Here is a 136,205-nt window from a genome sequence, read left to right on the forward strand (position 1 = left end):
CTAACTCGTTTCAACTGAGTTTATTCATTAACTTCGACCCTCCACTCCAGTCAGCTTCAAAAGTAAAAATTGTAGGTGTAAGTAAAGCTATGAATTAAATCGTATTACCACTCCCACCGAAAATCGTTTATTTAGTACGTGGTGCCACTCTTGAAAGGCAATTTATTTCGTCTGTCTTGCGTTCCCAACATTAAAAAAATCATAACTTCTCTTCAGAGGCGTTTTTCCAAAAAGTAAAAATACTAATATGATCAGCTAGGTAATACCTATTTGGAGAACCTAGAAAAAATCGTATAATATCTACAATTTAGAAGTTAACTTGCAAAAAGGCAAAAAAAGGCTTTTTCGGCCAAAATCTAAAATAGATTCTACATTATGGGTACTTGGTTCTTACTGCTAGGTTCTAAAAAAAGGCCTTAGCTTGATGTGTGAACCCATCAACCCGCAGTGGATCAGCGTGGTAGGAAACGATCCAATCTTAGGAAGGCAGTTTAGACCTAGGGGATATGCGCAAAGGTTCCATTTGAGAGAGCCAGGTACCACACAAGCCAGGGTTAGGTACACCCCCATCAGAGAATAGAAAAGAACTACCAAGAAACATTAGCTTCAGACCTTCAGACACAGAATAATAACTTCCAGATTAGACTAATAGGCCTATTCGCAGACGAACATAGTTATGAGAACTATGCACAGAAAAAATAATAACAAAATTAAGTATGGTGCAAATGTAACCACGATACTAAAACGTGATAAAATTAACATTACCGTTGGGGTACCTTACCTATTATACATGTGACATCATAGAACAACGCGGACTCGGGTGTACCCTCGGGAAGCGTCATAGCGATTTTTCTTGATACAAAAAAGTCTGCCAATTTTTGCGGGGGGAAATTTTACCGTTTACCATGATTATGTCCCATTTGACATTTCATTATGAGTTTTAATTCCCAGGAATAAGGGTTACGTGATGTGACATTTAAAAATGAACACAGTGTCTTCATTTTTCCTTCCAATGGATGTAATAATTATCGATAAGTGTTATCGATGAATTCGAGAACATGGGTTATAAATATACAAATTTTAAATTAATTAGGTAGTTAAATTTAATTATGAATAATTAATAAATGAAGTCACCCGCTTTTCGCTGTACATTTATACTCACGTGATAGGTCTCGAGCCGTATCGCCGTTTTTGAATGAATGCCAATGCACTGAAGTTGTCGGATAAATGGGCAACCCGACGACGCGGTCAGATGCTTTCAAGCCGACTAGGCTTAACGACTGCTGCCGAAGCAGCAACCAGGACCCACGGCTTAACGTGCCGTCCGAAGCACGTAAGCGTCCAGAAAAGAACCATTTGAAATCGGTAACCCATCCAATGGCTGACCGTGTCAGTTGTTGCTTTACCTCAGTGATCACGTGATCAGTTACGATCACTGAAGCCTACTTGACTACGGACGCTTCCCAACTATGACCTTTTTTGTCGATTAATACATATCTACATACATACCGGTACATCACTATTGCATTTTTTTGACATTGGTTGCTAGGAAACAGCTAATAACAATAGACCATGACCAAATCTGTGATCAAATCCGGTATCCGGATATTCTATGAATTGAAGCTGTCATTTTAGTATGTAAACAAATCATTTTCTATGAAACGAACGCTTTGCCATCTAGATTGAGTCTAGTGAAAATTGAGACTGCAACCATAGACTTAGTATATACTAGCGTATAGACGAACTGACAGCTCGATAAAACGTGACCAATTTTGATTTTTCAGTGTGTGCATTAGCTAGTGATGTACCTTTCTTTACTTTGGAGGACCATCGATAAGTTATTGAAGTTCGATGTTCGACCCTTGGAGAGTTGTTCCATAGACTGTTGTTGTCCAGATTATAATTTTGACATAGTGTAAAAAAATGCATAAATAGAAATAAAAACACTTTTTTCATCGCTCCTTATTTTATTGACTTTTAAACAGAACAATCTTAGATATATCAGCTGTCTGACCCATATTACAGGCTCTGCCTCGGATGGTCGTGTCTGAGATGTTCCCACATATTTATTTATTTAACTGGTTCATTACAGTTTCGTTTCCTAAATTATTAAGTTTACATTCATTCTTAAGTCGAATTGCTGCAAATGGTAGATGGTAGATGGTTCTTCTTTGGATTCCAACCAACGCGTCCAACTTATTTCAACCACTTTCGCCTTATTATAATATCTATAGAGGGAATCTGTTGGACAAATTATAGAAAATAATTAGTTTATGTATTTGTTAAAAGATGTGCCTTGCCCTGACTTATTTTTATAGCTAACATTCAAGATAAAATATCGATAATCATCATCACGACCCATTACGTCCCCACTGCTGGGGCACGGGTCTCCTTCCAATGAAGGAAGGGTTTAGGCCTAGTCCACCACGCTGGCCAAGTGCGGGTTGGTGGACCCCAACACAAGCAAGCTTGTGCTGAGCGAGTTGTCGGGTAAGTGGGCAACCCGACTGTCAGATGTTTTCAAGCCGCCCGAAGGCCTCTGACTAGGCTTAACGACTGCTGCCGAAGCAGCAACCGGGACCCACGGCTTAACGTGCCGTCCGAAGCACGGAAGCGTCCAGAAAAGCACCACTTGAAATTGGTCACCCATCCAATGGCTGACCGTGTCAGTTGTTGCTTAACCTCAGCGATCAGTTACGATCACTGAGGCCCGCTCGACTACGGACGCTTCGATATCGATAATGATATCGATTAATTTGAGTCAATCCCTAGCGTACATGTAAAATAAATTGATGAAAAATATATCCACTAAAATCTTGTAAATTATTAACAAATGGACTTCCACATACACAAAATATGAAAGTAAACAACAGCATTGGCATTATTTTATATTTAATACAGGATAAAAGACAAGTTTTAACCAAAAATATACGCGTCATAGCAGTGATGACGATTTTGGTATTTACCTGTGAAATGTGCAATTTTCAGGATTATTTCTATGATTAACGCCACAATCACTCGCAGAAGATGTTACCATTGTTGAATACAATTAGATTTACTGAAAATAAACCACGATGAACGCAAAAAATCAAAAATACTAAGGTGTTGATTTTCCGCGTGCTGAATTGTGACGCTCTGTCATTCAAAACCAGTCACAGTTTCATTGGATTCGCTATCCTTTTCTATCTTGCCAAATTTCCGTAAGGGATTTTCTTCTCCCTCGCTCGCTTTGTTCGTCTATACGCTAGTATATACTAAGTCTATGACTGCAACTAATTTTTATAAATCGGTGGGCCTTTCTGGCCCACTACCCCGCCAGAGGGGAACGTCTGCCTATTTCGTCTCCAGACCATTCATACTCAATGTGTGACATAGGTAAATTCAATCGGGAGATAGTCATGTCCGCAATGGACAACATTTCAAAAAACTAATGCTGCTATAAACCGAAAACCATTTCGAGATTTAGCTCTAAAGGCCACAAAAAAAAATGTTTTTGTATTATTTGGATGTAGGGTAAACTACCCTATTGTTGACACCCCTCCATTTATTGACACAGCGCGGAATAATTAAAGAAAACAAGACAACGCTTCGTTCCATTTAGTTATATTTATCTTTGAATGCAGCAGTATTAGTTATTCTGTAATGGTAACACTCGGCAGTCATTTTTACAGCAATGGCTGACCAATAAAACATAGACAATTCGTGCCTCTCCGTTGCTTCTTTAAATTCCGCCATCTTGGATCGCTTTTTGCAAAGGACAGTGGCTACTTTAGGAATAAATTTGAAAGTATTTCTTAAAAAAATGGTTAAATTTGTTATTTGGACTGAAAAGGGAACAAAATTCCTTTTCCATTTCTTACCTCAAAAACCACTTATTTTCGGTTTTAACTTCGAATTTAGGTGGTGTCAATTATAGGTAGCACTTTTGGTATATTTTCCTAATATTGACATATTGGGTCAATAATTGGAAGGAATGTTTTTTGTTTTCATGCTAATATTTTAGCTTTTTCCGGTAGTATATCCTATAATGATCACGTTGACACTATTTAATCATTTATCCCACACGAATTTCCAATTCATGACACAGTGTCAATACAGTGAAATCCAATTATCGACATAGTGTCAGTAATCTATTTCCCTATTATTGACATGTCTATATATAGGCAAAGTGTCAATAATTACGCTCATAAACGATAAATATTTTTATGGGAGCTTACCATAAAAGTGGCAGTGAGAAGTGAAGCAGAAAAAAAACTTTTTCTGCTTCACTTCTCACTGCCTTTCTGCAACCTATATGAAGTCGTCTGACTATCAGGTGGCCTGCCAACTGCTCTACGTCCACCTGTCATCATTTTGCCTGGCCAAAAGTGTCCTGCACACTTCCCACCCAGCTGAATCCACCTCGTAATCTGTTTAAACTGGGATTCTGACCCGGCGGGTAAACAATTATCAAGATAGGTGTTAAGATTCACAAAATTTAATGATATCCAGCTGTATCGTTCGTTTCGATTGGGACACTGGACATTACCTTAGTCTTGAACATGTTTATCTACAGGCCAACCCTCAAGGATGCTACGTGTAGTTCTGCGAGCATAAACTGGAGATATCAGAGGCATATTCATGATTCTTCATCAAAATAAATATGCGACAAAGCTACACCACACTTTTTCTTTGGCCTTTCTCTTCCAGCAAGTACTTACCAGGTCTAAGATCAGCCTCGGTCCTGACGGCCAAAAAGCATGCTATGTCACGCTTGCCTGTTCGTTACCTCCACTCGAGAACTCAATTACTCCAACTGTCTTTCTTCTTGGGTGGCTGGCCTATTGGCATCTCACATTGGATCTCTGATGGATCGATTACACCAGTTCAGTCCGCATTACGACTTTATATCGGTGGACCTATTAGCCCAGCTGTGACCACGTTTCTGGACCATATGGCATCAGCAGCAGGACGCACTAGCTGGAACCTTTGAGAAATCATGAGACGAAGCAGCCTAACTCAGTGGGACTAGTCTGCTAGCATTAGCATTAGATGCAGTATATATGGTATGTCAGATAACTAGCTGATGACTTATGGTATGTGACACTTATGGTGTTTCAATATATCACCGTGATATACCAAATAGAGAACCGGACCCATGGTACCCTCTCAAAGGTTTAATTCCTGTTTAAAACGGTTTTTATTACCTAATATCAAGCATGTCAATAATTGGTACAGGAGGTGTCATAAATTGGAAAACCCGTGTCAATAATTGGGAAATAGGGGTTCTTTCAAATTTATAGCTGATAATAAAAAACTAAGACTATAGGGTAATTGTTTTGTCAAAAATATTATAAATGAATATACACCTGAGACCGCTACGGAAAAAATACCACAATACTAATATTTTATGCGTATTTATGGCCAGTTTTGGAGACGACTCGTCTTAAAGTGTCAATAATTGGGTAGTTTACCCTATCATTTTCGAGAAAATCATAAAATAGTAAAAAAAGTGCTGATGACGTCATGCATCAGGTCCGATGCATTTTGATGATCAAAGCCTATAGATTTAAAAACAAAGTACCTAACTGTCACTTTCATTTTTGATTGACGTTGACGTTTTATCGTGACGTTGTTGTTTATTTGGGTCATTTTCATTAATTCTGTTCTGACACTTTCTGACTATTTTTTATATTTATTATTAAGAGATGACCTTTATATAATATGTCCCAGAGCATGCCACCGCCTACACAGCTGAAATACATGATAAGTACGTACTTTCCATCATCAGAATTTTTACATGATAAGTACGTACTTTCCATCATCACAAATATCAAGGTTATTTGAAAATGACCCATTTGTTGGTTGGCATGTAAACAAAGTTTAAATGTCACTTGTCAATGTCATTTATGTTTTTTTGCGAGACTCAGGCAATAGACAAAAATCAAAATTGAGCCTAATATGTGACGTCACTTCCGGTTTTAAAATAATTAACTTTAAAGTTAAAAATAACATGCAAAAATTTATGTATATACAAAATAAAAAAATACGGGTCCCCTAATTTTCTGTAAACTTTCCGAAAATATAGGGTAAAGAAAATGAAATGTTGTCCATTTTTAAACGACCTATGCCATCTATAAAACTTAGTTAACACTATAACTAAGTAGAGCAGGGAGTTAGCTAACACAAGCTTCACGGCTCATGAATCTTGTTACCAAGTTGGTGAATAAAGTGTAGTTCTCTTTGAAGTTCCTTTCACTAGCTGTAGATGGCGTTAAAAATACACTTTCATAAAATATCTTTACCATACACGTAAAGAAAAAAACTGGAGTCCGCACCACCACTGAAGTATCCGGCGAAATCGGGAACTATTTAATTATAGTGTAACCAGGAAAAGTGTGACCTGGACTTTTTATTTTTTATTTCATATAGCCACATTCTATTCCATTCTATTATGGCCACATTATTTCTCATAGTTTATGTAGGTACCAGTTATAATACAAAGTCCTTGAGGTACCTATATGGTTTTTTTTTAAGGAAATAAAAAAAAGAGTCAGTGGCATGAAAAATTTATTTGATTATCTTTTAATTATCAATACTATGCTAAAATAAATACAGAAATCGTTTGAATAGCATCATCTTATTTATATTATGTTCAATTAAATAATTGCTAATTATATTTTTTTACCTTACAAACTACTTATTTATGTACAATTCGATAGAGTAAGAGCAAACTGGTTTTAATATTATTAATAATAATTCGTGTGTTCAATTTATAATAATAATTTCAGATGATATTGGTAATGATACCTAAGGAATAAGGATACACTTTTTGGAAGTAAATAAATACATACTCTTAAATAGATAATCATTCATCATACAAATTTTGACCCATAATCATGCGAATCACATGATAAAGTATATACGAGGTCAAGTGGGATAAGAAGGAACACCGGGCGTAAAGAAACAAGACATGAAAATTTGACTGTAGGTACAGAAGGCCTAGCACGGGGTGCAAGACGCTCACGTCAAAAAGTGAGAAAAGTTTCCGTCGCACTCGCTCTCGAAGCCGTGAACCATGTAGGTTTATTTGTCTATATTCGTCTTGATGTCTCTAGTTTAGGAAGAGTCCCCGAGTGTTTTTTACTACTTTTGTTACCTACTTAGCTCACCTGACCTTGTAAGTACCTATTTTTATAGATACATTTGGATGTTGCTAAGAAAATGTTACCTAAAAATGAATGCTACATAAATTCTTTAAAATCATGTGTACAGAAATATTAAATTGTTACGATTGACCCTTGTATATAAAAACATGACCGGTTGGTTACTGCCCGTCTAGTAAAGGTTTGTTAGTTTGACGAAAACTATAAAAGTTTACGTTTTCTCGCATACAAAGTGGCGCCTCTAGCGGAAACTATTGTGAAACTATTGACAGATAATGTATGCAGATGACAGAAGAAAACCGAAACTTTTTTCGTTTTCTTAAATTGCAAAACCCGTACTAAAGGCCCTGTTAATTATAGCCGAAAGTACCGAAGTATCAATGGAATTTAACAGTTCTTACAAGGTTCTTCTTACTAACAAAACAAAATTGGACCATTGACTTAAAAATAACAATAATGTGACCGTGAAATTTCAAAATGGAAGATAACGATTTATCTGTATTTAAAAGTTGTTATAATTATTTAATTCAAACAAAACTGAACAAATTACATTCATGTAATTTTCACATGAATCTGAAAATTACCAAAATATTCTAAGCGGTTCAACTTGGATAGCTGAATGATAAAAGAAGTTACTAAAATATTTTCTAAAGTTGATTAACATGATGAATTCCAAACAAAGTTTTTTCAGTTGGGGGTGTAAAGTAAATAAATATAACAACTCTTAGAATAGTATTACAAAAATAATTTCTGGAGAATTTATATTTAATTTCCAACCCGTATTGACAATGTTTAGGCATAATAAGAAGACGAAATTATTTATTTGAACCCTCTCTTATAAAGTTGTGCCTTTTTACTACTCAGCCACTCAGTAGGAAGTAATATTGATTACTTAGCTGATTCAATAAATAAAGAAAATGTAAAAAGATGAACCTACAAAATAAATATTAAGTTATGTAAAACATATTCATGAAAAAGTAAAAGTCATAAACAGAAAGTCTGCTAATTAAATGACAATAATAAGTAAGGCACAACTTTGTAATTAAGGAACAAGTTTTAATACTACAAATAAGTTAATACTAGGAAAACGGCGATTTCGGAAGATAATTCTCAAAACGAAGATCTTGCACTGCCAACGGTGAGGGTCACTGTAGCACAATGAAAAATAGATTCTGTTACATTACAAATAAATACTGGAATTGTATTGGAAAGGACTTTATCACAAAGATGAAAACTCATTTACAAAAAAACTTGTGCTTGGACAAAAACGCGTTGGCAGTGCGTTGCGATGCTCTCACTACGTTATATTATACTGTGTGTTTATAATTATGTGCAAATTGATATGTATTTTCTCATACATAAAACATCGTTGAATATGAAAATGAAATGAAGGAACGACATAAATAAATTTAATTATAAATTAACGGTACATTGCGGTGGCAGTGGCTAAATAAATATGAATAATGCGATAACTTATTCCACATAACATTGTGATTCGGATTCAAATTCCATAGTTCCATTAACAATACAAAGTACTGGAGCAAGCTGTGATGATGCAAAGCCGCCAAACACTTCAAGCAAGCTTCAAACTTTAAAAATATTTACATCTAAATCTAACCTAAGTGTAAATTGCATCGTGAAAAATAATAATACAAATCGACTATCATAATATTTGGATAAGATTCTTGTATCTTTCTCATTAATATACAATAAAATTTATCTACAAGAAGATATAGAAGGACCCTGTTTTAGTCAATAAGACCCCATCGAAATTATGGTCTCGAAGCGAAACGGCGAGGTATTATCTAGGATTTCGAAGAAACGAAAAATGGTAACAAATACAATTTAATTAAACACCCCTTCCTCACGCGAAGGAAACACCCAAGATTGCACAAAGTAAATACATTCACGGAAAAACTCACTGCCTCAATCTCATCAAAGACAAGGAAACAAAACAAAAGAGCGGCAAAACAAAACCCGACCAACTCTAGCATCACTGAGTCGCCTCAGCCGTGTGGTACGCGTGCGATGGGTGATAGCGCCATACCTGAGGCGGGGAGTATTCGACCGGCACCTCCTGAGCCGCTCCACCAGCACCCCACATCAGCACCGTCTGCCGAGGCATCTCCGAGGACGGCTGCTGCTGCATCCTCTCATGATCCGCTGACCCGCTTGACCCACCAGGACTGGGGCCGGCCACCACACTCGGTGACCTTCTGTCCACGCCACCAACCGGACTCATATACCGACCGGAACTGTCCATATACGTGTAGTCTCTTGAAGGAGGTCGGTAAGGGACAGACGGAGCCACTTCATACCCTGGAGGCGGTGGTGCCGGCTCCAAAAACCCATTCGGAGCGTAAGGAGTGTAGTGGTAGCTCAAAGGCTTGTATTGGTGGAAGATGTTGTCGGCTGACAGGAATCTGTCGTCTAGCGGTGGCGGCGCATAATGAAGGGCCGGTGCTGGTGGGTATTCTCCATATGGTGTTGGATAGGCGCCGTTGAGGTTGGTATACGCGGCTGCGACAGCGTCTGCCGCTAGGTAATCCACAGGTGGCGGTGCTGGGGTGGTTGGCACCCGTCTTTTGTTTCTGCAGGTTGACAAGAAGTCTCTGAGTTGGGTCTTGTAGCGGCGCGCGGTGCGAGGCGGTGTGGTGGGCGCGGTCTCACAGCCAGATAGCTGCTCTGACTCGGAGAAGTATAAGCTGGTCAGTCCTGTGTCGAGGTAGCTCACTTTGAAGTCCATTGTTCTTTTGCCGAGCAGGTCTCTGCCTTCTTCTTCCCTGTGGGGTGAAGTTAAGGGGTTATAGTTACAAGTTTACAACAGCTTGATTCTTGGTTATTTTGGTTTGAATATCATAAAGCAGATAATCTGTTTAATAATATGCACTATGTACTATATCCCCCTCAGGGCCCTAGTCATATTGACAATGCTACTTGAGAGTGGTCATTTCAGTGACCTTATGATGATGGTGGTACGGTAGCAGAGCATCAATAACCAATAGATACTCCAATCAGTTTTCCAGCCATAAATGACAAGGTTTGCGCTGGGGCTGTAAAGTCTAGGGCAAAGAAACCTGACTACGCCCAGGAAGCATTACACTCACGAGCAACAAAATATTTCCAGTGACATATGGAACGTCAATGGCAGGTGGAACTTTTTCAACTCACGTGAGTGTAGAAGGTAAAATTTAATCAGTGACTAATCAACTCACATGAGCGGGCGGTGCGTGCTGATAACGAAGTCTGGCTTGGAGTTCTTGTAGACGAGCCGCGAGGAGGTCTGCAGCCACTGCCACGGACCCTCCTTGCTCTGGAAGCGATACGCGATCATGCCGGAAGCACCGGTTTTGAGTACTGGAACAAAAGAAGAAGGTGGTGAAACAAGAGTTGATAGAGATATTATACGTAGTAGTATAGTAGACAAAATAAGGTCTACGGAAGCACTTGTTTTTAATACTAGAACAATACGAAGTTGGTGAAACGAGAGTGGTGCAGGACCAAAAAAATTAACAAAGATATAGCTACAAAATAAGTTCTTGATAGATGGGCGATAAATAACAGATGAATTTGAACAAAAATAAGGTCATAAATTGATGATAATGATTAATGATAGGATATAATATACCTACTTAATAATGTAATTGTGTTTTTTGGGTGTAGATAACTAAAAAGTTAAATAAATAAATAAGTAAATAAACTTATTTGTATTTGTATGTACAAATATATCCCGCTGTATTATTTTCCAGACCTAAGAAACTCATCACCCCAAAATGTAAGTACACAGTATACTACGCGTGTTTTGAAACTATACAAGGCCAGAACGCAGAGGTTGGGACTGCTCGCGTATATTTTCAAATTAAAATGGTGCCATGATTTACTTGAAAGTATACAAGGCCATTACGCACTAATCGCGTATATTTTCAAGTAAGTTGGGCCAAAATTATGGCTTGAAAATATACTGCAGCAGTTACCACTGCGTACTAATCGTGTATATTTTCAAGCGCCAAGCGGCAATGCGAGCACTTGAAACTATACGTGATTAGTTACCAGGTAGCCCTTTTGAATTGTTGCTCTCTCTTTCTTCCATGCGAAATAGTAATAAGTTTATTGCTTTCTAAACATTGCATCATCATTCCGCACTAGGCATTAATTTCGTAACGTGTTTTTGTTTACATCGTAAGTTAAAAAGTAAACTGATATTAAACTGTAGAACTGTTGTTAATAGTAAAAATTATCTCATGAGAGGGTGTAGAACAATTAATAAAAGACAATTACGGTGAATTCAAAACTTGATGAAAAATATGTCTATAATAGGTCTATAGGGTAACACCTACTACACTCACGAGCAATGAATAAGTCCAAGTAGCAAAAAGTCAACACCAAATGACCCAAAATTTTTTAAACCATTAAATTTAAAATTTGATCCAAATTTACTATTTTAGTTGGTTATAATAATATTTTGATGCGCTGTTAAATGCACTTTAATATTGCCGAGGGCGTCATTAAGCTAGTCTAATCCGTTCAGGAGTGTAGTAGGTATTACTCTTAATTCATTTAAATAATAAGATATTAGTAGGTATGCTTACTTGCAAGTATGATTGCTATAAATATCAATTTATCAATCAAATTAGAGCTTGTTCATCTTCATTTATTATCATTTTATAGGTATAACAGGCAGAACAAGTCAATTGTAGTCATTTACATTTACCGAAATAGTTAAGTAAATTAGAATCAGCATGTAGGTATAAATTATATGCGACAAGTACGCCAATCAAGCAATATGCGTAATAGCAATGTATATTTTCAAGTACGATTCAGTAAATCCCAACTTGAAAGTATACGCGATTTGTACGCACAAATCGTGTATATTTTCAAGTAAAATATTTATTTTTTTCACTTGAAACTATACAGTGCTAGTACACTATGGGTGCGTTCTGGCCTTGTATAGTTTCAAAACACGCGTATACTACAGCATAAAGACTGAATCGTCACTTTCATATTTTTCCTCTCACTCATAGCTACGCCAATTAGTCAGTTCTACTAAAGTTTCTTGTCATTATTGATATTATCTGTTTGCAAACTTGCAGCATTCAATTAAGAAAGGTGTCCAATTTACAAGTACAAAAGGGTTTTTATAATTTGCCATTTCACATTTTGGTCACGTTTTCTACCGCATTATTATTAAAATAAATACAACAGGTTCCCTGTATATGTGATGTAATATTTGCTCTAGTAACGAGTATTTTGCCGTGTTATAGGACTTAATTAGACTCAAACCGTCCAATTATCTGACGATACTTCATGAATAATTGAGCAGCAGAACGACATTCTTAAAACAAATATCGGGAAAGATCGTCTAGAAATTCCCTGTTATCAATATGATAATGCTCATAACACGTTATTACTCAGATGGTAAAGATAATATTAAGTCATAAAACATGGTGTTGCAGTTTGCACAAGTGTTATTATACTTTACAAATTATTTTTTCATTGTTAGTAAGTATTGGTTGTAACTAGTAATAAGACCAATACACATCATCGCCCTTGACAATTGATATGTTTTATAAGAATCGATAAAAGTTGGAAGATAGCGAAGACTTTACAATAACGAAGAAAAGGCTCCTGGCGTAACATGCGTAAAACGTAATCATTTATAGTTTTCAAAAAGTACCAAAGTTTGTACTAGAGCTACAGATGTTTAGCGCTGTCAAATACCTTATCATCATCATCAGCCATACAGGTAGACGGGTTCTCTTGTGTTATGTTTGTCATAGAAGACAAGTAGTCCACTACTAGACATACTCTTCACAACACCATCACACTCCCGTTAATAAACTTCCCCCCTCATTCATAAAAAAGTTACTGGACGCTTTAGCTATTGAACTGTTTTGTCACTCTCTGTCAAAGAACAAATTGTTCTCTTTCAGAGAGTGACAAAACAGTTCAATAGCTAAAGCGTCCAGTAACTTTTTTTATGAATAAGGGGGTACGTGTAGACTTTTGAGAAGTGTGATAGTGAAGTAAATAGCCATGTAAATTCCTTACATTCCTGGTGAGCGCTGGCGACGTAGGCGAGGTCGTCGTAGTGCACGAGGTCGTAGCCGCCCATGTTGGCCAGCTCCGCGTCCGTGTAGCCCAGCAGCATCTTGCCTCTAGAAAGGATATGGAAAATGTATGTAAGAATTATGTCTAATATTCATAGTAAGCAGTCCAGTCCACTTACCCGCTCCAGCGTTGTGGACAAGACCCTAAACACTACCTTCATTGAAAGGAGACCCCATGCCTGACATGTATATTATTTTACTACTTTGTCGGGGCCGTTAATTTCTATATCTAATCTATGCAAAATATCAGCTTGATATCTGTACTCATTACTGAGATAAAAGGTGGTGACAGTCAGACAAACGGACAACAAAGTGATCCTATAAGAGCTCCTCCTTTCCTTTTTAGGCGAACTTTTAGACACTTACGACGAAACCAGAAATTAAGAAGTTCCAGTTACATATGAAACGTCCGTGGCAGATGGAACTTTTTCTTTGTTCTTGAGTGCATAGACCTAAAAATCCACTCACCTCTGGTCCATAGAAACCAGCGACAGGTCCAACTTGTGTTTGCTCTTGAACATGACCTCCTTCTGCGGGATCTCGAGCAGGCTGGGTGGGCCGAACGGCGCACAGATCGCGAACAGGGCTAGTGGCGGCTCCTCCGTCTTCTTGTTCTGCCCGTGGAGCACCTTGACTCGGCCCCGGATGTCTAGCCTCTGTGGGTTATTAAAATATATAAATAATATGTGGGGACAATCTCACACACCATCCGAATCCAAACTGGGAAGAATCTATAATATGGGTATCGGACAGCTGATATATCTACACAGATACTTAATATCTTCTGCCCCGACCGGGAAACTTCATAAAACTAGAGTTACCTATAGTTAAAATAGATTTTCAGAAAAATATATTAGACAGAGTAAATATATTAAAAGAGTTCTAGTGGCTTCCAAAGGGCTACATCATCTTCATCATAATCATCAACACTAATTTTAATCATCCACAGCTGGACGCCTCTCCCAAGGAGCGCCACAACACTCAGCATACCTAACACATTATGATTGGCTACTTGTCTAACTTAACCAAAATATTTATTTTTCATCTACATGTACAACAAAAATCAAACAAAACTCACCAAAAACCCTGACGTGTTATCGAGCAGACATCGAAACCGAACGGTAAAACTTCTCTCCAGCAAATGCGCTCTCTCTGGCCTCAACGCGTCTTGTAGGGTCAGGCTGCTGGCTTCAGGGGGCAGGAAGGAGTTCCACAGCAACTGTCTCTGTAGCTCCTCGCGGTCTTCTGAATGTACTAGCTCGTAGACTGACTGGTGGACTATGTCTGACTGGAATGAAGATAGTTCTGGATTGAGATTTCAGGGTTTTGATAACTGGTAAGGTGGATGAATAGTTGGGGAAACTTAAGTTCGATCTTTAATGATACAAAATTATCTTGTTCGTAAATTGCTCTGTTAAATTAATTGTTATCACACCCACGTCGTTTGACCTTTTGGTAACAAGTTAGGCCTACATTTCAATAAAAATATCCCAAAAAGCAAGTCACGTATTAAACCATAAATCAATAAAATCAACGATGAAACCCAAAAGGTAACCATTATAGAATTATCTGTGCACGGTCATCAATAGACAGTAATATGTTAATTTTCCTGACAAGGCCAAAACAATTGATACCCTCTTTCATTATCAGTAGAGCATAAATTCGTTGATCAGCCGAAATGTGCATTAGTTACACGTCATATAGCAAACGGCCGTGTAAACAGCGTAAATAATGCGCCGACAGCAGATGATGCAAACACAAGACTAATTGATAATCAATGGGGCACCCCAGGGTAGTGTACTTGGTCCCCTCTTTTAGTTTAACTATGCAATAACAGAATACCTGTTAAATCGCTTATTCCCTACACATACATCGATGAATTTTAAATTAAGAACAGAAGATGATTAGTTGGCGCACACATGGATAGAATTTGTGTTAAAGGTGGTCTGTACCATGGAACCGAACATATTGTGATGTCAGAAGATGATTTGTTGGGTAATTGCATTTGGTTTTCATCCAAGGGTAGGGGTTGCTATGGTTTGTACCAAATGTTTTGTTGATACACCTTTGTTTTGGTCGAGGTTCTGCCGCGTTTTACTTTTGATTTTTATGGGGGTTTAGATTGATGACGATCATTTTGTTTTATAGTTTATTGTCGACAGTAAATCACGGTGTATTGTAACAGTAACGTTTACGGAAATGCGTGTAGAATGACGCATAATTGAATGGAAATTATGATTTTTATGTTTCACATTAAATTATATTTAAGGAATATAAGTAGAAGGTACTAGCGGATACTTTTCTTTAAAAGGTCACACTAAGTCACTTGTCCTCAATCCTTTTAAACTAAAACTTTATTATACACAAGTAATGAATGATAAAACAGAAGAAAATACTATTGTTCAAATCTTTCTTTTTTCAGCACCGTAATCTCAATTAAAAAACCAAATGACACAACCTTATCTCTCTACCTACAATCAACTCCACAAAAATCTAATTAGATAATTCACATCAGACCCTTTGCATTAGACCCATTAGGCGCAGTTGGATCAATAGCCACCACCTGGCGCGTTGGCTTGAAGGCAATCTACTGAGACCGACCCCCAGGAACTAGAGGTAATAATAGTAAAGGTTGAGTACGAATGCAGGGATGGAAAGCGAAAGTTACGGGATGATAGATAGAAATGAATGTATATTTCGGATTTACGCAGTTTGAAGCGGTTCAGAAGAGAAAGTGCGCTTAATCTAAAGCTACATTATAGCTTAGGTACTTTTTTAAATAAATAATTGAACCATACCATTGAAAATTACGACTTACACAATTAATACAGTATTCATATATTTTGGGGAATTTTGGAGTTACTTTTATACATAATTTAAACATGATGAAAAAGAAAAGCAGTATAAACAACCACATTTTACTCATACTTACCACATAAGTTCAGAGTTTACGCATTACAATTAGCTTCCCATAAAAACTATTCCAATTTCAATATTTTATAAAACCACCGATCTACAGAGGTGCTATTCCCCCGTAATTACCAACAATCAAGACATCTAAAGCTTTGACGGTTCAGTGACCAGCAGCCGACTGTACCCTTACGCACGTGTCACTACCCCAGGAGGCCTACTCTATACCAACCACGACCTTATTACCTTGACTTTGAGCTGCGAATGGTATAACAGCAGCTATTGCCGTAAAAGCCAAAGTAATGTCAGGAAGTAGCAAGTACCAGACATTACTGAGTTAATGATTTTTGAATCGATTCATTTTAATCGCAAACTATTCTCTGGTAAACCGAGCGAGCGTGGATACGCCATAGAGTAGAGAAGAGTAGACGTGGCCTTTTACAGTGCCACAAACTTATCTGTTCCGGTGACAGCGTACATAAATGTCTAATATTTCTTCATTCTCATCAGATTTTAAGTTTGCTCGTATTGTTAATTCGCTCTTGCGGTGTTAATAAACCCATCTAATCTTTAACAATATACAATTCATTAGTAAATAATGAGATATGGATCAATATAGTTCGCTCTCACCGGAACAGATAAGTTTGTCGCACTATATTTGATGGTTGACTGAAGTTGTGATGACATATATCGTGAGGAATAAAAAATTACCAGTAACATAATGACACGGCTAAGACAAGTGGAACTTTTTCATTGCTGGAGAGTGTAATAATCTCAGAACTAAGCAACATTATGTATCTTTTACCTGTTGAAAAGTTGTGGTTGTCCGACTCTAGAAACTCTTAGCTGTTTTGAATGTGATGTGATATGACTTGTGTCAGTCTTCTTTATAAATTAAATTTACATTATTGAACCAACTTCGAGTCGAACGAAGGGATTACGGTATTGTTCAAATTCGCCAAAAGTATTGTATTGTAGTGTAGTATTGTTCAGGGACAAGATATGCATATACCTTTATATATGATATTATTATATCTAATCTACCTACGATCACTTCCAGCAGGTAATTTCTGGCGGTGCAAACAAAAACAGAAAGGGGGGAAGAAATAAAATTTATACGATTGTCGCCGAATGAAAGTTTTATAGCCATAGCAGGGGGAGTTTTGACGTGAACCAGGGGGTGGTGGCAGTGCCCCGATACGTACTTTATTAGCTTTGATACAGTTTTAATTTTAACTTAAAAAAAAAGATATATTCCCGTGCGATCATGAAAATGTCTGAAGATTTTTCCAATCAAAGTATTTCTTTATAACTAAATTAAGTAGGTAAGAATAGTAACTACTATTCCTACACGACATATAAAAACTAAGAATTATTATTACTTTGTCCGTAATTTTAGTTTATGACCTCATGAAACTAACCTTTGCCTTTAATTATGAAGAATTAATTAAATGAACCCACAGTTGTAAAGAAAAATATACATAAAAATATGACTAATAATTCACCGTTATTTACGCCCGCGATAGGCACAATTCGATAACAACTGCTTTTGGCGATAAGACCGCAGTAATATTTAATATGGCTTAAAGGCTTTTTGTGTGGACCTTTATCGGGGTTAATTAATAATTATATTATGTGTTTTTTTTCTAATGAGGTGAAACATACCCTTGAGGGTGCTTTGACCTGTTTTGATAAAAAATACGCATTACGCTATAGGTACAGAGGCTTTTGAAAGAGTAAATTATATAGTTACACGCAAGTCCCGTTTATCCCTGGAATTTTATTGAAATTAAATTTTAAATACATACACTCACGCGCAATGAAAAAGTTTCATTGCGAAAATCACCAAATTACTTCTAAAAGGAAAAACTAATTCAATGACGCCTTCTGCAATATTTAAGTACATTTTATGGTGCACCAGAATATTAACAACTAAAAACATTTATATTTGGTACAAATTTTCTATTAAATGTTTAAAAAAATTATTGCCATTTGCTGTCTGCATTTTGTAAGTGGAATTGTTTCTTTGCACGTGAGTGTATTTTCACAGGGGTGCACGAAAGCAGAACCTCCTCAATTGATGTATCACCTGTGGGGTTACCACCAGCGAACTTGAGCAATTAACAATCCCCAAGCAGCTTTGCTAGCTTGTCAAATCTGACATAACTTATATGGATCTGATAGATGTTTGGCAGCCGAGCGACGCTGCCTGCTTATGGATTGTTAATTGCTAATATGTCAGTGGTGGTTATTGGCTAAAGTCTATTTTTTATCTCAGATACTAAATTCAAAGACAGATTCCGAAACGGTTCCACATCACCGGTGTCCCATGAATGTTCCGCGATTTAGTGATATCGTTCAATTGGCTGACTATCTGCGGGACAATCGACTGTTGATGAACCGTTTCAGAATATGTTAATTTAATATCTGAGATGTAAAAAAATACTTTAGGTAGCTGTTACGCATTTACATGTGTGTGTGTGTGTGTGTGTGTCTGTAAGTGTGTGTGTGTGTATGATGCTTACCTGATGGAAGCCCAAATAGCTCTCGATGCTGTGTGTGGCGAAGAACACCTCTCCCTCGCACGTCAGGATCATCAGGAAGCCGTTCAGTGCCTGAAGTTGTAAAAAAACACAAATTTACAATACTAACCTAATAATCTTTCACTTATGAAAGGGGTGAAAATAAAATATGAAATTGGCAGAACGTTATCTGCTTGTTTCACATACAGATATGGGTACAAAGTTAATTTCAGAATGAGATAGATTTCATAATTTCGCCGGATACTAGCATTTTATTCTGACATCATATCACATCATTTTATTATGACCTGCAAGACCGACGACCTTAGACAAAAACTCGGTAGTGGCTGGGTGAGGACAAAGTGTTGAGATGGGTAGTAACAAACTGGTGATGATGATGAAGCTAACTAAATAATGAGCAACTGATGAGCATTTTTACCTTGTACATTGCAATAAATCAGTCTCTATAGTTGACACTGTGAGCTAAAATATTTCAGCTGACAAACCAATATTTCTTTTTAAGTCTGTAAAATGTGAAATCGTACATATTTTTCTTGCACTTGGACGACGTAAAATGGCGGTTCTGATTTATTGGAGACAGTCAATATTTCACTAATTTATTGCTTGTAAGTTGTACCTTTCGAAATTGCGCTACTGCATAAGGTATTGCTACGAATTGTGGTTTGTTTTTAACTAACCGTGTATTTTCTTTCGTTAGTTTAGGTAGGTTGTTTAGGTTAAAAAACTAGGTTACATAGCCTCAGTTCTTATACTGAGCTGTTCCTTATGTTTGCGAAATGTCTGAAAATTACACAGAAAAAATAAATAGAGGATTACCAGTCTGTCTGTTTAGTAGGTGCTATGTTTTTTTTTTCACTGCAATGCAGATTTTCACCGAAAAAGATAAATAAAATTATGATAATAAACACGAAAGATTGTAAGTAAGGTTGTTTTCACACAAAATCTACTAAACGGATTTTGATGAAATTTAGTATGCAGGAATCTGACTACTTCGTATCCACAAATCCCCACGGGAAACGGTAGTGGACGAATAGATGAAGGATCAGTAAGAGAGTCTAAGGCAAATTACCAAACATAATAATAAAAAAAACTGTTTCCATTATTACCTACTTCACACCTTAGCAATATCATGTACATCGCTATAAAACACCCGTTCTTATCCCATCTTTGTAACTCAATCGCATATCTTTTCACCTCTAGTTTTTAATCGACCCGATTAAAATCGAATAAACGCGAACGCAGTTAATAAATCAAACGTAATTTATAGGCTCACATTGTGTGTGAGTATTGATTTATGGCGGATCTGTCAAGACGAGACTTAAACGGGAATCAAGATTCACACGGAAGCTTCGCAACATAGATTTAAATAATTACTGAATGATTTACTGGTGTTCTGATAGTATTTATTGTGACACATCGAAATTATGTGCTGTATAGCTAAGAGATAAGTCGCAGATATTGTGTGTTTTACAAAAAGTTAGTTTTACTATGTATTAAATTTATTCTATAGTAAAATATGACAAGACTTATTTTTGTAGGCCTCAAATCTAACCTATAAGATAGGCAGTTTTATAATAGTATTATATTTATAGGTTCTCTTTTAGTTTAGGTTATTAATTAGTTTTAGTGCTTCGGTTTCTCCATTATCATTTGTCCATTGTCTATGCACATTATTATGGTGTGTAAATAAAGTCAGCCTATAAATTAATACCAATAATAGTAGGTATATAATGTGTCAGTGTGAGTCACAAATTCCGAAATTAATTTAAAGCTGAAGTTTGTCTATATACTATACCTCGTAAGCTCGCAAGCTACCGCTAAAGTATGAAATATGAATGCTAAAACCGGCTGCTCGTAATCTTAGGTCAACACCTTGATTGATCGTTCAGAGGTGGTCTTGTAATGATTAACGATGGCGAATACACACTTCGTGTCTTGTTACGTGATAATTCTAGATGGTAACTAAGCGGGTTATTTACACTTTACATTTTTTGTTTGTTTAGATGGATAATTAAATTAATCGGATCGAAATTTATTGATTTGGCAACTTCGGAAAAGGCGTCGATTGTTTGTTATTATGCCGGCGCATCGAAGGGAAAGGATTGTCCAATATTTGATGGCTCAAGGTGCTTTCTGGTGCACGATGTTTTTTTAAGGTAAAGATTTCTGGTGTCTGTGTGGTTTTTAAGGTAAGGATCCTGTAGTATGGACTACTTAAAAAAAAGAGATGAGGTATAATTACGTGGCCATAGTCATTATCATAATAATTAGACTACATCAGTCCACTGCTGGACGTAGGACACATATCATAATATATCATAATCATAAGGGTATAAAAAATACTGTTTGAGAAGGCGACTTAAATTCTACAAAAACCATGTAAGTAATTGTTAAAATTTAAAGTTTAAAAAAATGTTATGTGTGAGTTGTGTGTTTATTGTTCACCCTGTACAGAGTGTTTCAAATAGGGTACACTAAGGTACTTAGGTTTCGGCTCTTTACGCTATACGCTTTTTACAACACTCTGTATTAATAAAAATAATCATTATAATAAAAAATAAGTAATATGTCACCTGCAGAAACATCTCCCCGTCGGGCATGGCGTGGTCGTAGTGCGCGTGGTCGCGGCGCAGCGCGTGCAGCTCCTCCTTCTCCTTGTGCATCACCACTGCAACAAATAAAGAGATAAATATATGTGAGGGACTTGCCCCTGGTTGACCCTAAACTGTAGGTTTCAACACTGCTATAAATATGTAGATTAGCATATGAGGGTACCACTCATCCCTGACTGACCCTAAAATGTACATTGTTGCAGCTAGTGATTCTATACTTCAAATCATTTTGGGAGATTTGTGTACGGTGTGTAAGTACCTACTTAATAATAGAATCTTATTTAAAATTTAATTCCTACTTATAGTACCTATAGTGTCAAAGTAAAACTGTAGTATAAGATTATTTAACTTCGAATAAATTTTTAGTGACAGCCAACCTTGCTTTTGTTTTCTTTATTAGTAAACTAAGCAAATAAAACAGTCAATAAAGAATTTATGAAGGATCTAAAATATGATAAAAATATTCATTTATCCACCACATGTTCCACGAGTTATAAGGGTGATTCCACACTAAATCAGATAGCCTTAGTTTGAAATTGAATAGATAAACACTTAGGGGTGGATTTCAACAAGTCCTAAAAAATCTTCATTTCCGTGGACTTTTTTATCTTAAGGTTTTTTATATTAGAAAAACGCTTTTATTAAAGTTTTTGTTCATGTTAGTGTTCTTACTAAATGGGTAGCAGATAAGTTAAAAACTTAACGAGATACGGATGATTAAAAATTTCGTGCCACGGCGATGAAACATGCGTTCACGGCAATGAAACAAGCGTCCACGGCAATGAAACAAAGGCCCACGGCAATGAAACAAACTTCCACGGCAATGAAAGAACTGTATACAATGGAAATAAAAGAATCAATCCACTGCATTTTTTTAAAAAGACTGAGGGAAACGCAAACTTAGACAGGTATGTATGGCAGAAATATTTGGATAGATATTGGAACGAAAGAAAGAACGACAGTATGTATAAAAAATAAGAATATAGTATGGAATTCTCTAAGTAGCATTGTGGGGTCCGTATTGCGACGTATGAAAGAAAATGTTTCATTTCACACTAATAACGTTCACAAACCTTGATCATAAACCTTACCTATAACATCTATATTTTCATAAGGTATAATATCCAATTTTTATACTGTTCATTTTATGTAAAATTCATAAAATATACTATAATATGACATAATCTGTGCAGAATTACATAACACCGGCAAAACACCTAGTACCAAAATATAAAGATAGGTGCGGTTAGGTGCACATGTTGGTCAGCTAAGCGTCCCCCTACATAGCGCCAATAATAATAACGCAGTCAAAACTCCTTGCACCAAAACCTAAACATAGAGCGTCTCCCCATGTAGCCCCGCTTCGCTTTTGATGAACATGTGCACTTAACCGCTCCTCCTCGCTTTTCTCGTCATCGCACCTATCTTTAGGTTGTGGTGCTAGAGGTTTTGATGGTGTTGTGTAATTTAACACAGATTATGTGATATGATAGAATGTTTTATGAACTTTATGCTAAATCATAGTATATTTTAATTGGTATAATAATATGAAATGTACATGTTATCATCATCAGCCTATAATCATCCAATGCTGGACATAGGCCTCTCCCAAGGAGCGCCACAACACTCGGTCCTCGGTCTTCCAAATCCAGCCACTAACGGCTACCTGCCTAAGCTATTATGACAGCTATGTTGGTAACCTTAGTCCTCTGACGTATAACCTCTTTTCTGATACCATCCATAAGAGAAACCCTAAGCATAGCTCTCTCCATAGCACGCTGAGTGACTTTAAATCGGTGGACCAGTCCCACCATCAGTGTCCACGTCTCTGCACCATATTTCATAACTGGCAGGGCGCAATGGTTGAAGATATTGGATGCCTAGCCGAATAGTCTGCCTCCGGTAGTCATATTATTGCACAACTTCGATAGTTGTCTCAGGTCACGAACGATCACCGGCTCCGGTTTTATGTGAACATTCTACATGACTTTTGCCTTGCCCAAGAACATACGGAGGCCTACACGTTGCAAGCAGCATTAAGGCCACTTAGCATCTAGCTGAGTTCCTGCAGAGATGCATGTTCTATTATATTCTATTCTACTATCTGTGGGAGGTGTAAGTACCTGCACCTGGCTCTCTCGAATGGGACCTTTGTGCAATGTGAATATTCTATTCCAAGGTCTAAGCTGCCTTTCTAAGCTTGGACCATTTCCCACCACGCTGGTCCACAGGGGGTGGCTGGGTTCACATATTATCTAGATGTGCTAAATCTATAGGTAGATATGCAGGATTCGTCACGATGTTTTCCTTCACCGTAAAAGCGATGGTATACATTGTATTTAAATTCAAAGGAACACATTGGTACATGTCAGCGCCGGAATTTGCACCCGCATCACTGGCGTGGGAAGCGGGCGCTTACCCGACTGAGCTACCACCGATCTTATTTATACATAACGTTCATTATAATTGATTCCATTGTTATTATTAATGTCATCATCATCATCATCATCAGCCAATAATCATCCACTGCTAGACATAGGCCTCTCCCAAGGAGCGCCACAACACTCGGTCCTCGGCCTTCCTCATCCAACCACTACCCGCCACCCGCCTAAGGTCGTCAGTCCAGCGGGCAGGAGGGCGTCCCACGCTGCGTTTGCCTGTTCGTGGTCCCAACTCGTCTACCCCAACGGTTATCGGTTCTTCGGCAGATATGACCAGCCCACTGCCACTTCAGCTTGCATATTTTGACAGCTATGTCGGTAACCTTAGTCCTCTGACGGATAACCTCATTTCTGATACGATCCATCAGAGAAACCCCAAGCATAGCTCTCTCCATAGCACGCTGAGCGACTTTAAATCGGTGGACCAGTCCTACCGTCAGTGTCTACGTCTCTGTGTGGCGGACTCCTAGCCACTAGTTCAGACGAAGATCAACAGATGGCGCTCGGAACGCAATACAGAGAAGATGTATGGGAACTACGCAAATTACTATGAAAATCCTACATCGCGCATTCGAAGTTTCTCGCCTACTCTGCAATATATAGAAATCCCCAACGCTAACCGTGGGGCAGCTGCCCGCCAGGCCACACCACCCGGCCTGGTCGGAGGATCCTCCCTTTGCATGGGGATGCTCTACCACCTCCAGCATCTCCATACTGGTGACCCCGTGAAGAACATCAGCGCAGCCTTCTGAAGACCCGCAGAGCAGCCTCCACGCCATCTTCCATCGACTTTCTCTCCTCACCTCAACAGCCGTGCAGCAGAACTCTCAGCAAGCAGCCCCTGGAGCCAACCAGCCAGCATCCGGTCTCAAAGGGCATCATGACCACCAGCATGCAGCGAACGCGCAGGCCTGGTCACACCCTCGACCCACACCAGCAACTTGGCACAGCACACTGCACTTCGGCCGGTCAGCAAGCAGAGCCATCCTCTCCTGGTCGACGCAGCACTATGCCACCATGCTCCACTGCAGGCTCATCCCGACTCACCGTGGACATCGCCACTGCAGCATCACCCCGACTCACTGGGGACTTCTCACCGCACTCACAGTCCCGACTCACTGCGGACTACGCGGCACTGGCTGGCAATCAAGACTCTCGGCTGCACTGAAGACTATCGCCCTCCGGTCTCGGTGGGGGAGTGATGTGGCGGACTCCTAGCCACTAGTTCAGACGAAGATCAACAGATGGCGCTCGGAACGCAATACAGAGAAGATGTATGAGAACTACGCAAATTACTATGAAAATCCTACATCGCGCATTCGAAGTTTCTCACCTACGCTGCAATATATAGAAATCCCCAACGCTAACCGTGGGGCAGCTGCCCGCCAGGCCACACCACCCGGCCTGGTCGGAGGATCCTCCCTTTGCATGGGGATGCTCTACCACCTCCAGCATCTCCATATCTGCACCATACGTCATCACTGGCAGGACGCACTGGTTGAAGACTTTTGTCTTCAGGCTCTGAGGAATGGCCGAGGAGAATATGTGACGAAGTTTCCCGAATGCAGCCCAACCCAGTTGGATGCGCCTTGCAGCCTCCTTGTCGAAGTTGCTTCTGCCTAGCCGAATAGTCTGCCCGAGGTAGACATATTCTTGCACAACTTCGATTGTTGCCTCACCAACGGCGACCGGCCCCGGTTTGATGTGAGCATTGTACATGACTTTCGTCTTGTCCAAGTTCAAACCGAGGCCAACACGTCGGGAAGCAGCATTTAGGCCACTTAGCATCCAGCTGAGTTCCTGCAGAGATTCTGCCGAGATTCTGCCATAATAACGATGTCGTCCGCGAAGCGGAGGTGTGACATGTACTCGCCATTTATACATATGCCATGTCCTTTCCAGTCCAACGTCTTAAAGACATCTTCCAATGCATTGGTGAACAGTTTCGGAGATATCACATCCCCCTGTCTCACTCCACGTTGATAGATAGATAGATAGATAAATTATTTATTTACTTAACACAACACATACACAGGTTACACAGCAAGATTTTTAACATAAAGTTTAAGATTACATAAACACAAAACACTATTAAAAGACATGCAGATAGAAAAGCAACATGTGTATTTATCATGTTAGCAAAAGGGTTCTGACTCAGCATAATACTATGATTATAATTAAATAATCACAGCGCTGGTATTCTGCCAGGACCAATTTTAGTGAGTGGGAGTGGAGCCTCAACTAAACATAAATATGTGTGTAGTAAATATGTAAAAGTGTGTTGTGGTACGTTATAATTATATTTATACTAAAATAAAATAGATATTTATATCCTATTATGTTATGAATGTATGTATATAATAATATGTAACAATAAATTGTGTTAAATGATTATGGGTGTATGCTATGTAGTATGTGTAAACGAATATATTGTGATGTGAGTTTAAGTGATATGTGTGAAAATGATAGCAAGTGATGTGGTAGTTAATTTGCTGGGTGCAGTTGGATAGGTCTTGTCTTGTGGTCCTGTACTTGGACAGTCATAGTAGCGGCATTGTACAGACATCTCAACACCTCGATATAGCGCCAATCGATTATTAATGTAATATTATATATTTCGTTTTTATACATCTCGATACGCACCCGTCTTAACGCACTTCAAAAAGAGGTAATTTGACTAGTCCTGTAGGTAATACCTATGTCAGTGATCGGTATTACCTGTATTACAGGTAAAAGATGGTAAAGATATGTTACTTTGCCTAATCATACATACCACGGCGATGAAAACATAAGTCACGGAAATGAATAACCTAACCACGGCAATGAATACAAATTATTTTACAGGACACGGCAATGAAATTTTTTTCATTTCCGTGGCTTTTTTTTCATTGCCATAGCAAATATTGGCCACGGAAGCCACGGAAATGAAAGCATGGCGATGAAAACCAAGGCATTAAATATAAATAACTAAAAAAGTATTAACTATTCGAAGAAATAAACACTTTATAAGATAAATATTTTCAAAAAGCTTTCTTTTGAATGCTTACTCTAGAAGACAAACTTAATTTTATAGAAGTTATATCTATCCACGGCAATGAAAGAAAAAATGTCCAGTCCCCAAAATTTTTACTGATTTTCACTATAGCGCAAAAACGCGGGCACCGATGTACCTCCTTCCACGTCGAGCAGTTAGGCGACACTTGTAAGAAACGATTAGCGCACTGAGGGGGGCACACAAGTTCATAGGTAAAACAATATCCTTGATCATGTTTAGGACACGGCGATGAACAGAAGTTCTGGGACACATGAATTTTCACTTACCGTTCGTTATATTCTTTATATATTTCAATAAATGTGTTCCGTGACAATACTTTAACTATTAATGTATCAAATGAAACTAAGTTTAACTATCAATACTCAATATTTTTTCATCAATGAAGAATAATACAAAACGTGGTGACCTGGGGACAGACACGGCAATGAAAGATTTGGAGGTTTAATATTTTTTTTTTAAATATCCATTAATCCTATTAATAAAATATTTAGTGCTACACATAGATAACTATTTCACTTAACCGGAAAAAAATATTAGAAAATTATAACTTGGTTTTTTAGTACCGATTTCATTGATGCCACGCAATTTTTGGCTGCGGGAAATTCACCCTTAGATAAGTTTAATACTCGAAGCTTGATCGAGTTTTTCCGTACACTTTTGTAGTCATTGTATTGTATGCGACAAAAAACGACAAGAAACTTTATTGGAAAGTAAGTAAAAAATGCAAATTGTTAATTGCGAATTTAAAACAAATTAACGTTACACCAGTACGCAACAATGGTCGATTAATTGTTAGCTAATTGTCGAAAAGATAATAAAAGTAAGTTTATAAAAGCTCATTTATGTAACATCAGAGTGCCGACAAACGCGTCAGAAGTTTTATTGAAAATTACGTATTTTACTCAATGTAGAGTAGGTAATAAAAATTCTAAAAACACATCTGCCCTTTGCAAGTGTTGTAAGTTATCAATCCCCGAGTCCGGAGTAATTATGTACTATTATAATACGTTACGATGTAATGTCGGAATTAACGTAAGATCGAAGGGTACAAAAGAGGTATGGGTACCTACACTAACTTGGTGTTGTATTTTAGGTCTTATTGGGTAAAAAGGTGCTATGGCCAAGAGTAGAAGCTTTAGTTTATTGATTGAAATAAATGGTAAAATGCAACAAAACATTTTAATATTTTTGACGACGTCATAATACTCATAAGTAAGTACCGTAAGTACCCTGCATACTTAAAAAAATCAGTCCAAAAAAAATATTTTTTGCACCTTTAATTCTTAGTCTATTCATTAAATAGAATTATACAAGACATTACATTTTCAACCTTAATTATGAGTGGCTTCTTGTTACTAACGCATAAATAAATGCAATTGTCTAACCCGCATTATAATTCTGTACAATATGACTAATAATATATTTTGATATGTAATTAACAATATCAGTACATGCTCGCTTGATTAGAGGTTAATCTTGTTTGAAGGCAGCTCTGTTATTATTGAATGTACAACCCTAGCGATGTAGGGCTGTCAAAAGTGCAGAAATAAGTTAAGACTGATAAGTTGAGACTATTAATAATTGTTACCAGGTGCAAAAACTGTTTGTGGCTCTAACGATAATGTTTGTGAATAAAGTAAATAATAATGTCAAAGTATATTACACATTATGGGCATGACGTAGTTAACTTAACATTTATATTATTGTATTATATCTTCGTAGGTATTATTTTATTTTTAATTGAAAATATACGATGCATCCATAATGAGACAATTTTTTTACAAAATCTTCTACCGCACCGCCGACAGTAAATAATCCATAGTCTGTGTCGCTAACCTGTCAAACATCTGTCATATTCATACAAGTTACGTCAGATTTGACAAGCGAGCAACGCTCCTTAAGGATTGATAATTGCTAATATTCGGTCGTAGTAAACTAGTAACCCCACTGTTTCTTACAACTGGCAACCCTGATAAACACAGACCTATATGTAATTACAAATGACGTTTGATCTTTAAACCGATGTGCTAAAGAGAAATAAATAGAGTGGTTTTGTGGTGAACAGTAAGTAAGTAGGCATTAAAATTAACGATACCATGGGTTTAGAATTTAATGCAAGCCTATCCTGGATGGGTCTAGCTATCAGTATGTTCGTAATAATTAGATAATTATATTGCGCTACACTGTACAGGGTGATATAAAAATAAATAAAAATATTCGTAACGGTTCACGACCTTTCATGTGAAAACAAAAGTGACTCGCACGCAAGTCACTTCTTACAACCCTAGGGAATTAAAGTCATACACAGCCGTGCAAAGTATTTAATAAGTCAGCCTATATAAAATTCTTTATATGACCGTAGGTAATGCATAAGGATAAAGAGATAAAAATACCTACTTTCGAATTAAATTAATAACCACCATAACTTTTAATGGACTATTTCGAAGAATTGTCTGTCAACAATGGCATCTTGCTATTTGATTACTTAATTTTTATAGCCCACTAATTAAAAGTAAAAGTTAAATTTTAAGTTTTTCTGCTAATAAAGACTGTAAAAGTTTAATCTACGAGTACTTATATTACTTTGTTTACTATGTAAACACAATAAGTATATGATTATATTATAAGTACTTAATATAATACCTAAGAAACATATACATATTATCATTAGGTGCGATTTAAAAAAATGAGACAATTATTTAGGTCAAAAGTTTAAAAGTTTGTATGTACAGTATAGTAAACTTAAACCGCTAGAGAGTTCTGATATTATTATGATTTTTGTAATAACCAACACAAATACTGAAGCAAAATATTTCTTAAAAAAAAAACATAACATTTCAAAACCCTAAGTACGCTCCCTTCTAAATTTAAACATCGTTCTAAGTTTGAATCCGCGGCTCCCAATGGCCCTTTCCAGCCTCCGTTCTCCGCTCTGATTTGTCACTAGATCAGACCACGCCCCTTATTGCTAGATAAGTGATGTGACGCACAATCTGTAGGGATGGCCCCAACATCGTAATTGTGGTACATACGGGATTCAGAGATTGGATGAGATAGCGGGATCAATCAATTCGGGATTGGGTGATTGGATAAGTGGAGTCGGTTTCTTATTGTGATTGGTTTTATTAGATTGCATTCATTGCCCAGTAGTAAGAGTGGGAAAGAAAAAATAAATAATACCTATCATTGTTTAAAAATATTTTATAGCTTCGCATTAGTATTTAATTCTTGGTAGGCTTGGCTTTTTAAACTTGAACAACAAATTTGGTATCATAATTATATTTAAATTTAATAAATTTATATTTAAAGAAATATAGAAAGTAGAATATTTTTTTATAGACAACAAACACTAAAATCTTCTTTTCTAGTTAAATTTTGAACAGTGCTTGATCACACGATCAAGCCCCTTTTTCTCACGTCTCTCATAATTTGTCTTCACGCTTGTTTAGTTTAAAATAATCCTAGATATTATTTTATCGGTATATTTGTTCTTTTATTATCGGTATATGTGTGAACTAAGACCTCCCTGAAATATAAAGAGCTAGATTAAGCGTAACTTGTCTTTTATTTTTTTACCAGTTAGAATATAACCTATCCAACGTTACAAACCCTCGACATTCAACACTAAAAGTAGCATAACTTTTAAACGGCTAAACCGATTTTGATAAACTATGGCTAAGGACACTCGGGGCAACAATACTTATAACTTAAAAAAATAATCGAAAATCGGTTTAGCTGTTTGGGGGCTACGCTACCACAGAAAAAGGTACACACACAGATACGTTAAAATTATGACACACCTCTTTTTCATCTGGGGTTCAAATGAATCTATCTTCGAGCTGCGTTTCGGCTTGCTACTTATAGCTCCCTGTAGATACAGTAGAAATGGACCCAATGATATTGTACTATGATGCGAGGAAAATTATAATTTGCTCTTAAATGAGCAAACTCACGCGAGATGTTTTAGCAATTATTTAAATTAGTATTGTCTTCATTAGTTTTTCAACTCATTGATTTCATTTGAATGGTATGTATGTACGTTTGTGGCATAGCTATGATTATGCAGATTATGCATGAATATTCTCTATACATTGCTATGTTAAAGTGTGCTACTTAGAATTATCATTTTCTTTATTGTAAGACACTTGAAGAAGCATTCTTTATTTTGAGACGAATACGTAACGGTCTACTAAACTTACCCTTAAAAGTTCATTCTAAAATTAATTTCGGATACCGATTTTTAAATGAATCACAAATCACTTGTATATGCTTACAAAACAGCAGTAGGTATATTTGGAAATTACTCATAAGTAACATTAGATATAATTAAATAAAGTGATAAAATCATTTTATCACATAGTAATCTTTGCAATACAAAAATGCGTAGACGCTCTTGACAATTTCATCAACCATCACTAACATAGTTTTTTCGACAACAAAACGCATTTTTCTATACAATTACACTTTACGAGCGTGCATAATACAGGCTGGTTCTAAGAACTGTTGAATAATAAGATATAGTGAGAAATTGATAAGTTTTGTTTTATATTGATTGATATATAAATGTGCTAGATAGACCATCCGAGTTTTTCTATCACCGGAAGTTAAAAAAAACATGTTAATCCATGCTTAAATCTTATCTTAACTTGGCTAAATCCCCTTTGGTTTCTGATCGTTTAGGCCAAAGATTTCATTTCCCCAGTTATAACTATGTATTTATTTAGTATCGATTTGTAGAACGTTTTGTATATTGACTCTTGCATGTGAAATTTTTGTGGATTCTGACCAACACTACCACTCACAGAAAGATTTTCTGTATGAATTTGTTATTATAAGTACAATGTATAATGTACGTCTACAGTTATTGATGAATTAAAATGTATAACATCACTCCAGTTTCGTCGAAATAATAAATGAATAATTGATAACAGCTGACCCATTTTTGTTTTGCGGAAGCATATCGAAAACAAAACAAAAAATTATGTTTCGACAAAGGTCCCCTCTAAATCCTTAGCGGGACCCGTAAGTTAAATGGTTATTTTTATTGAATAACAAGTATTCGATCATAGATTTTTTATATAGATTTTTGTAGTTTATATTTATTGTTATAAGCCGTCTGGGGATTTTTTGATTCATTTTACTACTGCATTCTACCTATCATTATATTAACATTAAACAGATAATAAAACAAACAAAAACCAAAAATATTCTCTCCCAAAATTAGGGCCCATTTACACTGAGCCCCAAACAGTCCGTTATCTGCACACACTGCCTCGCTCGACTGACTATAATGGGGTGTTGGGCCGCCGCCGGCCACTCTAATGACATCACCCTGTGCCATATTGCACGGCCGTTGGGGTCAAAGGCAGCTGGTAGGAGTTTTTTTTTAATTAGCCTTTTTGTACATTTGCCTTGGAGGTATTATTTTGTAGTAAATGTATGATGTGGTGTCAAAAGTTAGCGTATAGAAGTTTTAAATGAGGATCAAAGAGGTTAGTTCCATATTCAAGGACCGATGTTATCTGATGGTCATCTGCAGGGTTGTGGGGAAGCAGTGGATCAGAGTGGTACTGGACCGAAAAAAGCCGAATAAAAGAGGATGTCTATACCCACCAGTGGGCGACGATGATGATGATTATTTTGTAGAGGTGTTATTTCAAGTACTTGACTGACTCAAATGTCACCTTTGTAGAGGCACATATCCTCATATGGTCTAAACCCCCTTCCTAAGCCATCCGTTTTGTGTCTATATTCTTGAACACAGGCACATTCAAAATAACTGATTAGAAAACACACGGAATTCAAAGCTGCATCATTTTAGTGAAAATTGAATTGAAAGATCTTGAAAAAAAATATTGCCATAGTTCGAGATAATTATGGTGTATGAGATTGGTAGAATATAAGTTGACAGAATGTTGTCAAACTTTTCCAAACAAAAGACTTCAACGCGCAAGTTCGTTAGATTGACTCACACCTAAAAACTAAACTGTTGATTATGAGGCTACATAAATTTAACCGAATGATATCCTAAATGTTTCGGTACTACCACAAAAACTTTAATAACTGTTAAAAGTCTTATGCATCTGATTCTTTCAAATGGTTATTTTTAACCTCGACGGAAAAAATGGGAATATTATAAATTTTAATTGTCTGTGTATTTGTGTATATTCTACTTGTATCTGCGGTAGCATAGTTTCCAAACGGCTGAACTGATTTTTATTTAGTGTGGTGATACAGAATTTTGAAATTTTTAAAACGTTATGAAATCATTTTTCTGTAACTTCAGCAATTCCTGTTAAATACTTTTCACTATGCAAACGCTACACGTAGCTTATAAGTACACGTGAAAGCTCAGTAAGAAAGTAACAAGCTTTCCGTGCTTTCAGGCCATAAATGAAAGCCTTAAAGTGTATGAGCTGTGTAAAAAAACGGCTTAATCGGTTAATATAGTGCCTTACGTTCTAACGCATAGCTATGTGTGATACGTTACATGAAGTAACATTGTGTGACCTTACAAAATAAATTCTTACCAACTATTAGATTAGGTATTTTGTGAGTGCTTACTTACATAAAATTTCATATTTATTAAGGTTGTAAAATTTACTAGCACTTATACCTACGCAATACCTAATCAAAAAAAATTTTTTTTTACTTCTTGTGAAGCCAGCCAATTTAAATAGGATTGAGATTTGGTTTGTTCACCATATACTACTGGAGACTAAAGTGGTCAAAGGGTCAGAGGGTGCCCCACGCTACATCTTCCTTATAAAACATCGACTTGTAGATTTACCTTAATGTAATATCAAACATCATAGACATTATAATAAGAATAAGGTTACGGATATTTCTGAACAGTAAGCGGAAATTAATCGTATATAAATTAGCTTATCATGTCTTGCATCGCCACATTAATTTACGTTTACACCGACATACACACCGTGGCCATTTTACATGTATATATTTTTCATATTTCATTAAGCCCTTGTATTATAGACCGAAGAATTAGTAGTCAATGTTTACCAAACGATTCTAGTATTTAGGTGCTAAGTAATAGAGTTGAAAGGGGTAAATATCGTTGGGTTGGCGAACTATAAATTAATAACCTAGCTTGTCGGTGCGCTTTGATGTTTTTGCAAACCATTATATTGATTACAGTTTTTGTCGAAAAAAATATAATAATTTTCTCATAATTACACTTGCAATGTGGATTACTGAGAAATGGGAATAATTTGTGATGAATTTTGTTACTAAGGGTTTGCAGAGGTAACGAAAGTTTTATGTAAGTAAACGTTTTTGCTATTCGTTGGTGGTCGTGAGTGGTTTCTATGTCATTAATTGTTCTAATATGGGTACTAACCCATTATTTTTCTATTTAGTTGTACACGGTTAACTAATATTACCTAAAAAGCATTTTAAATAATCATCAATTTCGGCCTTAACCTAAATTCAATTAAAATTATTCAATTCTTTTTCCATTACCACAATGTAAGTCAAATCATTCGGTATTATTTTGAATGCATTAATGTAATGCTAGGTTTACATTATACGCAATCAGATGTCACGCGAACCCTGACCAATGTCACGTCTTGTTAGCGAAATGTGAACGTTTAGTGAGGATTCTTACATTTCTGTACTTATTCATCTATCTAAGTATAGATTTAACAGTTAATTAAAACCTATGATACTTTGTTATTACATAACCATAATAATCCATGAATTTTAAGTATCATCACATCATCACGACCCATTACGTCCCCACTGCTGGGGCACGGGTCTCCTTCCAATGAAGGAAGGGTTTAGGCCTAGTCCACCACGCTGGCCAAATGCGGGTTGGTGGACCCCAACACAAGCAAGCTTGTTCTGAGAGAGTTGTCGGGTAAGTGGGCAACCCGACTGTCAGATGTTTTCAAGCCACCCGAAGGCCTCTGACTAGGCTTAACAACTGCAAATTTTAAGTAACTGAGGAATAAATACAACTATTCTAGGTAATAAATATGAAAAAAAAGATCCAATCTATGTCATATATATTAATGAAGTCAGATAAAATGTTTGCTCTTTTACAAATTTCGGTATTGTTTTCACTATAGAACACCATATTTCAATTGCAAGTTCGTGGCACGCGATGGTGGCGCCCCGTCACGTCAGCTTACTGTCAACTGGCGAGTACTACGTTCAAACACACGCGCAATGTGACGTTTATTCAGATTAGTGTGTACGGCCCTTAGCTCCAAAGTGCTCATTAGCAGTACTTGGTAGCTACTAGGTACTTGGATATAGAAGCAGATGATCAGAGCGTTTTAGTGTCGATGGACCCGGGTTCGAATCCCGCTCTTGTGTCTGGGTTGCTTGAATTAGCTGACTTTGGAAAAATATTGATTTTACAAAAACACACAATGGTATTAGCTGGATAGTATTATTTGTCTTCAATATGTATGTATTTTACATAATTTCTGATAGGGTAATTAGGATTAGCCAGCTTATAGGCTAATAGGTATCAAGTATAATATTTCATCCTATTAATAAAGTCAGAAGCAGAAACTAGTATTGACAAGAATCGTTAACCCTTTGGCTGCCACTAATTTCTAAAGTAAACAAATCGATAAAATTTCTTGCCGACAACCAATAAATCAGTCCAAAGGAGATGTCTCAATATCTTTAAAAGTAATTTTGCCGTCACACCGAAAGAGACAGACACGTGTAAGGGTATAAGAACACGAGTGTAAGAGCGGGATAGCACGTTTCTCTCGTTCTTTATTAATTAAGAAGCAAGGAGGTTTTAAATCATTGCGCTGTCAACGCGCCCTGTGGGAATCTCGAAGAAATATAGAACCCTTTATTCTAAATTTAAAATCACAATTTTGTAAACGGTCGGGAATGCTTTGGATGCGCGCGCGCACCCAGCGGTCCCTCGAGGATGATAGTACATGCCGAGAGAATGTCGTTGACACCTAGTTTTAGATTTGAGTTTTTTTTTGTGTCAAACTATTTTTTTTCTAAAGTTCGATCTGTCTTAGAAGTAAATATAGATGAATAAATTAATAATTCTATTATATTGAAACCATACCTGGAGTATAAATTCTTCAGGTAAGAATAATTTATTTAGGTCAGTTGTTATGTATATTACTTTCTTTCTTTAAATTAAAAATCCATACTGTACAATGATTGTATATGTTAAAAAGAACGAAAAATTAATTAAAATTTAGATCGCGATCATACAGCTTAAATCCAATAACAAAAACCTAACAAAATGAACTACGTGCTTCGATATTTTTCAAAACCGAAAAGTATCCAGTGATAAGTTATTTTCAGCAAAAACAATAATTGGACTCATTCCTTCGAGTTCAGCATTCCTGGCCGTTTTTGGAAATGATCCAGTATGGCGATACTTTTTAATTATCTTACTTTCTGTGATTCAAACAATAATAACAGTCAAAATCCAAACAGTGTTTTGTCCAACAATGACACAAAATAGGTAAGTTTAAGTATGAATAATGTACATAATACATAACCAATACGTACCCTGTAATAAGTATTTTTTACAGTCAGACATAACTATTAACATTACATTCATTATTTTAAAACATCCCTATTCATAAACAATAATCAAATCATCGCTACCACACTCCGTACCAAGTCTTTTTAAAAATGGAATATCTACATTCCGAACACTTTTTTCTTCTTTTCCCGCTTGCCAGCCAGCAACACGGGAGTCGCAATAAGACAGGAGGTTGGATGTTTAAAATAAATACCGTCTTCGGTCGCTCTAAGCCTTTACTCGATAACGTTCGTCTTTTTACTGACTCCGTGACCGACCAAACTCCCGTGCACGTTAAGCCGGGTTTACACGCACTTTTTGTCTCGGGAATTTTGTGTACAAGGTTGGAAATGTTTTTTTATGTATGTTACGAAAATGTGTTATTTATTACACAAGAGGATCATTATGAATTACTTTTGAATTCATGAAACAAAATTAGCCTTTCCGTAGGAGCTTTGTTGATTACTAATGTAAATTATACTTGTATTTAAGATGAAGAAGCAGATTGGTTTTTTCGAGTATTTCAATACTCTTAGAGCGAAAGTTGCTCAGAATGACCACCGGTCCGCTCTTTTGCACCATCCTGTATGTATATGGGCCAGTCTCCCCCGTCGCTGATAGAAAACAAACCAAAAAGATTCAACAATAGTTCAGACAACAGACATCTATCCTAAAACCCTTTAATTTAAGTTTCCAGCTTGCGCCATGTAAGCCGGCCCTACAGTCGGGTGTGAAATCAGCATTGTGATAAGCTCGGAACGTTCTTAACACCGCTGCGGCCGTCCGCGTATCAATTAAATGGAAGGTCCAATCTTGCAGTTAAACGGGTCCAACAAAATATTCGACGAGGCTTACTTGGACGACTCTAATGAAGAGTAAATGATGCTTGCTTTTATAGGGCTAAGGTTTTGTTGGAGCTTTTGATGTACTTTGAGTTGTTATGAGGCGGAAAAGAGGGGCTTAGAGGTTTGAAATGTGTGTCTGTGTGGCTTATACAGGGCAGAATTTTGACAGTGAAGTGACAACGGGAGATTCACTCATAAAATTTCACCCTGTATATTTCTGGCCAAATACTTAAACATTATCGGAGGTTTTGAACTTCTACGCTACGCTAATGTACTACGAATTGATATTAAATCCCGCTTATCATCATCATATATATTTTTGTAGGTGACCTTGTATTGTATACCAAGTTTTACTTACCTAAAACAAAATAGAATAATTGATCTAGAACAGACAAACAAACTAATGACTCACTTAGCGAACTCCAACACAAAATATCATTCCAAACCCAACCCCATACTTTTATTAATTAGCCAAGTCATAACTGACGTTTTCATTATCCCTTCAACGCAGACCAACCCTACGTCAGTGCAGCGATTATAAGATTCGAAACCTCCGTTTACGTTATACTTTATTTCCTTACATTATGACAGTGACAGTTGACGATACGCAGTCAACTGTCACTGTCATAATGTAAGGAAATTTTTTTAGTTCCAAAAGTGACATTAGTTTTTTCCATGTTATGTGGAATTTCAGCAAACGCTAAACGTATTTAGTAGCCAGTCATACGTCTGTCAGTTAGTACAAAATGTAATTGAAATTTGTTTTAAATACTATTTTATATACGTTTAGCGTTTGGTAAAAGTGACCCTTAGTGTAGTTTTGAAAATAGTATTGAATCCTGTGACCGTACCTCTGTTCACTGCGGTGGTTCGATATCAAATGAGTGAATCTTGTGAAATATGCCAGCAAGACGACGTTCCATTTTGTGCAACTGGCGTTCAAAAGACAGATGGTCAAACCGCATAAATAATAATTTTGGGGTGAAATGGGACTGGTAATGTAAGCGTTATGACGTGTTTGTATACAGTACGATACCTTAATAAGGTGTTATTGTTATTTTGTTCTAATTTCTAGGATAAACAAGGCAGCTTCCTGTTGGTTATGATTTCATTGGGTTCCGCTCATCTGGCATAATCTTTATTGACCAAAACTCATTTCGCATAACTCGTATGGTCTAAACTTTTTTGGCCGAACCATCACTTTGCCAAGACTTATGTGGCATAAGGCTCGTTTCGTCTAAAACTCTTTAGGCACAATCTTTAAACACCTAAGTTTCGTTTGCTCAAATTTATGTTCGTCTATACCTATGTATAATCTTGTTTCTCCTAATGTTATCTTAATAAATAATATATTAAGTATGTAGTAAATGTACAAATTGTCGTATTTTTCTCCTACATCCCGAAAATCACGATATTGTATGATCAAAAAATCGAAAGTTAACGACCAATATAATTATTACAAACCCCATGAGATCGAAACCTAAAAATAGGTGCGACGACGAGCAAAGCGAGGAGGAGCGTGTTAGGTGCACATGTTCATCAAAACCAAAGCGGAGCGCAGCGAAGCGGAGCGGAGCGTTTTTCAAACAGCGGAAACAATACAAGGCACCAGTTTGCGCTATGTAGGGAGACGCTCCGTCAAAGTTAAAGCCAAACGAATATTATTACTTTGTATAAACCTATGTCATAGCATTATTAGGCTATTCAAGATTTGGCCATACCATTACTAGGCTAAACAACGTTATGCGAAATAACTTTTTACTAAACGAGATTTATGCCATACGATTTTCGGCGTAACGAGACTTTGACCAAACGTTACTATGCAATACGAGATTATGCAAAAAAATCTTATGCCAAAAAAGGTAGAACCGATTTCATTACCTCGGGTTATATTATTTATTTATTGATTTTTCTATTGGCGGCGGTGTCAGCAGTGTGTTCTTGTTATGGTCTAACTAGATATACCTAAACTATGGTCTAACCTACCTACTAATAACAAGCTAATCTTCCTAAACTTAAATAGACAAAAAGCTAATTAAAGGTTTTCATATAAGTCTTAACCATAGACTATGGTCTATGGTCTAATCCCAAATTGTGTACAGAAATAGACCCACCTTAAATGTATTATTAATGTATGTATTAATGAAGGCATTTTATCATTAAAAATACTAAGGTACTGCATTTCTTATCCATACTTAAAGATTTCTGGATTCCTTTTCACAGGTTCAATGTTAAACTCTCGGATAAATATCTCTTTAAAGTCAGTTCTGTCGTAAAGTCCAACTGTAAAAAATTCAGTTATTTATCGATATCTGGGATCATTCTGTATTGAATGTTCTTATACTCGTATTATAAAGTGAGCTGTGGAAATAGCTTTGTTAATTTCGATTAATATTACTGATTATCTTACTTATTTATTTTATTTGTGCCGAGGCAAGCCTTCTAGTTTAATAACTAAGTTAAATAAGTCATAACTATAGAAATGTGTTTTTTTTATAAAAAAATGATAAATTTTATACGGAAACTCCGTTAATCATTCTTGACGCCTTCTGTTCTACGATGTTTGGAAATTCACGAAATAAAAATCTACTCCTCATAGCAAAAAGTCACGTGACCAACAATGTTTATGACCCCTGTACACTGTACCTACAGTTTTTCAATAAATAAACAAATAACTAAATATTCAATATGTATCGCCGCGCCACTTAGCCGGTGGATTGAAAGCATCAGTAACATCACTCCTCCTGGCTATCATTGATAAATTCATCTTCAGATACCAATATTGATTAAAAACTTAATCAGAGGTGAACGTTAAAACACTTGATTAATCCTCTATATTTATTCAGTCTGACACCTATTTATTTAAGCCAATAAATGCCGTATATAACATGTTAAAAAGTATAAGAGTGATAGAGTGTTAAAGGAAATTGAAAAATATGCTAATTTAGCACATTGTGTTTTTAGCTTTGACGATTATACTGTTGATTAGAGAATATTGCGTATTTATTTTACGTTAAATCATTTTTAAACTCAATCACTTCCATCCAAAGGTTTGTCTGGTAGTGATTGCTATAAGTAATAAGGCCGCCTATTCGTACTGTTATATTTTTATGTTTTTGTGTTGTAATTTTGGTTTGTGCACATAAAGTGTATTTTATTCTATTTTATCAAATCTTAATTATCAAGTACGGAATAACTTAAGTTTCCTTATCGCTTTCAAGGTAAATATTGCTCAAATAAGTCAATAAGAGTCCATCCTGACCCACTGTGTCCATTTATAAATGTGTCCGTTAAATAAAAAGTATTGGGCGTAAATCGTGTATCGCTTTTGGGATCTTTAAGCGCAAAATTGGAATGACTTTTGGCGCGGAGTGTACATAAATCAGAAACACCAACACCCGTGTTGCTCAATTAAAAACCTTCTACTATCAGATGATCCCCTGGTACTTTTGCTGGAATTCTCCTTTATTTATTTATTTTCCATTCGTAAGATATATCGGCCTTTTTAAACGCTTTTTGTCAACACTTTATTTTGCTTTTATGAGAATCAATGGTCTCATTATTGGGTGTTTTATTTGAGTATCGTTTTAAGTTTGTGTTGGTGAAAGCAATTATGATGTTAATATGTATAAATATAATGCACCTTCACAGGAGCGATGGTAGCTTAGTCGGGTAAGCGCCCGCTTCTCACCCTAGAGAAGACCCGGGTTCGAGTCTTTTATTTCTAGTACGTAGTAGTCTCAAAAGAAAAGTGTTAATATAACTAATTACATCTATAAAACGTAAAGCAGATTCAAGTTATGCTGTAAAGAGAATATCTCTTCACATTCCGAATCTTTACAATTACTGAAAATCTTTTCATGAATTTCATGAGTCTAATTGCCGTAAAATTAGAGGTTCGTGCGTAAATTTACAGTTAAAAGTAAAAGTAAACAGATATCATTATCAAATATTTGTCATTTTAGTAACTAATTCTCAATTTTTAAATAGATATCCTTGCAGTCCCTTAATTTTTCAAATAGATATCTTTGTAGTATCCTAAGTTATATTTTTTTTATAATGCCAGACATACCACGTAATACTGGTGAAAAATTGTTTCTAATGTAAGGTTTTGAGATAAAATAAGAATCAATAACGAAACAGACTATTAAGAAAGCACATTCCATTGCAGTCTGATTTTAACACACCAATTACACGACTATTAGAATAGCAGTGAAAACTGAAACCATTCGATTCTATTCGGTACGGTACTGATTCGTTAGTGATTGTAGCTTTCATCAATAGAATAATCGATTAATTAATCGTATCGATTAATTAGTATAGCTCTCCGTTATGGTTGGTCTGTGATTGACCGACAGACACGTGCCAAAAGAATACTTTCATAGAAGTACTAGATGTTTCCGTGAGCTTCGCTTTGCTTTTAAAAGTTTTCCCGTGGAAGTTCCGGAAAAAAAGTAGCCTATGTTCTTTTCAGGGTCTATCTATACCATTATGTATACCAAATTTCATTAAAATCTGTTCTGTAGTTTTGGCGTGAATTAGTCTTATCGTAATTTATTATTAACAGACAGACAGACAGACAGACACACAAAGTTACTTTCGCATTTATAATATTATAAGCGTTATCTTTTGGGCTAAGATAGCTCGTAGCTTGTTCGCTAGTAATTTAGTAAAGTGAAAACACAATACATTTGTTGCCATTACCTATAGACAATTAGAGATGTTTTCTTGCTAAATTAGTTAATAGCTAATTTTGTCACTAAATTACTCTCCACTTGACTACATTACTACCCTAGTGTTTACAAGAGTTTAGCGAGCGCTACAATAGCAATATCTTCACTCAGTTCGAGTCTTCCTTTTATTGTCAGTTGCTATATTATGTAGGTATTTCGATGTTGCCTTATGTGCTACAATACAATGCATTTCAGACAACCCGGTATCGTTTCCTATATAAGAATAATTTCACTTTTTAGACAATTTATTTTTTACTAGTTTTTTTTATAAATTACCCACTTCCAATTTTGACAAATTGCGTCAGCATCTTTTTCCGGTGCTAAACATTTACAACATTTCATAGTGAAAGTCGCATTAAAATGTTTCATATTTCACGGCAATATCGGGCGTTTTATACGTAAATGTGAAACGGCATCGCAATTTTTACGCTAATTTGATACTGACGTAGTTACTTACTACTCTTAACACTGCCGTTATTTTTACAGAAACACACGTGGGACGCCCTCTGATGCGCTAACAGATCACCACGGCGATGGTTCCCGAAAAAGGGTGTCCCACTCGACATACCTACTATTACAGCTTAACTATTGTAATACAGGTGAAATGTGAGAACAGTAATGTACCTCAGCCTACCACACAATAGTACAAACAGTTAATTCAGGAATAAATTTATGCATATTTTTTTATACGTATGACGTAAAAAATAAATTTACGTATTGGTCAATTGGCAAAATATTACTCTCTGCATAATTAATGTGCACCATTTTGATAACCTAGTTTATAAAAAGTACGTATTTGGCTCACGGCAAAATACTCTATCTCTTAGAAAATAGAAGAACTGCATTGAATGGCGCATTTCTTATCACTACGAAGTCGATTAGATTTTTTTATGACTATCCATAAATATTTACAAATGGACAGTTACTAGAAACCGATTTGATCTGAAGTCAATCAAGCTGAAATTAAATTCTAGATCTATACAGAGATTGTGTGGATATTGAGAATTCGTTTACGAGTTATATCTGTCGCAGGCAACTGGTTTAATCTCCTGTTTGATTGAACCACTAGCCCGTTCATTGGATGGCGCTGTTCAGTTGTATGACTAGGCCGAACGTTGATTGTACAAGCGTCACAAAACGTCCAACTATTTAGCTGACTTAAAATCAGTCAGGTGGTGAATAAAACAAATATGGCGTCTAACAGCTAACAGCTGACACAAAAAGCACCTATATTGTTAGTTTTTTGCAAAAAAAATAGCTTTAAAGTGCGTTATTTGTGTTAAAATAGTGTGACAACATGGATTTACCTATTATTACGCCGCGGGCGGATAGTTTCAAAGAAAAAAAGTGGCGAAACTGGATAATTATGAACAACAATATGAAGGTACGTTTATTGTTATTGTTTAGTTAATTCGTGAGATAAGAGCTTTATAACATAGTCTTTTTGTTGACTCTTGTCTGGTGATGTTCACCCTAACCAGACATTACAAAGTTGCTATACTATATCCCATTCAACGACTTCGCTGAATGACGTTCAGTCAAGACGTCGAACGTTACAATCAACGACTTGACGAGTTGTCCTTTAGTCATACAACTGAATAGCGCCATCCAATGAACGGGCTAGTGGTTCAATCAAACAGAAGATTAAACCAGTTGCCTGCGACATATCTACCGGAAAATATCAGAAGATAGAACGTACAATATGATACATATATGATATATATACAACTGCTAAGTACATATATAAGAATTTGATTTACTTATGTATTAAGTACACTTACAATGTATTTTTTGACGTGATCTAAAAGTGCGATCGAGCGAAATGCCAGTTCTTTAAACATGCAACATATCTTTATAATGATATGTATTTACAACATAACCTTGATTTTTTAATAGGTAATAGATATTATAATGAAGATCAAATACGATTAGTGCCAATTTCTCCATTGTCGGTTTTCTAACAGGCAGGGATTTCCGACAGGGATTGATTTATAAATTAAACGTCATCTCCATATAAAATTCATGACACTTGTGTCAAAAGTTAACCACTACTCCCTGCTTATGCTCTAACCGAGGATGGAGAAATTGGTATTTATTCTTGGTCGTACTTTACTTTGTACTAATAGATTTTTCTATAGCTAAAAAAAGTTTTAACAAACATACAAGACAGAAGAGCATAAAACGTAAATCTGAACCTCAACCTACATAAACTAAAACCTATGAAAGCCAACCCACACATATTTCTTCGCTTTGACTCTATGCCGTCTCAATAAAGTCCATTTCCGTCTACCACATAGTTCACGTCTTGATTTAAGATCGTAAATTTACACTTATTATTTATGCGATAGGGTTTAAAGTCGTTAGGTGTGCAAAAGACCGCAGGCCAGATATGAAGATGTCAAATGTTTTAATGAAACGTCAATATATCTGGCTCATTGATTGCCAAGAACAAGCTGTAAATTGTGTGTGTTCTGAGCTTACAAGAACACAGCTATAGTAGAGTCAATAAAATACAGACACGATAAACTTATAACAACCATCTTTTTGTTTCGGGGGTTAATAAAATATCTCGTTTGAAAGCGAGCGTTATGCAACGAAAAGTTTAAAAATATAAATACCTACTGTCTTGCTACTTATATGGAAATACAAAAAACATTCATTTAAAAAAAAATATTGTGTAATTTTAACAGATCTGATATCGATCTCAATGTAGCAGAAGTTCAGGAAGGCAACTGAGCAAATTCTGCCTTGCTGCATTTCTTACTCTATACCTAACTACCTAGGTAGATAACCAATTATGTCTTGAAGAAGTAGAAAAAGCCCCCGATAACACCTTACACCATGTGTGAAATCGCTTCCAGATAATAGTGATTATTCAGAACATGGAAGCAATACCAAAGCGGTATATAGCATATTGGATTGACACTTTAGTTTCACTGCACCTCCTCTGTTTCAAAATATCTGGGTAAAGGTTATCTATATGGTCCATAGAGTAAGTACATTTGAAATTATGTTTAACATATTTCGGAGTAAGACAAGATACAAAAGCGTAGTATTCTATTCAGTGTCAGTACCTGCACCTGGCTCTCTCGAATGGAACCTTTGTGCATATCCCCAAGGTTTAAACTGCCTTCATAAGCTTGGACCATTTCCCACCACGCTGGTCCACTGCGGGTTGGTGTGTTCACATTTATCTAGATGTGGTAAATCTAGATATGCAGGTTTCCTCACGATGTTTTCCTTCACCGTAAGAGCGTTGGTATACATTGTACTTAAATTCAAAGAACTCATTGGTACATGTCAGCGCCGGGATTCGAACCCGCATCTCTGGCGTGAGAAGCGGGCGCTTACCCAACTGAGCTACCACCGCTCACAAGGGTAGTACTTAATGAACCATTTTGTCGCTATAGACCGCTATCTGTTGTGTTATTGTCTCTATTTTGTTGTTGTCTTGTATTATTTTGTGTATTTTTGGTGTCCTTATCACTGTCGGTACCACCAAAGGTGTAAAAATTTTATGCTTTTATGTAAATAAAGAATGTTTATGCTTATGTTATGTCAAATAAAACAATGTTTCTTTATCTTTAACCCGACTGTAAAATGAATCGCGTTTCGGCCGTTCGGTGGTCCCGAATCACCAGCAAGGTGATGAAGAAATAAACCGGTAAATAACAATCAAAGTTTAATTAAAATTGTGAATGAGTAATAACAATCATAATTGTTTCAAACTAAAGTGCATGTAAAGCTTGTTTTTGTGACGTGTGTGAGTGTGTAACGCCTTATTGTGTGTCAAGAGAGAATACTGATGGGTAAGTAATGTTGCCGGCCTAAAAAATAAAATAGTAATGGAGCTAAACAGACGAAAGGATTGTAACCATTGATTTACTAAAAAAAACGTTTTTACAACGAAGCTTTACTCCTAATTTATTAATTAGGAGTAAAGCTTCTTGCTAAACTGAGGATTTTTTTCTATTATCCCAGATTGTATTTCTGTTACCCTTCCAAGAAAAATATGCAAAAAGGGTAAGTATACTAAGCCGAAACCTACATGTCCAGCATGTCATATCTGTGCCCGAAAATGAAATCAGAATTTAAAAATTCGCGAAAAAAAAAACATTCTCCATACCTATCCAGATTTCATTTTTGGGCTTAGAAACCCCTTGTATATTCACAATAACCATCGTAATTAAAATGTATTAGGTAGGTACTGTGGCAACACTAAGGCACTGGCTTTTCACAAAGCAATTACACGTAAAAACTTTCCCAACCCTAGCTGTCGGTGCGTTTGAAGTTTGACGTCACATCACTATTAAGACCTCTTAGTGCCTCTACTAATTATCGTTAATTATTATAAATACTTGTATCGAGTACAGTTTTCATAGTTATTATGTATTATAATAGCTACAGGTGAAGAAAACTACATTTTTTCTTATTAAAATGTCTTCCAGTTAGTTGGTTTAACATTGCTTAAGTTAAGATTCTTTTTTGAAATGGTAACTATTCTAAATGCACCAATTTTAAATTTAGAACTGTCACACGAAAAAATATCGACTATTTAAATTGGTTGTATACCTTACCTATTTCTTCCAAAATTTAACTAAACTCGTCAAATTTTTCTTTCTCATTTTTCTACGCATATGACGCATATCGCATCTTTAGTACAATAATGACCTAACTCAAAAAACCGACTTTATGGGGAAACTAAAATTGATGGGTGATTATTCACTCATTTGAATCTGGTGTCTAAGCTTTATAATTCATGTTTATGGAATTTGGTAGATAGACAGCCATTTTGTTGAGCAGTGAGTTTTAAGTCGGTCCAGCTAAAAAAGTCAAAATCCCAAAATTTTGAGTTAGGTCACTATTGTACTAAAGGTGTGATATAAATTACCTACAGTTAATACGTTACTGTGATAGTAGGTACCTTGCGTGCAGGCCAATTACTGGTCATCTTCCGTGAAACTCAGTTTAGGACCACTTCGATTTGTACAAAACAATTAACAAGGTAGTCTCTTTTAACCCAATACGCCATTAGAACCGAACATGGAGAGATCAACGACGATACTGGGGACAAAATTCCAACCGCCCTTTTTTATTTATTTACTTTTTCCAACACCCTGTTTTAAATCACCGAATATCTCCATTAAACAACGGAAGCCATACGGGATAAATTAAGATGTTAATTAAATTTATTTATAAACAAGGAAATAAAGTAAAAAAATAACAAATGGAATAAAAAGAGTTAAAACCCATTGGGCGTAAAAGTATTTTGTCAACGATCGATCGGACCTCGGTTTTCCAAGCAATGATTCTTAGTGCCGGTTTCCGAAACGGTGATCAGTAAATTAGGGCGTGATAAAAAAAAGTATTTTACTTTTGCCATGATAAGTTTTTATATTGTTTGTCAGACAGAAGTGACGACGGATAAATTATTAACTATGACACTTAAATTTTACATTTGAAACTTTGTGTAATGGTTTACAATACGGCTTCAGACACTATACTGTAGTTGTAACAAAAATATCAATATATTTTTTCAAAGGTTTTTTTCTTTATTTTTTCAACACCCTGTGCATCAGTAATTCCGGTTTAACTTACTTGAAAGGTACAACCGTTATCTGGCAAGTACCAGGAGACTATAAATCGAAGGAAGCTCGGCGCAGTCGATCACAATCGGTCACATTCAAATGAGACGCGATTTATGACTCCCTGGTCGATGAGTGAGACATTAAGATTGTAGAGTTAAGAAATGTATCTTGTGACGTGTTTAAATGGGTTAGCTACTGTGTAACTTGTTCTTCTTTGTATTTTTAGGGTATCGGTGACAAAGACGTGACCTGTAAGCCTCATCACTCACCTCACTCATCACGGGCTGTGGTAATTTGCTAGCATTGTACGATACTACACAAACATAATGAAAAAAAAACAGCATATGGAAATAAATTTTATTTCCTGAAAAATATTACATTTTCACCGGAAGGAAAGTGCGTTAGCTTATCCTTGTCAATTTTTGGAAAACTGAATAATTTCAGTATAACTACTTTTTATTCGTATAATATACCTATACCCTGCAGTGGGTTGACATAGGCTGATGATGATGATGATGATGATTCGTATAATGGTATGGGTAGCTTTAACGCACACTTCTACACATCTTTATAACTCTACGTTTACATATTTTCCGATCCCATACATAACAGGTAGCCGGTGTAGACAGGGACACTGATAAAATAATTACACACACGAGAAAAACAAAAGTGACTCTGATAGAGAGTAGTTACTAATTCTGACGGTACATGTTTTTATGACACAAATAAAAGTCAAACTCCCAAAATAACTTTATTTTTCGGTATTTCGGTTTCGAATTAAAAGAGCCTTACTTTTTCATAATTACGTAATTTTAATTACTCGCAAAAATTAAGTCTTGAAGACAAAAACGCGACATACGACCCGTGCATAACACACACCTGCCTACAAAATAAATGAATTAAAACATTACTCCATAACAATGTAACCGAAACGAAATAATTGGAAATAAAAGTGTTAGGGCCTTTGTCCACTGCACGGTATTCCGGCGTCCGGCTACCGGAATAAAATTTACAGGGATTGTCTCAGGTAAGCCACACCATTTCGTGCCATTCAGGTTATACCAACGAATGTTGATGTTGATTTTGATGGCACAAAATCAAATTTTAGTAATGTGCCCAGGTATAAATAATTGTCATTGAAAATGTGATTTTGAGACTGTAATATTTTTATTTCGTGCGTTCAGATTCAGCGATTTGTGATTTTAGAAGGTAAAACTCTTCCGCGGTTGCATATTTAAATTATTGTAGCACCATAAACAAGAAACTAAATTGAATCCGTTTTATTTAAACCAACGACCATTCGGTGGACTGGAGTAGTGGAAAAAGACCTTACGAAGGAGGACACGTTATTTTTTTACCTCTTTTGAAGCACGGACCTAAGTCGTGTTTATTTTTTTTACAGAAATAATGGCTTTAAGTAGCACCTAAGATAAGAGAGGTGGCCGAACGAATATAATTACTAATTTAAATCGATTTTTAATTCGAACATTCCACAGTGTGGGTTTGGTAACATTTCCTTATACTGTGGGCAGAAAATATGGCATTAAGTCCATCCTTTGTACTAATGTTTATATTTGTGCAATAAATAATTAAATAACTAAATAGTGTGGATGAGACATAAAGACGGGCCTATAATTACATAAGTCGCTCAGAGTCCGCGCATTTTCTCCCAATGGCCGTACTTTCTAACATAATTGCATTCCCCAGTTATGCCCGTTGTTCTACGCTATTTGTATGAAAAAACATTCGAAAGTCACTTACAACCAATTAGACGATCGTTCGCTATTAATAAAAGCAATTTTTCGACGTAACAGATATTTTATTGTTTGCTGGATATTTTCTTTTTTTCGTTAGGCTCGAATTTGTGACATTTTGTAACGAAATATTTATTTATAAGAGAATGGAGAGTTGTTAGACAGAAAGAGCCCCCCCTTATCCGAACGGAGAGTAGTTTGTAAAAATTGACGTTCATCAGAAAATTTTATGTTGTTACGATGAATAAAAATATTTGACTTTGACTTTGACCTTGTTTCTCTAGCAGCCAATAATATTCTACCGTTGTTGCTTCTCTGATAGAGCCACACATCTCTAGCTGGATGTTTGTCCTAAATACTAACGTTCTAAGAGTTTCCCTTACCTCCATTCAACAAACCCCAATATATTTTGGAGTACTTGACTATATTTTCAAATAAGTAAGTATCAGCGTTTATCTACGAAATAGGGTAGAATTTTATAAGAGAACATCGTAGGAGATTTGCCTAGCATTTCAAATGTTGTATGGATTAGCTGTTTTAAACCGAATTCAGAGTTGATCTTATAAATGAAACTTCAGTATATCGAGTTCATTTCATGTCACGTTAACCAGCCATCGCGAAGCTCACTGATAAATTTCCCCCCTGTATTTAAAACAATTATATTAGTTACCGTGCACCGGATGCTCTTACACTAACGGAACTGCTCGCTATCTGTTACTGTCGATGCAATTATATGAAAATAAACTGAGAAAACTAGTAAAAGTAACTAATCATAACTTTACTGGTTAGGTACTGCTATACAGGTTGTTTTAATTAGGTTTTTTTAAACCTAGGCTGAGATGGAGGTATTTTTTGGATTTTGTATAGAATGTCTTTATATTATGGCATTGTGCCTATACAGCATTATAACTGATTGAAAACTAAATACTTACTGCATTTTTTTACTTGTCATAAAAGATAAACAATCTTATTGTATCAGTATAACCTACATATATCTTCATTATATAGAACGACGCGACGATGGTAGCTTGAAGCCAGGATTAATTGGTGAAGGTCTTTGTAATAGTAGTAAAAAATAAATCAAAATAAGTATTTTATGATCTAAGGCTCGCCTAGCAAAATGAGCTAGCGAGTAGAATGGCCTCCTGTACTTTCTACCCTAGTAGGATTTCATAACAATTTTGGGCCACAAACTTTTATATTTTAATGAAATAAGTGGCTACACGGTATCACTCTGTGATTAGCATAAACTCATTAACTATCCCTGTCAAGCGGGTAGGCATAAATAATGTTAATATGTAATAAAAAAATGAATTATCTGACATTAACGCTGGGCAAGGGTGTGGTGTGGACAATATTTTCATGACATTAGGCTCGACAGTTTTGGCAAGTTTCTTGCTTATTATTTTAATTAACTAGTCTTAGCACTTGATGACCGAATGGTGTAGTATCCTGACTGCTATGCCGAAGGTCCCGGGTTCGATCCCTGGCCGAGGCAGATATAAAGACTTAAAGACAAAATACCTATATATACTCGGGTCTTGGGTGTTAATATGTATAAGTATAATTTTATATCTCGAACCATCTCGAATACGGAGTTATGGAGACTGACCAACCAGAGGAGAATTGACTCGGAAATCCGGCTTAAGAAGTGGAGCTGGATTGGCCATACGCTGCGGAGATCCGAAGACCATCCACCCAAAATCGCCCTGACAAAGTGGGCTACATCTGGCAAGCGAAAGAGGGGACGGCCAAAAACCACGTGGCGTCGCACTGTCGTGCAGGAGGCAGCCGCCCTCGGCATGAGCTGGCACGAAGTCGAAGGCGTGGCACAGGACCGGTCAAAGTGGAAATCTACACTTCGAGCCCTATATCCCTGATTAGGGATCCCAGGACCTGATGATGATAATTTTATATCTGTGTAGATATATCAGCTGTCCGATACCCATATTACAGGATCTGCCTAGTTTGGGGTCGATGGCCGTGTGATACATACCAAATTAAATTGATGAGAAAAGAGAACCTAGACACACTAATTACTAACTATAAAACAAAACTAAGGAAGTAGAAAGACAAGTAGGTACATACCCTTGGAATTAATAAAACGGTGGTACTATCAAATACCAGCTATTAGTCCAGGATTAATTGAAAGTATAAAATTTAATGCCATTATAATGAGTCACAGAACAATTCCGTGGGCTCTGGAAAATATACAAAAGCGAGCGAACGCGCCTACCCAAAATATTTGGAAAAATATTGCTTGGTGTTTTGTTATAATAAAATTTTCGTTGCTGTTGGCATACCTGTGGATCTATATGGAGCCGTGAAAAGTTTTGTTAAAATACCTACATAACTTTTTTCCTTCTCTTTTTGAGTACTCAGAATTATGTTATTATGTTGTGGTATGCACTATACTATACAGCACAGACGTGCCTTCACTAAGACTGTACGGTTTTTCCATAGTTTCAAGCGCGTGAGTTGAGTTGGATATGGATCGTCATAATTATTTTACATCCCCATTATATTAAATACACAAGCATTTAACATCCCCGACTACAAACACGTATAATTCCATTCAGATAGCATTATCCACTAGTCCACTCTCCTAAATTCTAAGCTCTGCCTCGGCATTAACATCTCCAAATACATATTTTCACTTTCGAAGACCAAGACGGGTCACTGCCAAAATACTGTCACGCGAAGGCGCCATTAAGGGCTGTTTCCCCCCTCCCTGACCCCTGTCTCACCCCTCCATCGCCTGTCTCTCTGCCAACACACCCTTACCTTCACCCTGTGCGAAAATCAACCTTACGCACTCAGAAATAAGCGTCACGAGACGGCAAAAGGAATTCGGTGGTTTCTAAACAACTAGCTAGCAAATTTTACAAACTACCCCCGGTAATTTTGTTGCCCCCTGTATATAAAGAGCGCCCCTTAGTTGCGTATTTTGTGCACGTTTTATTGGATAAGTTTTTTTATAGGTAAACGTTGAAAAGAAAGGTTAGTATGCTGTTTGTGTATTATGGTTTTCTATTTCTTCATATAAATATAAAACATTTTGGATGTGGATTTTACGATAAAATAATCGTACTTGTAGTTAAATAAAATATATATAACTAATTTGAATTTATCTCTTTGCGGGTTGCTAAATAGTTATAAATTAACGATAGCGATAACGTTTTCGTAATTAATTAATTAATCGTAGATCAGAAATAGTTTGAAAATGATTACAAATAATTGTATTTTGAAGCTAAATTAATACGTACCCTCATTATAATAAACATTTTTATGAGTACGAACTAAGAGTGTTTTTGAGCTTATGATAAAGATAGAACAGTTATTTTTATAATAAACATAAGAAAGCAACAATAGCGTGTCTGTCAATCTATTTTGCATATTAATCGTACTTTATTTTACTATTCAATAAAAACATAATAAAAGCAAAAAATATAAAATCATAATCATGAACAATCAGACAAAGGCAAATATCGTTTTCTAAATACTTGTGTTAATTTTTATACACACACACACATACAGAAGATGGCAAAAAGTAGAGGCCAACAATGCATCCGCCTACCCTTACAATAACATAAAAAAGCCAATTACAACTTTTTGAAACTTAAACTATACTGTATTAAGAATTCAAGACACAAAGAACGATGAGGCGTGAGTGTTGATGTTATGTTAACTTGAACTCATAAAGTATGAAAATTTTACCTGCCATCACAGAAGCTATCTAACTCTAGCTTGGTAAAAACTGACCGAACGAAAGCTGTCATGCAATAAGTACGTTTTAATTCAAGAGTCAAGGTTAGAGCAGGGTCATTCCGAAACATAGTTTTTAACAAAGTAAAGTGACCCCACAGAATTCTAAATATTTTAAGCGTTGGGCGGGCGGCGCCCTAAAAGTGTAAAAGGTCTTTGTATACCCCCTGTTTACACCTAACCTTCTATTGTCTGTGAAAGTTAATGTTTCATGAGTTCACTTCACCTGTTCATGACTTTAAGTTATCTAAAGAAATAAAGTTTATAACAATAAGGGAAAATTGTACCTACGGCATTCCAATTTAAAAGAAAAAACCGGCCAAGTGCGAGTCGGGCTCGCGCACAAAGGGTTCCGTAGCAGCAAATATAATATTACAGTTAAATCAACCTATCTCAAAAACTATAGGAGATACTTTGATCAAACCAAAAATCGTTGAAAGAGTTAATTAGCATGCATCACCTCTATTTTTTTTAGAATTTTATACCCCGTAGTTATAAAAATAGAGGGGGGGGGGACATACTTTTTACGACTTTGAGAGCTGATATCTCAAAAACCGTTCACTTTAAGAAAAATGATTTTTAGAAAACTTTATATCATTTTAAAAGACCTTTCCATTGATACCCCACACGGGTATGTACATCGAAAAAAAAAATTTCATCCCTCAGTTACATGTATGGGGGGCCCCACCCCCAATTCTTTTTTTTACTATTTAGTGTCATATTTTTGTAGCGGTTCATACAACACATATTCCCATCAAATTTCATCACTGTAGTACTTATAGTTTCCGAGTAAATCGGCTGTGACAGACGGACAGACGGACAGACGGACAGACGGACAGACGGACATGACGAAACTATAAGGGTTCCGTTTTTGCCATTTTGGCTACGGAACCCTAAAAAGATATTCCATTTTCAAAATCAATTACGAACGCGCCATAACCGCTATTCGATGTGTCAAATTAGAGTTTTTTTTTCGTAGCCAGTCCGCTATTTCACGAAAACAATAATCTGTGATAAGAACTAGTAATCCATCATGGGTTTCGTAGTTTTTTTTTTGTGTTGTGAAATAGAAAGTCGTTTGGAGCACGGCACTGAAGGGTTACTCTAGCAAAAACGAAAAACTTAACGAGAGTTGTCATGCAATCGCTATGTTAAATACTACGAGACAGAGTCGCGATTAGGTGTGGCTGCGTTCCGAAACTTTGTCTCTCGTAAGGTAGAGTGATCCCCCTGAAAATGGTAGCTTAATGCGCCTGGATAATTGATTTGTTTGCGATAGACCGGCTTTTTGTGAAAATTCCTTCTAATGAGCGGAAAAGATATTTTGTACCTTCTAGAATATAGACTCCCTATTCTAATGATAATTATGCATTTTGCCCACGGGAGAGGCCTATGTCCATGCTTTATAACATTTATAGAGGTAGCGTCAGATTTGTTCCCAAAGATAGATAGATAGATAGATAGAATATTCTTTATTTGTACACAAGAATAGATTATACAAAGATTAAATATAAACACATAGGTACAAAAAAGGCGGTCTTATCAGTAAAAGCGATTTTTTCAAGACAACCTTTAGGTGGAAGAATATTTATGGATAAGAATATTTAGATAGCTGGTAGATAGCCTGCAATATAGGTGCTAAATTTTATTTAATAAAAATATTATTTTCCGTACACACCTACCAAGCTAATCGGTATTTATGTACCTTAATCGCATGGCTATTTACGAGTTAAATAATTAATGTTAACTTCTTAGAACTTACCCTTTTATAATGAACTTTTTGTGTTATTTTTAATCAGATCAATTATAGGTAGTTTACTTAATTATTGCTACAAAATACAGGGTGAGTCTTTCATAGGTGCATATCCGGAAGTATGTTACAGAGCTCTTCATTCTGAACAACTTTTGTTATTAATGACCTTGGGATATAACGAAAAAAAAGATGCTTCCCTATACAAAAATTACTTGTTTACGTGACACTGTGTACGATTGGGGAGTAGATTTTTTTTTCGGGAATATCCCATGGTCATTATAACAAAAGTTGTCCAGAATGAAAAGCTCTGTGACATACTTCCGGATGTGCACCTATGAAAGACTCACCCTGTATATGTACGAGGAAAAAACTGATGTTAGTAACATTGTTTTACTATATCTTTATTAAAAAAAAAAAACACGCACTCACGCCTTGTACTTATGTACTCCCTTGCGGGGTAGGCAGAGATGCATTGATGCACCCACTTTTCGCCAGAGTGTTATGTTAGTCCCAATGTAATAGGGGGCGGGCCTATTGCCATTTTCGGGCACATCCAAGACCCGAGAACAAATATCTGTGTTTAAACAAATATCTGCCCCAGCCGCGAATCGAACCCAGGACCATCAGCTCAGTAGTCAGGGTCACTAACCACTACGCCATTCGGTCGTCATATCTTTATTACCCCCGAAATTCTTTCACAAGCCAAATACTTGAATCCGTTGCCATGGTTACCGATACCCCTAAGTTTGGAAAGAGGGGTACGTTTAGGTATACAAGGGGTAGGGGGGAGTAGCGTAGTAAAGCCTATTTCTTCGTGCCTTCCACCGAGTAGTACTGGCTGGTAATGTTCCCATTCAGACTATAATGATTGACTCAATTAATTAAACTATTGTATTTTTAAAAGACTAGCTACAAGAGACTAGATAAAATAAAAGTGAAATTTTCCTATCCTTAGACGTAAACAAATAAAAAATAATATGCTATCCAGTAAAATACTCAATTTGCAAAAACAAATTAGTTGCGTTGTTTTTGTAAAAAGCCCCTCATTTATTAAATTATTCTTACGATACAGAGTTCTGTTCCAGAGTTATTTGGATAGTTATCCAAATATTTCCCAAGGTAGGCGACAGTATAATATTCTTTATTTAAACACAAAATTATAAATACAATACTTACTCCTTATTTGCTACAAAAACAAGCTATTTATAAACAGCTAAGAACAAAACATAAGAAAAAGGCGGCCTTATTGCTAAAAGCAATCTCTACCAGACAACCTTTAAAAATAAATAGTTTAGGCTCAACCCTGTGGGTCAACACGGCAGTGCCCGGGAAGGCTGCGTCAGGTATCGATCGAGGCGCCCCCTATGCTAATCCCCGCTGGCTCCATCGATGGGAAATTGTGGTGATTTTGTTATATAAAGCGGGCCGTATTTTATGTACTAACGGGTACTTGATTAATTGTTTGTTTAAGCATTGCTGTGGTTGCTATAGTTTTTTTAGGAAATGGGTAAAAAGTTACCGTTCTACTACCGCACCGATACCTTAGCAATTAACAATCCTTAAGCAGGCTCGCTGGCTTGTCAAACATCTGCCAGATCCATATAAGTTACGACAGATTTGACAGTCAAACGACAATGTCAGATTGTTAATTGCTAATGATTTGAATCAGAAGTTAATTTACTCCAAATGTCTATTTTGTGTGTCATATGTCTTATCTAGTTTAATGAAAACTTAAAAGAAAAGTAGGTAGTAGGATCTTATATTATTAACACAGAAATTGTTTGACAAATAAATGTAGTCTTCACCGGCTAAAAATCAACAATTAATAATAATTATGTAAGAAACAATATCGTATTAATACCACGGTTGAAACAGTTATATTCGAGTATTCCTTAATATTTATCAGCTACCGCAAGTATTTAACAGGATAAAATATCACCGTCCAACTAGCGGTCTTAAAGTATCGAGAACCGCATCTCGATATCTTGAGAATCGATGCTTCAACAATCGATTTTATGAGTTACCGAGACAAGTGCAAAAAAAGTTTATTTATCGTCGACTTTTGATACAATGAATCATGGTGGTTATTTTTTTTTTTTTGCTTTTGCAAAATGGCACGTGGCATTTTTTTATAGCTTCAACGTTTATGTGATTTATTGGCTATGATAAATTTTCGCTTGGTTGCAACTTTAAAAGTTCTGAAACTTAACTTCACAATGAACCTATACCTAGTCCCTAGAACCTATACCAGCGCAAACAATACATACACACTCACGCCTTGTACTAATGTACTCCCTTGCGGGGTAGGCAGAGGTGCATTGCTGCACCCACTTTTCGCCAGAGTGTTATGTTAGTCCCAATGTAATAGGGGGCGGGCCTATTGCTATTTTTACGGGTACATCCAAGACCCGAGAACAAATATCTGTATTTAAACAAATATCTGCCCCAGCCGGGAATCGAACCCGGGACCATCGGCTCAGTAGTCAGGGTCACTAACCACTACGCCATTCGGTCGTCACTAACCATTAACACATAAATAAGTATATAAAAAACCAATGATTCACAATTATGCAATTTAAAATACAGAAAAAAAAATCAGTCTTGCCGACTTAGGTACAAATTGTTCAAAACCCAAAAGAATTGAAACAAACAAAAGGTTGCTTTAAAACTTAAGCGCCAGTAAAACTCCGTATTACAACAGCCGTCATCAATACCTCAATACTTTTAAAATTGTCCCGCTCCCCAATAAACCATAACGTCTTCACCCCCCATCGCTTTTTATATTCGATACCGAACGAGAATAAAATTATCAAGAGCATTAATAACTCACTAAGTGATATATACTTGCGTTAGTAGCGTATGCAAACGGAACCGTCGACATTTTTTATTTTTCATTTATTTAAATAACGATTTACGCACCCAATTATATTATACCGAGTGTGTTTGTTCTGTAAATTGTGAGTTAATTTATCGGGTATCGGCGCCGGATTAGAATGTTCGATTTTTGAATTTTTGTTTTCTTTTTCTCTCGTCGGTGTTTTGTTTTGGGCCGAATACGGGAGTCTTGTTGGAAATGTTTCGCGGAGTGTTCTTAATTCAAAATTTATTTTTGATTGTCATGACTGCATTCCTCGCTGTTTGTTACTGGCTGTTTACACTTGGTTGTACTCGTATTGTCATCGAAGTTTTAGCTCGTAAGTATTTAAAGACGATTTCAGCTGAGAGTTTAATTGGGCTTTTACTAAACCGAAACAAATACCAAGATAGTTAAAAATACCTAATTTACTTGCTATTTCAGTATGGTTAAAATACATATGATTATTATGTATATGTATAGTTGAACAGTAAGTTCAAGGGTATCTATAAGCGAACCCGCAACTAATAATAATAGTAACAAAATAACTCCACCATCATTATTTCCAATACAAAATGAAATAGCAAAACTGTAATCCAGATTGCCGAGCTACTGGCAAATACCTGAAGTTACCTCTACTAAAGTATTGAACTCAACTCGATATCACCCGATCTCAAATCGAGATCAGCGGCTGAAGGTATGCTGCCGATTATTTCGAATGAAGCATCGATACTGCATCGATGTATTCGGTTACCGACAAATGTGCATAGCGACACGTATTTAATGGTGTTCGCCAATTTTATAGCCCTCTAGAGCGCGTATTAATAAGAACGATTCATGTTCTCGATTCTTTAATCGATTCCACGCCGGTTAGATGGTTATCGATTACACTGACCGGGATTTGATTAATTTGTGATTGATCATTTTATTTCATGGTCTGTGGTGACCGTTAGCGTATTCGTTTGGTTTTTCATAAAGTGCTTTTTATGGAAATGATCGATTACAAATATGCTGCATGTTTCTACCCTAATCAGGTTAAATCCTAATCATTTTATCGTTGTGTAAACTGTAAGTGGCAACCCACTGGTTTGGTCACTTTATAGAATAGACTTAACCAACCTGAAAAAACCTTGACATTCATAACTAAAAGTCGCATAGCTATTTTTATAAACCATTACCTATGATCGTAAAAAAAAACCGAAAATCTGTTCTGTCTTTTGTGGGCTACGCTCCCACAGACAGATACACAGACACGTTAAACTTACAACACACCAATTTTTCTTCGGGGTTTACAACTGCAGCTTAAGCATCAACATACCTTGAAAGTAGCTCTTAGTCCTAAGGTAGAATCTTTAGTCTTCTTTTTTTAATAAGGGGGATGCAGTTCAGAAATGGCGCTTAAAATCTGTTGAGCTAAGGACTAACATACCTTGAAAGTAGCTCTTAGTCCTCAGGTAGCTGACGGACAGGCGCAGTATGCTGAGGCGGTCCAGCTTGCTCAGGATATTCTGCTCGAAGGGGAGCAGCGAGGCCAGCGTGTCCAACTCAGCGTTCAGCCGCTCGCGTGCCGCTTGCTGTACCTATATGTACCTATTGTGTCTTGTACCTATTATCATTCCCTAATCGGACTGATGCCCTTCTATTACAAAAAGATTTCATCCTAATCAGTGTCTAAATCTGGATTAAACCAGGACCATCTTTAGTCTCCTTTTTATAATAAGGAGCAGGATGCAGTTCAGAAATAGCGCCTACTCTCTTCATCTCATAATCAGCTGGTTCTAGGTAACTAGGTTCTAAGTAACATACCTTGAAAGTAGCTCTTAGTCCGGAGGTAGCTGACGGACAGGCGCAGTATGCTGAGGCGGTCCAGCTTGCTCAGGATGTTCTGCTCGAAGGGGAGCAGCGAGGCCAGCGTGTCCAACTCGGCGTTCAGCCGCTCGCGGTGACGCTTGCTCGGGTTGCTCTTGGTGACCCCGTCCTTGGCTGGTGGTTTAATGCTGGAAGGGATAGGTGAGGTTAATAATTGTGGTATAATCAGGCGTCAGAGAGGCAGGCCGAGATGGAGGTGGCTGACGATCTCGTTAAAAAATCCCGGATTGGAAGGTATCCCCATTGGATCGGGATGAGTGGAAAATTTTCTCAGCAGTAAGATGAAGAAGTTGCCTCATTGGATCGGGATGAGTGGAAAATTTTCTCAGCAGTAAGATGAAGACTATGTAAAAAAAATATGGGTGACGCTAACGGAAAACATGTCATTGTGATAATGCACTGCAGGATATTTATTTATGGACCGCCTCAGACACTGGACAGCACGTAGTTTCTAGACTAGAGTAGGGGTATTTGGGTGATTCAAGGGCACGGGACGTGAGACGCACACATTAAGACATGACAAAAGTATTCCTCGCTCGGTTTCGAGGCTGCGCGATGTGAGTGAGCGCGAATGCAAAACTTGTCTTGATGTGCGGAACTTGCGCTCCGGGCAAGTTCCGCACTTCTTACTAAAAACTATGTTTCTGAAAAAGTCTAAGTACAAGTAGACAACATATATTAGGTATATGTGGATAATATAAACACATTAAGGGCCAACTGCAATGGCTTGACAAATAAAACCTAAAAATACTAGAAACTTTACAGAACAGACGGAATAATAAAGAATGCAGACTGCTTATGTGCTCATAAAACAAATACAAAACTTTGATAAGAAACCCTAGAGACCGTTATACGTAGAAATAGTGTTATGTTATGTTAATAACAGAAATATAAGTTGACAAGAATAGTTAGTATTTTTTAGTTTGTGAAACAGGATTACGGAACCCTTAAAAAATTAAGCTCCACTATTTCCCCAGCAAATTAAAATACTTAATTCAAATATCAACTAAGGCAATCTTTGATAAAGTAAAAATGTCCTCAGCATTTTCTGTCAGGGCTGGCTTAATTTTATAATAGCCAAAAAAACTGCTCAAGCAATAACGCAAGCGGGCTGACTTCGTATCCGTTCGAGGATTCCTAACTGATCACTAACAGGCTGTTTTGTAAATTGTATGGTTCCGTCGGTAGATTGAATATTTATTAATATGTTATTTATCAATCTATGTTAATTATCAAGTGACTAGTTTTTTTTTGTGGTTTTTCTGTATCTTCTGTAGGTTGGCTGGTGGTATATGCTTTTAGCATTAAGTCCACCCTTTATACATTTATATCCTACATAATTGTGCAAAAAAGAGTTAATGAAATAAATAAACCACCGAAATACCCACCGGTTTTATCATGTGTTATTAATAAATATTACATGAGACCTACGCCTTAATCCCAACGGATCGCGTCCCAACGGATATCAACCCTTAACCCAAGATCAGTAGGTCCATGACCTGGTCGCATAAGTTATGCTAACAAGGTAGGTCGCGTGACCACCGTCTTGTTAGTCGCTTGAAGTGTAACCAAATGTGCTTCTGTTCAGGGGGGCTACTTTATACTGACGAAAAACTAACGAACGAGAGCTGTAGTACAATCGACATGTTTAATACAACGAGATAGAGTCGTGGCTCGCAACTTAGTTTTTCGTTATGTAGAGTGACCCCTCAGTAGCACGTTCGAACCCTGGTTTTGTGATGTGACAATATTTTTAATGAGTATTTTATAAACTGTTTAGAGGGCTAATTCACGAAGCGGGTAAGGGCGAGAAATATTCGGGCATCGTGTTTTTTAGGGTTCCGTAGCCAAAATGGCAAAAACGGAACCCTTATAGTTTCGTCATGTCCGTCTGTCCGTCTGTCCGTCTGTCCGTCTGTCACAGCCGATTTACTCGGAAACTATAAGTACTACAGTGATGAAATTTGATGGGAATATGTGTTGTATGAACCGCTACAAAAATATGACACTAAATAGTAAAAAAAAGAATTGGGGGTGGGGCCCCCCATACATGTAACTGAGGGATGAAATTTTTTTTTTAGATGTACATACCCGTGTGGGGTATCAATGGAAAGGTCTTTTAAAATGATATAAAGTTTTCTAAAAAACATTTTTCTTAAAGTGAACGGTTTTTGAGATATCAGCTCTCAAAGTCGTAAAAAGTATGTCCCCCCCCCCTCTATTTTTATAACTACGGGGTATAAAATTCTAAAAAAAATAGAGGTGATGCATGCTAATTAACTCTTTAAACGATTTTTGGTTTGATCAAAGTATCTCTTATAGTTTTTGAGATAGGTTGATTTAAGCTACGGAACCCTTTGTGCGCGAGCCCGACTCGCACTTGGCCGGTTTTTTTTATGTTAAGATGTTTTTAGTACCTAAGTACCTACGTTTTACAGTCAACATTGAAAAATTCATAATTGAGCTTGTTTTATTAGCATCTGAAAAACTAACGTCTTACACAACGCAAAAAAAATACGAATTTCTCTTCAATGTTTTCATTGGGGGCATCTGAATTATAAACTTCACTACAGAGAAGGGGTATTTAAATATTAGACTGCAAATATTGTAACTTCAGATACCTACCCTTTGTCTCCAACCCCTCCCCATTCATAAGGGTGTCCACACGATATTACAATACAACCACAGAGTATGATTTCCAAATCAGATAGCAGTGGCATGAGTCACTGTACTGACACGTCATTGCTCGGTTGACTTACAATGCTTTTAAAATTTACAGTGCTGGTCGTCTATTTATTTATCTTCTATCTTTGTTTCTGCTATTTATCTGCTAATGTATAAATTGTTTTATTCGAAGTCAAAAAGTTTATTAGCAATTATAATATTGTACCCTCTCCCTTTCCTGTAAGTAAAGTTTAAAATTCAAGATCAGGGTCGGATGGCCGTGTGTAAGATGTCCCCACATATTCATCATCACGACCCATCAGGTCCCCACTGCTGGGGCACGGGTCTCCTTCCAATGAGGGAAGGGTTTAGGCCTAGTCCACCACGCTGGCCAAGTGCGGGTTGGCCCCACAAAATATTATTATTATTATACTACCAATTTATTTATTAAACTGCTACCGATTTCCGAGTTGAAGGGCGTCCCACACTATCTTTGCGGTTGGTGGTATCGGATTCGATACGGCTCTAAGAGCTACGTAGTCGGTAACTTTAATTAATTAATTCTGATGCAATTCAACTTACAGTATATAAAATTGGCAGTTGTAATGTATACGGCCCTTACACACATGCATATCATCCATTTGCAACTCTAAAGGCGGTTGAAGATATCTAAAAGGTAACTGCCTCAGCATTAGCATAAGCATCTCTTTCTGGCATATGAACGGTTAATGACGTCACGAGTTTGTGAGTAATAGACAGGTTTGCGAAACTATGATTGCAGGGGGTCACTTTAGCTTTCGCAAAACCATTTGTGGAAAACTTCGTTTTAATAAGAAGGAATAGCTTAGCAATCATCAAAAAGCGGCAAAGCGGAAAGCTAAAGATCGCATACAGTGGCGTGCTTTGGGAGAGGCCTACGTCCAGCAGTGGACTGCTATATAGGCTGATGATGATCATTAAAAAAAGTAGTCGTAGGAAACGTAAACAATGCGAAGTTAGTTGGGATTTAGACAGATTTCATACCTTTCCTGTAACGTCATATTAAATGCAATGTTAAACTATGTAGCACCTATTAAGGTAGATGTCTAACCTTTATATCGTAAGTGGTCGATGCTACATTACAACAAAGGGAGCAATTTTCATAGGTATATCTGCTTGTAATTTTCTTGCTATACGGAATGTCGCAATTAAGACGTACCTATAATAAAATTAATAAACCTAAAGGAGGTGGAGCAAAATTATTTTTCACAAATATTCAGAAGTCGTAGCAAAAGTTGTTGTTTACAATAAGTTCCTGACTTCTTTCGAATTACTGTAACAGATTTGCAGTCCTTGTATTGTACTTATTTGGTTTTCTAACAATAAACATTTTCTATGATAATATTTAACTAATAATGATTTGAAAAGAATTATGAGTTTTACCTACCCTATATCACTTTATCATAATTTAAGTTAGGCCTAAATTATATTTGGAGTATCGACAGTACGTTTTAATATGTTTGTTTTATTCTCAATTTATAGTGTGAGCCGTTCACGATCGCATTAGCTTCTCTTAAATTAAGTGTTGGAACAGTGTATGGTATGGAGTAGACCTTAATTATAATATTATTACACTGACGCTCACGAGCAATGAAAAAAATTACAATAGCATCAAATTACTCCCAAACGGAAAGGGCTAGCCTGATGACGCCTTCAGAAATATTGAAGTACATTTAACAGCGCATCAGAATATTACCATCCAAAAATGAAAATTTTGTGTACAGATTTCAATTTTGTAAGTGGAACTATTTCATTGCGCGTTGGTGTAATATTAATATATATTGCAATATAACAAGTTAATGAATAAGGTCTTGATTAACCCTTAAGAAGTAGTAAGCCTGTAGTGAATGCGTAAAGAAACAATGTAATGAGGATCCTGGGGCAAAATTGTTTTCAAGACAGAAAGTAAGCTGGAAATTTATAAGCGCTTACTTTACTATGGATATTTTTCCCTCGCTTATCAGTGTTGGTCCGGCAAAGTATAGAAAAGTAAGCGCTTATAAGTTTCCAGCTTTCTTTCTGTATACGGCCTTTTACATTTGTATATACATATATGTTTTGTTACTATGTTTTATGGACGTGGTCTGAAACAAAATTCTATTATATTCTATTCTACAGTATTTTGGCTGCTCCACGCATCCCGCTGTCCAGAAGAGCTGCGTACATCTGAACATTACTCACAGCCTCCCGCCGTTTTTGTTGATTTATTCAAAACTTCAAGTCGAGCAAGCCGTCGGCTCTTTGAACGTTATATCCCACAATTTGTACTTATACCAACCCGTTTCTTCCTACAAAAACCCCACTCTAAACCCCACAAATAGAGCTCAAAATCCCGCGAGTAACAGTGTAAATCTTTACTCGATTACGCTTATAAATTGTAACTCGATTAAGTTATAATCGATTGTCGATTGTAATAGGTGACATGTGATGAGTGGGCGTATTTTGTTGGCCGTGTCTATAGTCACAACGGTAGGCCATGGCAATTATAACTTGAGTTGAAATTACTGAAGACATGCAATGGTATTAGCTCGGATAAAATATGTATAAGACTACTAGTTATTACGCATTTTGTGAATGTAACAAATATGTTGTTTTTGGTTGTGCTTTGATTGTTTTATTGACGGATTTGAATTGAGTTATCAATTATTATAGGTCCAACTTTTTAATTGTTTAATACACGCAACCGTTTCAATGGTATCCATAAAAAATAACACATATTCTAAATTATGTAGGATTTTACTTCTTTTACAGAGACAACATTTATATTTAAAAAATCATTAACTTCAAGCAAAAACATTATGTTGTTCAGTTTTAACTTTGTCTATCTTTAGGCTCACAATAAAAATCCACGGAATACAAAACCATAACTACAAAAATACTACGAATCTATACACTAAACATCTACCCACAAGTATCGGATCTCAACAAGTCTTTACACACATCCTTAAGTTTACATTAATGGTGTGTACCGCACGGAACCTCTTAACTACTGTAACTCATGCAAACTTCAGGGATCTCACAGGGAGACTGAATGACTGAAGTGTTGTTACGAAGTAGAGCAGTAAGCACGCTTCTTGTTGACCTTGAACTTGACTCGGTGACCTGTGGGTGGTCACTCTCGCTTCCGAAAAATAGCGTTAGTTCCGGGCCGCTACTGCATTAATCAGGAATGTATCTTATTGCACTAAACATACTGACTATAATGACCGAATTAGTTCGTTTTTTTAAATCTACAAGCTTCTTGGAAACGGTACCTAGTATGGGTCTTTAAAATAGTGTAGTCAAAGGATGACGGAAACAGATTCAAACTCGAATTTATCGCGTCCCTGTCTGTAACTAGCTGCTGCCTAAGAAGTAAAGTTTCCAACTAAAAGCAGGAAACCCATACTAAGACTGGCATCTACTGACGTCACACCCCAGAGCCACTAACGGACCATAACAGCTCGCAGCATGAACGTGCGTGCCCAGCTAGCCAGCACTATAACTGTTCCCTTTATTTACACAGACTGAATGAAAACGGACTGCTTTCGTGATGACATGCAACGTACGAAGCTGTCACGCATTGTCTCGACGAAAACGAAATCCGCTGCACTATAGGTCAGAGTAGGCTATCACGTCATCGCTAGCCAATCAATGGCGAGTGTGACGTCGGGATGGGGTCACAGTGGTCGATTTTGGGAGGTCACCCGAACTTGAACTGTATGCAACGAGATGGGATTTTAAAGAGCTGTCCTGAAAGTAAATGTAAGAATACCACTGAAATATTCTTCTAGGTTTTTAATTATTTTTTTTTCAAGCCGAATGTATAACTTCTCTATGTGTCACTATGTCAAGAAATTTACGTTTTTAACAATAATCATAGGTACCTAACTTGAGTGATAATTCACCTTAAGTGATACCTAACTATAAGATACTTAGGATGCAATTTTATCAGTGCACTCTCTGAAGGCCACTGTTGTACTCAGACTCAACATCTATTTTCATTACCTATGGAACGTGAAAACCCGTGATGTTTACATAGGGCTTGCTTAAAACAGGGTAGTAGGCGCGTTATAAGTTTAGACCAACACGGCTAGGTCACGCTAGCTAGTCTAGGTCTAGCCAATGGTGAGGAAGTTTTGTTTGTATCTGGCATTAACTAGGTATTTCTTTTAAACTGTATAGTGTCATTTTGTAATTGCTTGTGAGTGTATTATTATTGTCATACAAATTAATACAGTTGGCAGGTTTACGAAAATATATTTACCTACCATCGTACAAATTTCGGATTGCTATAAAAAACAAAACGGTTGTAACTTGGAAATCATTCCAATGGTTTATCAACAAATCAGAAAAAACCGGCCAAGTGCGAGTCGGGCTCGCGCACACAGGGTTCCGTAGTAAGCACAATAACTTAACCAAAATTACAGTTAAATCAACCTATCTCAAAAACTATAAGAGATACTTTGATCAAACCAAAAATCGTTGAAAGAGTTAATTAGCATGCATCACCTCTATTTTTTTTAGAATTTTATACCCCGTAGTTATAAAAATAGAGGGGGGGGACATACTTTTTACGACTTTGAGAGCTGATATCTCAAAAACCGTTCACTTTAAGAAAAATGTTTTTTAGAAAACTTTATATCATTTTAAAAGACCTTTCCATTGATACCCCACACGGGTATGTACATCGAAAAAAAAAATTTCATCCCTCAGTTACATGTATGGGGGGCCCCACCCCCAATTCTTTTTTTTACTATTTAGTGTCATATTTTTGTAGCGGTTCATACAATACATATTCCCATCAAATTTCATCACTGTAGTACTTATAGTTTCCGAGTAAATCGGCTGTGACAGACGGACAGACGGACAGACGGACAGACGGACATGACGAAACTATAAGGGTTCCGTTTTTGCCATTTTGGCTACGGAACCCTAAAAAGGAATTCCTCGGCTAAATAAGAAAAAAATGGTCCGATTAAATGTTCATCAGACCGACTCTTGAAATTACAGATAAGTATGAGAAAACGGTTAACCTTTACATTTAGGTGTATTGTTTAAAAAAAGTGTTTTACGAGAAATGTTCCTTAATTTTAGGCAAATAATTTGTTGGATTTGGGTGCAAGAGATGAAATTATTGGTCAATTTATTGCTACAATCAGTAGTAGCGTAAAAATATTATTATGTGCGGCCAGATATTTTGATTTTTGAATGATGCTTCTATTTTATTAGGAAGTAGAGAATCAACTGTGTATTAATTAGTACTTTAGTAGATTTTCCGCTATAAATAATATATCCAATATAATTGTTATTAATTTATAGTAGATAAAGTACCGACCTGTATAATATTGTTATTGTCTTGTAAACCGCGAATCCTAATCCTAACTTTCTAACTAATATTATAAATGCGAAAGTAACTGTGTCTGTCTGTCTGTCTGTCTGTTACTCTTTCACACCAAAACTACTGAACGGATTTGAATAAAATTTGGTATACATACGGTCTAGACCCTGGGAAAGAACATAGGCTACTTTTTATCCCGGAATTCCCACGGGAAAACTTTTTAAGGCGAAGCGAAGCTCGCGGGAACAGCTAGTATTATTATAAAAGTGACAAGAAAAGCTCTTACGCACATACAATATAACCTAACTAGTATTTTTCTGTACTTACAAAAAAAATAAAAACCTAGGTTTGATAAATAAATAAAAAATGTTTTATTTTTGGCACCTTGAACATAAAAACATACTATTTTTAAGGGTTTTATCGCTTTAGCCTATAATGCATGTTTCCGTTTCAAATTCCTCCTTGACTCTTGCATCATCTGAGTCTGTAGCTCACAGCTGATGACCGCCCTGCCCTGTGTTTACTAGTGTCCGTCTCCTCAATCTATAATTATAAACGTATTAGAAAGGTCGTCGTTCGGTGAAGGCTGTTCTTTCTTTGTTTTATTAGGTGTTTGCTTTTGTTTTGACTGTTGGAGGTTAGGAAGTTGAACTTCTACTTGAGCAATATTTTTGATTAAAAAAATGTAGATTGAAATAATTACTACTACATCGATACAAATTAATTCTAGATGTAAATAGTAGAGATTCCAATTATACAGTGATTACTACTGTAGGCAAGCATCAGAGAATCTTGAAGTAACAAAAAAAACTCGTTGGATTCATAATTAGACATAAGTATGCCACGTATTATGAACACTATAAAGTTATGAAAATTACTACTAAAACAAAGCTAAATAGAACAACGCTGATTTGAATATAATTAACACCAATTATTGATAATTACTTCTCTTGAAAAAAAACGCATAAATCTATCCCAAGCCATGTTTACCATGTAACTACCAACACTTTTGCTATAACACAAGGTCTTATGTAACCTATTTTCCAAAGACAATCGACAATTCATCGGAGAAAAAAACACACAATAGGCAGATACAACTCGACCTTCGTAAACTTTAATTATGAATCAATAAACGCGCAAGGATTTGGAAGCCACAGATGCAAATAATTATGTACTTATATGAACAACTGAAACAAATAATCAATTCTATTCAAGCGATGTTTGAACCCAAAATTCTTGAAGACTTTAGAGATACGATGTTCCATCTCACGCATGAGCGATTGCTTCCGCAAACAAAACATCGTAAAATCCTTCGTCAAAACAATTGTATATTATGGTACTTTATGCCTTAGCATTAGGAGTTGATTTTGATTGTAGTTTGCCGTCGGCCTTTGGGTGTAAGAAAATTCATAGTCGGATGCTCATGTGTGCCGCATCGTGCAGAATTATGCCAATATCATAAGGAGCTACGGCTGATTGCCCACAGCCTTCGTGGAAATGACCGTTTTCCGATGTATTTTCGCGTAACACAAGCACCGTTTCTATTTCTGTCAAGGTCTCTGCTGTGGGAACAGCTAGTTTCATTGGCTGTTATATAATCTTTCGTTATTACTTCGCCTATGATGGATTTGCGTTGTTTCTTCGAAACGTTTCCAAGTTATTCCGCTCGGTTATTGGTTTGCAATCGTTCTGTTTTTTTTCCACGGCAGGTTTATTACGAATAACCTAGGTCATAAATTGGATCCTTGTGGTACTCCGTGGTCCTATTTACTTCATCTGTCAAAATGTGAATGTTGGAAAAACGGAAATAGCTAGTCCAAACAGATGTTTTAGTTATTTCTTTGTGAGCATTGTTCGACCGGTGCATGTTCAAATATAAATAAGCGTGTTTTTGAGCCATTTTGCGTTGCACCCCTGCGTTTATGTGCATTACGTCACGGGTCAAAGCAACTGGACAAAGTTGGCATAACAGTATAGATTGCGAGTGCCACTGATTGCCGCAAATCGGTCCAATTGACGGCAAATTGCTCAGTTTCATCCAATAATGTTGATTCTAGGCTAACTATGGGTAAACAGTTTTGCTATTAGAATGTGCATTAGCAACCTGTTTTGTTGGATTGCATTTTTATAGGGTTTAAAAATGGTATTGGTTTTACAAATGGAAATTACATCAACAATGGTAACTTCCGAACTGTTTTAAATAAAAAATCTATGTCATCGTTTCCTCGCCAAATGTATCCTGTCACTTTCGTAGTATTCATATTAAAACCAATAAACAGTTAAAGAAATACTAGAAAAGTCCACCGCATTACTTTTAATTCCTTCCACAAACACATCACACACAGCCATAAATATAACGGCAGTCTCAATCCCAAGTCCATTAGCGAAACCAAAATCCTGTAGGACGATTAACCTAACCCTCGAATGCTTACGCTACTTAACTATATCAGTTACGCGTGCGGTCTTATTGACCCTTTGTTCCGATACAAAGGTATAAAAGACACCCCATACGCTTTCAATCCATTGGACTTAGTAAATTTACTTCCATCGTTCTTGCGGTGTAACCTTTAAATGTATTAGTGGTAAAGGCGATAGCTGCGTGTTTATAAAATGGATTCGGTATATTATTACCTGTTTCAATGCTCACCGATTTGTACCCTTCGCCTTGAAATATTTAATGTCCACGGACATTGGTCAGGCTGGATCGATTTATTTAATTATTTTTCGGTGGTATTGTTGTGGTTGGTGTTGCTTGCACGGTAGGAAAAGCCTTCTAAAAATATTAATTGTGAGTATACTTATTTTCCATGATAAAAGTAGCCGTAGCAGTAATACCAATACCATTTGAGTATTAATTTTTATATCATTAAAAGCTTACAAAAGGAAACTTGAGTTTTTTTTTCATAAAATTTCCAAAAACACTAATCGCCGTACGTACTCAGTCAATTTACGTCAATGTTCATTAAACATTTAACTGCTGTTAATATTCTAGAAGAGAAACCAAGACCTACCAATTCCCCAGACAACGCACCAGTTCAACTAAAAACAAGTGCCGATCAACCGTGACACTTGCAAATGTGCCTCCTAATAAAGGCACAATGCTGGCACACGCCAAACCCTGTGTGTCTATAAAGCAGACAGGTAAAATGATTACACTGAATAGGACCCCCGTATAGTTGGCAGACATTTTTGTTACATTGACTCGTGTCAAAACATTGAGTTGGGTCTCTTTGTGATCCGCCGTTGATATTCGAGGGTGCATTTGAGGGTTAGTTGAGAGATTTGTCTTTGCAAGGACTGTGAGGTCGTTTATTTTATGATGACATTATTTTGTACCGACGGAAGTTATTACAAACCCTGACGGTAAAATAGATTTAAAGTCTTATTTTATACTATCTCTAGTCCATCTAGTATAGTCTAGAAATATCAATAGTACACCATATTGCAGGCCAAGATTTAAACAGACAGAGTTTTCCTTGAATAATTCAAATACAATAAATTTATTCTCTCTTTAGTCTCCGTATTCTTAGAAAAATCGAGCTGTAGAATCGAACAAATTTACTTTGTGTATTGTTAGTTTCTCAACGATTACTCGATGAGTCGATGAAGAAAAAAATTATGAGTAATTAGTAATTACAAACACTACAATGCGTTGCATCTGTATTTTTTATGCAGTCACCTTGTCCTAATATTAGGTGTGGGAAAATTGCACTTCGATGATTGGTTTCTTAATCGTCGATAATTTTGCTGTTTAATTAATGTTCTTTTGAGTGACAGAAACGCCCTGTCGTTAGATGGCTTTTGTTTTCCTGTTTAAAGCTGTTCTATTCCTATATCTATTTTTATGTATAGGTTTTTGCAGATATGATAAGTTCGATTACTTAATCTGAAATCGGTTGTAATTCATAGTATATAAAATGTTGTATCAGTGCGCGAGATGCAGACTAATATTATCACTTCTTCTCCATAATTATCACCGAAATAAAATATTCTAACCTCACTTTTGAGTCGGTCTGCAATCGAGAGACTAATATAAGTCCATTTGGACAATGTTGGATGTACAGTCATTACAGGGCATAGCTAGAGGCTTAATATGGTTTTAATAGGTGCATTGGATCATGGTCCTTAAGTTTCATTTGGTATATTACCCTCTTATCGTTGGGTACTTAAGAGATCTCAGCCGATGATGAAAATGAAAAAAATATGATAATCTATGTTTGGTTAATTGTAATTGGTCATAGTAGTTTTTGAGCCTATGAATCCTATTCTACTTGATTGTTTGCTATTTAAGAGGCACAAATTCTTGGATGACACTGATGATGCACCTAGTAGGTACTTCTGGCCAAGAAACAATCGGTTATTTCAAAAATTAAATACATAAAATATCTACTCAGATGACGTTCTAGTCAATGCTCACTCAAACATGACTAATTAAGAACAATTTGAAATTCTTTCAGCAAGAAAAAACCTTATTAATAGCGTTTTTTTTCCTCTCTGACGTCCATCCGTATGAAGATTTAATGTCACTTTTTGTTATTTTAAATTAAAATGTGACCCAATTGCGGCTCGCGTTCGTGTAGGAATTCCATTTTGTACATAACATTAATGTTATTACAATGTATTTACTGATTATAGATTAATATTTACAAATCTTGGCCAAAACTTCATGCAAATTTTAATTTATGCCACTTTATAATATGAAAAATCTCAAAAGCATCTATGTATAACCTAAAATGTTTCAAATAAGAAAACAAAAAATACAGTAAGACAAACTTTAGTTTAGCAAACGATTTATCGTTGGATTCTCGTCATCACACCATCGATTCCTTAATTAATTCCTTCTGGGTTCCAGAACGAGAAAGAAAAAAGATTTACCGATAAAAAATAAAAGGGTTTTTAACGCTCGATTTATGCGCGTGGAGTTTGAAATAAGAATCGAATCGTTTTTAAAATTGGAGGGTTCTTACTTCTTAGTGGATAGCAATATTTGTAATGTACCTAGTTTATTTATTTAAATTTTTAGGTAACTATATTTTTGCAATTTGATTTGTTAAATAAAAAATACTACAAGTGGGTATTATACATGTAGGTTATTTAGTCTAAGGTGATTGGTTTATACTTGCCACAAGAAAAGTATGTTCTATGTTTGTAAAAAAAAATGGGAACATCATTATAATAAAATATTATATTACTTGCAAATTGATAAAAATGTAGATTCAATAAACACATCCAAAAAGAATGTCAGTTTATACCTAGTTAAAAAAACACACAAAATGCAGGTTAAGGTAAAAAAAAACACAGTGACATCAAAACAATTCGAACCCGGGAACTCCACGAAGCGAAAGCAAAACACGCGGCACAAACCCGAGGCAGTGCAGTAGTTAACATTGCAACTTGATATGCAGACGGAGCGAGGTTCGACTCTTTTTGTTTTGTTCCCAACTAGTCGTTTTGCACCTTATTTATGACAAAAGATTCAGCTTTATTAATTCCTTGTAATACAGAGGTTCTGTACAATTACCTACTATTGAACTCAATTATAGAGGTAGTTTGATTGCGAATTGATACGGGATAAACAGTGAAATTTAATTTAATGTCAATAGTGCAATAACTACACATACCTACATACAATGCATCTTTGTAATTGGCCAATTTCCGATCATGGGATGTAACCGGTAGTTTATTTAAAGAAAGACACGTTGTTGTGATATTTATATCTTATTATCTCTATAGCAATATAAGTATTTTTGCCTTAGAACCCAAATTATAATAGAGTCCACTCTATTGTAAATGTTATCTATTTTTAATGATAATGAATATGAATTATGAAAGTCATGGTCGCGTCAAGGCATGGCGTGTGTGATGTGATGTGCTATCACTTTTTAAATGATAATACCATGTGACATTATCACTAAGTTAATCGTAAACCTACACCTAACTTGTATGACTGTATGTATGCTATAGAAACTATGCCTTCAATCTATTATCAACGGGTCACAAGAACAGTACATAAACATATTGTAAGGTTCAATCATAAAAACAAAATATATGTAATTTAAAGTTATGAAAAAAGAATCAACATTCGTTTGGAAAGAGAAAAACAGCGTTAGAAACATTAGAAAAACCAGTGCGCGCGCCGTGTAACCCACATCTTACGGTGAGTTACTCACTACACATAATTCAATTGTATTATTTACTTAAAAAATACATTAAAACCAGGTGTCCAGAATAATCCCACTGTAGGTGTGGCTGTTAACACGATTTGCCGTGTAATCCTCTTCAACATTGGTGTATTGGATATGTTGTTTGCTTGTCAATTCATCATGTTCTAAGGGGTTTAGTTGAAAATCCACCTATGAAAATGGCCCAACCACGCCTATAAAGCAATGGCTGACTTTTGCCTTTTCTAGGATGATTTTCCACCATTTTTTGCGATTTTCAAGCGCTGCGCGGGCGTTTAAGTCTTTTGTTTGAAGCAAAATTTTCATGATTTCTGTCTTTGAAAGGTTAATTTACTTGTAGTTTGTAATTAGAAATTGTTAGTCGTCACTTATTTAGATGACTCACTCGTTTGTAGGCATTTGTGTAAATCGTAAGAAAGTAATTTTTATTGTAATCAGCTAGCATGTCGGCTGACTATATCAATTACAATAATTAGCTAAATAGATATTTTAATGAACTCTTCTATTCGAGACTAAAACTGTTAACACAATTCTCAAATAACTTGACATTACCTACCTCAACATTTTTCACAATTATCACAATATCGTGCTGTGAAATAATTTTCGAATTAATTACAGTTTAATCGCTGTTTCTCTGCAGTTAATGTAAATAAACAAATGATAAGGTGGTTAGGTCTGATCCAGGAATCCTAATAAACGTCTGACCGGCAAAGCTAGGCTTTAGTTAAACCAAGTTAAACCAATAAAGGGGTTTGATATATGGAAGCCTACAGGATTTGCCGGCAATATCACAGCACCAGGGTGAACGTACACTGCGCACTGAAGTATAAGAATATTTGCTGACTTTATAAAATACCAAGCACTTCATCTATCATAGTGTGTATTTATAAACAATAACACATGTTTTAATGTTAAAAAAATGAGAGTCTGGAAAATTATGGATACTTCCATTAGATTATTATTTTAGAATTATGTGTCGAAATTTGTACTTACTTTTATTGATATTGGTACTTACAGAACTCTAAAAAGTGTAATAATGTTTATAAAAATATTTTATTATTTTCATAGTCATTTTGTTTGTTTTGAGTTGACTACAGAAAATGTTTTGGTCGAACCAGTGTGCATATACCCTTACCCTTTCCCTACAAGTTAAAGGCTTATTAGATTAGCAAAAGTACTTTATTGAATTAAGGTAAATGTACTGTGATTTTAATCGAGTCTATATCAATAAACACACTGTATTGATACGAATGCTAAGTGCCAGTTTCGCCATAATGGGTTAGAGTATAACCAGGGATTATTGCTTGGCTTTTGACACATCTGTCAAGAATTTAATATGGAGATGACGTATAATTGATCAACCTTTCGACTATGGAGAAATTGGAGCTAAATGTATGATGAAACAAATATTCAAATGTCTTGTAATCATACATCCAAAATCAATAGGGACTTTTCCTATGCTTATGTTTGTGCCGTTTCCATGTGTGTTTGAAATAAATTACCTAATTTTCATTATTTCTTTCCATAGAACAACGCGGAATTGGGGTGCAGTACTCAATGATTACAGCAACTAAACATAAATTCTTGAGGTAGTAAACACCAGACACATCCATAAACACTAATAAGATTTATTCATAAGAAAACACATTACAGCAAAAACACATACCTAATAACAATAAATAACTGTATCCAGTGTAAATTTGCATTTAAAAATATAGAAAAAAACGGCAAAGCGAAAAAATTAACGTAACTGCCAATAATATGATAAAAATCAGCCAACACCATATCCATCAACTATTAGCCATAAAGAGAACAGTTACGACCAGTTAGAACCAAGTCAGACATAACAAGAGACCAGAATTAGCAATACGTACAGCAAACACAGGCCATACTGCGGGGAATAAAAACTAATTATTATAATGAAAACTCAAGAAGCGTAAACCTACCGTTTTTCTCCGGAATAATCGGCCGGCCGATCGGCGCCGTATTCTGGATTGGAATGGGATTCTGATGCGATTCTGAATTGGAAAATAGTGTGCAAATTGGTGGTAAGTGTGTAGTGTGGGACGCCCTCCGGCTAGATGGGGTGACGACTTGCGAAAGGTGACTGGTTATGATTGGATGCGGAAAGCTAAAGATCGCATCCAGTGGCGTGCTTTGGGAGAGGCCTACGTCCAGCAGTGGCTGCGAATGACATAAGGCTGTATTATTATTATTACTTAATTGAAGTTCGGTATCTCCGTATAAAATTTGGAAGAAATCTTTACATCTAAACATTAAACAAAAACAAAAGGCAGTACTTAACAGGTGTTTCACGCTGTCAAACGCTTACGAACACTGTCAAATTTCGTTTTAAACACTTGTTAAACAATGTTTAAAGTTTTTTTATGGCAGTGCAGTAAGAGATTCAAAGTCAAAGTCAAATATTTTTCATCGTATAAATATAAAATTTCCTAATGATCGTCAATTTAACTGTACTCTCCGTTCGAATAAGGGGCTCTTTCTGTTTTTTTAGTAGTTTGAAATAATGTTTTTCTTTCTCTATAAACTTTTGTAGATGGTCAGAATAACACACATTGGTTAGAGTTGAGTACTTTACATTACATTATTCATAATATTCAGCCATTTCTAACTAGAAAAGGTAATGATTGCGGGCAATTTCAGTTCATCGTCACATTTATGTACCTAAACTTAAACTTTCAAAACAAGTCTTTAATACAGTATAAAGCTGGTACAGCGAGGGTTAAGGAGTCCTAAATCCTTTCAGAATATCAATGCTACGTGCCTATACATTTTTTATATACATATTTAATTATTTATACAAATATGTATTAATGTTTGTATTTTGACGTATGAAGTTTTCTATTCATTGAGTACTTACATGAAGAAATAAGTCTTTGGCCGGTAAGCAGAAGTGCTTTCGTTAGTTTTAGCCGATGTTTAATTTCCGTTATAATGCCATTAAAAAGATAAACTGGCAGTGAAACACTCCCATGTTACTGCCAAGGGTAAAAAATATATATGATATTATGAAAAGATAGGTGAGTAAATATGAAAATTAACTATAATCTTTCATCAACACTAATCCGTTTATCTTGGACGCTGAACAATCACAGACCAAACGAACCGGCGGAGTCTGACAGCTTTCCACAGACTAGACATAATCTAGATATAACTAGGGTTGCCACAGATAACAGCGATCAAAGTCTTAGGTATGATGAGAAACTCTATTTTTTTTATATTTTTAGTAATGATAGTTTGATATGAAATATATTGTATTAAAGAGTATATTTAAAATTATATATAAAAATTAATTTAATAGTATAGGGCTTATAAAAAACCTTAGTACTAATTGATGACTAATGTAGGTTTTTGTCAATACATATTATTAGGTATGTTTAATATCAATCGAATTTCACGGCAACCCTGATCCCTTATATCTGTGGCAGCCATCTCGCTTATAATTCATGGAGAATCTGCATAGTTACAGTTAATTAACTAATTAATGTGAAAAAAACACCGTTCTGAATAATAACAGTGTGAAACCGAATCGGCCGCAGCTTTCCTTGCCGATTAGATGGCGATTCAGGGTTCCGCGGGCACGGAGAGAAACGGACTACGGAGTGGCCGTTATACACTCACGGGCAATAGTTCCACTCACAAAAAGCCAACAAACGACCCTAATTTTTTCTAACCGTTAATTTAAAATTTGAACAAAATATGATCGTGTTTAGTTGGTAATACCCTGATACTCCCTTAAATGTACTTCAATGTTGCAGAAGGCGTCATAAAGCTAGCTTTTTCCGTTTAGAAGTAAATGTGTGTTTTTCTTGAAAACCTGGAAACGTGGAACCTTTTCATTGCCCGTGAGAAGTTAGCTAATTGTGTCAATTCTGAAGGGACAAAATTTAATTTTAGCGATGTCGAATCCTAACAGATTGGAATGTTAAACAAAGATTTAAAATCGGAAGTTTTGACAGCACTTACATTAGAATTTGTGCCTTCAGATCAATCAATGGTTATTTTGCCATTCACTAAAAATATTCTAGCCGTATTGAATTATTATGCATCATGTAGTATTTTTTTATACTACGGGCCCCATTAGCAGCGGTCTGCATCATACTGTATTCTGTAGATATTTTTTTCTCCGGCGTCACGTCATATGAACATTTGAATTCCTCCGATAGAGAAATGGCTAACTATAGTTTTGTTATTGTCTGCTCTATGGCTTTTAATCACGAATACTTTCCATATTGCATTTAACCTCTATCGCTGAAAGAGGTATTATGACTTTGAAGAGAAAATAGCTGCCAGGCGTACAGTTATTGTACGTAATTCCGAAAACAATTTCAACGAAAATAGACAGCCATAAAACGATGCCTTCATTCTGACAACCATTTCAATAGAATTGCCGTAGCGACTGTTTTGAAAATTCAATATCCATTTCACCAACACTGCAGCGATTACTCCTGAAAACATACCGAACCTATCGAACCGAAATCCGACGAAATGGAAGATGAAACTCTTCGAGCGAGAGCAGGACAACAAATCTACCCTCAGATTATAACCACGCCCCTTTTCTTGCGCAGTTCTAAGAACCCTATATTCTCTAGGGGTTGTTATTGATACCGATATAACTATATTTATATAGCCAAGGGTGAACGTACTATGCACTAGCCAAATTATGTGCAGTGGGCTTTGATCCGTAATTTGCGATGTTAAGGTTTCTTTTACGTTGCGGGCGTTTGGTTGTAGGGGATTTGTTCGATAGTTTTCGGCACGTGTCTATCTTTTTATACGGAATAAAATGATATAAAGCAGCCATTTTCAATGTACGACGATTACTAACTTACTTTTACGAATAGTAAAAACCTTTCTAAATAGCATTAACAGGTCTAATATCTTCAGATGTTTCATTAAAAAAAATTGGGCAAGGTTAGGTAAACCGAATTTAAACTTCACTCGAATTTCAAAAGTCATCATCACTTATTTTCCGCGTGTCAGTGACCTTTACGAAAATAGCAATTTTCTCGTTCTCAGCCGGCAGGTTTCAACGTTTGTGTCCGGACAACTGTTGGTCACGCGAGCTCATGTCCTTTCACTAGAACAATAAGTGTCTGGGCAGTCATGCCAGCCTGGTATTTCTACTGCAGACGCTATGGAGGAAATTCTATCTTCACGCTTTGATAGGAATTCGCAGATTGCGATTGCTCTTTTGTGTTTTATGTGATCCCAGTTTGAGCTAAATAAATTGACTGTTTAATATCCCGAGATTTTAATACCAAATTTAATCCCAAACTGGTTTTCATATCATACTTACTTTATTTCGAATAAAATCATTATCTCAAAATTTTACTAATATGTATTTAAAAAACTGCAATACTCCCTCTAGAAGCCAGCAACCCCAGCCAAAAGTACCAGGAGACCATCAACCGAAGAAAGTTAACCCGTAGCGTGTCCGCCCGAAGCGTACGCACAGAGGTTATATACAGCGTGCGTGAACCATTCGCGTGTGTTACGTAACAGAAAGCCACGTGGTCGCTATCACGCCAACTGACGTGTATGATGATAGCGTTGTGTCAATGAATGGCGTGATTCGTGATACCGTTGATTTTTAATCATGTTGTGGATGGGATTTTCGCGTGATGCAGAATGGAAGGTCAGCTGTGTTGTGTCTTAGACGGTGGATGCGAAAATGCAGTGTAGACGTTTCAAGCGTGAGGAGCCATGCAATTTGTATTCTATGGTTATGAAATCTATATTTATTGACGTATACTGTATTGCATTTGAAGAGAAGTATTTGTGCTGAAAACTTTATGCAGCGTTTGATATTTTGAAACTGTTTATTTCGTAGTTAGACACAATTATATTTCAAAATTTAAAATAATTATAATGTACTGAAATACTGAAATAGATAAGATATTTTGATGATACTGTGTATGAGTATATAATATGTATCTATTTATCTGTATAGATATATACCCATATTATTAGTTCTGCCTAGTTTCGGGTCGGCTGGCCGTGTGTGATAAGTCCCAAGACAATACTTCATCTGAAAACTTAGTTAAAAAAATATATAATTTTATAAGTAATACATAATTCCACACCCAATTTCATACCTCAGAAACTGTACCCCACACCCAGAGAATCCCAAACTTAATTACCTCAACTTAAAAAAACCCGACCTTTCAACCCAGCCATATGTAATTGCTAAACTGCCCTCACCGGGCATCGAACCCGCGCCAGCTGACGGCTACCCAACCTACCGTGACTGTTCTCGTGACCACCGCACATTTGGTGCACCCTGTATGTAATAACAATAACATTACCTACTTATACGTTTATGGATCTGCGAATGTGTGTTTTTTTATAATTTTGATAGAGAATAATATAATTTTTGTGTGTAAGTACTTAATTATTACATTTTTACTACAAAAAAAATTGTGCCTGATTTTTGATAAAGATAATAGTTCTGACTAAACAAAATCCAGGCCTTAATATTGTAAAATATCTGTCTTAGGCGGGGGAATCAAACAGCTATAGTCAATTTGTTTGTCTTAAAAAAAAAAAAATATCCCGACGAATTGAGAACCTCCTCCTTTTTTTGAAGTCGGTTAAAAATAAAACCAAATTTTGCCAAGCAAAAAAAGTGTCTGTCACATAATTAGGTGAAGGATCTCGCTTAGCAACGACCTGTTACAGACAACAGACCTTGGAGCGAACAGAATACCCCTTTCGTCTGCGGGCGTCGGCTAAACGGATCCGACGCGCCGACGTCAGGCGCAATGAGACGTAAAACTACTCCGTTTTGTAACTTTACACGTGAAGCATCAGATTTTGCTCTCACTAGTGTTGTTGGTTGTGTTACCGATAGCCTATCGATAGTTGAAGGAGTTTCGATAGTTGTATAGTCTAAAAATCGATTAGAATAGAATATAATACTATTTTATTGTACAGGACACAACATCCTATTATATTATGTTCCTATCCACAGGATATGTTCCTATAATTGGAGGGCGATACTACATAGCATTTGTATATTTTCATCGATAATGCTGTTAACCAATGTGCCTATGACGAATATTGACTAATATAAAATGCATACAACCCCAGTAAACCACCTATTGAATTACTATCGACGCGAGTCGACAATATTCGTGGTTCGCACACTATCATCATCATGACCCATCACGTCCCCACTGCTGGGGCACAGGTCTCCTTCCAATGAAGGAAGGGTCTAACCACGCTTGCCTAGTGCGGGTTGGTGGACCCCAACACAAGCAAGTTTGTGCTGAGAGAGTTGTCCGGTAAGTGGGCAACCCGACTGTCAGATGTTTGCCGAAGCAGCAACCGGGAGAACGGCTTAACGTGCCGTCTGAAGCACGGAAGCGTCCAGAAAAGAACCACTTGAAATCGGTCACCCATCCAATGGCTGACCGTGCCAGTTGTTGCTTAACCTCAGTGATCAGTTACGATCACTGAAGCCCGCTCGACTACGGACGCTTCGCACACTATACTATAGAAGTAAATGTACCTATCGATAGGCCTATCGACTGGGTAAATGTTGTGATGGGGTCAAACAATCGATTCTTCGTTCGATCGGTTTTGGGCAACACTAGCTCTCACACTCAATTTGCACCGTATTCTTAAGCCAATAAAGATGAAACCTTCAAGCAGGGATTTTTAATTTAACGGGACAGGGTTTTATAGGCTGAGTAAGATGTTGTAAGGTTGGTTTTAGAATGAATGGTCCAAAGGGTTTTTTTTCAGTGTATTTAAGTGGAAAACAGCTACTGTTTAGTGTCGGTTTACCTTGTTCTTTGAGTTTCAATGTCCTGAGTTCGATTCTCAGTAAATTAAACTGGATTAGAGTGGGGCTTGGCTATGTCTCGTTTTATTTCGGCATTTGAAGGTGAACAAACTTTTAAAATCTATGAATATCTCATGTTTCATTAAATAAGTTCATATTAGTACCTGTATATATTTGTACCTGTATATATTATTTATGACTTTGATTTATCAACATAATTTGTATTTTACAATAAGTAGGTATTAATGCAATATTTTTAATGAATTGGAATTAACTAAAACACCCTGTAGAGAGCGCCAATTGATATATGTGATGAAGACTTTATAGGACTGGTCTATAAAACAAAAACACCGACAAAATTGAAATCTCACTTAAACCATTTATCGACGATACCCCACTGTGATTGTAAATACATGAGTGCAATATTTACATCAAAAACGATTTACAAAAATAATCCTTAATCCCTTGCCATAAAGCGCACGAAACCCAATCGAAACTGCAAAACTAAAGGGGTATCCACATAAACGTTATTAATAATTAAGACATATATCAGCATCGGGGTACAGCATCCTTCAGTTAATAAACATGTCTGCTTTAAATTAAAACTATGCTCAAATACATAAATAAAGCGAATTAAAGTATAAACAATAAATAATGGTTGAGTATGAACGCCTAATTATTTCTTTGGTTGTAAAGCTTGGGACGTCACAATAACCTTTGTGTGAACACTTCTTTATTATTTTAAGGCTGTGGTTATTTTACTGTGCATAGGTACAATATTTTTATTTGTACCATCTAGTCTTTTCATAAATATATATTATATGTACATATTTAAGCAATATATTTCAATGTCTTTAATCTTATTTTATCCTGTAAATAGGAATAGTATATTATTTTTTCAATAGAAAGAAAGAAAACGTTTTTACAGTGCAGTGCACACACACACCAAATACAAACAGAAAAAAGTAGTAGTACTACTATATAGTAAATTTTAAAGTAGGGTTGTTGGTTGAATAGTTTTTATACGATTTTCCGGATTTGAAATGATGACACATACATTTATAGCTAATTAGCTACATACATAAATATCCTGTGCAGCTAATAATTCGTGTGAGTTTTTTATTTTACCGATAAACCCGTTATCCTTTCTATAATAACCGTTTGGATGAGAGGTCTAACTCGGATGGCTACTAATAGTATACCCGTTCGAATCCCGGCTCCGAATTTGCATAGCTCATTGTCGGTTGTGGTTTAAAAAAACGGTAATTTTTGATTCTTAAAGCCTAATGTTTTCGGCTTAACTCCCAGTAATGTAGGCTTGCTGCCAAAATTACCGATTTCATATGCTTTCTAATTTCGCTCAAGCTTTTGTTTCCAAGCGTATTTTTCAAGAACGTTCTTACTTATTTGTTTTTTTAACCAAAACTTATTTCGAGGGAGCTACTACACTCGCGAGCAATGAAATAGTTCCAGTTGCACCTAAAGGCTATATTGCTATATGACCCCACACGTCTGATGTCAGCGCGGTGAAAAACTAATCCGAAGCATTATGGGACCATCTTCAAAAAGAGGGACTTGGCCATAACTAAACTTCACTTTATTTTAATCACTGATACTACATAATTTTACAGATTCTGAACGGTTCGTCAACAGTCAATTGTACCGCGATTAAGTGACGTATCGTTCTATTGGCCGGACAATCGACTGTTGATGAGCCGTTCAGAATCTGTCAATTTAGTATCTGAGATTAAAAAACAGACTTTAGGTGTAGCTAAGCGCCAGTGGTTAAAAACAGTGGGTTAGTAAGTAAAAACAATAAGGTAGCTGCACATTATCTTATCTGTGCCATTTACTACCGTCGTACGTCACACGGAGCCGGTCGCGCGACACTCTCCACTGTTAATGGAAAACTGTGGAGTAGGCATTAGGGCTTGTGCACAAAACTGTTCAGTAAGCACGAGGCGCATTTAAGACGTGACATAAGTTTTGCATCGCGCTCACTCACATCCCGCAGCCTCAAGAGTGAGCGCGACAGAGAACTTTTGTCAATTTTTTTAAATGCGCCCCCTCCCTGCCCTTCTGCGTCGTGACGTCGCATCGTAAAAACCTAAGCAATCATTTGCCCTGAAAATCTGTCAAAACAGTGACAGATTTTTGCGATGCGACGTCGCAACCCAGTTTTGTCTACAAGCCCTTAATCCTGTCTTTGTTATTGGTCCTTTGAAGACCCTAATAGTATTATGTCTAATTAATTTGGGTTTACTGACAAGTAGTTTAAATTTATATTTATTCCATAATTATGTTTTTTTTTGTAACAAGTGGGAGAGAAAGTAGTGAGTATTGATTTAAAGATGCCGTTTTACTTTTATGAAAATTATTGCCATGATTGATCTTTTCCATCGCTACGAAAAAATTCGCACTTTTTCTGAACATGTTGAACTTGCTAAGTTCAATTTTCATTACTTGTAAGTAAAATTTAAATCTAATTTCCCAAAATAAATAAAGGTCTACGTCGACTCCACCGATCTCCTAAGGCCGGTACAGATAAGAAAGCGTCGCGAGATACTGTCAGACAATACTTATCCAATTAAATATAAAACGTCCCGAGAATATGTGATATATTATTGTGTCTTCAGGTAATTATTGGAAAGATATAGTAGATATAAAGTTGCCCTTTACGTAATGAATAGTTTAAATTAAACTGAAGGGCTAGCACGGGGCGCATTTAAGACGTGACAAAAGTTGTGATGTGAATGGGCGCAATGCAAAACTTTGGTCATGTCTTAATTGCGCCCCGTACTAGCCCTTCTGTGGCATACTTGTGAATTCGTTCCAAATAATTCTGCATTATTATGTAGGTACATTTCAGTGTAATTTTGTATATTGTATGTTTTGATGTCAAAATTATTATGTTATAATGCGTAGAGACTCAAACTCGGATTCAAATAGCTTTGATCACAGTCACGGACACAATTTTCAGCTACAGGCCTTACCCAGCTAGGTCATCATTTTTATTTCTAATAATATTCATATTTGTAATTCTATCACAAAACACATCCATCACCGACATGCACACACTAAATGAAATAAACCGCAGCATAAAAAAAAACTTTTTTTTTAATGCGACATACTTGAATCAGATCTTGTACTTGGAAACGAGCGGCGCTTGTGACCAATGAAGATTAATCAAGTGAGTCCAAGAAGCGTTGTCAATTTGTCACTTACCGCCTTGTAGAATTCGCTCCATGAAAGAACTTCCGATGTTTGATGGATGGGTTTTGTGGAACACAAAAATAACATGGCTCTACATATTTTTGTGTTCTGAAAAAATCTATTGGGGTTGGTGTATTATAATTATTGTATTTTTTTATATTTTTAAAGTAGCCAGTAGCGATATTTGTGTCCCACTGCTGGGCAAAGGCCTCCCCATGTTTATTTTTTGTATACCTACCCATCACATAACGAGCGAGAATGATTCGTTTGTCAGAAGTACAAAATTTCAGATGTAGATCTGAGGTGAAAATCAGTGATGATTCTAATACTTGATACTAATACTATTTAGTTACAAATATTATTTACACACTATTTAGCTTACAACTTACAACGCATATTGAAAATAATAATGTTAAGTGAAGCAAATATCAATCGGTATTTTTATAAAATAAATATTTTTTAACGGATTTTGGTATGGCCTGATTATTCCATAATCTTTATGTTATTTTTGTAGAGCCTTTACACAAAAACATAATAGATATGACTTACATACATATGAAAACACATTCAAAGAAAAAAACACATACTTAAGTATCATACATTATGTGTTCGTATAGGCAATGTCAGAGTGTGAGGGTAGAGTCGTAGACAATGATAGTAATTACCTAATGATAAGTCATTTAAAACATTGAAGCAGTGGTACAGAGTAGAGATAGCATTTTAAGGTTTAACCTTACCAACATCAAAAACAATAAACGCCTTCTGACATTCAACACCAAAAGTAGCATAACTTATGAACTGTTGAACCGATGTTCCTGAAATATGGCTAAGAACACTTAAAAAAGCATCCACAACACGCTGTTCTCAAATTTACTCATAAAATCACTGCCTGCTAGCTGTCTTACGTCATCCATCAATTTATTGCGTACTATAGGCATAAGAACTATTATTTGGAATTTCAAACCTCTATACAATAAAAAAATATGTACAGTTACTTACTAACCTTCCACCATTATGTTAAAACAGTTCCCAAACGTTTAGAAAGAGCTAATTTAATATTATTTCAGAACAGCATAATGGTGTTCCAAATACGAATAAAGAACTAAAAAATATAATTACAAATAAATGCATCGTTTAGAAAACGGTTGAGTTAATTCCGTTGCCGACCGTACGGAGGTTTTCGAGGAAAGAATTCCAATGCATTTGTCTGATGCGGCGTAATAAGCGACAATTATGAAAAACTTGTGTTTCGACAGTAAATATACGAAAATAAATAATAATACTTACTACGGTAATAAGCACTTGTACTAGAAGGTGCTGTAATTAAGCCTTATGTCCTTTGTTGCTACGGACTTCGACAGCTTATTAGAAGACGAAGGAAATATTTCCTTTCCATAGAGGCAAAATCTTGTAAACTATCGACCTAAAATAATAACCTCAGCCCAACAATCATTGCTTTTAGTGATAAGACTGCCGTTTTGTACCTATGTGTTTGTATATGTATGTGCTGTGTAGCTTCTTTTCTTGTGCGTGTACAAATAAGTAAAGAATATTCCATCTATCTGATATGTATCTCAGCCCGTAATGATTCACTGTTAGACATAGGCCTCTCCCAAGGAGCGCCACAACACTCGGTCCTCGGCCTTCGTCATCCAGCCACTACCTGCCTCCTGGCTAAGGTTGTCAGTCCAGCAAGCGGCGTCCCACCCTATGCTTGTCGGTTTGTAGTCTCCAATCGACAACTCGATTACTTCTAGATAGAGTACTGTATCGAGAGTGGGAGTTTTTACTGCGTTCGAGTAGTAGCGAGTAAACGTGAATTTGTATAGTGCGGGAGAGTCGTCACCTAGCGGTATACGCGCAGTACGACCGTCCGCGCCATACAAATTTGAATCAATTTTCAATGCTTCATCGATGACGATAAACTTGCATATGGCCCTATGTACGGTCAGGTGCAGAGAAACCTGACCCCCCTCTCATAGTAATAATGCTTCTGAAGGGGGTCAGGTTTATGTGCCGCTTACTGTACCTATCCAAAAGTCGCACCAACAATTTACCCTCACTGTCCTTATCGGGCCACTACTGGCTACCTGTCTTATGTCAAGTGGCGGTTTTATCAAAGGGACATTCAGTCGTAATATAGGTTAATCCTGCGAGTAGCCGTCAAGTGGGGCATTCGTATTAAACAACAAAATTATAATGAGCCGTTTTCCTAGACAGCTGTCAGTTGAGCTTTTGGGTAAGCCGATAGATGGCGTGAAAACGCATAGTACCAACTGTCAAAAATTACATAGAGAGCAAAGAGTACTAAACTCAGAATAAGAACTCACTAGTTGTGATTAAATGTCGGGTGGTAGCGCGAGCCATCCTTCCGGGGCTCAGACTGCATGTGGCTTGGGATAGTGCTAAGTATTCTGTGAATAGTTCTACCCGCGCCGTCACGTAGTGTTCTTTTCTCTATGCGCGCCGTTTGAACGGGTGCTGCGAGAACTGATTTTCTATTTTTATTTATTGTATGATCCTAAATAAGATCCCAAAGAAATACTTACAAGACAAGATGAGAATGTATGATGTCATAGACACATATGACATCATAGAGAAAATAATACTACAATTCTACCTACCTACAGTCCCACAAACTTATCTGTTCCGGTGACAGCTCACATAAATATCCAATATTTCTTAATTCTATAAGATTTTAAGTTTGCTCGTATTGCTAATTCGCTTTTGCAGTGTTTATAAACCCATCTAATATTTTACAATATATAATTAATTAGTAAGTATTGAGATATGGATCAATTTAGTTCGCTCTCACCGGAACAGATAAGTATGTCGCACTCTACGTCACTTTCACATTTCGTTAGCCTCACAGAATAACATATTGTGATCTGAGTGTGTTCTGAGGGTTTGAAAGTTGGTACAACCCCAGACAACGCCATCTATTTCTCCAGAAAGGAACTTTTTTTTTTTTTAACAAACGCCTCATTGATGACATTTTTATTAAGCCAGAGACAAATAAGTGTGGCGGTAGCTTAATGATGTATAAATTGTATAGTATAAGTAGTCGTATAAACAATTATTCGGTTTATTTGATTGTCAATAATACATCATATTTTTGTATATTTGTATAAGTAAACTCGTCTGCAATGAAAAAGTTCCAGTGACAACAGTACCAAATTAGGCAGGCTATCTTAATGACGCCCCGTCGATGTACTTAATTATTGTAATATTGAAGTATGTTTAACAGCGCATTAGAATACTACCAACTAAAAACTTAATATTACTTATTTAATATTATATGTACCTACCTATGCATAATAATAATGTAAACCAAAAGTTTGGATGTAGAGTATAGGTTTGGTGTACGTTAGTATTTTTACCAGGCAGGCCCATTAAATGTTATTTCATTACAGATAGCCACTGAGCATCAAGTTTAATTAAATTTTAATAAAAAACCACGTTCCTTTCGGTAATCCCCTAATCCCTTGGAATGTATCACTCAAATTACAAAAATATCCCTACATTTTTACTTCAAGAGTGACATTTAAAAACATGGAAACATCTGCCTGTGCGATTAAAATTATTTTTATATTCTGCAAGCGACTTTGAAGCAAATATATTTATTATTTCAATGTCCTACTTGTGAGGTCCAAGTGTCGTTTGTATGAAATTTGTGTGGTCAATTTGCTACCTAGTTGGCTATGATGCCTTAGTAACAATATGAAGTCTATAAATTAATGGCTGTTAGAATGCAGCTTTTCTGTTCTAATAGATTGATAATACTTATTAAAATATAGCATAACGCTTATGACGTTTGATTGACAGATTCTTATGTCAGGTTTGAATAAAGTTAGTTTTCCCTTGTAATATTTTGTTCAGAATTACCTATTTCAGAAGAAATTAAATTATAATAAAATTTGGAAACCATTTATGTATGTGGTGCTGTTTATAATATCCGTATTGAATTACTTCAAAGAGGATACATCTTGTATTTTTTTAACTTACGGTAAGTATAAGTAGTAAATTTCAATGAAGCTACTTATCATAATTAATTATCTCTTTTACTAGAACGCACTAATAAAATAAACATAATCATATTTTACCATACCGCATACTTTACGATACCACCTAGAAAAACATCGTCTTTAATGAAGCTATAATAATTACGGTTAACCACTATTCACTATTTAGCCATTGCAAGTTTAACTTTTTACCGAACCTTGTCTGTCAGGCTTCATTTGTTTTTGAAAACGGTACCTCTATCAGTACCACAAATTAACCCCACAATCTCACTGAATACCAACCCTACTGCCTATAACTTAAAGATCTACACACACGCATTTATAAATGTGCACGTCCAAAGATCACGACTGTCTTAAACGGTATCAAAGGAAAGCAGGCCTAACCACTCTCGTTATAAAGTTTATTTGCACTGAATTAATAAACATTCGCGTCGATACGCACTTTACACTTTGCAATTTTATCGTAAAACTTTACGTATGCTACTTTGGATCTTATGTCTCCTATTTAAGGGCTAGCACTTTGTGGTTGTGAGTTGGCGGGGTGAGTTGACCACTTCATCACACGCTGCCGTGGGGCACGCGGGATTTATGACCCCCGCGTCGCCTGAAGACGTGTGTTATGCGCAGACATGTTCGCTGTCCATCAATGAAGTGTCTAGACGATTGGTAAATGAAAATTGCCGCAAAAAGGGTTGAGAGTTAGTGATGTGTTTCATAAAGCGTTTCGTAATTAAAGAGTTTCATAAGTACGTACAATAGTTCTATAGTTCTCCAATACTCAAAGGGTGGCTGGTAGAATTTGCTTTTCGGCAGAACGTATTTGTAAGCAAATAATTAAGGTCTTTAAACCTTTGTGGTATAATATAAGTTATTTTGTGGGCAATAAAGTGACTATATTGCCTGGGGTTGAATTGTTGAATTATTAAAGTGAGGTTTAAATGCATAGTTGCAAGAGTGGCAAGCTGGAAGGGTGTGGTTCAAATCGTCGAATCTGAACGACATTTGTTGACCACACTACAAATTTTTAAAAATCGTTCCAAATATGAAACTGTCTAAAACCGGAAACACAGAGTTCATGGCCAGCTCATCCGTCTAAACGACAAAAAAGAAAAAAAACACTCAACTTAAATCTGTAGAACAGCCGCGGACGTGGGATACGCAATTATTTTCCAATTTTAATCAAAAATATCGTTTCCCATCCTTTCACTTCCACTTAAGTATTTAAATGTCAATCTCTCACCGTTTTCCTATGAGCATCGCCTTAAGAGCTTCAATCTCAACAGACTATTACCAACTCTATCCCGTTCAATGTAGAATCATATTCAATTACTCCCCAGTGACTTGCTCTAAAACAATTTGATTTAGTATGATTAATGTGTGTCTCTGTTCGCAGCGAACAAAAGTAGCAAGTCACGCGTGGAACAAAGTAAAATCATCTCTAACATCTGTTTAACAATGTGCGAATTGGCACAACGACTCAGTCTGCCAAAAAACTGGTCGCAGTTATAGAAAGTGCATGAAAAAAGTTGATAACGTTACAGGCTGCATTATAATAAATTTAAGACCACAGAGTATTATTTTCTTAGTCTATGCCCAAGATGGCGGGTAATCTGTCAAAGTCTCAGAACAATGGTTTGTATCAGCAAACAGTTCGCAATTTCCCGGATAAGATTACCGTTAAGATGTATTAAGTAGTTTTTTATTCGTTTCATTATACTCTGTTTGTGTTTGTTCGTATGATATGACGGTGCAGAAGTCACTTTTATTGCATTTTATAGCTTTATAGCTTGCAGTTTACGTAAGAACTAATATTTAATCTGTGGTTACACGCTATAAGTAGATGAAGGTACCTAAGAATATATTACTGAATAAATTAATAAGAAAATGGGATTCCGGCTTGCTTTAGATTTATCACATCACACAATGAGTACAGCTATTTTTCTGGGGATATAAAGTTAAGCAAGTAGTAATTTTTTTCAAGTACTAATTAATTTATAAATAATAAAATTAAGAGAGTTATTGGTCTATCGTGTTTGATAAAATGAATTATGTACCTATTATTTCACACTTCGTGATAATTTAACGCCAGAATTTCAAGTAAATACGTTATTTTATGATCTTATTAATATTACGTACAGCAGTACGATGTTGAATAATGAAAATAATACCTTTATGTGTATACCACAAATCATCTTTCATTATGATTATGATAATAATACGTTTTATAGCACACTTTAGAGAAATTCATCGGCAATATGAAAATGCGAAAAAAATTTAAAAATACTTGGACTGAAAACGACACCGCATTACATTCCAAAATGATACGTGTATTCAACATTCATTACAATAGAAAAACGCATGCTAATTTTGAAACCTACAATTTTTCCGTTCCGTTGCAGGCTATAAAATTAGCAACTTATGTCAATATCTAGCACTCGTAACGCGTAACCCATTAATTCCTAATAAAGAGTGAAATTGAACGTACATTATCTATGAAATTTATAGAATTTTTCTGTCTCATTTGCTTACCAAGTTTTTTTATGGAGAGAAATATGGAGAAAGCAGTTACTTATGCATTAGACTGCAGGTATGCTAGCTAATGCATTTTCGTCAAGCTTAGAAGCGTCCGTAGTGGATCTAGCTTCAGTGGTCGTAACAGATCATTGAAGTTAAGCAACACATGGCACGGTCACCCATTGGATGGATCGACCGATTTCAAGTGGTTGTTTTCTGGGCGCTTCGGACGGCACGTTAAACCGTGGGTCCCGGTTGCTGTTTCGGCAGCAGTCGTTAAGCCTAGCCAGAGGCCTTCAGTCAGCTTGGAAACATCTGGCAGTAGCCCCTTACCCGACAACTCTCTCAGCACAAGCTTGCTTGTGTTATGTCCAGCAACCCACATGGGACAGCATTTGAGTTTATCGTTGACATTAGAGTCCAATTCATTTTAGAACCGCTATTTGCAGTCCCCAAGTCATCAAAACTTATGTCGAAGGTTCTTCTGTAAAAAGGGGTTTCTTGGGGGTCACTCCATATGACGAAAATCAAAGCTTCAGAGCGCTGCTGCGCGAGCCACGACTCTATCTCGATGTGTTAAACGTGCCGATTGCACGACAGCTCTCGTTCCTTCGTTTTTCGTCAGTATAGAGTAACCCTTCTGTGACGGACAGTTAGTTTATTTAAAAAAAAACTCCGATCCCATAGTGCAGTGGGCACGGCCGTGACGGTGCTCATAACTGCAGTGAAAATTGCAGAAAATTAATTCATTTATACAACTGTTGTTTCTGTGTTGGACGCGTCAGCGTCTGTGGGGCTACTCTAGACAAGGTATTGTGTGTTTTTTTAATCTGAGATAATATGTAAATTGACAGATTCTGAACGGTTCATCAAAAGTCGATTATTCCGCCAATAGAATAAATATCCATCGGAAGCTATACTTAAATTTTTGAAATATATTTCATGTAAATTTGTATAATGACAGAAGAAAGAAGAAACCAAAGCTTTACCGTACTATAGACTCTGACCAGCAACCGCTACGTATACTGTATACTAAGCCGAAACCTACATGTGCAGCATGTTATATCTAAGCCCGAAAATGAAATCAGAATTTCAAAATTCGCGAAAAAAATATATAATCTTCCATAGAAACTACTGGTCACGTGACTTTTTTCTATGGAGAATGACTTTTTAGATAGTGCAGCTTTTCACTTATTTTTCTTATTTTCCCAACAGTAGGCCCCCTGTCATTAATAAGCAGTCTACTGGAATTAACAAGCATCTCAATCTGTTTTTTGTTCGGTTGGATTTTAGTTTAGTGGTTTAATTAGTCGGTTCTCTATTTGAATGGGTTGCGATTGGGGCTTTGAGAGTTTTACAAAGCACAAAGACGAGTTATAAGTAAAATTATTATATGTTCTTTTTACATACTGTATAGGTATTTATGTGAGTCTATGCCATAGTAGGCTCCGAAAAAAGTGGTCTAGTTCTAATGCAGTTACTAGATGTTTGAATATTTACATCATCCTATTTAAAATAAGATCATTAGCTATTGTAAGGGTTTTGAGCGTAGGTAAAGTGGTAGGTTATAGCTAGCGGCTTAAAAATATCATGACTGTAATTTGAAACAGTTCAAATTGAGAAATCACTTTAATATAAAAATATCATAATTAAAATATATCTGAAAGAAATATTAACGAACAAAATTAATCATAATAACATGTCATGTTCGCTGAAAGTCTTTGAATTTAACTGGCACCTAATTTTAACAAGCCAGCTATTTACTGGCAATTTTCATCAAAAACACGACGCTTAATACACAATTTTTCTTTACTTCTCAGAAGCTAGCTCAAAAAATGACTAACGAGAGCTGTCGTGCAATCGGCCCGTTTAATACAACGAGATAGAGTCGTGGCTCGCTCGTAGCAGAGCGCCCCAAAACTTACTTTTTTGTAACATAAAGTGACCCCCCGAGGTGATGCCGTATGATAGATCTGTATCACATTTCGCTATTGTACCTCTGGAAACGTTTTTCCACAAGACATTCATTTGTGGATAACTGAACAGTTTTTCAGGGTTCTTTACTGTATACGTAGTGGTGTAGTGGTGGTCTTTATAATAATGCAAATTTGCTGTGGCTGGTACCTAATGGCTGCCTGAGGAATGCTGAGGCCAGAGTATACCTAATGCATGGAATCATGAGTTTCATTATGCATAAATCAGTCTAGTAGTCTTTGTTTATAATATGATATGATTGTTTATAGTTTATACTATAATTTTATTAATCATGGGAATAAAAATATTCTTAAATTATGTCGATCTTACCACCGGCACAATATGACATAGAAAACAAGTTTATTATTTACTCTCCTAATGAACATCAACAGAAACCTGCACAAAAACACCAACACTACCATTCCAACAATTAAAAAGACAATGCGTACTAAAGCAAACTTCACGAGCAATAATTAAACACTTACGGAACCTCCCGCGAAGAAAACGGCTGGTTCTTAACCATTACTTAGTAATTGATCGTCACTCCTGCAGCACTATAGGTGAGACACTTGTGAATGACAGCAACTATTGGATTCCTCGTTAGAAAATTGTAAAAAATCGCGTATCACGTATAGTTTTTGCTCATAATTAAGGCGCGGGAATTTTCTGTGCTCTGTTCGCTCGGGGTGACTGATGTAGTGTCGAAATGGAGTAATTGATTATGTTGATGTTGGTACGACTGTGTGAAGTACGATTGTGTGGGTCTGATTTAGTTCTAAAAAAATATGGGCTCTACTAGCAGTAGTTACGGGGTCATTGTTGATATTAATCAATCGAAATTTACAAAAAATCATGAATATTTTCAGTTTGTTAATTAGTATTACTAACATCTTAAAGGTTTAGCAGGCAGGTCATCGGCTTTTAATTCATATTTTTACTTTCAACTTAATAGTAAGAGGTGTTATGTAAATCTCTACAAGAGATGTCCTACGAAGATACAGAGAACTTATTAACTATTGTCAAGTGAGAATTGTTACCGTTTAATTTAACTTATTATTATTAATGTATCACTAAACAATACTTTTAACCTATATAATTACCTACACCTAACATAAATTGCCTTGTTTATAATAAATCTAACATAAAACATTTAGAAAGTAAGATTACTTAATATTTTCTGTTCTAAGATAATTTAATTTAGATTCTAAAATTGTTTAATTTAGAGCTTTTACATCTGAAATACAGGAAAAACTCTGTTATTTCCTAGTTCAGATCAGCATTTTAAACTACCTTTAGCATTAAGAGTTGACCTATTATTGTAAATAACATTTAGCATTAAGTATTTTCTGAATAAATATTCTATTCTATTCTATTCTTACTTTTGTGTACCTATCTGCCGAGTATATCTCAAACGAATGGACCGATTTAAATGCGTTTTCTCGCCGAAGTCAATGTTGTCGTGGTTTTATACTATCTACACGAGTAATTATGAACCGCAACGTGTATGTAGACTAAGAAATAGACGTGAGAGATCTGATCGACTTCCGACTTTATGACTATTGTTATAGAGGATTAGCTTTTTATTGTAAACTCACGGGATTTTATAAAAATAAACATTTACCAACCAAGCTTCAAAAGCATTGCGCTATTAAATTAAAATTGTATGGGTACTTATCACTTTTAACCGACCTCAATAAATGTGATGAGTATTTTAATGCTGAATGATTGACTTTAGCATTCAACAATCTATTTAATATTATTAGTTCTTAGCACCAACTTAACGGAAACTTACAAACCTTAACCGTTGAAACGTCACCTTAACACCACAAACAATCCAAAGTATCACCTCAACAATTAGCCACACAAACTAGTTTTTAATTACTCGCATTATCTACTAGTGAAAGGAAAAAGAGCATTATTATTGTGGAATTAAATGTTATAATCACAACCCTTTGAGTTTGCAAAGTTCACGGCGGCATCACCTTTGATCTAATTAGAGGATCAAAATGGCTGCGCACGCGCCGGTGTCCGTGCAAAAACTCGTCCGTGCCTCGTTTAGATCATGTCCGGTCGGTAATTGACATTTCGGTTACGTGACGGCGCGGGGCGGTTGGGCTTTGAGCGAGTTAAAGGTGTCTTGGAGTCATTTGTTGATACGCTTCTGGAAATTAAAGCTGCGAAGAAGGAGTTTTGATCTATTTTTGTGATACTGCACCGTTTGGATTGCAATCAGATAATGGCAGTGGGTTCAAGATAGATACATAATACATAGCTTTATATTGATAAATTTTATAGAAGTATTTTTGTCACACATGTGTCCTAAAATGCGCCATAATTTATTTTGTTGCTTAAGGAATAAACAATTCTAGGCAAAGTACCATAAAGCTGTAAGATATACTGAAGGATGTCAATGATTTATAATATCTACGACACGTTTTGAATGTTGAATGTGTTTTGCTTAAATTTATAATTTTATCCATTTTAACCACTGTTTCATCCATTCTATTCTATTCTATAACAGACTAAATTCGCACCTTTTTTAAAAACACATACTTATAACTAATAAGTTGAATTAAAGTCATTGTCATAAATTCTACTCTCTGTACCACTTGCTTACTGAGTAAACAGACAGCTGTCAGGCGAGTACACTTGCACGTCTAAACGCGGCACAGGGGCGCATCTGCCTCAAATTAAACCTACCTCGTTATGGACATTTCAAAATCTTTAAAATGGACGTTTTCGTTAAAAATGTAAGGAAAGGGCTGTTTAATTACATTTCTTCGGGTTAATCGTGAGTTTATATGTAAAATGCTCAAGCAAATTGTTATTCAGTGTACGTTCAGGATAATTGCGGGCAAGTGTTATAATATAGAGCCATAGTAAGGCTTAGTTAGAAAAGGTTCTATTTAAGGTTTGCCGGTCGGTACTAAATATTGATAGCTACTTTTTACTTACGATCTTTTACATTAAAGACGCGGGGTTTGTTATGGTGTTTAAATGGCTTTTGTTGCACATTTTAATAGAATTCGTGACATGTTTAAATCATTATTTGTTGTTTATGCCTCTGGATTCCCCTTTGAGTGTATAGGTAATGTGTAATAATGCATAGTTAATCAAATGGTGTCCTAATAGTAACTATGTGTATAAGTCAATAATTTTACTTACTTACTTACTTATAGTTCCTACAGATATTCTTCGCTACGCTTCCCTATCTTGAGCCGCCAATAATTTTAGTATCTACTTATCTAACAAGACATGGAAAAACTATAAGTATACTTTTCATGTGACTAAAATAAATCAATAATTTCTTTAGTACTTTATACCGATTACATCTCTTTCAAATAAAAACATCAAAGACAATAAACATAACATTAACAATTAAAATTTACCGATCATCAAAAACCCGGTGGTCTAACAGCATAATATGATAAATGATCATGATTGATCACCAAACGATGCACAGATGGAGCTAACACACCGTTTATAAGACAGTTAGTGCGTGACAATTTTGCATAAAAATTATGATCAGAAATGATGATCAGTCAGTTGTCAATTAAAAATGTATAAAATTTTACTTATTTGTTTATGGTAGGTTTTAATTAACTTCTTATACATAATATTATACATACATGTTCTACAGTTCGTCTAATACAGGTGTTGCAATTTTTGAAAACTATAAAAGTTTACGTTTTCTTCTGTCATCTGCATACAATATCTGTCAAAAGTTGCATCATAGTTTCCGCTAGAGGCGCCACTTTGTATGTGAGAAAACGTAAACTTTTATAGTTTCCGACAATCTAACAAACTTGTACTAGACCCAAAGTAGCGATTCATTTTTTTTACTGACAAACCATTTTAAGTTCAACCGAATGACAATCATTGTACTGTTGAAATAATTCAAAATAAGAGCTCATTGGTAAGTGTGGGGTGTTATTTATCGAGGCGTTTCTGTTTGTATACTCCATCTGGTTCGTATATTGTAAACCTAAGTGCCACCCACAGCAGTAAATATTGGCAACAAACGGTATAATATTCGTATTTTATGACAAAATTACGACGTGTACGCATAAAAACTGCCAGAAAGTTCAATTTACTGAGTACAAATAACTTTTTGAGATAAACCAGCCAATTACACTCGTACTAATGTAAAAAAAAATATGAATATGCAAAAGAGACAGACGGACAGAACCAACCGTTTCAATAACTTTCGAACACCCCCCTGTATATGCGCGCATGTATTATTAAAAGCGCTATCTACGTTTGTTTAAATCACCCTGTATTTGGTATGGAGAGAATTGAGAATTTGTATTGTTACCTATAAGGGAATGAATTAATTGAAAGTATAGAAATGTTTGTATGAACATGATTATTACTAAGATGTGTTTAAGTTATGATTCCTTACCTACATTAATTAATTAATGTTTACTTTTAACGCTGTAAGTATATTATTATTATTTACTTAGTTAATGTGAGTACATAGATGTGTACCATAATTATATTATTTAGCCATTGGATTCTAATAGTTTTTCTAAATCGTTATGCATAAAATTTTAATAACAACTATTTATACACATGAACATCTAAAAAAAACTTCAATTAAAAAAAGCAAAACAAATAAAACAAAACACCAAAACTCCAAATCAGCACGACGGAAACAGTAGACCTGCAATCTGCTAGCCGTTTTTGAAAAACCGTACAGACCATACAAAATTACCCAGACACTAGCCCCAGGGCATTCCAGCTCAGACTACTATCTGGACGTAATAGTACACTGTTAACTTCATTTATAAGCAATACATCATGGGGTCGATAATTTTGATATTCGCACCCGGTTTAATGTAAGCGCGCGTTGGGTTGAAGCCGCGTTTGCACTGGGCAAGTTACTTCCCTTCAAAGGACTGGTGTCAGCCCCAGACTCCTCAGAGTAGCAGGAATGAAGAAGAAGAAGTAGAAGGAGAAGAAACACGTCTTCAACCCAACTGTGAGTATTTTGTATGGTGTATGGTTTTTTAAAAACCGCTAGTAGGTACATTGATAAAAAAGATAAAAAGTGTGAGAAGGTCCTATCGTGGGAGTGGTAGATAGAAACACAATCTCAGGGTAAAACACAATGTAAACTATATTGTCAGGTTCTACAGACACGGTGTAATGCAAGTGAGGTAGTCTTTTGCTTATATACTAAACTAATGTCCGTTGAAGGCGCAAACGAGCGTGGTGTAGCCGGGAACGAGTTAGCCGCGACTGACTGCGCGGGCTTCGCTGGCCGGAGGCGCGAGCGCGGGGTGCGCGCGGGTGAAGGGGAGGACGCGGGACGCGGTCTGCGCAGTAAAGCTGCGCAGTAAAACGGCGCGGCGGCGTGGGACGCTAACCGTTTTCGGCGCGCGATTTGTTTTCGCGGGAAAACGGTTAGCAGTCTTGTTACATCCTCCCCCTCTAGTCCGAACTAAGCGCCCTCGCGTTCGGAGTAGCAGACTGAGTAGTTCTGGTCCTCCCCCTAAACTGATCGTCGTCCTCGACGATGGCGGGGTGGTCTGCACAGGCGTACTTGAGTCTTGAGATGTCTCAGCAGCACAGAGAGCTGCGCCGCCGTCACGCAGGCGAACGCGTCGAGTGTAGCGGCGGAAGCGGCGGAAGTATCGCGCGCCGCGGGGCTGCGCGCCGCGTACTCGTTGGTCGCGTCGTGCGTGGCGGGCGCGTCGTGCGTGGCGGGTGAGGTGGCGGGAGCGCGCGCCGCGTGCTGGTACAAGGCACCGGGCGGGCCAGTCGAGCCTGGTGAGGCGGGGCGGCCGGGCGCCGCGTGCTGGTACAAGGCACCGGGCGGGCCAGCCGAGCCTGGTGAGGCGGGGCGGCCGGGCGCCGCGTGCTGGTACAAGGCACCGGGCGGGCCAGCCGAGCCTGGTGTGGCGGGGCGGCCGGGCGCCGCGTGCTGGTACAAGGCACCGGGCGGGCCAGCCGAGCCTGGTGAGGCGGGGCGGCCGGGCGCCGCGTGCTGGTACAAGGCACCGGGCGGGCCAGCCGAGCCTGGTGTGGCGGGGCGGCCGGGCGCCGCGTGCTGGTACAAGGCACCGGGCGGGCCAGCCGAGCCTGGTGAGGCGGGGCGGCCGGGCGCCGCGTGCTGGTACAAGGCACCGGGCGGGCCAGCCGAGCCTGACGAGGCGGGGCGGCCGGGCTCCGTGTGCTCCCAGAAGGCACCGGGCGGGCCAGCTCTGCCTGACGAGGCGGGCGGCCGGGCTCCGTGTGCTCCCAGAAGGCACCGGGCGGGCCAGCTCTGCCTGACGAGGCTGGCGGCCGGGCTCCGTGTGCTCCCAGAAGGCACCGGGCGGGCCAGCTCTGCCTGACGAGGCGGGCGGCCGGGCTCCGTGTGCTCCCAGAAGGCACCGGGCGGGCCAGCTCTGCCTGACGAGGCGGGCGGCCGGGCTCCGTGTGCTCCCAGAAGGCACCGGGCGGGCCAGCTCTGCCTGACGAGGCGGGCGGCCGGGCTCCGTGCGCTCCCAGAAGGCACCGGGCGGGCCAGCTCTGCCTGACGAGGCGGGCGGCCGGGCTCCGTGTGCTGGTAGAGGAGGCGGCGGGAGCGCGCGCCGCGGGCGCGCCGGGGCGGGTCATCACCGTCCTCTCCATGAAGACAGAGAGCTGCGCCGCCGTTACGCAGGCGAACGCGTCGAGTATAGCGGCGGTCGCGGCGGGGGTAGCGCGCGCCGCGGGGCTGCACGCCGCTTACTCGTAGGGCGCGTCGTGCGTGGCGGGCGCGTCGTGCGTGGCAGGGGAGGCGGCGGGAGCGCGCGCCGCGGGCACGCTGGGCGCGCCGGGGCGGGTCATCACCATCCTCTCCATAAAGACACGGTTGGTCTTGGCGGCCTTGGCGACGGTGTCCAGCAGCACGCAGGCGAACGCGTCGAGTGTAGCGGGGAGGCTGCGGGAGCGCGCGCCGCGGGCACACTGGGCGCGCCGGGGCGGGTCATCACCGTCCTCTCCATAAAGACGCGGTTGGTTTTGGCGGCCTTGGCGACGGTGTCCAGCAGCACGCAGGCGAACGCGTCGAGTGTAGCGGGGGGCTGCGCGCCGCGTACTCGTATAGCGCGTCGTGCGTGGCGGGCGCATCAGGCGCGGCGGGGGAGGCGGCGGGAGCGCGCGCCGCGGGCACGCTGGGCGCGCCGGGGCGGGTCATCACCGTCCTCTCCATAAAGACGCGGTTGGTCTTGGCGGCCTTGGCGACGGTGTCCAGCAGCACGCAGGCGAACGCGTCGAGTGTAGCGGGGGGGCTGCGCGCCGCGTACTCGTATAGCGCGTCGTGCGTGGCGGGCGCATCAGGCGCGGCGGGGGAGGCGGCGGGAGCGCGCGCCGCGGGCACGCTGGGCGCGCCGGGGCGGGTCGTCACCTTCCTCTCGCCGGTGCAGCTGCGGTCGTCATCGTCGTCAAGGCCGCGCGCCGAGTGTCCTCGGTCCTCGGAAGACGCGCCGGGCTTTGCGGGGGGCCGCACCGCAGGGGGCCCGCGCGCCGCGTGCTGCTCGTGCGCGTAGGGCGCGCCGGGCGAGGCGGGGCGGCTGCGCTCCGCGTGCTCATAGGACGCGTAGGGCGGGCCAGCCGGGCCAGGCGAGGCGGGGCGACCGCGCGCTGCGTCCTCGTAGGACGCGCCGGGCGTGGCGGGGCGGCCGGGCACCGCAGGGGGCCCGCACGCCGCGTGCTCCTCGTGCGCGTAGGGCGCGCCGGGCGCGGCATGGAGGCCGCTCGCCGCGGGAGGGCCACGCGCCGCATGCTCGGCGGGCGCGCCGCCGCCTGGGGGCATTACCGTGGTCTCGCCGGCGGTGCCGCTGCTTTCGTCTTCCTCGAGGTCACGACGCTTCGCTCTTCCCTTTTCGGCAGCATATTTTTTCTTCGCACACACTTACATTCACGCGTCTCCGCGAGTTGGGCGCCACTGTGAGAAGGTCCTATCGTGGGAGTGGTAGATAGAAACACAATCTCAGGGTAAAACACAATGTAAACTATATTGTCAGGTTCTACAGACACGGTGTAATGCAAGTGAGGTAGTCTTTTGCTTATATACTAAACTAATGTCCGTTGAAGGCGCAAACGAGCGTGGTGTAGCCGGGAACGAGTTAGCCGCGACTGACTGCGCGGGCTTCGCTGGCCGGAGGCGCGAGCGCGGGGTGCGCGCGGGTGAAGGGGAGGACGCGGGACGCGGTCTGCGCAGTAAAGCTGCGCAGTAAAACGGCGCGGCGGCGTGGGACGCTAACCGTTTTCGGCGCGCGATTTGTTTTCGCGGGAAAACGGTTAGCAGTCTTGTTACAAAAGTATTTATTCGGTGTCTAGCACCACACACCAAAAAATAATAATAACATAAGTAAGTACCCAAAAAATAAAACAAAAAAAAGAAATTAAAATTAAAAGTGAAAGGTTTCATTGCAGGTTTTACTTTTTCCGTCGGCGTCGTACGTACTTATTTGCTCTTGTTTGATTCGGTAGTACACTACCGTGTAGTGTATTTTTTTTATTGTGTAGTGTATTTTTTTTATTATAATTAAATTGACAGCTGTCATGCTTGACATGTCACTTGACTAATGGTTAAAGTTCACCATGGATAAAAAAAAAAACCTAAGACGCTAAGTACAATCTTGACTCTAGTAACTTGCCCAATGTAAACGAAGCTTCAGCATAGTGTTGGCATAACTTAGCGGCCTGCGGTCGGTAGAGAAACGTTTAATAAAATAATATTGTTGATAATTAACAGTTCTGTTGTCATAGTTATTGTGAAGACATGTTGTTATAGCCGGCGGGTATAAACTATAGAGCCATTATCAATAAGTATACAATGTAAAGAGATTCGCTCCATAGACTTTTTCGATTCCTTTACAAGACACAATGGGTACTTATACTACTTATACAAACGTATGTACTTACCTATTGTGAAAAAAGACAGTATGGACACTGAAATCAGCAGTATAATTATGAAAGAAATAAAGAAAATCTTATTCCCAGAATGACGTATCAACTGTATTAGTGAAAACTGTAAGAGAGTTTTCACGAATTTCCAAAAGTCGTACTTAGAACAAAAATTAGTCAGACTACTTCTTCTTCTTTCGTTTCAGTGAAATGCGATTTTTTATATTTGTCCAGACCAAAAAGAAGCAACTTTGATGTGATGTGAATGAAGTCAGACTACTGTTTATGTATTAATTTAAGCGTTCACCTATCGGCTATCTTACTCAACGGACGCATCGCATTCAGTATTCTTTGCATAGAAATTCACACAAGTGCGTCCACTTCATCGGCATTGCCGACGCTATTTTTCCACATCATCATCATCATCAGCCTATAGCAGTCCACTGCTGGGCGTAGGCCTCTCCCAAACCATGCCACTGGATGCGATCTTTAGCTTTTTGCATCCAATCATAACCAGCCACCTTTCGCAGGTCGTCACCCCATCTAGCCGGAGGGCGTCCCACACTACGTTTGTTTCGTTCATTCTTCCACACATTTATGAAAATCTGTTTGGTCCGATACGTACGATACGCATAGGCTTTAGACAGTCAGAAACTGCCGACTTATCTGACCGGCTAATCTTTCCACTACGATGACAAATACTAGACAAGGCCCACTGGTGTTTGTCACCACTTCAAGAAGTAGCATACGAAGCCTTTATGGCGTTCAGACTACATATATTATGAAATACAGATACTTAGATATAATATAAATAGATTATTATCTATGCAAAAAACAGGTTATAGTTCTACCTAAACATGATGCTATTTACCGATAATTATGTTTACTTTAGCATTCAGTTTTATAATCCTCGCAGAGTCAGCCAACAATTGTTTATAGCTTAAAATATTACTGGCGGAACTTAAAATAGTCGTAAAAATGTTTGAAACCTCATTTAAAAGCATTTAAACGGCTCACCGGGTGTTAAAAGCATTTAACATGTTCATATTAACTATAACGGATTTGTTCTAGAGCGATTTTTTTAATGGTTTTCTAACATTATTTTTACGATCCGATAGCCTAGCGGTTATAACAGTCTGCAAATTTAAATCCTAGGGGATTACTGTCTATTTTTCTCTTATTACCGTTTTACTGGGCCTCTAGTACGGGTATTGCAGTTTACGAAAACGAAAAAAGTTTTGGTTTTCTTCTGTCATCTGCATAAGTACTTACATTATTTGTCTAAAGTTTCATGACAGTTTCCGCTAGAGGCGCCACTTTGCATGCGAGAAAACGTAAACTTTTATAGTTTTCGACTAAGTACCTATCAAACCTGTACTAGGCCCTCGGTTTGGTTTTTTGATGCATAGTCAACTTTAACCATTAGTCAAGTGACGCGTCAAATGTTGGTTTTAAACGAAAGGTTGAATTTTTACCAATATTTATTTATTTATTTATTTATCAATATTTGAGTTAACTACGGATCAAAAAACTGGCCCCAAGTGTATTAAGAGCAACATATTTTAAAACTAGCCCTTCAACATAGTTATTGCTACTTCCTTACTCCATAATCATTCGGACATCTGTATTAGACCTACAGTGTTGACGGGAAAGTGTAAAAGGCATGAAAACCCTAATTTTATCGCGCAGCGTACCGTGGGCTTGGTAATATAATCATACTGTATAATAATTGATAGTTTAAAGTTTACTCAGTTTGACAAGTGATGTGCTGAGTGAGTTGTAAAAGCAAACTAGAGGTGTTATAATTATTTCTTTTCATGCTATGTATAGTCATAGTTATTTATGTATTTGTAAGAAAAGAGTAGGCGGAATGTACCTACTCTAACAATCATAGGCATTAAATAAAAATATTGAATTCTTGGCCAAACCAAGAGGCAAAGATATAAAATTTAACCAATTAACTAATATCGAAATAAATACTTAAATCCATTTAAAACAAAATAAGCCGTCGCTAAATTCCCCAGATCCAAAATTTTCCTCAGCAAACGTTGCCAATCTTATCCCAGCCAAAAGTAACAATAGCCAAATCTCATATTGGAACCCGTTACCCACAATAGTGCACGCTTCAAACGATTACTATTCACGCCCGAAATCGATTCCACGGCATCGATACCACGCTCATTACTCACCCCATAAATTAATAATCGAATGAAAATAATCGGCCGAGTCGAATGCTCGAGCGGTCATTCGAAATCGCTCGCGTCTCGAGACCAACGCATTATCATGTTTTCGGCACTTAATCGATGATTAGAATCGATTTGTTACGATTCTCGATTTTTATTCGATGGATTCAGATTTTGTGCATTTGATGTTTAATTAGGCTTGTTGATGTGAGTTTTTTCTTCTTATGGTTGTAAAAATGTGTTGTTTCTTATGGTATAGTGTTCAGAATATTAATTTAGCTTGGCTAATTTGAAGTTTGTGCAAACCGCCCGACGGGTTAACGATTTTTCGCTTTTTTCGTGGTAAATAGGCAAAATTTTGACTGTGTAGATTACATTACACTCGCGAGCAATGAAAAATTTTCAGTGACATAGCACTTAATTACTCTTAAACAGAAAAGCTAACTTAATGACCCCGTCTGCAATATTGAAGTAAGTATAAGTACATTTAACAGAGCATCAAAATTATATTGTGTTCCAGTTGTCATAACATTGCTTGCAAAAGAAAAACCATCCATATTTTCATTCTACCTACTTTTAGTCACCCTAGCAGTACAAACATTGCTACACAAATTTTCATACGTCTTTGTAACAAAGATACACTTATCACTATGCACTTATTAGCATATTATTGTTTAAAACTGTTTAATGGGGAAATAAACCTATCGGCACATGGTAACACTTAGATAGTAAAATTAAAAGCGTAATATGGTTTTATGGGGCCATACCATACTTTGTATCTGTTATCCATACGTTTAAGCAATATAAACATAAAGAAGAGTTTATTCTCTTTGCTAAGTCATCATTTTGTAGAATACGTTTGTATCAATTTTATTAGATAGATAGATAAGTTATTTATTTTCTTAACACAACACATAATATTACAACTGGAAGTAGGTACCATAAATTAATAATATACTTAAGTACCTAAGTAGATAATTTTAGTGCCAAATACTTTTTTGAAATGTGAATTCACCTACTACTCGTACCTACTGTTTAGTTATTTAACATCTAATTTTGATTGCGTTTTCAAGGTAAATTTTATAATTTGCCAACGGTACCTAACAATGACATAAAAATACGTTATCTAGTGAACAAAATTTATAAATCTGACACATTAAAATAAAAATTCCTTCAAGTTATTTATAGAAATATTAGATAATATAATATTTAATTTATGCATTACCTAAATATGCGTTAAGAAAGACATGTACGTATTTAGTGATGGGTCAGGGATCTACAGTAGTACCTTTTTATTCCCCTTCAACTATAGAGTTCGGTATTCTGATCGTCTCTAATAAAGTGAGCAGCTTAATTTCTCAGTTTTGTTTATAGAAACCATCTTTCCTTTTTGATTACCCTTAAAGGAACTTTTTTTTTTCACGTGTTTGCAATTAGGGCAATTAATTTACATGAAAAAATTAACTATGTGTTTGTTATGTTTTTGCATTACGGATCCAACATAATCAATTCATATTCATAAAAATTTTCGCCGCCGCCGTCGGGTTAAATTGTGCAATAAGCATCACCCTAAAAAGAGACTTTAAAATCTCCATCCTGCTTTAGCGGCTGCACAAGACCAAAAAAAATTACTGACAAGTCATAAAGGCGTTCTCAGAGGGGTAGCGTTATGTTTAATTCGTCGGCTGCCCTTGTATACTTTAAGTATTTACTGTGCCTATCATTTATTTTGTATTTATATTATGTTTCTGTATACAATAAAGTGTTCCAACAAACAAAAGTATATAAAAACTTACTTCTTCCCATTCCTCCTTCGTCGCTTCGTAGCATACACCGTGCCCAGCTGACTGGCGTGCGGGGGCGCCGGAGGCCGGAGTATAGCCGCGTCCACGCATCCCTCCAGCGCGTACTGCCCACTCCAGCCCCCGCACAACTGCAGCTTCGGCTCTGCGGCTATCTTGACGGCTGGCGGCGCCCCCACTGGAACACAGGGCCGCCCGCCTGAGTCCTGCCCTGTCACTTTGGCAGCGGTGGTGGCGGCGGGCGAATTGGTTGGCCGCGGATTTGGTCGCGATTGGCTTTTGTTTTGGCTACGCGATTCTGTGGTTGTTCGTAGCGTAGGCTTTTGTTTTTGCTTCTTCTTTTAAATGTAGAACTGTCAATTATATAATAGGGGTATATTTTGAAGGTGTATGTAGCCTTTTGTTTTAGACTTGTTCAGCGGCGGGAATCGCAAAGGCGTTTTGGACACACACTTTTGATCACGAGTGATTAGGGATGTCACAAAGATGTATTTCAAGGTTTGATCATTTCTGAGCCAGTGACACTAAAATATTTGTTTGCAATTTTTACCGTTTGAGATCAGATATTTTACATAACAAACTGTGTTTGCTATAATTTATCCTCAGAATGTATTTATAAACTTTTATCGTATGAAAAACTTGTATAACAATAGAATCAATGCACTCTTCCTCCTGTGGCTAACAATAGATATACGTATATTTAATTACCGATTTAATAGATCCTTGAATCGAGGTTACAACCGTAACTTTTATAATCATACGTAAACAACCGATTAAGCCGGATTAAAAACTCATATTTTTTTGCAAAATTCTCAAAAGTGCTTTTTAAAATTTGAAATAGATTTTGGAAGCTACCTGTCCAATAATTTAGGAAAAATATTTTATATTATTTTTAGATACGTAAGAGACGACTTATTTTTTGCTTTAATAAATATATTTGAGCGAATTCAAATTATTGCTTTCGATTAACTGGTATTTTTCATTCAAAACATTGTTGTTGTTTATTCACTTTACATAACACTCGGCCTGGTTTCTTGAAAGAAAACTGTTTACGTGAAAACAACCGCCGCCAGAGGTCACTGTCTCGCCGATCGATTACTTCAGCTTTCAGACCATCCGCTTCAGCACCGCTGAATCAAAATCGTCATCTAAAACGCCACATCAGTCAAAACACTGTTCACTTCAAGAATCCAATAAGAATCATCATCACCCCATAACACTTAAAATCATCAACACAAAAAATCGAGTCACAGTTCGGCTAGCTCACAAAACAAATGACGACACCCATCACTGAAATTCGCGTTCGAATTTTGAAAACCGCTGTTCGAAATCGAATCGGTTATCTTTTGGAATTCACGTGTGTTTTTGAGGTTAGGCTTTGAGAGTCCGTAACGCGTGGCGCCACCGGCAAGCGCCTCTTGTGGTTTGACGACTCACATATTGAGAACCCTAGTCTGGGGGGCAGGGCTTGTTCAGGCCACGCCCAAATCTCCGAGCCAGCCAATCACAAGCGCCCGGCCCCTTCGAAGCCCGCACGGGGACGTATCGAGTGACTTACTATTTTATTTTGCCAACAATTGCACTCGTTGTGCTTTGTACGTGTTTTTTTGTTTGTTCCGTTGCAAAAATCGCATTTTATTTACTAAAGTTCTTTTGAAGTTAATTCTCTGTTCGATGTCGGGTTTTGTTTGAAGATAAATATTGCTGACGTTCAAATAGACTGAATGAGGTAAGGCAGTTCTGAAATGGAGAGTTAAAAGCTGTGTTTACAGTTTCAAAATAGTTTGACCCATTTTTATTATTTTCAGCAAAAAAATATATACCTACCTAATACCTACTGAAATTGTTAGGTTTTAATAATTTATAGGTACATTATAACTACTACCTACCTCTAAGATATTTCTGACATAATGGCTGTACCTTTGTTTACTTAGAAAGGTACTGACAAATTCTATCTGAATTTAACAACCTTTACTTTCCTGTATTTACTTAAAATATCAATGTTTTGTTAACATTTTGATTCAACTACATTAGTACAAACCTAACTAATTCATTTTAATTTAAAATGCAATAATCACCACTTTTGTAATTTCACAAAGCTGTTAAAATTATAATCTTAAAAAAACGCACACATTTCCAAAAATTCTCAATTTATAAACAAAAAAAGATAGTTCACACCAAAAATTTACAAAGAAGAAAAAAAGCAATCCTCAGAATACGTCCCCGTGTTGTCGCAGTGACGTCACAAGATGGCCGCCGGGGTACGTCGGGGCGAGTTTTCCCCATTTTCCCCTCAACTCACCTGACGGACGGACGCAGCCCCAATTTTGTGTTGTTATTAGTTTTTCCCCGTGTAATGTGGATTTCTGAGGGGTAATTTGTGATAAGGTCATTGTATTTTCGCAGTGTCTGTCTATTGTTGTTGTATGTAACTATATGAGTTTATTGCACTACCTAAGTATGAGTATGTAGATGGTTTCATCACGTGATGAGTTAGTATTTTTAAGTAGAACAATAAATAAAAAGATTGAGTAGGTACCTACCTACCTATACTTTTTTGAAAAGATATTAAGTTTTGTTTGGTAACTGAGCCAGTATTATGAATGTAGTAAACTTATGAAACTACGCAGTAAATTAATAAAAAAATGTATTTACCTTTTTATATAAATATTTATAGGTAGGTTATAGGTAGGTAGGTTCCTACTTACCTATAAATTTCGGCCTAAACAAGTGGATAGTCCTAAAGGAGAGCGATAACTTTTGCATCTTTTCAAACTAACCTAACTAACCTTCATTCATTGTAATGCTTAGATTTTCAGAGTTTCCTATAAGTACTGAAATATATATACCTATTACCTACATTCTGTAGGTATACTTATAGGATAGTTAGGTACGGTGGCCTGCGCCTAAAAGTATACAGGCGGAGTTTTTAAAATAGCGATCCCTGATGATGAAGGGACCAGTTACATCTGTTATAAATCCGGGGACATGTTGTGTGTGATGTGTGTAGCAGTGGTGTTTATGTGGATGTGCTTGAGCAGCATGTGAGCTTGAGATCGCTATTTTAAAAACTCCGCCTGTATACTTTTAGGCGCAGGCCACCGTACGTACTTATAATTTTAGCAGTATTTAATTATATCTAAAACCACGACAATTTAAGCAAGATTTGAACTAGCATAGCATAGCTAGCTATCAATCAGTGCACCTTAGGTGGTGACACTTATTTTCAATACCCCCTTATTCATATAAGTTTATTATTTATTATTATAACTTATTGGACGTTTTAGCTATTGAACTGTTTTGTCACTCTCTCTCAATAAGGGTGCTTGCCTGTAACGCTTCAAACCGTATCAAACATTAGAATGGCAATGACAATAGAATTTATATTTACCACAGATGGAGAGACGACAGAATGGTGTAGTGGTTAGTTACCTGACTACTAACTATGCCAAACGTCCCGGGTTCGATTATCTATGTACCTATAGAGATACAGATAGGTAGACTTATCAGCCACATCATGTCCGATACCCATATTACAGGCTCTGCCTAGTTTGGGGTCGGATGACCGAGTGTGAGATGTCACGTTATAAATTCCACTTTTCAAGAGCTATAGCCAACTAGACCTCACACAATATGTCCTCAACATTTAAACTAGCAAAAAAGTAATATAATTATAAATAGCTAATAAAGTTATGATGAATACCCCACTTCCCCCGGTACTTGTGCCGCGCCCGCCCACAAATCAAACCCGGAACTGCCTAAACTCACGCAGCGGTAACGTTGTACCTACGCACTATGGGTGCAGATAACACCGGCCGATTAAAATGGTATAAAATGAAGAAAATCACAGTTTTTTAAAGAATTGCGGTTGTAATATTTAAATTTGGAAACTTGAGAATCGCTCTTAAAAAACTTAGGTATGTAGGTACTTCTAACTATAAAAGGTAGGTACAATTTATTTTATTAGTAAAGTACTTTTACGTATTGACTTGGCCAATGTACCTCTCCGAAATAAAGCTATATAAGTAGTGATTTTTCACGGCTTCAGAGTTGCTCCTAAAATAAACATTGTCCAGTGTGTCGGGTAGGTACAAGGTACAATACAAGGCCTACTTGAAAGATTACTGATAAAAATCAACCTTAAAGGGATAGGGCAACCTATGTCAGGTGGCCGCAAAAATATATAGGGATTTTTTAATATTATTCATAAAAATTATAAAGTTAGATACCGTAAGAGAGTTTATAACAAAACACATTTCCACAATGATTTCAAAAGGAAGGATAGGCCCTTCAGAACATTTTACTCAAACCTTCTTCATACAAGCAAAATAACTGTCATCTGTCATAATTTGTTTGAACTATGTCAGTGCCTAGCAACTATCTTGACGACGTAACCTTGTACGCGCGTTAATAATTTACCATCCCGGACATTGTTTTATTATTTGCAGGCGACATATAGCTGAACACAAAAGAGTAGAGATTAATGTTTTTGGAACTAAACAGATTTAAACCTGGCAATAAAAAAAAACTTGTGATTTGTGGTCTGTTTCTATGGTTTGAATGTCAAACTCGCCCTGTTCCTGTATAAACAAATCGAATTTTGCTTAATTTTGGAGTTTTGTGGATTGTTGAGTTTGTTCACGAAGTGAAAATGAATTAAACCATTCGCAGCGAGGCTAGACATATGATTTACAGAGTTTACCTACGATGTTTGGCGGAGAATGAGGCTGGAGAAGTATTAGTCAATATATACGATGTTTATGAAAGAGCAGCGTTTTATACTGGTGAGTAGGTACTTAATTTCTAACCATTAACATACATTGCTTATATTTCTTGTAAAAAAAGTACTATTTTGATGTAATAGAATGCCTTTTAATGTGTATTTGTTATTCTTATAGAGGTTAGAAAATACTAGTGTCAATCGTTACATGACATCAGGGTCTGGATGCTAATGTTGTTAAAACATCAGGTCTAGATACTTTCTTACTAACCCCCGACTCAAAAAGGGTATCGATAAGTTTTACAGCTGTAGGTGTCTATGTGTGTCGGTCTCTCCGTGTTAGAGTACCTATTGTAAAATTATGTGTAAGAATATGTAATGCCGAGTTGCAGAAAGGGACTTTAAGCTAATGTGGACATTAAATCTATGTCTGTCTCTTTCTGTCCGTATACTGTCAAAGCAAGGCAACAATACATTTAATGCCGACATTAACTTAAAGATCCTTTCTGCAACTCAGTGTAAGAGTCGGTATAAATTCCCCAGACATAATAATTTGCAAGTCACTGCTTTTCTGACCAATTAAATAATTTGTTGCAGGAAAATCGGTAAACACAGTTTTAGAAGAATTGCCGGGGCACATTTGAACTTTTTCCTGAGCAAGAAAAAACTGTAATAAAATATCGATGTGTGATACTATCACTTTTCTCCTATAGTAATTACATAATGGGATAACCAACACGTGTTTCAGTGCAAAAAAACATTATGAAATACACAATGAAATAAAAGTTACAGTTGATTTGATTTAATGAAATTCATTCAAGACTGCCCCCCTCTCCCCTACTAATTTCTTCTCTTAACATAAACCTCCCCAAAAAGTGGCATTTTATAATTAGTAAATATTTGAAACATTTCTCGTTTTGATTTTTTTCTGCTAAAGTATCGTGATACTTTTATCCGTTTTCTATACTATAATAGTGTGGCCACTTTCTTAGATTGCCACGCCCTCAATTATTCTCTACTCTTTTATGTTCAGCTATATCAATAATTTAAGACAAATCCAACTACTAAAATTAAAACTGTTTTGGGCTGTAGATCTGTAGAGCGTCCCTTACAAATGGACTAAAAATCACGCTCCAAAACGTAAGTGTGTGCAACAAGAAAATGTTCTCGTCAACAAAAAATAACGTCCGCACAAGGTTACAGCGCGCGGCCATTGTAGACTTAGGTAGTAAAATAATTATCACTTTATAATGTGTTTATTACTTAATTTAATGTTAATTACCGATGATACGATATTCGATGTTTCTTATTGACCTTCGTATAATGGTTTTTGCAGCCTTTCACAACACAACTACATATTTATCACAAGATTTACATGACCTACTCTCGGCCACAGACAACTGTCGACTGAGGAGCGTTGGCCCTAAAATTACGATTTTAGGGCCAACGCGCGGGTGCCATTTTTTTGAGTGGGAGGCCCTGTCCTTACGCTAGTAATATATATGTCAATGCATTTCCAATTTTATAGACACTTTTCTTAATTTCAAACTTGTAACGCCATCTAGTTACACACATAGAAACTGCTGTATCCTTTAGTAGGGCAATTTCTAGGGGTGGTTTACCGAAGCAAAGCTGCAAAGGCGCCTACTAATGAATATTATAAAAATGTCCAAAAAAAGGAATAGTCTGAAAATGATCTTTTCTGTGTAATTAAAATCGAAGAGTGACTTTTATTCATCGACGTAGGTACCTATATCGTATTTTTTTTGTGAAATCAAGAATTTGAATTATGGAATCTCAAGAAAGTATCAAGGTACGCTTTATACTTTATTTAAATAGTTCAAAATATAAACTTTTTTATTTACAACTCTAGCCTTACCGGCCAGCTTCCAAAAATCAATTAGAGCTCTAATATTCTATCTTGTCTATTCTTCTGTTCGAAGTTTGAATTTTCGGATGCCGAGAGCTTGCGTGTCGACTACCGACAATTTACTTATAAGGAATGATTAGTTCTACGGAACCAAATCCGTCGGCTAACGTCTGCATGTGTGTGTGTGTATAATGTGAACTTAGAAATGAGTGGAGATTGCATTACAATATCAGACGACCTGTTATGTTTCTAGGTTATCAAAAATAATACATAGAGTTTGTGTTCATCCATTTTGGACAATGAACTGGGACCTTTGGAGAAGTGCTTATGTACGAAAGTGATGATATGAATCAGTTATGAACACATTCTGCTCCATCTGGTACAGAAACGAGATTATCTATTCTTGGACCTACATAGCGCCTACCTCAGCTATTGCAACATCCAGGCTTGTTGCTCCAGTTTACAAGGAACTAGGTTGGCTGAGCTAAAATTAGGGGGACATAATAATTATAGTTGTATACGTACGAAGGTTCCACTGGAAAGTGCAGATCCTTTAAGGATCCTAATCCTTCCTAACTAATATTATAAATGCGAAAGTAACTGTGTCTGTATGTTACTCTTTCACGCCAAAACTACTGAACAGATTTGAATGAAATTTGGTATACATATGGTCTAGACCCTGAGAAAGAACATATGCTACTTTTTATCCCGGAATTCCCACGGGAAAACTTTTTAAGGCGAAGCGAAGCTCGCGGGAACCGCTAGTATAATATAATAGAATTAGTAACCTAGGGCTTGGGTAGGTATAGATAGTTATGTACGGCCTCGACAGTTGTTTCAGTTGATTACGAGTATGTTCCTCTCTGTCTGATATCTATATGACTAAATAAAAATGTAAGTAGGTATAGATCAAGGAATAATAGGCTTGGCAGGACGAATAAGAATTTTTATATGAAATTATCCTCACTGAATCGGTCCCAAGTTTGTTGTTTTAAGCTCTACTCTATTTCTTATACGCATATTATTATAATATGACTGTGTCTTTATCTAAGCCTAAGGTAGGTAATATGAAAAATGAAAATGAAAAAATGAAAAAAGTATTTATTTAACCAACTTAACACTCTGACACCTTAAAAGTAATAATAATGTTTTATTGGTTACATGGCTTCCATAGTAGGTGTGAACCTGTGTTATGGACGCCAGTTTCCTCTTAGCAGGTTTATATAAATCTAGGCGTCTTACACGTATAACAAAATATGTTCGCTAACATTTTATAAAATCCTTGCCACACACAAAGAGCTTTGATACAAAAGCCGCTCTACAGTTTCCAAAAGAATCTCGGCCGTATAATATTTTGACTCTCATTACCGTGTCAATAAGATTAGGGATAAGTCCAAGCGAAAAAAGTTATAATACCTTTTTTATAAAGCCCGCCTAGCCGAGACACAATTAGGTACTGGCCGCAAGACAAAACGCAATTATTTAAAAAAATAAACCGACCTGTCGATGTCGAAATTCAAAATTCGAAGCCGTTTTGTGATTACGATACCCCGAAATAATAATATGCAGCAAAGTTTGATTGACAGTTCTCCCGTAGTGAAGCGTTTGAGGCGACCGCTTTATAAAAAAATCGGCCACTCTCGATTTAAATTTGGAATCGTATCGAATTAGCCGTCGATTATCGGTGAAATTTCACTCGTGGCATATGTTCGATTTTTGAATTAGTTTAGTGGTTTGGAATTCAAAATTTAATGTTGATTCCCGGAATGTATCTTACAATGGTAAAATTTGCATGATTATAAATGAACGTAAACATTTTAAAATGAATACAGATTTCAATGTTTTTAAAATACATACCAAATACCTTTACTTATATTTTTATTATCTTGTTATCTGGTAAAGTTCAGCTGGTGGTAATATAAGATAAAAAATACATAGATACTTACCTTAAATAAAAGTTTTAACATTAAATTAATTAACAATGTTACAAATGTCACGATAAAATTATTAAACGGCCATTCCTTTTACAAGATCATAAAACTTCAAAAGCAGCGAGTAATTATTCAATTACAGACATATTAAAAACATCAAACGTCCAAAGAAAGTATGTAAGTAACTAAAAATATTACAATAAAAAAATACTTATAATCGATCGATTGTGCGTAACATGCGAAGAGTTTGTAATCGACCGATTGTAATGGCTATAGATCATGTCATTTGAATAAGTAAAAAAAAAATACAAGCAAACGCTGGTCATACATCGCTAATTACCACATTAATAAAAAACGTATAACTCTTTTAAGAAAGCGCATTCATCATAGTAGTCCTTGTATATGCCGTTTTAGCTAGGAACACTAAATTATGCGACTTAAAGCAATTACTCTTCGGGGGACAAAATTATTAATGGTCGAGAGTTCGTGAGTAAAAGTTTCGTGAAAAATTACTTGGCAGTATATTGTGTGTTATACTAAGTATTGTGTATTGAAGAAAGTAATATTTGTCATTTGTTATGTTTATAAGTGTCTCTGGTAGATTGTGACAGGTACGACGGTGAAAAATACTCGTGTATAATGTGTGCAATGTTACGCATCTCTTTCGTTGAAGGTATTAAGTAAGTGAACAACTCTATCACAAATTTTGTCAATAAAGGCATTATTTTTACACAAAGTCCTAGCTTAATGCGTAGACACTATGCAATTAGGTATAAGTAGGTAGGTATAGGTAGGTATTAGGTAAGTATACTACACAATTACATATTAAATTTATAATTATGTTGGTATTACTTTCTACCAGAGCTCCATTGCATATTTATGTATTTCATCACTCCTAAGGATGAGATGGGATACCCGAGGGATACACATTGATAGCCTAGCTCTATGTAATTAAAAATAAATATCTAAAGTATCTAGGTATTATAGCGGTTTTTTTAAACTGCTATTTTATTGTTAATTTTGTGTGCTTATATGAATGAAATCACATAAGAAAAGGTAGCCCCTTTTAAAGGTAAGCGTCCACCTTTTGGCATCGTATGCAACGGACGCTGCGCAGTCAGTATTATAAAAATTCACACAAGTGTGTCCGTCATCGGCATTACCGACGTCGTTTCTCCATAAATTTAAGAAAATCCGTTTGGTCCGATAAGTACGATTACCTTTAATCAATGATTAGAATGAAGACGTTTATTGCTAGAATAAACCACATTCCGAAACAACTTGTAGCAATATTGGATTTTCATCAATTAATGTGCCGATCGTAGCCGACAATCTATACTTTTCTTCTCAATTTGCCTCAGCCTAATTGCCAGAATAGACATTAAGATTATTGACAATAAATTCAGTTTAAACATAGACCGAAAAAAAACTAATTACCAACTACACTCGGTACAAAAGACGCTCGCGTTCTAATCGTTTAGAAAGCGGTGCATTGCTTATTTATAATATTGTAGCTTGCAAATTGTTTTCTTATAAATCTCAGGTGAAAAAAAAACCTTATGTCTGTGATTCTTAGAAGCGGTACGCATTGCTAGAGCAACTATGCGGCTAATTATACACTAAGTTTTTGCCTCGGACGTTGCTTGTCTTTAACGGGGTATGGATTCATAATTACAAAGCAATGGTGCACAAAGAGTTTGCCTACTACCACTGTACTGCAGTCGTTCTGCTATGCCGAAGGTCCCGGGTTCGATTCTCGGCTGGGGCAGATATTTGTTTAAAGACAGATATTTGTACTCGGGTCTTGGGTGTTGATATTTGACCTGTACCTATTTAATATGTATCTATCTATGTATTTGTGTAGATATATCAGCTGTCCGATACCCATAACACAGGCTCTGCCTAGCTTGGGGTCGGATGGCCGTGTGTGAGATGTCTCCACATATTATTATTATTATTACTGTAGTACGACTGTTCCATTGAGTAGTAAACGATTGTGCGTTTTTATACGTAGATGTCACGTTATACCGTGGCATGTAGGGAAATTCATAATTATGTTCGTAGTTGCGATTGGCGTCCAGATATGGATAATTGCAGTCTGAAATGTACATAGTATGAAGACTTATCGAAGAGTGAGCATTTGTGTTTGCGCATAGATATTGCCATAATTGTATGATAAGTTTTTCAGAGCCATCGCTTGTAGTGTGAAACCGATCCGGATCTGGGAGAAGTCATTTTAAGCGATAAGACGTCGTTTTGTACCTGTTTTGAGAATAAGTAAGTTTAAGTGTACCATCATCATCAGCCTTCTATCGCCCACTGTTGGATATAGGCCTCCTTATTTGTACGCCAATTCTTCCGGTCCTGTGCCGCTCTGATCCACTGCTTCCCTGCAACCTTGCAGATGTCATCGGACCATCTAGCAGGTGGTCTGCCAACCGCTCTTCGTCCGTCTCTAGGCCACCATTCTGTGACCGCCTTTGTCCACCTTCCGTCCTCCCGACGAGCCAAGTGTCCCGCCCACTCCCATTTTAGTTCGTGTTAAGTGTACCTAATATTTATTATTGGAGTCGTGGTGGTGTAACGGATAAGGTCTTAGCTCTCACTGGTGAGGCTGTCGTTTCGAATTCTGCCATGTACTAAAGAATTCTTTAGAAATACGGAATTTTTGTAAAATTTATACTACGTAGTCTTACGGTGAAGTAAAACATAGTGAGTATATTTATATAACTAAGTCGAGTTACTGTAACTGCATCCAGATTTTATAAATAATTAAATATGTTATATCTTTCTTTTTATCATTGCCTCTATGTAGCGCTAAGGTTTTTCTTTTAAACTGTAAAGCTATGCAGTGTGATGATAAAGAAATAAATAAGTACTTAAATAAAATCTATTGCGTCATTGAATACAAGTGGTTTGGCATGACCATCAAGCGTTTGACTCTATACTGCACTAGTACCTACCTACCCCTACCTACGTAGTAAGTATAAAATATCGAAACACTATCAAAGGTTGCCTGAATAAATTTCCAACAACCGAAATATTGAAGTACTTACATTGTAAACATGACCCTTCTTATACAGCACATTATGCTTACAAATGACTCCGTATTGCAAACGATGAAATTGAAAAATGGCGTATGTAATTCCTAAATTGACAATTCAAAAATTAATATTCTGAACATTTTTATACTTAACCACCTTCCGTTGTCAATTGAATAGGTGTGAGCTGTGACAAACAATTAATGAACAAGATAGAGTATACGAAACAACGAAAACAAAGCTAGGTACTGTTAGCATGAATGTGTAGGTAGGTACTTGTAAAGCTACATTATTTTTTTGTTCCAACCGAGATATTAAACGTTTAAATTTAACCTAATAACAACTATCGTACCAATGAATGAAGTCGCAAATGTTACAAACGAACTGATTCAAAATAAAAGATATCTCTGAAAGTAAGGTGTTTTTACCGAGATATTTGTTTTGCACATACAATCTATCTGGTTCGTTAATTTTTTATCTAAGGGTGCGAAATTTTTCTAGTTTCGAACGTTCCGTTCCATTTTTAAACATTATCCGTTATGTTACATGGAATAAGGCAAGTTTGTTTGTTTTCTTTCATGAGTTTTTCAACTAATACATTTCTGTTAAAGTGACATCCATGAATGAATTTACAACTAACAGCTATGTATATCATTTTATCAACTATAACTTACAATATCGTAGTTCTAAAGATGAATATGGTTTATCTTTGGAACCGTTCATCTAAGAAACGAAATAAATGCCGTTGCCGTATTAATCTACCATTGTACCTGGCCACCTTCTGCACCTACTCTATGCATTTATGTTGGTCTCTGTACTGAATTTACCTTACCTTGAACATTTTGAGATTATTTCAAAATTATTCTTGTAATTCCTGATAACCACGATAAAGCGAAGCCCGCGCGCCGCCGCTAGTCACGAAAATAAAATTCGCGGCGCGTCTGCGCGTACGCAGGTGCTCGAAACACGCGCAATTATGCACAATCAATATCTTAATTATATCCATTTTTATTATCTGACGCGGAAAGTGAAATATAAAAGCTAATAAACATACTTGATTGGCGTTAAGCCCTTTGTGGGGTGGCTGTCTGTGATGAATTCCTTGCGCACACATTTTTCTTTTTAATAATTAGTCTATGTCATTTAACTGTGGCCTGCAGCAAAGAGGCGGAATACAAAAAGTACTGGCATATCAGAGAATCTAATGTTTGTAGAAAAGAAAAAAGTTGAAGCAATAATTTGAAAGATATGCCAAGATGCAAACACTAGATAGTTGGATCAATTGTTTATTTTAAATGGGTTTTTCGAATTAATTCTATAAATTGCATTACCTAGTTGCCTGTGGGAGTAATTAGAGTCGGTATTTCACGTTATTGCAATGTTGGCGAGTGTATCTGCAAATTGAATCTTTATTCGTAAAGGATTATTAAATGATACGTAGTTTTTAATTGTTCGATTTAATAGTTATTATGGATTAAAATTTGCTGCCTTAGATAATTTAAATAAATGCTGAGGATTTTTTATTTTAGATAACAATAATACAGTTTTCTAACGCATTGTAACAAAAAATATAATACTAAATAGGTACCTACTTGGATGTTCTTCATGTCATAGGTAGGTACTAGTTAATCGAATTTAAAATAAATGCAAAATAACTCAATCAACAATTCCTTATTTGGATAGCAGAAATTTTATGTTAATGTACAAAAGGTATTGTAGTAATAACTAGTTAATACAAAAATGACAACTTTAATGATGGATGACAAATTGTGGCTTCATATTTCTTATAAATTTCCGCCATAAGTATATTCCTATTCAATATCGATTTATAAATAAAGAAAAAAACATTAAACCTCTTACCAGCCAGTGTCAAATGTCCATTGCCAACTGCAAAAAGGCGTTAATTCGCTCATTTGGCCTTTAATTGCGGAACCATAAACTCTTTGCTGTCACAAATTTTGACAGCTATACAGTTTTTACACCAAAAGGTATGAAAAGCACGTCCAAGGATAAATGATCTAGGCATAACGAGGTTTTTCGAAATATTTTTGAGGCAGTTAAAAGGTAAACTTAATGTTTATCGGAAACAGATATCGGAATGAAAGGGCAGTGGTGGATTATAAATTATTTCGAATGAAATACTTCGTTTGTATTGTGGGTGTATGTCGCATTGCGAGCTAAGCGATGAGCTACTTATTTTTGGTGTATGATCATTAAAAAAAACATTTAGGTAGGGAATTAAGTATCTACCTAATTCTTCTTTTGTGTGTGTAGCTTTCTATTATAAAAAAAAAATATATTATAAATTTTACGTATTACGATTAACAATGTTGTGTAAAATATATTTGATATTTAATGCAGGTGTCTCGTAAAGACCAACGGAAAACTGGTGAGACAAGGAATGAGTTTGTTATGTCGGCCCAGTCATTTATATTCTTACCTCACGGGTGGCTTTATAACCCAGCTAAAGTGTGTGGCTGTTAAAGTCTCCCATGTATACGGAAGGGTGGCTTAGTTCTTGATGCACTTATAGAATAGAATTGAATACTCTTTATTTTGCACTTTTAAGGAAAACATTACAATATTACAACTTATATATAAAATAGAAAAAAAGGCGGTCATATTGCTTAAAGCAATCTCTACCAGACAACCTTTGGATGGAAGAGACAATTTTATTTGTATTTATAGTTAACAGTGGAACAAACCCTCAACCGCAGAACCGGCCCTCGCGCAGCAGTTTGTATTGAAGTGTCAAAGTGACAAGTGACACGCGCGCAGATGCACCAATAACGAGGCTGGCGCCGCGCTCTGAATTCAAATTTTGAATTTTATATTTCGAATGGAATGATACTTACGTACGTTGATCCCAGTGACCGATGCGATGACCGTATGAGCGGCTTTTGTTTTGCCAACATAATACACTCACGGGCAAAGAAACAGTTCCACTAATAAACATCAGACACCAAATGTCCCATTTTTTTTTTATTATTTAATAGGAAATGTAAACAAAATACCTATTTACGTTTTTAGTTGGTTATATTCTGATGCACCGTGAAATGTAGTTCAATATTGCAGAAGGCGTTAGGTATTAAGTTAGTTTTGTTCCGTTTAGGAGTAATTTGGTGATTTTCCCAATGGAACTTTTTCATTGCCCATAATTGTACTAGGACCATAAGGCTAGCGGGACATGATGTGAGGTTCACCAGCTAACCTCGTGGCCACACGATGTGAATGAGTTGAGCAAAACTTTTGTCACGTCTTATCATGCGTAGTCATCTCAGTGAAAACGTTATTAAAACTACAGTATGTTATAACAAAAGTAAACCAACCAATAGAAAAACAATACCTAAAAACTGTTAGTCTACTACAACTGTAGAGCTATCCGGAAAAAACGCAGCACATTCTATTCGATAGTCTATTCGAAAGTGCTGTCAACCTGTCAACAACAAAATGGCGGTGTATTGCGGTGTACAGATTTGCGAAAGTTTGACAGCTATCATTCCATAGGTCATTGTCAGAATAATATCATGTACTCTGTGGTCATTCTTTTCGAAACTCATTCGAAAGGTAAAAAGTGTTCGAAAGTGCTGTCAAGTTGACAATAGTCGCACTCGCATTCGATTCTATTCGTTAGCTCGAATTTTCGTGATACGGGTACTGGATTTTAAATTCCACGGCAAAACGTCGACACAGGGGTCACTCTATATGACAAAAACCATTTTTTCGGAGCGTTGCTACGAGAGCCACGACTCTATAAAAAAAAAAAAAAACACGCACTCACGCCTTGTACTAATGTACTCCCTTGCGGGGTAGGCAGAGGTGCATTGCTGCACCCACTTTTCGCCAGAGTGTATGTTAGTCCCAATGTAATAGGGGGCGGGCCTATTGCCATTTTACGGGCACATCCAAGACCCGAGAACAAATATCTGTATTTAAACAAATATCTGCCCCAGCCGGGAATCGAACCCGGGACCATCGGCTCAGTAGTCAGGGTCACTAACCACTACGCCATTAGTACGGCCACGACTCTATCTCTTTGTACTAAACGTGCAGATTGCACGACAGCTCTCGTTCGTTCGTTTTTCGTCAGCATAGAGTGACCCTCCGGGCTTCCACAATAATTACGATAATGGTGCATAAAACATACACTTTGTAAAAATAGGTAAAATGCTTACAATTATAGCTTATGCAATGGCTAGTAACTGGTGTATGTCGGTCGCTTAGGTATTAGGTACGTTTGCATGTACATACAGGGTAGAATATTATCAGTGATCGCGCGCAAGGTCTATTAATGTATCTGTCACATTGAATCATATTCAAACTTGAATTGAATATGTAAGAATCCTCCTATTTGCTTCGCCGTAGTCAGGTAGTAGGATGACATAGGTAAGTGCTAAGTGGTCCTAGGTTCGATTCCGCAACCATCGATTTATGTTTTTAACTTTTTTCATAGCTTTAATATTATCAAGGCTTTACCTCCATCGACACATATTTTATATATTTATAGGAAAACTTACAGCTATTTTATTTTACATAGGAATTTGGAAATAGTGATAGATAGCCAATTAGCAGTTTTTACTTATACCTATGTAAGCAGCGTTATTATAAATATCATCAGGAGGTAAATCGGGAATATTTTACAATAGAGCACTGATAAAATTCCTCCTTGTATACAATAATGAACACTGTACAATATGTACATTATGTTTTAGGTACATAATATGCTATGCATATATCCTCAATGCCTCGCTGTGTTAAGTAAAAGAGGAAACATAACTAGGTACTATATGGACAAATGGACATGTAAAATGTGACAAATAAAAATAAAAATAAAATAAAACAATAAAATATTTAAATAGAAAAACTATTACTGAGCATGTTTCATTCAAATACACTTTTATAAGTACCAAGAGTTTCATGATGATGAGTTTCCGGTAATGCGAAATACATAAATACCTACATACAATCGAAAAAAGGTAAACTTTTCTACGAACAACCAAACCTATACTAAGATATACAGAGAAAACTAAAAACTGTTAATTGAAGAAGGAGACCAACCCTCGTCTAGTATTTCTAACCAACACGATAAAATTAAAAAAAAATCAAAATTCTTTATTATCTTTACAAAATGTATCATGCGTTTTGGAACTCTTCTTGTAAGTTTGACAAAATCTGTAGTAGAAGAGTCCCCTCTTTAATCTGGTGTAATCACTAACTGTAAAGTATAATAATAAACTAACGTTATTACTTTTCTTATACATAAATCAAGAAATAGGCCAGAACATTTTTATTTGTTTGATAAGAAGAAGAGATATCATTATAAAATTTAAGATAAATACTACGGTCTATTCGGATAGCTTCAACGCCATCATTCGGAAAAAAACAGTATCCCTGGGCCCTGAGTGCGAGTTTTTTCACCTATCGAGAAGTGAAATCGAAAACGCAGATTTGTATGGCGCGGAGCTAGTACAGCTACTTACCGCTAGGTGGCGTGTCTCCCGCGCCATACAAATTTGCGTTTTGATTTCACTTCTCGATAGGTGGCGATCAACAGAGTGCGGGACAGTCACAACAGCATTCTGAAAACAGTGGCTGATGACCTGACGTCCTCCCTGTAGAAGTGTGTGGTGAGGAGGGTCATATATTATGATGTTTTGATTTGATTTATTGATTTATTGAATTTATTAATTTTAATCTAAGTAGTAAAATTATAATTTAATGTATTTTTAACCTGTTTTAAGTATTTAATGTAGGTAACTTTTAAAATTAAGGAAGGACTGAGTTTACACTATGTTGACCTCATTGTCTAAAATAAATGATTTTTATTTTATTTTATTCGACGACGTTTTAAATAGACGTTCATTTATCACCTTAAATTAAAGTGTAAAATCGTGTTACGAAATATAATATTAATGTACTCGTATTTATTAATGACTGATGGTGAGTACTTAAAAGTCGAAATTAGTACTTAAACATTGCAAATTGGCTAAAACAGTCGCACCTGACTTTAAGTATTGGTTATTGATCGGCAAAAAGTCTGAAATGCAATGTACATGGTGGAATTTATCTGTGAAGTTACGTTAAAATATATTTTATTTATTTATTTATTTATTTATTCTTCATTGCTCAATATACAAAAGTAATTATGTACAATTAGGTGGACTTAATGCTAAAAGCATTTTCTACCAGTCAACCTACAGGAGGTACAGGGAGTAAATTGTATGGGAGTGCAAAAAAAAAGAACTATATTGTTTTCCTTCCGAAGTTATCTCATTATAATGCCTAATACACTGACATCACAAGCAATGAAAAAGTTCCCGTGAAATATGGATCGTCAATGGCACTTGGACCTTTTTCATTGCTCGGGAGTGTATATTATTCGACTCGACGACTTTATGTGTTTTTTTTTTAATACAACAAGAGATGAAAATTTTAAATTGCTCATACTTATCAGTACGTCTAGTACAGGTTTGACAGTTCGTCGAAAACTATAAAAGTTTCAGTTTTCCCACATACAAAGTGGCGCTTCTAGCGGAAACTATAATGAAACTTTTGACAGATAATGTATGCAGGTGACAGAAGAAAACCGAAACTTTCGTTTCGTTTAAATAAATTGCATAACTCGTACTCGCCTCTAGCCCAGATGTTATATCTATCTATCCGCTGCATTGAACTGCCTTCAGGAATTACCCTGATAGAGGATAAAAGTGCACCCTGTATATAGGTTCCTACTTAGAATATGCAAGCTGCGCGGCTATGTGAGTTGAATATAAAAATCCTGGGTAATTTACATAAACATACTTTAGTCACTTTTCATGATTGTATACAAGTAATGATAAAACTTCTATGGTGTCATTAAAACTGTTAGTTGATGAAATGTCCGACCACCAAAAAAGATGTTTATAGTTTTGATTGGTGTATTTATTTCTGTGTGTCTTTGTGTTTACAGTTTATTGTTTTTGGGAACTATATTTCTTGCCAGCAAAGTTTATTTTTGTCATCAACTTGTATCAGCAAATTAATAGATCAACCGCAACAATATATTTTTGTCCTCAAATAAATAAAAAGTGTCCTCTGGTATGAATCAGCAAATAATATCAATACAAAAATCTAAAATAATAGATGGATTGCCAAAAAATTTGAGTTCATTACATAAATAAAAACTTTGTATGCAGAATATTATTTTTGCTCCTCAAATAATAACTGCGCCCGCAGAATAGTAGATTTGCCAGCAAATATATTGACTCTAGGTCGCATGTTGCGATTTCTTTTTAATTCATATTTTATCAGCATTGCAGTAGTTACATTATGATTGGTCCAGTTATTAAAACATTATAATTCGTTAGCAATTTAATACATGAGTTTACAAATTAGCGGAGACGGTGCTATGGAGAGAGCTATGCTTGGAGTTTCTCTGATGGATCGTATCAGAAATGAGATTATCCGTCAGAGGACCAAGGTTACCGACATACTTAGCTGTCAAAATATGCAAGCTGAAGAGGCAGTGGGCTGGTCATATCTGCCGAAGAACCGATAACCGTTGGGGTAGACGAGTTCTCGAGTCGAGACCACGAACAGGCAAACGGAGCGTGGGACGCCCTCCTGCCCGCTGGACTGACGATCTTAGGCGGATAGCCGGTAGTGGTTGGATGAGGAAGGCAGAGGACCGAATGTTGTGGCACTCCTTGGGAGCGGATCTATCTCCACCAGTGGATGATTATTGGCTGATGATGATGATGATGAAAAGAGGAAGTTTAAGTTTTAATTACAATAAGATTGCTTTTGATTAGAAGAAGATTAAGGTTTAAGTTATAATTAGAAGAAGGTTGTTTATGTTGTTTTTAATTAAGAATATTGATGATTTAAACTTAATTTTTTGTTTCATTTAAATATTAAACATAACATCGAGTTATGTGGACATACCTATTAAAATATATACATAAATGTTAACTTGCCACTTGATCATAAATCCCGGCAATTTTAAGTGATTAATTGTTGAATTGATTTAAAATTGTTTGGGGGCAAAAATTTGCTGGCAAATCTACTATTTTGCCTTCAAACCTATTATTTAGCAAATTCAAAACGGATTTAATTGGCGATCGTTTAAATGACACCCATTGTTTTTACATGTAGGTTCATACACCTATTTAGATATTTGGGCGTATATGAACCTACTGTTTCACAGTCTATCCAGTTTTTCGTATCCGTTTCGTGGCCCGTCATCATCAGCCAATAATCATCCACTGCTGGACATAGGCCTCTCCCAAGGAGCGCCACAACACTCGGTCCTCGGCCTTCCTCATCCAACCACTACCCGCCACCCGCCTAAGGTCGTCAGTCCAGCGGGCAGGAGGGCGTCCCACGCTGCGTTTGCCTGTTCGTGGTCTCCACTCGAGAACTCGTCTACCCCAACGGTTATCGGTTCGGCAGATATGACCAGCCCACTGCCACTTCAGCTTGCATATTTTGCCACACAAATAAACTCGAATACGCAAAATAACACTAACACCTCTTTCTCGCAAAGGTATAAAGGTAGTTAGGTAATGCATGTGTAATGTAATGTATAATTAGTATCACATGCGCTCATAAATATTATTGACCGTTTTCTTGTTATCAAAACACATGAAAAACACTTATTACGTGACTTCTCCAAAACGGCCCACTAAATTAATGTAGCAATCAAAAAATAATATACCTCAAACCGGAAGTTATCATACTAAGCGATCATGTGTGTACTTATAATTTTCGTATTAATTTCTCAGTTTTAAGTTTAATAACTGGAGTCGAATGATGGATGGATCTTAAATACGAAGCGAATGTCCAATGATTCTTTGAAGGAAAGAGAAATTAAACGATACAGTCCGACAAAGACGTAAGTGATAAAGTAGCGTCTGACAGCAGAAGTTGTACTGTAAAAATGGTGGTTAGTTTGAAGTAGAGAACATAATTATCAGCCATGTCTTACTTAGATGAAATATACCAACAAGGATGGTGTGTCACATACAAAATACATATCCAATATCGCACACATATCGCATATGATAACTTACTGAAATGCATTCAAATCAAAATCAAAGTCACGCCGTAGAAAAACACAAACATAATATTAAGGTACTATGCAGTATGCATGTTGAATGTATAGCACCACTTAGTTTTCAACAGAAAATCAACAACCTAACACCGCTACCATCGGATAAAAGTGCAAACCATCCCTCAGTCACCTGCGGCCGACTGTACTCCCAGTCGTTTAGAACGTGACATTAGTAATTCCGTTTTGCACCTTTCTTTGTAACCGCCAGTACTTAGTGGACTTGCAGGAAGTCAGAGCGTCCGCGACCACGTACATCGTTTGTTATTAATATCTGTAATTACGAATTATCGCTTCGATTCTGCAGGATCAAATTTTAAGAAATTTGATAAAGATAAAAAGTATTTATTCGGTGTAGGTATACACACTAAAAAAAACAGAAAAAAAAATACAATAAAAGACTTAAAATTAAACATTAAAAACAAATTAAACAAGGGTGTGTGCTGTCTAGCACTGAATAGGCTCACGACTCAGTTTATTCAGCTTAAAATCACAAATATGCCGTACATAGCTCCTAGTTTTGATTCCCGTCCGGGGCTTATATTTGTTTAAAAGTCTGTTTTTTGTCCTCGGATCTTGTGTGGTTAAATTGCAAAACCTTAATTATATAAGATTAACTTTTATGCAAACCATAAAAGTAATACCTACACGTGTATTAATTGTATATCAGATAAAATGGTATCTATATTTGTTTTAACAAAACGCTTATAAATTTCAAATGCAAACATTTACTACATTTTTACTTTCATATTTTATGATTCAATTTCAGTAAGTATTGAAATCATGTTATGTATGTTTTCAATATTTATAAACTACCATCTGCTATAGAATTATAACCGTAATAATTATTTGTATCTTATTTAATCCTTATGAATTATAAATAACATATTGTCAAGCGTTTTAAAAATACTGTAAATTAAAATGTTGTCTTAGAAACTAGTATATTATCATCAACTACTTATCTTCCAAGGAGCATCATAATTGTACTCTGTCCTCAGGACTGTCCTATCTTGGTCAAGTCAAAACTGTAATAATCTCATAGATAATTTAAGTAAACCAATTCAATCTATCAAAATTGTAGTTAGTTATAAGAATTATATCATTTAGTTTTTGGAAATGTGTTGAAATAAATTAAGAGTTTAAGACTGTGCATAGGTATATCAAAATAAATTAAAATTTAAATATTCTAATTCAGACCCCTCACAAAAAACCCTTTAACCTACCAGCGGAACCCTGGATCTAATCCACTAATTACCTCTTTGATCCTTCCACAAATGCCGCTATGAAGATGAAAGACGCCGCCAGTGACCGATTTGTCGCACTCATTGAGTAGTTAAATAGTACTAAAATACCGCCATGGCGGTGCCCAGTGTACGGTGGTCCTGCGGGGAATATGGGGACCACTTAGGACTGTTGACCCCTAGTGACATCTGAAATGGGCTGACAGCGAGTAAACCACTCATAGAATACAATACAGTACAGTGAAACGATCCATGCTGTCGGATGGGCATGTAAAGCAGTCGGTCCTGCGCCTAGCTCTCTCCAGTCGTGTCGGTCAATCCGTCCCATTGGGTTATGAGAGTGATGGAACAGAGAGTGCTCCTGTGTACTGCGCACACACTTGGGCACTATAATCTACTCCTGCGTAGATGGCTGATCTCAATTGAGATTGGCCGCCGTAGCCGAAATTCGGCTAGGAGGACATTATTATTAATATAATAAACAGTTTATTTGGGAAATCATCCAACGTGTTAGTATACAATTTACCTTTTTTCTAATGTTACGGTCTTATTCATAAAAAAACCTTAAAGTAGGTTTACTGAGCTCAATAGTTACGGAACACATTAAGCCTATTTGAGGTTTCGTAAAAATCTCTATTCATAATAGTTCCGTAGACCTTCAATAACTATAGTGATGCTAATAGATTTCACAGACCAAACATTTTGACATTTACCCTATTAAGTTGCCGGTCCGACGAAACCATAAACAAAAATAGCGAAAACTTTCATTCATTTATCAATCTCTATTATCTATGTTAGCCACGGCGCGGCACTTAAAAAAGTTTACGTTGGCTTAAAGGCGCAGTTGGCCAAGCCAAAACCCACAAAAAAAATATTAAATTTTTACGTTACCATGGCAACTTATTTTCAGCAAATATTAACTCACAACAAATGTCAAATCGTCAATAAAGCAGAACAGCTGTTGACCGGCCGCCATGTTTTTGTACAAGAGGAGGTTTACGGAAGGTGTCTAGTAGGGTCCAGCCAACTTTAGCATATCAAGGTTTTACGAATCAGTTGAAGAGTTCTTTAGCGCTATTGATCGTTTATGAATAAAGTTTTTTTGACATTTGCTTATAGCAGGCCTATAGGTCTCCCGTAACTTTTTATGAATAAGACCGTTAGTCCTTATCTAATGAGATTTTTTGAAAAATATTTAGTTTAATTTACAATTATGCAGAATTGATAACCGCACCCAATCCTAATCATAACTAATATTATAAATGCGAAAGTAACTGTGTCTGTCTGTCTGTCTGTCTGTTACTCTTTCATGCCAAAACTACTGAACGGATTTGAATGAAATTTGGTATACATACGGTCTAGACCCTGGGAAAGAACATAGGCTACTTTTTATCCCGGAATTCCCACGGGGAAACTTTTTAAAGCGAAGCGAAGCGCGCGGGAACAGCTAGTGTTTAATAAAAGGGTTATCCATTCTGTCTACAACCGTGCTCAGGATGATGTTGGAGGTGGATCTCACGCGGTGCAGCAGTGACGCGGCTCTGGCCCTCATGATGCCATAGTAATCGGAGGTATAACTTTACTGAACAACACTTAAGTAAATTAAACTAACAGAAAGCATTCGCGAGTAATGACAAAATTTCAGTGACAATAGCACGAAATAATTTTTTTTTTAATAGGATAGCTTAATGACACCGTCTGCAATATTGAAGTAAGTACATGTAACAGCGCATCAGAATATTACCAACTAATAATGTAAATTGGTATTTTTATCAAATTCTAAATCAAAGTATAAAAAAAATATTATCTAAATTTTGTATAATAATAAAAAAACTATAGATTTTATACACCTTTTATTACCACTTTAATTATACGCAATTTGAAGTAAAATATACATCTAATACTTGATATCCTAACTAATATTATTAAATGCGAAAGTAACTGTGTCTGTCTGTTACTCTTTCACGCCAAAACTACTGAACGGATTTGAATGAAATTTGGTATACATCATATGGTCTAGACCCCGAGAAAGAACATATGCTACTTTTTATCCCGGAATTCCCACGGGAAAACTTTTAAGGCGAAGCGAAGCTCGCGGGAACAGTTAGTATTTAATAAAAATATCATATTATTTTAAGCAGGTTCACAACAGTAGCTCCCTTTTCTTGTATATTGTGTTGTTCACTTTATATACTTATTTATTATTATTTACATACCACAGATACAATAACTTCCTTATTGCATAATTTTATGTCAAATACTATGCTATTAAAATTAAATACCTACACATTTACAGGTTTGTATGGTGCGGATATTCTTAATTGCGCGTATAATTATGTAAAAATATAGAAAAAGACCTAATATTACCTAGAAAGCGTGTATTTACTTATTCTTAATATGCAATAGCTAGTAGCCTTAGGGTCTAAACATGTATTCTAAACATAACCTAGAACTAGCTTATTAAACTCACCGGCCTGTTATCATGTTGCTCAATAGCAAACCTCCTTCTTGAGCAGTCGGGTAAAAATAAGTTAAACTGTTATTATTATATCTTAATAACTAACTTTGGAGTTAAAAAGTTATTTACGTATGAGAAAACAACACCTGTATTAACTTGTGGAAGCTTGAATAGTACCTAGTACAACATTACCTTGTGGAAATTTGAATAGTAGTTGAAAATATCAATAAAACTAAAATCTTCTAAACTTATAGCCGTGCAAAGTGTATGAGAAACTGTTTGTAACTGTTTTCTTGACTTTTAATCCCAATCAAGCCATTTATGATAGAAGCGCAAACAAAGTTTAGCATAACCTTAGTGTTAGTATACTAAGCCTAGGTGCCTAGAGACTCATATTCAAAAACCTATGCAGGGTGTAAATAACTGTCAAATATGAAATTTCCTAGTATTTGCATCAAGTTGAAGTATTAAATTTAGCAATTTTTAGACCCAATTCTAATGTTTGCCATTTTCACTGACACTGGACTTTTATGTGATCCAATGAACCAACATCGAACATAATTGACTACCTACCTATGATTAATAAATTAAGCATGCATTTCTTTATACATTATGTTAATAAGATTTTACGTTATGTCTGTCTCTCTGTCAGTTCAACTAACACCAACGGGAAGTTTTTATTAGATAGAAACATAGCAATTAGTAATGTTTATTAAATTGTCACTTTTCCTTTTAATCGACTCAATTAAGATATTTACTACGAAACTAGCGTATAAAAGTGATGGTGTATTTTTTACTCAATACGCTTCTAGATGCGATATGTTTACATCTTAGCTACATGTCTTAATAATCGATAATATAAGCTACATTGCTACATGTCCACTACAACAACAATGATTTAGTAGTTTTGGTGAAGTCATTATGCAATTTTTTGCAGATATTGCTTCTTAATTATCGAAAAAATTTAACAATCATTCTAGCAGTGCACGAGAAAAATGGCTATTAATACTTGCTTTTCCACCTTGGGCTTGATACTAAGGTATTTACATTTTACAATATACCACCTACATTGCATATGTTTAACGTAGGTATATACCGAACAGTGTAACATTCTTTCTAATAGAGCTTTTTTCTGTAGATTTACATTTTATTAGGCTGAACGTTTAAAGTTACTCCGTGCAAGTAGGCTGGCATAGATAATATAATTATAATTCTTACACTAAGTAGTAAGTATTTTATTTATTAAGTAGTATAATTTAATACAGATAATGCAACTTTCACAGAAAAAACATAAAGAATTATATGTACCTATGGTTAAATATTAATAAAAGTCTTTAAGTTTCTAATCAATTAATTCTGAGCTATAGTTTACTATCTCTCGACATCGTATTAGTCATCTCCGCATCAACATTATAAAGTAATCTCTTATTAAAAATCGATTGAACATGCTAAGCAGTAATTAGCCATTTTCTTGCTAGTTATAAGTACTTAAGTGAAATAATTGTGTTTAAAAATATACACAGTGAACTACTTACAGAAATGCATATATACGCAGCTTGAAATATTCTTTTTAATTCCATTTTTTATGATTATGTTAAATTTTAGTTTTTTGCAGATTTTATTTGCAGATTTCCTGTTTTATTTACTTAGGTACCGGCTTTTGTCTATATAAGAGTAGGGCAGTAAAATCCGATAGGAGTTGACTCAAGGGTCAACTTTTATTCTAAGACTTTTGAAAAATCGAGAAAAAAATCTACTCACCATAGTAAAAAATTAGGTAGGTATATTTAGGTACGTGACCATCAAAGCTTCTATTGAGAAGCACATTTTTTATGCGTATCTTGTAATAGTTGTAGAACAAAAGTTGCTCAAAATGACCTCCTGAGTAACTCTCTATTCTATTCTCTGTGGGGGTGTTAGTACCTGCACCTGCAGCTGGCTCTCTCGAATGGAACCTTTGTGCATATCCCCAAGGTCTAAACTGCCTTCCTAAGATTGGACCATTTCCCACCACGCTGGTCCACTGCGGGTTGGTGGGTTCACATATCTAGATGTGCTAAATCTAGATATGCAGGTTTCCTCACGATGTTTTCCTTCACCGTAAGAGCGATGGTATACGGGTAAGTAATACGAGGTATAAAAACGAATGGTATAACATTCACAAGGTATACGCCCATATTATATAAATTTATTAAGTATAACGATCACTCTGCATAACAAACGAAAGACATAATTACTAAATACATAATTTCGTAAAGAATAACGTTCAAAAAGTATAATTTCAATTGATATAACGATTAAAATGCATAACGTTCATAATATATAACGTTTATAACATATAATCTACAAAGGATATAATTATCATAATGTATATGCACAAAAAGTTGTTTTTTTTATTCCCCATTCTATACTAGATTAATTAGATTGTCGTATCGTATTTTCATTATTATTGAGGTTATGTGGGAGAACGCTCCGCTCCGCTTCGCTGCGCTCCGCTTTGGTTTCGACGAACATGTGCACCTAACACGCTCCTCCTCGCTTTGCTCGTCGTCGCACCTATCTTTAGGTTTTGGTACTAGGGGGTTTTGACATTATTATTATTATTGCCGCTATGTGGGGAGACGCTCCGCTCCGCTTCGCTGCGCTCCGCTTTGGTTTCGACGAACATGTGCACCTAACACGCTCCTCCTCGCTTTGCTCGTCGTCGCACCTATCTTTAGGTTTTGGTAGTAAGGGTTTTGACATTATTATTATTGCCGCTATGTGGGGAGACGCTCCGCTCCGCTTCGCTGCGCTCCGCTTTGGTTTCGACGAACATGTGCACCTAACACGCTCCTCCTCGCTTTGCTCGTCGTCGCACCTATCTTTAGGTTTTGGTACAGTGAAGGTCAAGATCTCCTGACACCCCTATATAGCTATAACTACAACCCTCCCACTTAGGCGCCACCTATATAAAATAACCTTGAACTACATACACCTTGTTTCGTTACTAAGACTTCTGTGTGTGTGTAAAAAGATGGCGCTAAATATTGACTTTTATTAACTTAAGCGCCATCTTAAATCAAATATTGGAACTAGCTTCATAAAGTTCATGCCAGAATGTTAAAACCTGTGTTGTTCACTTTTAACTATTGCAAGCCAGCTCAGTGTGATACGAAGTGATTGCATTTTTCACCAGTTTAATTACTTGACGGTGTGGTCTAATCGTTAAGGTATTCGGCTTTCAATATGGAGGTCCAGAGTTCAAATCTCTGGGAGGAGTGACTTTTAAAATTTATTTTTATGTTTTTCTTTGTTAATCATTATAGATAAGTTATTTTAGACTATCTTTATCAATATGAACAGGAAATAAAATAAAAACATAATATATAAGAAAAAAAAGCTTTATTTCACTAAACAAGTAAATATTATTAGTCTGTAAGCAGAATAATTATGAATAAAAGTAAACAAATTCAAAAATTGTAGAATTACAACAAAGAGAACCAACATGTTACTAAATTTCACAATTTACATCTCTTGTTGTTTTCTACAATTAAATTATAAATAAGCAACAATTTTATTACTAATTACTTATAAATATGTAATCAATTATCTTAACAGTATGAACAATTATCTTACTAGTTACTAAATAAATTTTACTCATACTTAAACTGGGGACCCGTTAAATACCTACTAAACGTATAATAACATAGTTATAATGTTCCATTTCTTCAATGCGAGTTGTGCTGTTATCGTGTAGAAGATATTTCTCACGCAATGCAAACAGAAACCATAACATCATCTTTAAAATTCTCAAATTGATTCTTGTCATGCGTTTAGCTATTTTATAACAGCTCTTCAGGGCCCATTATAGGACATCCATCTTCGGTAACCTTTAAAAACAATAATTTGATCATGCCTTAATGAATATAATAATTGTGACATTATTACTATAGCGTAAAAAGTATATTATGATAATCTATAAGTAAAATAAATGAAAACCAATAATACTTATATAAAGTAACCAATAAAATTACATTATAAAGAGAAAATACGAACCCAATGTTGGCCTGGCACTTAACTCAATTAACAATAACCTTGTTAATAAATTCGTTTGTCATCGTTACAAATTAATAATGTTGATAACAAATTAATAATGTGTATCATAGGTAAATATAAATCAGATGAAATTAACAAAACCCATCTCAATGCAACAAAACATTCTCTTCAAGTCTACAATTTCAATTGAGAAATAAATTCAAAATACCCTCTGCGCTTATAATATTTCATATTGTAAACAATTATCACTACACAGACTATACTTTTGCTAATGAACCGCAACATATTCACTATTTTGCAAACGAGTTTAACAAGCTTCGTGGCGTAGCCGGCAAATGGTTGGTTTGCGGATAATTGCGGCGCGGCCGCGGGTTCGAGCCCAGATGAAAAGCAAAAAGAATTTAAATTTTGTATTTCATAATATTATTGTTCTATGAATTCGTTAGTTTGTGTAAATGATGAATATTATCTAAATTATGGATATAAATAGGAGAATAGTAAAATAGTTCTATAATATCTGTCTATAGACACGAGCACTACCGCAACATACGTCACACCGACAAATTGGCTTTGCGTAGTTTGAATTTCTATTTGAAATGCAGGGGGTCAGGTTTTTCTGCACCTGACTGTACTAGGGGTTTTGACATTATTATTATTATTGCCGCTATGTGGGGAGACGCTCCGCTCCGCTTCGCTGCGCTCCGCTTTGGTTTCGACGAACATGTGCACCTAACACGCTCCTCCTCGCTTTGCTCGTCGTCGCACCTATGTTTAGGTTTTGGTAGTAAGGGTTTTGACATTATTATTATTATTGCCGCTATGTGGGGAGACGCTCCGCTCCGCTTCGCTGCGCTCCGCTTTGGTTTCGACGAACATGTGCACCTAACACGCTCCTCCTCGCTTTGCTCGTCGTTGCACCTATCTTTAGGTTTTGGTGCTAGGGGGTTTGACGGTGTTGGATAATTTAACACAGATTATATTATATGTTAGTTTTTTTTATGAACTTTATACTAAATGATAGTATATATTTTAAACGATATACGTAATGTATGTTATACGAATTGATATTAGTCCTCGTGAGTGTTAGTTATTTTGTTATTATATCAAATGTACGTTATACCAATTGAATCTTATACCTTATGAAAATATAGATTTTGTTGTTATACGTAACGTTCATTATATGTTGTGAACGTTATTAATGTGAAATTATACATTTCGTTTTTATACGTCGCAATACGCACCCATGGTATACATTGTACTTAAATTCAGAAAAGAACTCATTGGTACATGTCAGCGCCGGGATTCGAACCCGCATCTCTGGCGTGAGAAGCGGGCGCTAACCCGACTGAGCTAACACCGCTATATTGACTGAGTAACTCTCTTTCGGCAATCCTTTTTTAATGTTAAAAAAGGGAAGCTGAAATTTTATTTAAGTATAACATTTTAAGGCATGTCATAGCACACACGATAGTGATATGCAAACGATAGTTGAAATAAAAATTCATGATTCTGTTTACGTGTACTGTAGGTACACCATAAAAACAAAAGGAACTTTAGTTAAACTTGTATAGTAAAGTTAGGCGATATAAATCGAAACATAAATAAAATAAAGTACATATAATATTTATTGTTATGCTTTCAAACCTTACAAGATAATATAATTCAAGTAGATGAGCATAAAAGGCAACGTTAGAAACGCATTGAAT

The 136,205-nt window shown here is 36.7% G+C and overlaps 1 protein-coding gene across 1 annotated transcript; it reads right to left on the reverse strand.

Annotated features, from left to right (window-relative positions):
* Positions 1–7,938: 7,938 nt before the first annotated feature.
* Positions 7,939–106,439, reverse strand: LOC105380477 (aryl hydrocarbon receptor). The gene is made up of 9 exons (XM_048622060.1): positions 106,107–106,439; positions 59,447–59,637; positions 21,279–21,373; positions 18,688–18,777; positions 14,331–14,540; positions 13,721–13,908; positions 13,116–13,300; positions 10,361–10,502; positions 7,939–9,928 (listed from the first exon to the last, which is right to left on the reverse strand). The coding sequence occupies exons 3-9, from the start codon at positions 21,366–21,368 to the stop codon at positions 9,139–9,141; spliced, it is 1,695 nt and encodes a 564-aa protein (XP_048478017.1). The 5' UTR covers positions 21,369–21,373; positions 59,447–59,637; positions 106,107–106,439; the 3' UTR covers positions 7,939–9,138.
* Between the last annotated feature and the right edge of the window lie 29,766 nt (positions 106,440–136,205).

This window comes from Plutella xylostella, chromosome 7 (assembly GCF_932276165.1).
Source record: "Plutella xylostella chromosome 7, ilPluXylo3.1, whole genome shotgun sequence".
NCBI lineage: Eukaryota > Metazoa > Arthropoda > Insecta > Lepidoptera > Plutellidae > Plutella > Plutella xylostella.

What these genes read in the sequence shown, in the direction of transcription:
- LOC105380477 (XM_048622060.1), bottom strand. Translation starts at nt 21,368, where the DNA reads ATGCACAAGGAGAAGGAGGAGCTGCACGCGCTGCGCCGCGACCACGCG. An exon ending in ACGGGGAGATGTTTCTGCAG is followed by an intron (nt 18,778 to 21,278) that starts GTGACATATTAC and finishes TTACAACTTCAG; the next exon opens with GCACTGAACGGCTTCCTGAT. An exon ending in AGCACGCACCGCCCGCTCAT is followed by an intron (nt 9,929 to 10,360) that starts GTGAGTTGATTA and finishes TTCACCCCACAG; the next exon opens with GGAAGAAGAAGGCAGAGACC.